General features: G+C 39.5%; 1 protein-coding gene across 3 annotated transcripts; it reads left to right on the top strand.

The window, feature by feature from the left end:
• Window positions 1-40,518: 40,518 nt before the first annotated feature.
• On the top strand, window positions 40,519-132,605 carry CHST9 (carbohydrate sulfotransferase 9). 3 transcript variants are annotated; one of them, XM_057397674.1, is made up of 6 exons: window positions 40,519-40,587; window positions 41,264-41,400; window positions 46,515-46,574; window positions 48,541-48,749; window positions 113,291-113,328; window positions 130,534-132,605. In XM_057397674.1, the coding sequence occupies exons 4-6, from the start codon at window positions 48,650-48,652 to the stop codon at window positions 131,629-131,631; spliced, it is 1,236 nt and encodes a 411-aa protein (XP_057253657.1). In that variant the 5' UTR covers window positions 40,519-40,587; window positions 41,264-41,400; window positions 46,515-46,574; window positions 48,541-48,649; the 3' UTR covers window positions 131,632-132,605. The 3 variants fall into 3 exon arrangements, with proteins under 3 accessions (XP_057253657.1, XP_057253656.1, XP_057253658.1); XM_057397673.1 differs by lacking the exon at window positions 40,519-40,587 and adding an exon at window positions 40,873-41,108; XM_057397675.1 differs by lacking the exons at window positions 40,519-40,587; window positions 41,264-41,400; window positions 46,515-46,574; window positions 113,291-113,328 and having other exon boundaries at window positions 48,624-48,749.
• Window positions 132,606-144,179: the final 11,574 nt, after the last annotated feature.

The following is a 144,179-nucleotide window of genomic DNA, read 5'->3' as shown; positions in this document are numbered from 1 at the left end:
TGGTACTCCCAGGTGAGTGAAAGAAATAGAATAAGTAGGAAGCCTCATAAGGACTGTGCCATGCTTGACAGTTGTAGTGGATTCTTATTCAGCAATTTCTTCTTTGGAATCAACTGCAGCAGGGGAGAAAAAGATGCTGAAAGGTCTATAGTCATTATGTTTCTGTAGGGTTCATTCATTTTGATTACTGCTGTTACTCGATTTTCTTGATATCTGAAACAAAACTGCAGTTCTCTACAGTTCAGCTCACTTTGAGACACCATCAGATTGGTATAATGCTCACAAGCTTTTGTTGAAGTGATGTTGACAGCTATTGAGTTCTAACTAGCACTGTTTTTATGCTTACTATAAATAATTGTTTTCATCAGCCATTTTCTCAACCATATATCCCTGGAGAAAGATGCAGCACGTAACAGGTCTCCACACGTATTAGCACTGATTTATTGTTTCACCTTCTTCATCTGACTATAAGAATAGTACAGGAAGAGTTATCCCTCCAGGCTCTAATTTACTCTTATTTTCTGTCTAGGTTTGGAGTTTGACTTTAGTGACTTTGGGTATGGCTTTTGCATTGTCTTCATATGAGCAACATTTTAGTAAGGGTATGTTGGGTAGATTCCCTTGTGCAGCATAGCTTTTTACACTGCTAAAGCAGCAACAAGAAGCTCTAATAGGGCCAGAAAGCGCTAGCAGAGAGTCCCCTAGGACAGGAAACTGCACAGCTTGACTCTACCACTGCATATCTGCCTGACTCCGTGCGAGTAGGGAAGAGAATATACTTGAATTCTTCTGAAGGAACTACAGAGGGGAACAGAGTAGAACAATTTTCCAGTAAAAGGAATAATACAGTTAAGTTAGATGGCTGAGAGAGCTTAAACTGCATCAGGCTTGGAGGCCTTCTTGTCCTTGCACTTGCATTGCAAGGAGCAACATCTTGAAGATGTTCCATGAAATATACTGTCCCCATTTGCCATGCAGGAGGAATGGTGTTTGTCTGACAGATTTCAGGAAGAAAAGGGATGCAGCTGGTGTTACTCCCTCACATCTCTCAGAGATCAAATGTGTACCTATGCCACTGTAAGGAACAAGTAAGGATACTGCTGAAGAGGGGATGGGAAAAGGGAGGAAGACAAAGCCAGAGCATCTCCAATGCTGCTATGAATCTACACCCTCAGAGAAGCTACTGACAAGTCTCCTGACTTGGGGTAGAGTGTAGAGCCAGTATGGCAACATGTGCCATAATGTGACAGCTTGCATATGGCACTACTCTGCCTTTTTGCTATATAAAAAAAGTTGGCGCCCAGAACTAAGTGGAGTCTCCTGCTTCCTATGTGAGGACTGGAAAACAATCAAAACAAAGTATAACAAAGTAATTCTATTAAATACACTTGTCACCCATGATCCATTGTATACAGGTCATATGAAGGCAAACTCCACACAGCTGTAGTATCTTTATGGAGTAGCTTCTGTCTTATTTTTTTCCAAAAAGATGAGTGGAAATGGGATTCTTAAGAATTAAAAATATTTTGGGGATTTTTATTCTTTTTTGTGAAATAGGTAAGAAATTAATTTATAGTATATGATTATCTTGACAGCGTCACTTTAATTTTCTCTTAATTGGTTGGCTGAATGGCTGTTTCCATGGCAGCACAGCAAATATACAGTAGGGGCACTGATAAACAGTGATGAATAACGGAGCAGCAGACTTCAAAGAGAATTCTTCATTAGTCTGTTGCTGCTTTTTACATTTGTCAGGTGGAAAGAACACATTTCACCACCATCCATGACACCAAGATAAAAGTTGTTCAACTTCCAAAGGCCCTGTGTGCTAAAAGACAAGTTATTACCTTTGAAGGTAGGTCAAATACTGGCTTTAAACTATGTTAAACACCTCTTCTAAGAGTTAACTTGCACTACAGTGATGTACAATATTGAACGTCTTATCTGTCCTTGACAAACAAGTCATAAGCCCTTACCAAGCAACAGGGCTCTCAAGATGGAAGTGGCTTCTCCTGACCATTGTCTCAGCTTTTTCCAGTCGTGCTCTCCAACAGAAGAAAACTCTTATAGAAAGCAAATTTACTCTCTACTTCGCTGTTCTGGTGTTCATTGTGCAATCTGTGGTGAAAGGTATTGAGATAACTCATTCTTCTGAAAGGCATCAAAGAGGACATCTCAGGAGGAGATGAAAGTGGAGGAGATAGCTATTGAGTGTGAGGCAACTGTATTGCCACAAATGGTGTTTAACCAAGATCCACTTCAGTTCTGCCTTAAATCATACACAGTTGTCAGAAGAAACCTGCCATTTTGCAGAGTTATAGCAGCTGAAACACTGCTGTTTCAACAGAAGCTTGGTAGTTCTAGATGTGTCTTACTGCAAAATTTAAAAATTTCTGTTTTATAAGGGTTTAGATAAACACTGCGGAAAAAGATCAAATCTTTTCTCTTGAAATCAATGACAGTTTTGTCAAGAACTTAAAGGGAATCGGATTTTTTTTCCTTGTTCTCTGGGTTTTTTATGGTAATTCCCTGTTTCAATGAAACCAGAAGAGGCAGTACTGAATAAAATATTAAAATAATTATGTGCTTGTTTAGACAATCTGCAATGCAGGTTGAAATAGGAAGCTCATCTGCATGCTCCCAAGTTTTGTGGAAAGTTTTTCTGAACTTCCCCATATTCCAGCCATAAACGATACCTTTAAAATTTGCTAAAAAAACAGTTCTTATTGCCAAGACAAATTAGTACCCTATGTGAGGCAGCTGAAGATTTGCTACAATTCTTCTTGCAAAAAAAACAACCAATCTTAAATGGTTATTATAGCTTACCTCGATTACTATCCATCAGATTTTAAGGGTTTAATACAACAAACATTTATTTTGGTGACAGTCCTGGCAGAAGCAGCCTTCACAGCTTTGCATCTGTGATCAATTCCCATTCCTCCTTCTCCTACCTTTCCCTAAAGCACAAGTCCTACTGGTTTGTAAGACTTCATGGTTAACCATTGCTTTTGGGGGGCTTTTTTTCTTTTTAAATACACATCAGTTCTCATCAATTGCAATTGCAAATCTCAGAAAAGGTCTAGTCACCATTTGAAAAACTTGCTTCCATCAAAGATAACTGAAGTTGGACTGAAGGTAGAAATGCACACAAATGCTATTTTTTTTTTAAGGTTATATTACTGTCAAATCCAGGAGCTTCAGAATTCATCATTACTTTTTCCGTCTCCCTAGATTTGTCAGGGTTTTTTTTCAGTAGTACTAGTAGGAATCTCTGCTTTGCTTCATATGATTGTAGGCCAATATATGACTTCCAGAAAAGATCAAAGATCACTTCCATCCTGTTCTAAACCACTCAGCAGTTGTTATAAATCAAGGCTTTTCCTCTGCAGTTGAAATGTGAATGATAACTTTCATATTCTGGCACTAGGATTTCTTTAGTGGCACACTGTGCTGGCACCCAGGATAATACTGGATAACAGAGACGTGTGGCATTTCTCAACCATTCCCATTATACAAGGCAGAGTGAAGCATCAGCATGGTGAGCCATCTGTGCTAATGCCGATGATGTTATTAAATCATTCATTACATTTCACAATTTCATATTAGATCATTTGAATTCTGATTTTGGCATAGTGCAGAGATTTCTTCCTTTAGAAATATGAACTCAGTATGCAAATGTGTTTGCCCTGTTTTCTAATAAATTCATGTTTGGGTTGAACATCCTTACAAGTGCTGTGGCTCATGTAATTATGCCCTCAGATCTCAATAACAGAAATTGAGCCCTAGTTCGTGCCTGATTAATTGATCAGTTTTTAGCACAAGTAAATTCGATGCATCCATTTCTGCCAACTTTTTCTGTCTACAAAACACAGTGCCACCCAGAGTTCTACCCTGTCCCCATTGCCACCTTTCATTGCCAGCAAGAAAAAGTATTTTTCTCTCTCTTTTGATATCACTTAATAGTAGGAATATTGCCCTAAAATCATATTATAGAAGTAAAATAACACTTCTGTTTCACTGGTCACCATCCTGGTACACACATAGTATGGTAGCTGACCTATTAATTTTAAGTAAGAGCTGAGGATATTGATAAGCAGACATTGCACTAGGCACTGTTCACACACTGAGTCTGACCTAGAGACCTCACAGCTTGGGTGAGAGTGCAGCCCAACAGACTAAGCGGGACAAAAGAATGGTTAAATAGGGAAAGAAAATTACAAACTCACAGCAAAATTATTTCACTGGAAATTTTCACTGACAACCTGCTTACATCTGAGAATTGCCATGGAGACATGGGTGACCTCTATATAACTAAGACAGTGTTATGGTTTTCATTTAAAACAGAACAAAGAATCCTTTTCCATGCAATTTAGTGGAATTGCAAATCACCACAAGATAATCAAAATATCCTTGCAGATGAGATAAAATAGCACATATGTGTCTGTGACTGTCTTATGGAAGTATAAAATATTCAACATGAGAGGCTGATGTTTAGCTAGCTAATGAAGAAAAATATCTCACCTTACTGTCACAGACAATTTGCTAGAAGAAATACAAACTATAAGTGTTTTACATGATTGCACCTTTCATAAAAGAATTGTATATGACCTGCAAGTGCATAAGCCCCTATTCTGTTTTGCTTTCATGCAGTCCCCTTCAGTCTTTTGAAATACCTGTAAATAACAAACATAACTGTGAAGCGGGAGGGAGTGGAGAATCTTCACTGTGTAGATTTTACACCTGGTTTCCAAAGCATATGTAAGCTAAAAGGCAAGGGACTGTAAGATGCCTTAAGTCTTTGGCATGTTTGACAAAAGTTTGACCACACTCAAGGCCCAGGGAAGTGTCGTGGTTTAAACCCAGTCAGGTAATTCGTTCGCTCACTTCCCCCCTTTCTTGCCCTCCCCCTGCTCTCGGAGGGACGGAGAGGAGAATCAAAAGAATGCAACTCCCACGGGTTGAGATAAGAACAGTTTAGTAACTAAGGTATAACACAAATCACTACTGCTACCACCAATGATAATAATGATAAAGGAAATAACAAGGGAATACAACACCTCACCACCAGCCGACCGATAACTTGCCCCCCAGCCCCGACCAAGCACCGACCGATACCTCCTCCAACCCTGCAGTCTCCCAGCCCCTCCGGCTAACTCCCAGTTACATCCTGGGCATGACGTGCTGTGGTATGGAATAGCTCTTTGGTCAGTTTGGGTCAGGTGTCCTGTCTCTGCTTCCTCCTGGCTTCCCCTCCTCCCTGGCAGAGCATGAGGCTCACAAAGTCCTTGGCCAAACCAAAACATCTCTATCAGCTCTGTTCCCGAGCTGAAAGTCAAAACACTGCACTGCACCAGCTACCAAGAAGGAGAAAAAATGACTGCTACTGCTGAACCCAGGACAGAAGTGATCGCCTTGCCCAGTAAAGTAGCTTTAAGTCATGTTTTGAGTATCTCTAGCAATATGAAGGTGTTTCTGCAGGGTCCAAGGTCTGTCTTTGTCTCAGTTTGTGAAGTATATATAGTACTACCAGTACAGTCCACATGGTCTGGATGTTTGTTCTGAAAAGGGCTTCAGCAGTTAATGAAATTTTAAGAGAATAATGTCTTCTTTCCCCAAGTTGGTCTAAATGTACAGTGCCTTCTCCCCCTGCAGAGGCTCCTCACCGTCGCAGGGACTTGTGTGAATGAAGCCTTTCAGAACTGGCTGAGAACATAGGGCAACACAAAAGGCACAACAGGTCATGGTTAAGAATTGCTGCAATTAGTCCAGAAACCCAATGTAATCACACACAAAACAAAAACAAAACAAAACAAAAAAGAAATCCAACCAAGCAATCAAACAAACAAACAAATAACAGAGGGAAAAACATTTCTTTAGGATGGGGTTCTGGTTCTGCTATCCACTGATCATACACCTGATGGATAGTGGATAGTAGGACACAGACTCTGTAGGAGCGAATATTCAGATGTTCTCTAGCCAGAGGAGATTTTTTACAATCAGTCCGTCTCTGCACTTCTTACTCTTATTTTATAGATTATCTCCCTACTTGTCAGAACTGTAGCCATCTTACTGAGTCCAACTCGAGGAAAAGAAAGGGGGCAGAGAGAAGGCATGTCAGTAATGCAGAAGGACATGGGGACCTCCGGTGAGATGTGACACAGTCAATTTGTGTGTGATTGTTCTCCAGGCCATGAGCTGAACAATACAAGCTCAGGAGGTTTGCCCTCACAACACTTCCTCAGTGAGAGGGCCGGGATAGCTCTGGATGTCTCTGTTTCCTAACATGAATTCAGCTCTCATATGGAAGCATTTTCTTGTCTTCCAGCTAGAAAATCCTCATGAAGCTTCTAGGGTCCATTTTGCTTTCAAGCACCTCCATTCTGAGAGGCTCCTGATGTGCATGGTCAGACACACAGAAAAGCCAGACATACTTTTTAATCAACTTGTGCAAACTAAAACTTTTGGGAGCACATAATACAGATGAGAAGTCAATACTGTTTCAATTGTTCTTTTGACCCATTTTCGTATCCATTTTACCAAGTGCTGAAAAGTCTTCATTTTCACTTTGTCCACTATCATTAACAATGCCTCATGATGTTAATTAATACTGCAAGAGGCTAAACCTCAGGCTGATGGTCTCACATGTGGGAATTAGTTGTGTGGGTTTGTGGAGCAACATCTGCCTGTGAGTAGATTTTAAAAAATAATAATTAAATTAAACAGAAGAGAAGCTCGAAGCTGAGTCTGTGGCTAAATGATTAATATCGCTTCATGTTTAAGATTTTTTTCCCAGCCTATTTTGTTTAATGATTTTCAGCTATGAATATTGCATGTCCTTCTGCAGTTAATTATTTATGCTGATGAAACATGGCACTCTCTGTACCCTTTTTGGATCCTAATGGAAAGGAACACATTTTCTAGACAGTTCCTTCTGAATACTGATGGCTCACAGAGGCTTCTCTCATTGGAGGAAAGATCATCCTCAAGCCAGTTTAAGGAGGCTTGGAATTCATGGACAGAAACTATTATGAGAGTAGGGTCTTCACCGCTGGCCACCAGCTGTGCATGTCAGGCTGCCAGCTCTGGGTGGGCTTCAAAGAGCCTGGCCTCAGAACTCCTTTTGTTCCTGGTGGTAAAACCTTTCACATTAAAGATCAATTAATCAGCAGGATTTATATTTCAGAATTTTTGGTGCTTCAGGAACAGTTTGCATCTGCCCAGGATTTTAGACTGAGCTTGGAGTCTGGCTAAGCAGAACTTTGACATTTTTAGCTTTCCTTTCAAATTGGCATGAAAGCAGTCATCAAATATTGAAAACCTCCGGAGCTGGAATTATCTTTTTCACCCAGCTCTGATAATTACTGTTTATGGATCTCATTGCAGCCAGATATGCCTCATTCTGCGAGCTGATCTAGACAAGAGCTTTGGCTGAAAAAGATCTGCAGATATTATCTCTGCTATTGTGTCAATTTTAGTCAAAGAAACGTAAGTCTCTCCTGCACCACAAGTCCCTCTGAATTACCAAATCTCTAACAACCACTTTTGGTTGAGGCAGGTCTTCAGAATTTGACCATCAATCAATAAAGTGATGGCACTCAAATAGCTTGAATGGTGAAGAATCCAATGAAATATAAGCCCCAGAGAAACAAAGCTTCTTGTAACCATCATGATTACAAGACATTGGGTAAACCAATCCCACTTAGAAGCTCAGTGTACTTTGGTATCCAGGGAAGCAGAGCAAGGTGTTACAAGCTTTACAAACTCCACCTATTAACTACACATGTACTGCTATTAAGTTAAGGAGGATTCTTCTCCAGGGACAACAAAACACTATTACAAGGAACAAGAGAAGCATTTTTTACTGAACTCAGCAGTGAGATATAGAAATAACATTTGGTGGGACTTCTCTAAATTAGTATGTCTGGTGCATTGACTGTGATTTATACCTGTTTAATTAATCCTTTATGTTGGTTAATATGGAGATACACTTAAGCAGCTGCAGAATGCAGGTGCTGGAAAATTTGTGCTGTTGTTATGCACAGACAGCTGGCAGCAGACCCAAATAGCACTGGGATCTCAAACACCCCTTGCTCTCAAATGCAGAGGCAATGGAAATGGTACAGCCATGGAAGGGCTTCATCCCAATAACGCCCTGAGGCTCCTACACTCCTGCCCTGGCAGGGGCCCCATTGCTGTGCTTGGCTCTCTGTCTCCTTGTTTTCCTCATCCCGCTAACCTCTTATGAAGAGAAAAATGAGACTGGGCTGACATTTGGTTTTGGGAAGTACTGTGTCTCAGCACTATGCCTATCGCTGCCACACACAGAAAAGTTTCAGCTGCCCTGGGGAGGATGAAGGTGTTCGCAGATGTATTTATACGACAACTGGATTTTCAGGTGGTTGTTCCCCAAAATACTCATTCAGCCTTATATGATATAAGCACAACATACTGGTGAGAGCATCTTGGATGTCTGTTTAGGATATGGGCTGGGCAGAGAGAAGCAAGAGAGAAAGAGAGAGAGAGATTTCTCAGGCCTAAGGCCTGGCATTCCACTGGTAGCCACTTACATGAAATCAAGCTTTGACTCCCTGGGTGTCAGCCAAAATTGTGCCTGTAAAACCTAAGCTATTCTACAAGCATCAGCTACTCATAAGGAAGTTTGCGTATGTTCTTGACAATGTTGTGTGATTTTCTTTATCCCTTACAAAAGTTGTCATTAAATAATTAAAATGAAAGTAACTGCAACAACTCATGCTGATGGGTCCTGTTCAGATGAAATTTTCAAAAGCACCTGAGAGTATTTTCAAATAGCACTTTATTACCCTTGACATTTTAACAGGACTACTCAGGCTGGGTGAAAGTCTGTGCTAATGCAAGCTGTACCACTGCAAGCACCCCAAGCTAGGTCATTGTCAGCTAAATCCAGCAGCAGCTAGTGTAATGTAAACATATTGTCACTTCCTTTTGTACATTTCCCCTAAGTCCCTTTTGCCTTGAAATTTTCCTCTTCTCAGGATTGTCTAAGTTAAAAAAAAAACAAAACAACAAACAAAAAACCACGTTTTCTGACTCCTAACAGTGACATCTTAAACAAAATAACTTCCTGTAATTCTGATAGCAGCCACCATCCTTATTTCCATAGCTTTCATCATTCACCTCTAATCCTTTTTTTTTTTGCTTGCCATTATTTGTCTTTGCCTTTATTCTTTCTGATCACTATTGTTATCCAATTTCCTTCCTTCTTTCATCTTTCCCTAACTCCCACTGCATTTGTATCCTGTCATTTTACAATTTTGTTTTCACTCCACATGTAGCTTTCTATCAAATATAGAACTTTGTAACTGTCTTTGCCTTCATCTTCCTACCTTTTTTCCCCTTTTCTTAGTCATGCTCTGGGGATCAGACAAAGGCCAGCAATGCAGGCAGTTGCAGACTCTTCTCACACAAAATCTACAGAGCACAAGTGCTCAGTCTGCTTCCCTGATGAATGGCAGAACGGCCTTTGGCTTCGTTTGTGACTCATACTAGGCTGGAGGCTCTAGAGGATAGCAAATATCTTTTACCATGTAGTATGCAGTGCCTGGAACATGGGAGATCTGATCCTAATTGAGGTAGATTTTATTGGAGAAATAATAATAGTAATATCAGGGATTGTGGATGAATAATAATATCATCACAGGCTTTGGATCACTTGAGTAATGCAGGAAGAGATCAGAGAAGCACCTCTTTTACATGGGCTAATTGAGAATTTATTTATCCATTTACTTAAACTGTTATTTAAAAAAAAAGGCAGAAAAAAACAAAGTGATAAACCAATGTTTCCACCACCACCCCAGTAAAAACAAAACCAAAATCTCTTAAGAGATTATTCCATCCTAATAACCAGTTAGTCTAACATAAGGTCCATAGTGTGGCTTCATGCTATGTAAGAAAGAAGGTGGCAGAGGTAAACGAGATATTTCACCAGTTGCTCCCACAAAATTTCCATACCTGGGCTGTATCTGTCTTGCTCAATTTGATTTACTATTGTAGACCACTTGGCTATATATGACATGCAGTCATTTTTGAGGGGAAGGATTGCTCCCATGCCAGCAATCATGCAAAACAGAATAAACCTGAATATTTAAGGGAATTCCTCTTTCTCCTTTTTCTCCTCCCAAGTGGAATGGTCTTCAAAGTTCATAGATACGCTATCAAACAGACAGAAAATGCATATTTGATATGCCTTTTTGGAATTTAAGAGAATGGAAAATGGGTCATCAGCTTTAACAGCATTTAAAAATTTCCACGATACTGAGTTACTTAACTGAAGTTCTCAAATACAGCTGTATTTCTTTTAGTTGTCAAACATGGCCATAGTGAATGATTTCGTATGCTGTTCCAAGAGAAAGTGATCGTGTCCTTCTCTTGAGAAAAACTTGTCCTGACAGAGGTGTCAGGGACAATCTACTTCACTCAATTCAGGACTCGGCTCTCTAACCCTGAAGCCATTTGCTCAGCAGAGACAGATAACTCCAAGATGCTTCTCAAGAAAACTGAGCTCAAAGACTATGAGATTGGCAACAGACCTGCCCTATAATCACATTTGGGATGAAACCCTGCTCACCTCTATGGGAATTGTTCTTAGGGCTTAAATAGGTAGTGTGAGTAAGGCTTAGACCTATAAGGTATCACCTGAACAAAGGGTTCATTCTGTGTCGCTCTTGCAGACTGAGTTCCCTATCCAAACACATGGGAGCAGAGGCTCTCACGGACTTGCAATCACCAGTCACACTTCTCTGTCATTTTCATGCTTGCTCTTGCTGCAACACTATCTCTTCCCTCCCTGTGACTGTCTCAAAGGAAAGGAGGAGTGTTTGATTTCAGGCAGGCTGGGTTTCAGAGTTTCAGGTTGCTCAATTGTTCTGGATACTACAGTCTGCAGAAATTCTCCCTTCCTGCCAGCAAACACTGTACCATGTAACCCTCACTGATGTATTTTCATGAGTTACAGAAGAGCAGAATGACTGCATAGATAACTATATGTGGATATGGTTGTATAAACTCACCATTCAAATGCAGGTACTCAAGTAATGCCAGAGCTGATCAGGTAAACCCTCAAAACTCATGATTTGATTCTGACCCAGTAGTTGTCTTAAAACATTATAAGTTTCAGGGTGCTAACTTCAAGAAGCTGAACTGAGTTAGACATGCAGCCTCCTTCTATAGTCAATGAAAATGAGAAGCCACCTCCCTGAGAAGCCATCTCAAACCCTAACAGCACTGTTTGTGATAGGTCTGCAGGTGAGAATTATTCTTACATTACCTTCTTTATATTAGAAAGGACTTATGGAGATCAGCTGTATGGGCTTGTGTTGGAGTAACACAGAGTGATGACCCACAACAGCAAGGAGGAGCAGTCAGTGCAACACAACCAAGGGCTAAGCACAAGCACCCTGTAGCCCCTCAGTGTCTCCAGGTTGCAGCTGGTGAGCTCTTGTCTTGGAAGAGGGCAGGTTGCAGGCTCAGCAAGGATGTGTAAGCTGTGAAGTGAAACAGATGCTTGCCTGTCATTTGACCTGCAGAACACGCTTCACTTTACAGTGCTCATTAGGGGGAACTACAGTTTCCTCTGCCAGCTTGGTAAATCTGTTTTCACTCAGACTGCATGCTTGATAAATTTATTTGTCCTGTAATGAATACCAATTTAAACTTCTCATGCAAACTTTTGTATTGTAAACCCATCCTACTGCATGGCTTTTTTTCTGTGCTGTGTGGAAAGCATCTCTTTGCATTTGTGTTTGTGCAGCACCAAAAGCTAAAGTATTCTTGGGCTGGAAGTAGGGTTCTTGGCCCTGCAACAATGAAAATGAAATTGACATTATTTGTTTTGTGGTGCTGCCCCTAGGCCTCAATCAAAAATGACACAAGACAACAGATGGATGCAAGTACGCAGGGAAAACACAAGACAAAACATTTATTCATTTAGTAAGCATCAGCCACAGTGCACCAGCTGCTTTGGTATTAAATATTTTGCAGGCAGCATTGTATAGATATAAAAATCATAATAACTGTTGTTATAACCTAGCATATATGAGAGAAAGAAACAGGTTTTTATACTGTTGTATCATGGCACTGGAAAATGTGGCCATTAAAAGCAAACACCTCTGTAAGTATAAGCATTCAGTCATTCTTCAGCTGTAAATATTACATTATCCTAGACTGAGTCAAAGCTGATAGCTGTGTTCTCATTTAAAGCTGATAAATATCATATTAGAATTTTCTGACAAGCTCGCAGTATACAACTGGTTATACTCTGCACTACTGGCTAATTTTACATCTGTTCAGATATTTAAGCTATTCTGAAAATAAAACTTACCTCTTCCAAAAATGCTCCAGAACATATTAAAGTGGCACTGGTATATGAGACACATAAAAAGGAAAAGTGGATGACAAGTTTCATTGTAGACAATTAAATTAGAACAATATTTTAAAGATAAACTTATGAAAAAACAGAGATCATGACTGTAGATGTTATTATTTCAATAAACATGTATTAACTATTTTTGAAGCCTGGCTCAAATGGGAAAATATTAGACCCCAAGCTTATCACTCATTTACCTTCTGAATGGCATGGTTGTTTTGCTGAATTCATGGAACCACTGCGAATTTTTTTTTGACCACTGTGAAAGTTTTTCCTGTTTTTTCAGTTGGAAAAATCAAAGCTATAGTTTTTCAGGGCAATGTCCCCAGAATGATTAAACTTTGCTCAGGATAATTTTCTCAGACTTTTAATGTTATTCATGCTACAGCTGAGGGGGAAGAATTAGGCTTACCTAATTTCCATGTGTCTTTTAGTGACAAAGTTACATGCTGCATGCTGTGGCTGGCCCTTCAAGTATGACTATTGCGTTTATCCCCATGTCCAGAAGTTAACATGAAAGATGCTTCTCAAGAGCACATAGGGAGAGACAAGGAGATTTAGCTCAGGACAGATTCATTTAGGTCTAAAGTAAATATGTTTTCCCAGCAGCCTTTACTGCCAAGTTACTTTGTTTGACTCTTAAAAGCTCCAATTACCTGCTATCAAATTTTATAGCTTTTTCATCTAAGATAGTTTTTGTTGTGTTTTTTGTTTGGTTCCACGAGACCCAAAAAATTTATGGAAATTCTTCCCCCCTTACTTTTCAGCAACAACCTAAAGCAATTTTACAGCAAGCACACAAAACAAGTAAAAACATATGGAGAAAGGAGTTTATGTATGTAGCACATTGTATACTTAGACAACATACATAATATTTCTTCTTAGTTCCAACTATTTCTTTCTTTCTTTTTCTTTTTTTTCTTAAAAAGAGGAAGAATGACAGCAATACTGACTGAGTCCATTGAATTGGTTCCATGTGTGTTAAATGGTCTGGAACTCATTCCCAACCAAAAGAACTAACCACCAACTCTAGAGAAGGCATGTCAGATAAGGAAGCAGACCTCTAATTTTTCCAAACACTAGAGAAACATGACATGAGATTTGTTACTGCTTATGTTGAGGTCTTTTCTCTCATCAATAAACAATAACTGTCTTCCAGGTATTCGTTACATGTTTTGACAGCTGACAAAATCTGTAAAATACAATTCCTTGGTATATGGATTTTATGAGGTTCAGATGTACGTCCTCTGTAAAATCAAATTGTACCCTTTGCTACACACTTTTTAATATTCCCATTAGCTTTTTTCTTCTGAAAGTGGCTATATTGCTAGGACAAATGGAAGTAGCGAGAACCTTGGCTGGTTCCCAATTGAAGGAATGTTTGTGTAGTGAGTATGCAATTTATAAAGCGTTTGTAAGTACTTGAGACGGAGCATATATTATGATAAATCTATTTTTCCAGTAAACCTTTTTTAAACTTCTTGTCTTACAGCTGGATTTAATATGTATTTTAGAACAGCTAAAAGATGGAATATCTGAAGCTATCCCTCTTATAGCTTGTCTTGTCTCCCCTTCTGGTAAAAATCTAAACTAAATTACCCACCACAATGGCAATACCCTTCTTTGAATAACTGTCGAGAGGGCTGGGGTGGTTCAGCCTTGAGAAAAGAAGGCTCCAGGGAGACCTTATAGCAACCTTCCAGTACCTCAAGAAATCTGGAGAGGGACTTTTTTCAAGGTCATGTAGTGATAGGATAAGGGGGAATGATTTTAGACTAAAAAAGGGTAGATTTAGATTAGACATTAGAAAGGACTTCTTCATTGTGAGGGTGGTGAGACACTGGCACAGGTTGCCCAAAGAAGCTGTGGCTGCCCCATCTCTGGCAGTGTTCAAGGCCAGGTTGGACAGGGCTTTGAGCAACCTGGTCTAGTGGAAGGTGTCCCTGCCCATGGCAGAGGGTTGGAACTAGGTGATCTTTAAGGTCCCTTCCAACCCAAACCATTCTATGGTTCTATGAATTGTCCTCCTTAGTGCTGAATTTTCAGTTTGGAAAGACATTTCTGTAGACAATTGTATTCCCCATTAGTATGAACTGAAAGTTACATGTATTAACCTTTACTTTCCTCCTGGGGCTTTTATGAACAGAGTTAATTAGTTGAATTACAGCCTCATGGTTTAGGATGTCACTACAGCATGTTGTACACAATTACAGCCTTGTTGTATGCCAAGGAGGGTGTACTATTGCTTATAGTCGGATATTTTCCCGTCATGGACTAAGAGCAGCTTTTGAATTTTGACCATCTTCTCTTCTGGGCTCTTGACAGCCTAAAATGTCATGCTCTTAGAAAGTCATTGAGACAGTCAGAGTCAGCCCTTAAGACCTTTGCTGCCCATGGTGGACACTTTCTTCAATCGGGAAGTCATTCTTTAGCAATGCTATTCAGTTTAGTTTACCACAAGGGGTCAGTAGAAATCAGTGAGAAATATTCCCTCCTCCTCCACCCCAGAAACTATGAAATGCTCACAGCCACAATGCCATTCCCTATTAGTTTCAGGAATTCGGTAAGGGAAAAACAGACATAATTGTTTTTCTTTACAACCAGACAGCTTTCAATACTAAAATATATGAGTGGTTTCCTAATATTACATAGAAGTTTTCTTTTGATCAAAGCCACTTGGAGTTCAAAAGCTTGTGTTCATTTATTTTTCCAGGAAAACTTTGTCTCTATACTTCTTTATTACATTTGCTAAAATGGGTACTTTGAATGTGGCATAGATTTATGATCAGGAAGCACATTTTTTTGTTTCTTCCAAACTATTCATGGAATTGTTTTTCTTTTAAAATTAATAGAATTAAGTTGAAAATTATTTTAAAATTAAATCAAAGCATGTGTCCTACTAAGCTCTGCGCAAGTAAGCAAGTAGTTGGGAGCAGTTGCATATCTTTTCTCTCCAAATGCTTATGTAACTAATTTTTATTTTATTCATGATTGCCCCATGAAAACTGTTCATCACACTTGCACTGTTCTCTCTGTATCACATTCCTTTCATCCTAAAGGATACTGGGGAAAAAAGATCACTGGCTTGAAGTTCGACTCTCTGTCACTTTTTTGACAAAGCAGTATGCCTAGGGACCCTTCCAGACATAAATTACTGCAAATTAAAGACCTGTATACACCACAGAGGGAACTGGCATCTCATAAACTTTACCAAATGCTATCTGACTATTTTCCTTTAGGCAGGTAGTGGGTCAAGCTGATGTCAGTTAATCTTAAACAGAAGCAGTGCGTTAGGTAGTGTTCATAAAGCCCTTGAAATTCCTTACTTTTTCTTGCCATAGCCTTTCATCCTGAACAGTTCAGATGTAAGGAAATGAAAATAATGCTGGGAAATAGATTGGGAAATATTTTGATTTTAATTTATTCAGACTGTTGCAGCAAAGTGGTCGAAATACTGGTAAAAAATAAGTCCAGTTGAAACTATCAGGGAATTATGGGATTGTAGATTGAGTCATTTGCTAGAAGTATTATTACACTTTGATTCATTTTTATGATATGGACAGCATAAGTGGTCGAAGACAGAACTAGATGGGGGGGGTTTGCCTCCAACAAATCAGAGTTTAGCCAATCCTATTGATGCTTGAGAAAAAAAAAAAAATCCATTAGTATCGCTGTACATTGACTTCACTGTGCTTTGTTCAGAGCTGGGGTATAATGAATGTGTGTTCAGTGTGGCATGCAGAAAGAGTATGCACAGTGAAAAAGGTTGATTTTTCATGTGTATTGCAAAGCCAAAGCCACATTACTCTTAACTCAGGCAGTGACATTCTTTAAGACTCTCACTGCTAATATGTACAGCAAAGCAGAGGCTCTGAAACACCATTTTTCTTTTGCAACATTCACAATTCATTGAGTATAAAATGCATACTCATCAAAAATTGTTAAAAGAATCTGATTTCAGTTGTAGAGCTAAAAACCAGTAGATTTGGAGTTGCATTCTGTTCTGTGCATTGAATGTCACAGGAAATCCTAAAAATGTAGTAAGAACCGTTCCCATTCTATGTTGGATACGGTAACCAGGACATAGAGTGTCTGCTGTTGCTGCACAGATTGCAAGATGCATATTAGCTGATGGCAGGTGAAAGTGGGATAATGGCATTGAGATGTTGGTGACACATGCTACATCCAGCTGAAATTTGCAAGACCTCACTTCATTTCCTGTTCCCTAGGGAACCTGGAGAGTCACTGCTACGGATGGAGGGAAAGGAAAAGCAAAAATGAAGATAAGATGCCCGGATTTATTTGTGATAAGGGAAACCAGTGCTGCTCTTGCTCCTTGTCACCCAGAGAGGGTTACAGGCAACAAAATCTCTGCCTTGGATTCAGAAGACAAACATCATCCGGCATTCAGTGCATAGCAGCAAAAGCTATGTCACCACTAGTGTAAACCTGGAACATTCATGTGTTTCTTTGTTATCCTGATATGCAGCCAAACTCCAAAGAATAAAAATAAAATGTTTCAAACTGTGATTTCTCTCCTTTTTTTTTTTTTTAAACATGATACCTTGGCAAACTCAAACCCAGAATTTTTGAGGTACTAGAACTCATTTCCTCCACTGTGCAGTGTCACTCTTACTTTGTTAGGAAGGTCTGACCAAAGTCATAAGGTTCAAAGAGCTTTTTTGAGTAATGGTTATGTCTGAATGCCTAAAGTGAGAATGGACCCTAGATGTGCCACATGCTGTAAATAGATATTGCTAGTGTACTGAATAAGCAAGGCAGAGAAAAACTGCTACTATCCCCATGCAGACTTGGAGAGCTGAGATACTGGTAATGACTAAATGACTTGCCTCAAGTCACATCAGAGCTAGAAACTGAACTTCAATGTCCTGAATACCCTTTCTGACCCTTAAACATCCTTTCTTTATCTACTTACTCCTGCAGCCATGATCCAAACTGACACATGGGGCCTGACAGATGCACCTTATTGAGGACGGGCACTGTGCCGTGTCCTCAGGAAGAAAGGTGGAAAAGGGCCCCTGGAATTGAGCTCCAACATGCCAGGTGCTCACAAAAGAGCTCAGGTTGAAAGCTTCATAGGAGCTGTGAGAAAAAAATTATACTCAGTAGTGAGGAGAAAGGAAACTCACTTGATAAACACAAACTCAAGACATACTTAGAATCTGGGTATGCCAGCTGAACTTTCCCTGGGGCTAATTGCTGTAATGGCATGTTAAATAAATCCTCACTAAACTTGGTTGTACAACAGGAATGCTGTTTAAGTAATGAAGTGCTCATGGACAAATTCTCAAAAGTATTAGACAGAAACAGGCTTTTATTTAACTGGAATTGTAATATACAGGTTTGGGTTTTTTTCCATCTAGTTACTCTGGCCATCACAAATCAGGTAATTTTTTTTCTGTTAATCTGGGGCTGTTGCTTCCTTTTGCTATCCTGGGCACCTATGAATATAATACATGCTCCTCCTCTTTGCTTTTTTGCATTGTTCCATGTCAGACACAGGAATGTTCTTAGTCCATTACTGAACAGTTGGTAACTTCTGGGCTTTTCCTTTTCCATTATGTATGTGCTCAAGACAAGATCAAGCTGCTGGGAAATGGAAGATATTTATGAAGTGACAGTCTCCATGGTCAAGCCTCTTGAAGAAGGGTACTTCAGCTGATGAGTTAGAATGGGCTGTGCCTCATTAAATCTGGCAGTCCACTCTAAGGAAATGGAGGAAAAAAAAGACAGAGGAGTAAAGGATATTGCTAAAATCTAAAACTTAAATCTGAAAAGTTGCTCTCAGTCTATGTATATAGAAATAGCTAGATACTGTCATAAATTTCCTGATATGCTGATGGACAAATTACTGTAAGAAGGAGTGGAAGGGCTCAAATGGCTAATTGAACTGGAAAAATATTTCAGAATATTATCTAGGGTTTTGACAGATTCTCCACCCAGCAGGGCTGGAAACATGCCAGTATCATCATTCTGTAGTATTTTGGGCATTTCTGCTTCTTGTTGCATTAACTGGGATGAGCATCCTCATAGACAACTAACATACTGCTAATAAAATTCTGAAACCTTTGTAACGGTTTCCCTTTCCAAGGAAATTAAAGTAATGGTTAACCTAATGAGACACCCCAAAGTGTCAGCTGCAAGACCACTCCAGTCAAAGAAGGTGCTTTGTACCTGATTCATCCTTATTCCTTATCTCTTCTGTGATCACTTGTGTGTTGTAAAGCAGCAGAATCACCATTTCAAATACATAGCATGAGTGGTCTTTGCAAGAGGTAAGCAGGAGAACCTTTTCTGAAATCCAGCCTCATGTCTGGACAAAATGCAATCATATTGAAGTAACCTTGCAGACTCCTGCCTTTTAGTGTTCAGAGATGCCTTTTATTCAAACAAATATAAGATAAAGATAGGAGTTTAGATGTCGACTATGGAAAAGGTGCATTACATATGTGGTGGCTTTTTCTTTTCAGGGAAAGTACACAACATTTTATTTTATTCTTTTGATAAAATATTTCCTTCAAGTGTTTTCAGAAGAGAGCAGAAATAAAAGTATATGATTCTTCTAAGCCTTAGAATACTATGTTTACATATTAGGGAATCTATTTCATAGAAATCAATATATTTTCATTTCATCTGGGGAAGAATAATATTAGACCTTGTTGGTTCTTGTCATTTTTCACGCTCTGTTTGCAAAGGGAAACAAAGAATTTTACAGCTGCTTCCAAGAGAGCATATTATTAGATCTTAATACTGCATTTCCTCACAAACATTGATTTGCTGTTGTTATTGTTGTGACTGCATGCAGGTGGTCGTATAGTTTGAAAGAAATATACAATTAAATTGGTATCACAAAATTACACTTGGTATATTTGTGTCTGCCTAGGTCTTGGACTCAAAAGCAAGTAATCTGATTTTTCTTCAGAAATGGAAAACTCAATTTCCTCTTATGAACTCTTCAAGTGCTAACAACCACCAAGAGTGATAGAGAGGGAGGTTGCTTCTAACCAAGAAGCTTGCCAGTGGTGTGGGAGGCTGTTGTTGTTTAAGCCCAGATCTTCCCATTCTTCAGCAGCTTTCAACAGTCTGGGAGACATCCCTTTTTAGATTCCCACACACATTCCAGAGAAGTCCCATGATCACCAGGTGGTGTTTGGGCTGGATTGGGGGAGAGAAGGGAGTGTGAGGCAGAGGAGCTGGAGGAAGGCACTGACCCACTCTGAATGGTACCCTCAAAGTACTTCCCATTGAGCTATAGCAAGGACCTGAACCTTTTTATTCCTCCACACCAGCAGGGTTAGAGACCAATGGATAACTGGTGGTACATGTACTCTGATCAGAGATTCTTTACACACTGAAATTGTACATAAAGTATTGATAAGCTTTCTTTCACAAACTGATTTTTCTGTCTGAAAAATGTTTTCCTCTTCCCAGCCAGCTCCATTATGTATTTGCTAAAGACATGAATACATAATCATTTTGCTTCATTATTACTGGGGTTTTCTTTCTGTTGACCTTTATTCTGTCTGTTTAACATCAGAATTATAAAGACCATGTGAAGTGAATATTAAAGTATCCTATCTAGAATACATTAGAAGAGCCTGATTTTCATAACATTTGGTCCATGGTTTCCCAGCATCAGCCATATTTAAAAGTCTTGCTGTCTGTTTGAGCTTTTAGGCAACTAGATACTTCATATATGTTTACATGTGTTGCAGCAAGGACATGAATTCTAATTGTCTCTAAATATCCCTGTGGATTTTAATTGCACAGTAGTAGGATCATGATATTTTTTCTTCTGAAAGGTTTGTTCTTACACATTAAAATTTATCACGGTCAGCAGAAGTCTTGTCCAAGAAACAATCATTTAACCCAGGCCTTAGCTCTGTGGTCTCTGAACAACAACGGTCTGCTCAGGTGTATGGTTATTGCATCTTGACTTTCATCTGTTAGTGCAAGGGATCTCCACTAGTGCTGAAAGGCATCAGGAGAAGACCAGTGTTGGCAGAATGAAAACAATGCTAACTCTTTATTTGATTGTTACTGTGGGATTATGCCCCTGCTTATTATCCATGATCCGTAGTGTCACAGAAAATACATAAGAGTCCATGATCAGGGATGGCTTACAGTGTTGGTACTGTGTTGGTACTACCCTCGGCTGTCCACCCTGACCATGGCTGCTGCTTGCCACCTGAGCCTCTCACTAAAACAAGCTTCATGAGCACAGGCAGGTCGCATGAGCTGAGGTATCGATGGCTGGGCAGGCAGATGGACAGGAAAGGTAATCATTCCTGCTCGTGAGCCTGGGCATGCAGTGAACACACTTGTAGCTAGCTGGAGTACATCATGATTCCTGGCAGGGCTTCAACTTGCAGAGTTAACTTTACTCAAAAGAAAACTATGCCAGATTCTGGCCTTTGAAGATTTCGGTAAGCTTCTTTTTGAGGGAAAAACGATTGCCAACTGGGATTTTTCATGAGTTGACTGCTTTTCAAAGATTTCTGTGAAAGGGGCTTGGTTAAGGGCATTGCTGGGGGAAACCAATTATAATTTTCAAATATCTTAGACTTAAATAAACATTTAATTAAAATAAGACCAGCTCTTTCAGCCATTGCCTGTCTTCTCCTGTTTGTAGAGTTGGGGAGTTCTGGGGAATTCCTGATACTACATATTTTTTGACAGCGTCAGCAAACTTTTCAAACTAACCTTCAGTATTTTCTTTCCCTTCCCTTCCTCCCAACTTCTTTTCTCAGATGCTTTAACCTACTTTTTAGTCTCATATTTTTCCTGGTTTTCCCTACTTCTTTCAATCTCCAATTTTCTTTTAATCATTCTCTCCTTGCCCATTTATTCCCTAGTCCCTTTTCCATACTTTTTTCCCTGCTCTTTCTTCCCCCAGCCCAACTGTACCTCACCACAACCCAGGTTATCTCCACAATAGCCTCGGCCTAATGACAGAGGGAATACCCTGAAACATCAACTTTCAGCACCTGGGAGTCAGGAGGGTATATGTGATATGGCTTTTCATCCCCTCCCTGGTTTGCGTCACTCTTCTTCAAATGTCCATCTACCTTTGGAGGCAGCAAGAGATGTACCTAGGCTAGCAAGAGGCAGAATGGAAAAAGAAGATGATTTTTTCATTTGTTGAGCAGCTCCAGCTGCTGCCAGGCAGCCCAAGAAGACCTATGGGGAGTAGAGGTGTGACAGAGGGCCACAGCAAGGGCTGTGGGAGGGAGGGGATCCACCTGAATGACATGCAGCACACAGAAATCTGTTTCCACTATGGTACAACGCTATATTCAGCATTATAACCACAACAGCACATGCAACACTGAATGCTGAGTGTGAATCTTTGAAGTTATTAAAGCCTATAAATATCTTCAATAAAAGCAAAGGGAAAGTGTTGGCCACACCATGTTTTTATTTCAAAAACATCCAACTGGTAGTAGTTTGCCCCAGGTTTAAAGTTCTCCCACCCTCCAATATAATTTGATTTTAAATTGTCCTGCTTTTTCTTTTCCCTTTTTGCCCTTTTCCTCAAGGACGTCCAATGCTTAAGTATGTTTTCTTGGTAAGAAATTATTAAAGAGCATGATATTGCATTGAGATACAGTAAATGTAAACAGTATTATCATCCCTATTTTACAGAGGGACAAAGAAGGTATTGTGCAGTAGCTGGTGACATTGGCTGCTATTAGACATGCATTAACGCAATAAATTGTGACTGTTTTCTACATGTCTTCAAAAATACAAAAAATGCAGCTTAGCAAATAAGGGCAGCAAATAGATGTGTACCAACTACAAACAAATAAACAAAACATAGCCTTAGCCATTCCTACAGCTTTGTTAGATCTATGGCATTATTTGCAAAATAAAAAAAAGATAATTAAAATAACCCAGTAAAAAGCTCCAATTCTATTTAAAAGAATGTGACTGAATTCTTAAATAAGACTTCCATGCATGTTTCTGCTCAGGCTTGTCTTTCTACTGCTCCATGCTAACCATAAAACATGATTTTTATTTGCTATTTTAAACTATGCAAAATGCACAACAAAATCCTGTAAACTTTGCCTGTCAACCTTAATTTCTAGGCTTTTCTAGTTTTTAGATGTTTGATCTTATAAATCTTGTTTATCAGTAATGTCAGCATTCTTTGTCCTTTTACTGTAATTAATGTTTGGGAGATATTCTCCTTTACATCTGTGAGTACTATGTGAAGAACTATCACTTTCTTCACTTGTTAACTCATTCTCAAAAGCAGAAGAGCTTTTTAAATTGTCGTAGTGTAGCGAAGTTAGTCCAGGAAGATTCAACAGACTGGGGAGTCTAAATTAATGTGGATCAGGTGAGGAGATATTTCCAGAGTCACAGCGTGATATCCAGCCTGCTTACAAGTTCTGCTTCTGCTGTGACCAGGCTTTTCAAGACTAGAGGCATTTCAAATAAGGAAAATATTTAGATGCTATTGAAGTTTAACAATTTCTAAGTATCCAGAAAAAAGTAAAAACATATTCACAATAACATGTTCCTCTGCCAGTTAAAGTTTTTAAACAGAACTGGAAAGATAAGACTAAGTGTAGATCGCAGTCAATATCTTTTGTGTCATGGGTTTGATAGTGGTGCTCTGAATTTTGGAAAACAAATAGTTACTCAGTTGGAGGTTTGACTGCAAGCACCTTTCTCTGAACTCTCATACAAAGAGTCAGTAAAAAAATATAATTTTATTATAATCTTCTAGTAGATACATGTTTAGCTATGGTAAAGAAAAACAAAATGCAATAGTTGTCATTACTCTTGTCCACACCATGAGACAACTACCAGTTTCTTCATAACTCCTGTCCCTCTGATAAAGATTAAATTCTGCCATCTGTTAAAATACAAAATGTAATGTAGTTTAAATTCTCATAAAGAACAAGACATGGAACGTAACTCCTGCTTTTCAGTTTCAAAGGTAAATTGATCTATAATCAATGTGGGGATTTTAGTCACATTCATGGCTTTTCAATTAAATGAAAACAATCATTTCAATTTTCTCTGCTTTCTAAACACCATTAAAATACAGATTTGGTGTTCTGTAAATAGAATAAAAATTTATATTATACCTATTAATATACATATGCATTATCTTGACTTGCACGTATCAGTTATTGCATAGTACATAGGAATCACTAAATACTTAATGTATTTTCACCTACGGAAAAAAATCCAGTGCATGACATTTACCAAACTACAGACATTTGACATACTAAGCATGTCTGAAAGCATCTCTCTTGTCTGACCAAATCACTAAATTAATAGTGCAATCATGTAAAACATCTCTTTCTACATAAAATTTTCATCATATCTTAATCGTCATTTGATATGTCAGGTCGATCATTTAGAGGAATAATTTCCACACAGGAATGAAGAAAAAAAAAATCAAAACAAAGCCAAACATTTCTCCTGTATTTAATAATATATATAAAATCATGTATATAATATTATATGTATATATATTAATCTCACAGGGTCTACTTCTTGCTACTAGGAATTCATGCATGTGAGTAAAGAATGGCAACCTTACCATAATTTTAAAACTCTAAATGTCTTTCTCATGTAAGGAATTAATAGCCAATGGGATTTGCTATATCTTAAAATATGAATAAAGACACAGAGCTCTATCTGAGGAATTAGATCTTGTAAACCATGTGTTTCTCTGATTTTTATGTCTTTCAGTTTTGTCGTGAAAGTTCATAGAATGTTATATACATCTCTGAGGACGTGTTTTGTTTAGTTCTGCAGTATCTGCATTCATATTTCCCCTACAGCACTTTTGAAAAATACTGCCTTCAGCAATCTGACAGCTGAAGCCACCTCGCCGCTACAGCACAGTGACAGCTCCAATGGCAGCAGCAGGAGTTTATTATGACTATCCCATGACTGCATTTCAGTCCTCATCAGTCAGGAGATATCCCCCTCTCCTGCACCGCAACATTTTTGATGTGTTTTGCAAAGCTGTAAATGACACTACTACTTGTGAGATAGGACTTTTAGATGGTGAACACTCTGTAAAGAATTACAAAAGTATCTTTACCTATTAACTGCTCCACTGTTTGCCAAGCTGCATTAAATTTAATTTAAAACTAAATTCTGCCTGCTGGCAGCAAAGCATCTCAGCCAGGGCTCGTGTGAGACTAGGATTTTGTTCTTAAAAGAAAAGCTGATGTTGGTTAAGTTTTGTCTTAGGCATGTACAGTAGTGGCAGATGTTCTTGGCAATTGTTAAATGAGCTCCAGATGGTAGCTTAGAAGTTTGACCTTAAACATTTTCTAACCTTCAGCTGTAATTATTAAATAAAGAGATGTATAGATGCATGGCTTGTTCAGTTTTTCTCCTGGATTTAGACTGAAGATAAAATGATGAGGTTCATCAAGAAGATGGATGATGATATTACCTTGTCTTGAATTCATTGAAAGTGAAGTTTGATAGAATCATCTGTTCGCCATTATCTATAAAAAAGATTTTAAGGGAAAGAAGTAGCCTGTTAATTTTATTCTTTTTAGTCCTCATAGAAACAAAAGAAAACCAGTTTTCTGTTTGAATCTTTTATTCATTGTTTGATAAAATTTCATCCATTTACACAGATTGTTTCCTGCTAGGCTGCTCAGAGTAAAGCCTGACTTGATGTGTTTATCCTAAGAAAGAACAAACGACTCAGCTCTCAGGTTTAAAGAATTCTTTTAATTTGCTTTGTTCTTCAAAATATAATGTGCGTATTTTTAGATCATTTACTACTCTTAGCAGAGTAATCACTACATAGTTTGCCAGAGACCATAAGAAAGACCATCTCTATGGGAAGCTTTATAATTTCGAAAATAACATCTAAAATCACTGGAATCTCTTGCCTACTAGAATTATTCTTTACATGCAGAGGTAAAGAAGGATAACTCATTATTCATTTTCTCATTAGAAAATTAAACAACCTGTCATTGCAGTAGAACTTCTGTATACCACTTCCAGACTGGGTACATGTACAAGTGGGTGATTCTGAATGCACAATAGGCATATACTTAACACCATTGTCTGATTTTAAATTAATTGGCTTTCTCCATTAATTTCTTTTTTCTTTAATACACCCACTATTTTACCATTTACACATTTATTCTGAAGATGTATTCCTTCCAGCAGAGAGCAGGTAAAAGTCCATCACAGAACGGCATCAGGCACAGGACAGGAGCCAGGCCCTTTAAGGGCACAGGGCAAAGGCAGACCAGTGGGGGCACACCGCAGCTGGGCTCTGCACACCCCACTTCCCTTCTAAGGAAATTTTGGCAATGGGAACGGACAGGGCTGTGCCCATGTTTCACCCCAACATGGGCTTGAAGTAACAGGTTAAATGTGATGCATTCATGGACACCAGAGTACTAATGTATCTGGTAATTTCGACATAGTCATAATAATAAAAACATCAGATATGGTCTGGTCCTGTAGACCTGCTTGACTAACTTGATGTCCTTCTATGACACGGGGACCCACTTAATGGATGAGGGAAAGGCTGTGGATGTTTTCTATCTAGACTTTAGATTTTGACACCGTTTCCCACAGCATTCGCTTGGAGAAACTGGCTGCTCATGCCTCATACTCTTCGCTGTGTAAAAAGCTGTTTGCATGGCTGGGCACAAAGAGAGGTGGTAAATGTAGTTCAATCCAGCTGGCAACCAGTCACAAGTGGTGTTCCCCAGGGCTCAGTACTGAGGCCAGTTCTGTTTAATATCTTTAGTGATGATCTGGAAAAGGGGATCAAGGACACCTTCAGCAAGTTTGCAGATTACACCAATCTGGGAGTGTTGATCTCCAGTACCACAGGCATGGGGAAAAGCATCTGGAAACATGCCTGGTGGAAAAGGACCTAGGGCCGTCGGTCAACAGCTGGCTGAACATGAGCCAGCTTGTGCCCAGGTGGCCAAGGCGGCCAAGAGCGTCCTGGCCTGTATCAGAACTAGTGTGGCCAGCAGGACCATGGAAGTGGTTGTCCCCCTGTACTCAGGACTGCTGAGGCTGCACCTCAAATCCTGTGTTCAGTTTTGGGATCCTCACTACAAGACAGACACTGAGGTGCTGAACCGGGTCCAGAGAAAGGCAACAAAGCTGCTGAAGGGTGTAAAGCACAGGTCCTCAGAGGAACAGCTGAGGTTGTTTAGCCTGGAGGAAAGGAGACTCAGGGGGGACCTTATCACTCTCTACAACTACCTGAAAGGAGGTTGCAATGAGGCAGGTGTTAGCCTCTTCTCCAAAGTAATAAGCAATAGTACATGAGAAAATGGCCTCAAGTTGCTCTAGTGGAGGTTTAGATTGGATATTAGGAAACATTTCTTCAACAAAAGAGTTTTCAAGCATTGTAACAGTCTGTCCAGGGAAGTGGCCGAGTCATCATCTGTGGATGTTTTAAAAAGATATGTAGGTATGGTACTGAAGGACATGGTTTAGTGGTAGACTTAGCAGTGTTAGGTTAATAGATGGACTCAATAATCTTAACCATCTTTTCCAACCTAAATGATTCTATGATTCTATATCCTACTGCTTCAACCACATTTGGCCCCTTCTAGTGGTAAAACACTTCTTTCCTTTTGAAGGAAAACAACTCTGGAAATATTGACTTGGAAATATTTAAAGGTTGCCATTGATCATATCTTTGACCCATAGATAATTCAAGAAAATAAGATCTAATAACATAGCTTATTAAAGCTGATGAATGTAATCAGCAGCTTTCAGCCTGACTGAATATTGAATGTTCTTTCATATAGCAATAATTCAAAAAAGTAAGAAGCCATTGCCCAAGGTAAATGGAAAAAAAAAAACATGAGGCCAAAAAGGGTTCCCTAAATTTAACTGCAAAGTAGTCAGGCTGTGATACTGATTTATGCAAATGTGCAGCAGGCAGGCAGGAGGACCCATCATTTAGGGACTGACCCTGGGAGCAGGCAGAGAGGTTTGGGGACAGCTCTGGGTTGCTGAAACAGGCACCTCGCTGCCCGTGCCCATGCCCCATGGCTTGAGGGTGTAAAGGCAGACCCACAACGCCCAAGCGGCGCCTGGATGTATAATCTGTGTCTCTACCCCACAGACTCACACACTGTGCTGCAGCCAGATATTTCCAAAGTGCACAGATCTAAAAGCTGTAATTAATCTTTCTGCTGTTAGTTTTTACTACACTTCACATATTGCCTGCTTCCTGGCAGAGCACTGTGCCCCATACACAAAGTAAAAGGTTCCTTACACAAGTATATAATCAGCACCAATATGATGTACCTGTCTTTCATAACCATTACTCATATTTTGGAGAGTGCAGATTGATTTTCTTGTCTTTGATGAAATATATGGAAAGCAGTTGAATTTTGATTTAAAAATACTAACTTGTACAACGAGTCTAATCACAGTTTGCTATAGACTTATTCATTATTGTGTTCAGACAAACAAAACCAACTGTTCTTTTCTGCATTTTCTCCTCAGAGACATCGTGGAGTGAAGCCTCGGTCCAGCTGACCATTCCAAGTGAGTGTGGTACAAGCTTATGCCAAGTTTGGGCTGTGAAGAAGGGAGGAAAAACAGTTTCTTTCTTTTTTAAGTTGCTGTAGAATGGAAGTTTTTATCTTGATAACCACGATGAATTCATTAAGTGTAATCTGAAACCAGCCTGGTACAAAATTGTCCTGAAGTCTGTTAAAATCAATGTAACTGTGGAGTGAGTAATTAGAATTCAGTCAACAGGGGAAGTTGCTGACTCTTAAGACAGAGAAATCAATATATATTTTGGCAGAAATCATAAATTGCAATGGCTACATTCAGAAGGCAACTTGTTTTATACTTTAAAGATTACCAATTAGTTACATCTTTCACCTGTACTTCCTTTGTAGGACTCTACCCAGTGCCCACAGAGATCTTTCTAGCCATACTGGCAGTTTTTCCCTCAATTGTGGAAATCTGACTCATGATTAGCAATTTTAATGTTCTGATCAACTTAGGAAAAATGTCAATTTAAAACAAGGAGCAGAGAGACAGAGACAACTTTGCTCATGGCATCGAAAAATTCACTCAGGCAGATTGCCTTAATACTCATGCTAACCATTAAGGTAAATACAAAGAGTTAGTCTGAAGATGTCACCTCACAAAAATTGTTTTGTTGGTATATCTGGGATTTGGAGCCTGGTCTAGGATAAAGCTGCACAAGGTTCTGGAATGGACCTAGAGGTGTGGAGAAGGTAGCTGAAGTGGTTACCACCTCACGGTACAAACTTAGGTGTTTGAAGAAAGAGGTTAGAATTCAAGTACAAAGTGTGCAACTTCCAAAGCTGTTAAGTTGGCTTCACAGTGAAGCTTTGACACAAACTTTGACACAAACTTCTGTGTTTTATTTTTAGTTTTGTTGTTTGTTTTTAATACCAAATCCCACTTACAATAAAAGCACAGAAAAACAATGTTAAATTACATGCAAATATATTTTATTACCTGGCTTGAGCCTCCTCATCAAAAATGGGCACTAACAATTATACTAAAAGCATAGAAAAAAAGTGAAACCACATGCAAATATATTGTGCTACCGGTCCTAAGCCATCTCATCAAAGATGAGTATTAATAAATTTAGCAGGCTTTTTGAGCAAGGCCCACCAATTTCAGTTGCTGAAGTTCACCTCTGAAGCACGAGAGAAAAGCAAGCAAACAACTTTCCAGAGTAAAATAAACAGGAAAGAGATGAGAGAAGAGAATGACATGCAGTATGTTGACCTAGAAAAAATGCTAAGTAATAGATTTTTTATCTGTGATCTGTAGGAGATCCTCAGTTCATCTGCACATGGTCTTGCTTATAAAACAAAAAATCCTTTTCTCAATCCTGCAAGCTAAGCTTAGCAACTACCCCATCTGTTGAGATATAGTAGCAGGCAGAGGCCATACTCTGTCACTGGGTGTTATTTGTATAAGGGGTACAGTGTAAGGTTGTTTTGCAGCAAGCAGTGACCTCCTTTTCAGCTGCCTGTTTGGGGATTTGTACTAGGCACCTCCAGACCAAGACAACATTTGTGTAGCGGCACGCTGACATCATTCCTTTGTTCCATGGGGACAGCAAAACAAAAGATCAGTGGGTTGCAAGTGGGTCCTGTATTTCTGTCATGGGCTGGTCGAGTCTTGCTTTCCTTTAGGCCAGAGTACAAAACTGCACCTCTTTGCAACTCCTGTCTCCTGTTCAGGTCAGCTGTGTGACTAGAGGCTGGTCTGTGCAATCACAGGAACTTATTGCTGATCCCAGGCTGCCCTGGTTTGGCATTAAGGGTAAACCATTTTAATAATCTAGTGTAAATCTCAGTTTTGTGCATGTCTTCAGCTCCATCCTGCAAAGAAGCTCTTAAACTCTTTAGGAGACTCTGCCATTTCATATTATGCTAGGTAGGCTCAGCTTGCAAAAAAGGAAAGTACATCGGCACCAGGCTTTCTTTTTTTATCACTGCTAAATATCAGGCTGACAAGACTGATAATCTTTCTTGATTACTTCCTTCACGTTTTATTAGAACATGTTCCTGCATTCATTCAGATATTTAATTTCACTATTGATGGCTGCTTCCTAAAACACAAACACTTCTGTCTTGGTTTGAAAGAACGTTTATATGATATCCAATAATTGCCTTAAGTGACAGCAACCACCATTACTAGCTCAATGCATTCTCCAAGGTTGCTGGACTCAAGAGCATTTTCAACTACTAATTGTTTTTCTTCATGCTTCTTTGTTTTTCCCTTAGTCTGGTAATTAATTTCTTCATTCCTTCCTCAGGTTTTCATGTTCACACACTAATTTTCTTCCTCAAGCTCCTGAAATGTTTTTGTGTACCTTAACCTCTGGATAGAGCTGCTGCCCTCCTGATCATGCACCTACTTCTTACATGGGGCTCTGCTAAATGAGGTGACTCTAGATCTGCCCTCAGAAGAGTCCCTGCAGATTTATGCAGGTACGGCTAAATGTGGGATTAGTTATTTACAGATAAAATACCTTTTTGTCTGCAGGTCCTCCAAGCATGAAACATTTGACTGCTACATGTAGTGGGAAGGTCTAGACTTTTTGCACTGGCTTCCTGGATGGGAACTGTCTTGTCAGAAAGATCCTGAGGAGCTGCTCTTTTGCTGCTTGATCAAGGGACAGACAACGCCTAAAGGGATTTTCTAAATAGTCATAGCACCACCAGGAGTTACACAGATAAAGACCTAGATGTGCTCAAAGGGAAAGCAGCAAGGAATTGCTATGGCTGTCAGACTGCAGAAATAATGACTCAGCCTCTGTGAATATGGAGGAGGGCACTGGCTTGGGTGATGACAGTGAGCTGCCATTATCTTCAGCACTCTCAACCCAAAGTTTTTGGCAGCATTAGTATGAAAATTACTCATGATCAAGCAGCAGAGCTCAGACATGCCAGAACAAAATGCGTTACATGTGCCCATTATAAACTGTTAGTTAGCAACAGGATCTCAATCACTCAGCCCTATGAACTGCTATTTTTGCTGTGACACGCATTCCTCATAGATTTTGCAATATCTGCGTGTAAATACTTTCAAATATTTACACTGATTTACAAGATCACTGTATGCAGTGGAAATGAGAAATGTGAAATTTGTTGACCTGCTCTGATCAAGTGATTAATATCATCTCAAATGAGAAAGTGTGCATTCTTGGAATACAGGATCTTTCATTATCTCATTTAAAGGAAAATTTTGTGTTATGAAGCATGTAGGCCTATTAAGTTATGGGAAAGACATTCTGTCTGACTGTTCAACCTACCCATACATGCAAAGCTCCTATACATTAAAAAGATGGAGAACTTATATGTACACTCCAAGACATTAAATTGCATGTAGTTGATATTGCAGCTTTTCCTGTCAAATTATTCCATCTTTTGGTTGTAATGGTGATAGAGATAATAGTGGCAGTTCTGGCTTTCTAACACTAAGATGGGTGAAAAAAGACATTGCTAAAGCAGAAAGTGTGGTCGTAACAATGCAGAAATGAAAAAGGACGCTCAGGGGCAAATGTAATACCTGGAAGGAGCTGCAACTCATTTATTGGAAATGACCAGGTTTCATACCACCCTCATCATCTTAAAGGATCACATCCAGTCCTCTCTGATGGCTTAAAAGTCTCTTTCCCTATATAATGCAATCTTTACAGACAGCTGCTAGAAAATCATAGAATCATAGAATCAATCGTTAGGGTTGGAAAGGACCTTAAGATCATCTAGTTCCAACCCCCCTGCCATGGGCAGGGACACCTAATGCTAAATCATATCACCCAAGGCCTCCAATGCAGCATAACGAAGGCAGGCGCTGAATATAAGATACATTTATGTTATAAGGTGAATTTCATACATTTTAGTTGAAGTTGATCCATCAGTTGCACACCATGATCTGATGTATCTAAATGAGAGGCCCCATTTTGCTGGTAGGGTCACAGAACGAAAATCGTATGTATAGCCTGCAGCCCCAGTATAGTATTACAGCACTATGCATGCACTTGCTGGGGACAAGGAGACCTGAGCAAACACTGCTAACTCTTTCACTCTGACCTCCTGTAGAGGATACCATAGCCTTATATTAAAAACACTAGTCTAAAAGCATGTTTGCAGATACTTGGAAAGAAAAGATTATCTCAAGGCAAACTGCCTCTATCTCATTTGCTAAATATAGGATAATTCCTTTACTAAAGCATCTCTCTTGTCCCATTCCCTCCATCCCACCATGTAAATTGGCAGTTGGTGATGGTAAGACTGGTGATTCAGCGGGAGCCTGATTTTTTTTCCATCTTGTTAGTCCCTACTGATAGTTTTGGGGCAATCCTCCATAAAATCTATTGTTTCACAGTTGGCAGCTAGCAGCTGACTATTTACTCTACCTGGAAGAAAGGATGTGGCAGTAATTTTCTGCAGGTCCTGGGGTGTGAGAAGAGCAATCACAGGTGAAAACTCTGGAGTAGTCCATGCTGCAGGCACAATGGGAGCCGAGTTTCATGTTGTGAGGGTCTGGACTTCCAGGTTAATAAATCCGAACTGCAGTGAGAGAATGTATTTGGTTCTGTGTGGTGTATGGACCTCCGACAGCAGGGTGTCAATGGGATTTGCTGATAATGGTTTTCCTGTGAGCTACCTAACATATAGGATTTTTTTACAGCAGACAATCCTGAAAATCCTATTTCAATTTATTTGCTTTTGAAAACACAGCTTGGCAGTTGGTTTTATTACACTGACACAAGCAGCAACTGTGTACCTAACACCAATTTGATGTCTGTGAAAGAGATAAAGGAAAATAAACAAAAAATTCCTGTTACTTTAATTCATTGCTGGAAGTTTCAATTGGTTTCATAAGCTTAGCTCTTTTTAGATGACCTGCAAATTTGAAACAAAGGAACATACAAATATATTGATAAATCAAAAGAGCATAAAACATCACATATGCATGTAAACTTAAACATGTCTTGACCTTACATATATAATCAAAAAATAGCTTAAGACAGCTGCAGATGGAAAATGTGGTCGATGACAACCCAAAAATGTCAGGTTAAGGATGTAACTGTGTACAGGGCCCACATTTCCTGCAGTTTCTTCTCCTAACATTCAAATAAAAAAACTTCAGTCACAACTGACAGAGCTTTGCAGTTTATAAACAACACAATAAATAATTTTATCTGTGCTTTAGTTTTACTGACAAAGATTTGCCATGATGACTGTAAAGCTTTCCTAAACAATGTATTTTGTACCTAAGCATTTAGCTTTAAAGGGGTAATCATGAAGCAGAGCACTTATTTGTACAGCAAACAAAAGAATAACAGGCTGCTTTGTTTATTCTTTAGCTGTTTTCCCATAGTAATTAGGATAACCCCCAAAATTACAAAACAGCAAAAACAGTTAAGTTTTTCCATTGCCAAAATTTCATTAAATTCCCAAATATACGTTAAAAAAACAAACCACAAAACAAACAAAAAAAAACAACCAAACAAAAAAACAACCAAAAGGAACCCCACCAAAATTAAAAACAAGTATAAACAATCATTCTACTTGTGAAGCCCAAATGAGGTGTGTATTAGTGTACTAGGAAAGGCTACATTTCATTAGTTGTTAGCAAGTGCTTAATTGCGCATAGAGGTGTTTTCCTACATAAAGGTGAGCCCTAAAATTATTTCAGATTCTCTCATGGAAGGGGTGATAGATCACATTCCTCTCTCCAGACATGGAATAAGTCTATAGCAATGAAAGCACTGCAGGAACGCATTTGCAGAAGTCCATAGTCTGAAGCCCAAGTTACTTATTGAGTAGTCTTAAATTTCATTCCAAAGATGGAGAGAGGGAAAATAACGACACCATCTGGAAATGGTGAATTCAATAGTCACAAATCTAAAGAAAGCCCTGGCCAGGAGAGTAGGTCATTTAAAGCATCCTTGAGAAAACTACCTTTATTCACCAGGTTTACAATGACATAGAGACAGAAAGAAGGTGGCTTACACTGAATTAATGAGTGAAATAGATAAATCCACTGCAGAATTCAAACACAGGGTAAAGGATGATGCTTCCTATTAAGGAAAGAATCTGCTCTGGGTCTCGGTTTCTTTAGGAGGAAGCAATGATCTACCACCTAAGAGCTTACCACAAAGAATAGCAGTAAGCTAATCTGTGTCCTTTGGGAAAAAAATAAAGGGCATGAAATCAATGAGGGAAAACTAGATTGGTTATGAGGAAAAGTTTCCGAAAAATAAAGAACATCCTGGGAAACGTAATTACTAGAGAGAAAGTAGCCAAATCCTGGAGAGCATGGTTTATACACAATTGAGCTGAGCTGAGGCAAGGGAAATTAGCAGGAAACCTGTGAGATGTGTTAGATTTTATGATTCCATGGCTCCATCATGGCATTCACTTGCACTTTCTTCTACAGCATTTTGCAGCAGTGGAGCCTGAAGGCAGGAAAACCAGCTGTGGGTATGTGACAGGAGGGAAATCCCCATAGCTAGAGAACTTTCTGCCATCATCCCTGTTTCCAGAACAGCTCTAAGCCTAGTTACCAGCCTGAGCTGAAATAATGCTTCCAGATCTCCTCTTTGAACACTCCAATATTAGAAGCATACTTAGTTTTCCCAGGCTACTGCTGATTTTCGTGTGCAAAGTTATGCACTTTAGTGTTTGGAAAGCTTTATTATGCTACTATGAAGATACAAAGTTTAATTACCCATGCATGCTACTAGCTCCCAAATCCGTCTCATCTCCCAGTCTTAACTAAAAGCTCTTAGGAAGTGAGGTTGCTCCAGAACCAGGAGCACACATAATTCCAAGTAATGATCCAGCTAGAAGGAAGGATAAGACAATGAGATGTGCAGCTTCATCCACCCTGCTAGATCTTATGAAAAGCAGCACCACGATAGTCACCTCCATCAAATACTGCCAACAGATCTAGCTACATTAGCATAGTAATTAAACTAAAAGGTTATAGATAAAAGAAGATGGCCTACCAGACCAGTTAGCATTGTCCCCGTGTAATATCTTCATCTAAAAACCCAGCTGTGTTGCCTGCAAACAACAGGCAACAATGGGTTAACCTCTTGGTTATGCCCCCTCAAAAGCTATCCATTGTTTTATATGTATCTCAACTTCCAGCTAAAGGAAAGTGTGTAAAGAGCAGTGAAATTTCTTCCAAATCTTAGGCTAGCCAGCATGCAACAGACTACACTCAGTACAGAGCATCTGACCTTGTTTTCCTGAGACTGCCCTTGTAATGGTACTTTATGGAGCTGCAAGGCATAGTACAATACTGAAACGTGGCCATATGTAAATCATTATATGATGACCAACCACTTGGGATTAATGCCCACACTAGATTAAAATAAATAAATAAATAAATAAGTGTATTTCTTTTTCTGTCCCTTTCCTACTATACAGTGATTGATTGTCAGTCTGCCTAGTCTTTATGCTACTTTCTACCCTCATGTGCCCTAGAATTTCTCAGTAACTTTTTTTTCCTGGCACATATGAATACCATAATGTCATAGTTTGCTCAATGTTTGAATTCAGGCTGTCAGAATGGGTTCAAAATATGTCCGCTGGTTCAAGTAAGCAATGGAGACATTCAACATGTAGCACAATGCTGGGACTGGCTAAGAGAATTCTACACTGTTTTATTTCAATCTTCCTTTATCTGTGCTTCAGGGTGGCTGCCAGCTTGCCATGTCACTGTATTTCTGTTTTTTATTCCAGGTATTTTAGGCTGGAAGAGAAACTAGAATAATGGAATTACATATTTAATGGTATGGTGTCCTGTTTCAACAGATTGTGAATCACTTTGGAGGCACACTCAGTTTCATGTCTCAGTTCATTTCTCTGTCGATTTATATAGACAGCTTGTCAACAGATGTTGAATCAGTGCTAACTTTCTACTACCAGGAGTGCTGTTGGGAGTAAGAGAATTTTGTTTGTCTCACATTCAGGGGATATGTAGAGAACAGAGCACAATATTCAGATTTTACTTCTCTGACATTTAGTAGTTATGTAAAAGACAGTAAAATTGGTCTAAGAGGGGTTGGGGGGGAGAAGAAGAGTTCAGGCTGTGTATTGCCTAAGAGCAGTCAGTCTTAGCTCAGAAATACAGACTCCACAGTAAGGAGGGAGATGATCTGCTAAGATCTCTTCAATCAAAATTGAAAGACAAGCATGAAGAACATATCCTTCAAGATCTTCATGAATGCCTTTAAAGTATTTAAATCAAACAATTAAGAAATTCACAGTTAATTTTGTGGTGAACACTGTGATACCAATAATTGAAACACCAAAGAAACTGTCTCCCAGCTAGGCATTCTAACACAATAGGCTTTTCTTTTCCAGGATGTATCTATCCTGGAAGAAAAAAAGAGAAATGTTTCCTGTTTTCTAGACCTAGGGAAACTAGAAATTACAATGTTACACAGATTTTACAAATACTGTTCAAAAGTTCTGGAAAAACAGACCTCTTTCAGAATCTTCTCATGGGAGTGATGAAGGTTTTCAGAGGAACTTCCTCCTTGCTTTACAAACCACATTTCAACAGAATCCTTCTGATGACAGTTCAGGACTTCGTTCATTCATCCGTGGCAGGGTAGCAGTCTTCAGATCTCACTTTTGGAGATGAGACATTTCTGGGGAGAGCATGACAATCTGATTTTTAGATGCCCTATCCAGGAAGACAGCATAGGACAACTCACAAAGGATGGGATCACGGGAAACCCTTAGTCCAATCTGCAGCACACGGCTGGGTCAGCCATGGGGTCAGGCCAAGTTGCTCAGGGCTTTGTCCAGCCTTGTCCGGAAAACATCCCTGCATGGAGCCTGCAAATCTAGTACTTTAATCTAAGATGTAATGTATAATATAATAGCATGAGAACATACATACACTCTGATTATCCAGTGTTAGAGAAGAGGGAGTAAGAGAAGGGGAGCTAATCTTAACCTCCCATTCATATCTGTGACTGGAAGACCTCACCAGACTTTTAAATACAGAATGAATTCACTTTTTCAGAAAATCAATTTTTAGGACATCCTGAGGCATTTTCCACCCCTGCAGCTCTTGACAGAGTAGCGGCTGCCATTTGAAGAACATTTTAGAATGGCAGTAAGATAATACACAAACCTTCAGAAAGAAAATACTGCAGCTACTGTTTTCTTTCTGCTGTTTTTTGAGAGAGGAGCCCGTTAGAATAAAATAGCTTCACAGTTAACTCACTGAAGTGCTTAAGTCAAGTTGGGTTTGCTTTTAGAGACTTAAACACAAAACTTTGTAATAGCTGAAGAACAACAGATACTCTGAATTGCCTAATATTTCTGAATGAGCGCACAACTTGCTTCAAAAGGCTTTGATAATTACCGCGGTATGCCAGTTACTGAGCAAATGAATTTTATACTGAGTTGCTTGCAGTTTTTTTAAAGAAACAAGCAAATGCCCCATAGCAATGCTTAGTAGAGGCAAATTTTAGCCTCCTAACTGAGAAAAGGAGCATGTTGTAGGTGGTGTATTTCTAGCTAATTAGCTGAAAATTAAAAAAAAGCTCAAGGAAATAAGACGAAACTACTCGCTGAATGGTTTATGCCCTGGAGCAAAAGATACCTTCATAAAGCTCTATATTGATATACAACACACAGCACTGAAACTGTGCCAGTATGGCCCGTCCCAAAATTCACTGCAGTAAATGATAATGGTACTTGGAATGAATTTCCATAATCTAAAAAACCCTCTGAAGGTCTAATCTTTCCCCTTTGGAACAGGATCAGGCCAAACAGGCACAGTTTTGTCCCAGCTGCTACCCGAGTCATGGTTTTCATATTAAATTATTCTTTAAACATAAGAATCACAATTTCTGACTCTTTGAATGTGTATATGTGTGTGGGCGGCTGAGCTAGCTTTGCTGTAAACTTTGCAAAATCTCAGATGGAAACCTGGGCTGTGTGGAAAGCTGAGCAGGAGCAAGAGGTTTCCTAATAGCTCACAGCAATGGCTCACGTGGTTTCCATCCCACCTCACACCAAGGAAAGGCCCAAGTGCCAACGGAGTATTTAGGGGACTTAGGCAGTGTGCACTAGCAGTCGTTAGAGAAGCACTTGTGAGCACTGGTAACTGTAACCTACCCTCCAAACCAAACTTTCTTCCATGGCTGTTGCTGCTGAGCTGAAAATCTACACAGAAAATGTGCTTAAAGAGCTTTAATTGGTCTTACTGTGGAGTAAAAGTGGTTTTATTTCTGCAAATTGACCTGCAATTTTTGTCAGGTTTCAGTTTCAATTCATGGCCTGTTACATTTCTTCTCCAACTGCACCTACTGCTCCTGTCATGGTAGACAAGCAGCTCAATGGTTAAAGTTAGCAGCGTCATCTTTTGCAAGCAGTGAGGCAGCTTTAACCATTTGCTGCTTGTCTACCATGAGAAGCCATGAGAAACATGCAGAAACCTGCCAAGAATAGGGTTTCTGATGCAGGCACTGGCTCTGTACCAACCCCGCTGACACAGACAGACTGCCGCCACCTTTTTGTAATTCGTTTCTTTTTCGCTCCACATCAGGCTTCAGAAGGTGCTGATTACATTTACGTAGCTGATGAGCTTCCTAACCCAGTGTCCAATTTCACCTGCATGTTGAATTTTTAATCTTGTAAAGAACTTAAATCCATAGCTGGAATATGCCCTCTGCACTGGAAGAACCTGTGGTGGAACAAGTTTTATATAAGCTAAATGCACAGAGGGGAGGAAATTGGAGGGGGAGGGTATTTATCAAGCTGTAAAACAAGATTTGGCTTTATCCCAAAGCAATTAATTTATTCCTTTAACTGAAAAAAAAAAATAATCAAGAAATCTGATCTTTTCACTGTTATATATAACTTCAATCAGTCAATGGGTACAGTCTGAGCAGATCAATCTGAAGAAATATGTTTGCAGCATGTACTTATTGAGTGAAATTAAATCTACAACACTCAGAAGGTTAATCTGTATACCCCTATTAGAAGCTTCAGTGACTTTCATTACAATCTTCTGAGTGTATTACCTCAGGAAACTAAAATTCAGTAGGCATGTTGTTTTTCTCTAAAATCTCACTGGCCATCAGGGACTAGTAGATCTGTAATCTGAATGCGAGGTTGCATTTTTTTTTTGTGAGGGCATATGGTTATCATAGTATCGCATGCCTGCCAGGTTGTCTAAAAAGGGAAGCATGCTCAAGTCTTGAAATAGCAAACAACTAGCATATTCTGCTGTTAAACCTACTTCCCTCCTTCCTCCCCTTTTATTTCGAATAAGGAGGCAGACAAGCTACAGATGTGAGGGAAGTAGTCTTTTCTCACCAGAACTTCAGAAGTAGATCGATGGGTGGCTTTAAAGGAAAATAAGGAAAAATCTGTGTTCTCTGGGTCTCTTCTCATCTGCTGACCCCTATAATGAACTGTGACCAGGGAGATACTCAAGTGAGATAAAAGAGAGAAAATTTATAGCACCACAGTGAAATTATACATACTCACACAACCAAACACAAACTGGAGCAGGATAGTTTAGTGCTTGGATTGGAAACCCACAGGAACTCCCCTGTGCACAGGTCTTGCCTGCCCATGGCTGCTGCAGATCCTGGGGCACTTTTCAATGAACATGTCTTATCCCCAATGTCTAAGCTCTGGTCAGGATAATTACACTCTGCTTAGTTAAACCCCCTGGAAATCAGAGCAGCACACAGCTTTCTACCCTGTTCTCTGAAACACTGCCTTGGAGCAGGTTGGTAGTGTTCAGCTTCACACCGAAAGTGACTGTTCTGCTGGCTGGAGAAGTGATCCCTGTGTGCTGGCTATAAGTGTGTGAGACGATTTGAGACCTGTTAGGGTAAAACATGTAAAAACATGAAGTGTTATGTCACTGTTATTCTAAGAAAGGCCTTTTGCCATAAGTGAGCAATGGGGCAGTGACTTGAAGCATGTCAGAAGTGTGTGCTGGGGTAATTCTAGGCATGTAGCACTGCAGTGAAATGCCTGAAGGGGAAGGGCTCGATAGAAGTGGTTTGAGCACAGCTCTGGAAAGTCCAGACTCCTCTGTGCTTACCCCATTTTAGCAAGAGCAAGAGCTATCTCTTCCAGGACTTCCTTGAAGAAACATAAGCGAAGCAGTACGCCCGTTAAAGAGAAATAACGTTATTTATCTACATGGCTAGTCTATTGTCAGAATAAGCTGATAACGTTTGCAAGGCACATACGAAGTGCTAATAAGCACTAATATTTTTTCTATGCATCCCGTTTCCCATAGACGACAGTAAAGTTTTTATGCTACCTGTTTCAGTAGCTAACTTACAGGTACGACTTGCCTTTACCTGGCAGTTTAGCTACATTTGTTTGCTCGCACAGGGAGCGGCTACCTCCGGATCTGTAACAGCAAACAAAACCTGTTAGCAAAGCGCTTAATCTCCGGGGCGCTCAGAGGTACGAGCGGCGAGCAGCAATCCGCGCCGTCACACGGGCTCTGCAGCCACCGCGCCGCCGGGCAAACCCTCCCCTCACCTGCCCGGCAGGAAGAGACGTGCCCCCCAGCCAGGCCTCGGTGGGGGCTCTCGCTCAGGCCGGGGCCCCAAAAGTTTCGCGGTGAAAGTTTGAGCTCCGGCGCCTCCCGGGAGCGGCGGGCAGGTGAGGGGCTGCCGCGGGGGCCCCCACCCGGGGCGGAGGGAGGATGGGGGGGAGCGTGTGCGGTGTGTTGGGGGATTGCTGCGGGATGTCCTCCCGGACCCGCAAGCGGTGGCTCCCCTGGTGCAGAGCTCCGCCGGCACCGCCCAGCCCCAGGGCGCCGGGAGTTCACCCAGCGGAGGCAGCGCCGCCGCCCCGGTACGTTTGTCGGGGACCGCCCGCAGGAGACGGATCGAGGGGGTGAGGGGGGTAAAGCGGGGCCAGTTCCGGCTGTCTGCGGCAAGGGGCTCTCAGCCCCCGGGGGCCGCCGCCGAGGGTCGTCCGTTCTCGCAGAGGGGGTCTGCCGGTCGTCCCCAAAAGTTTCGGGTAATGCGGAGCCCCCCTCCGCTCTGCAGAGCCACCAACTTTTCTGCTGACTCCTCGACCGCCCCACGCACCGTCATACTGCGGGAATCGGGAATTCGGGGCATGTCTTCACAGTTTAAAAACTCTCTAGTGGTGCCCGTGCGTTTTCAAGCAGTAGAGTGAGTGGCTGGGGCGGGCTGCAAGTCTGTTTGGCATGCTGTTAACAGTTCTGTTCGCTGCAGTCAATAAACAGCATCGTGTAAATTCACCAGTTTAAAAAAAATGCAAGATCCTGCGTTGACACAGTCCTTTTCTTACTCTCCCCTATCATAAGAGGACGAAGAAAGTCCACCTGCAACCCTGCCAGAAGACTGAGAGCTACCAAGTTGCCTTCCTGTTAGCTCCAACTTCCCAAAATACAGGTGACTTCCGTGGGGACTGCTTGCTGACTTCTAGCTGTGCTGCAGGCAGGTAAGAGCTATGCATGCCAGTCTTTGTCTGCTGCGGTGCATTGGGGTCCCCAGTCCTGACCGGGTGCTGTTGCAAAGAATAATAATGCTTTTTCCTTTTTTCAAAGCAAGATGTCCTGCAGCTGTAGAATGAAACCCTTGGTATGGAATAGTCTGGTAAACTGGTGAAGTTACAAACCCAGCACTTTAGTGCTGGAGTGTCTTCTCTGTTCTCTTTATATAAGCAAAACTTTTAATGACTCTGATGTGTTAACTTATGTACTCATGGATAGGACAACTCTGCATTTATCTGTTGTTAACACAAGCATACTTTTGTTTGTTTCTTTCTAAAGAATAATTAGTAGAACTTCAGCTTTGAATTAACCCACAAGTGGCTGAAAGTTGACATGTGGATTAAACTATATAGTCTGAAGTCCAATAGGATTTCTGGTTGAGGAGCAGGACCAGGTAAGTGGTTGTATTTGTGCATGTTCTCAGAAGCAGTGCAGGTGCTATTGACTACTTTCAGTCACCTAGTATGAGCCCTATAGAAAAATTTAATGGCATCAGAAATTGACATATGCTTCTTTACTAAAATAAACCTTGTTTGCGTCCATTGTTTCATTTAAAGGAGTTTTTTTCCTTTGGAAATATATTGAAAGGATAATGAGGAACTAGTGACTTTAATGGCCAAATCAAATGCAAACCATATTTTCTTTGCCACATTAATAATTCCGTATAACATGTTGTATGCTTTAAAGTGCATTAATAACAAAACATAATTGCTGTAACAACATTGTGGTCTGCAACGTAACAAGGGAGAGTGAAGCAGAAAAATGTTAAATATATGCAACTTGGCTGGGTGGGAAGTTACTTTGATGGTGTTGGTGTTTGGAATTTCCTGACTGCTCTTGAAATTTTAAATTTTTAAGCTCTATTTTTTTAAAGGGGTTTTACTGTCTCAGGATTTTCAGTGGGTGAATGAAGGATGCTCGTTTTGTTTAAACAGTTCTCTCCTTTGACAAGAAATCCCTGTCTATTAATACAAAATACTTAATTATTTTTATCTTATGGAATGCTAACAAAATTCTCTTAACTCGATTTGCGAGGTTGGAAGGTAATAATCTTCCATTACTGCTGGTGATAAAAGTTGTGCAGGCCAGATGGTGTCTTCAGTTACATCTTGTCACTTAAAAGCATCTCTTCAGGTGAAGGAATTGCTGAGGTATCAGCAGCACTGATGTACCAATGGGCCTGGATGCTCTGTATCTCCCTCTTTGGCACCAGGTACTGAAACACTGTCTGTCATGGGTTGAGAGAGAAACTTCCCACTACGTTGCGCTGTCTGTACTCAGTCCTGTTGTACTGAGGCCTGCCAGATTTTTTACCATATCCCTGATCTGCCTCAGTAGATTCCTATGGACAGGAAGGGAAGTTTGGTTTGGTTTTTATTTTTATTTCAGCAAATTTTCTCAGCAGCACTGAGTTTGGTTATCTTGATCTGGTTATGCACTTAATTCAAACTTCTGGAAGGACTTTGACTTCACTCAATCATAATACTCAGTGTAACTTGCTAGACAAATTAAATGGCAAATATTGTATGTTTATTCTCAGCAAACACTGGAATAAACTAGAATGAAGAGCAGCCCTACCTGACAAGAGGAACTGTACAAGCGTTGTCGAGAGCAGGAGGTGTGCCTTGTGTTAGTTGTTGTGAAGCCAGAAAGTTGAGATGTGAACAGTGGAAAGGTGATCCTGGAGGATCACCTATGCATGAATTAGGACAGAAGCTAACAGATGAGAAGTGAGGAAGGAGGGGGAGCATTGAAGTGAGAAGATATCATCTTATTCTGCTGACTGAGCTAAAGTAGCCTGGGCCAGTGTCCAGCAGGACATTCCTTGGTACGAAATTTTCTTGCTGTGATGCTTCAGTGGAGGCATCAGAAAATGTGTTGCTTCTTGAGGTAAGGAAGGAAAGAGGGAAAAGAAGTGTGGGATTGCAGTGTCCTTTTCCTCCTTTTGCTTTCATTAATTAAGTTGCGTCTAAGGAGATGCTGAGAGGGTGGGAATTTGTGGTAACCCACACTAATATGAATGCTTTGACCATTATAAAGAGCATCTGTTTTTTCCCATTAGTATTCTGCTGGCTAAGACATGCATCTTGATCATAATTTTTTTGCAGGTGAAGGAAAAAGGTGGAGGGGAATTGACAAAAACATTTCTAAATTGTTTGAGGCAATCTAATGTTTTGCTTTTATATGGTTTTGATTTTGTGACTAAGTGGTGGTGCGGGTAACAGTAGCAAGGAAATCTGAAGTTAGCCAAGCATGCTGCGAAGAGGTGCCGTTGGTTTTGTGTGGTCTGGAATATGAAAAAGCCAGTAATGGTACCTGAGTGCTGGAGGTGCCTCTCCTCAGCTACAGGTGTGTTTGCTTGCCAGGAAGAGAAGGGTGGATGATGTACTGAAATTAGGAATCATGCCAAAAGCAGGAGGTGCACTCTTCCCCATTTTTGGGTGTCTGTGCTGCTTCAATTGCTTGTGTTGGCCCTGTTCAGGAATGTGAGTCTTCCAGCTGGACCCAAAACAGAGTTGGAAAAATGCAAGGGTTTTACATTAGAGGAATGTGGATTCCTGAAACTGTTAAATTTGACAATGGCATTAAACAATTTGGCCTCAGAAGTGAATGAATATACACGTATCAAGCTTCTAAATTTTTGGTGCAAAGAGGTCTGTGTTTTCATCTGAGGCATGTAGTGGTTTTGTCTGCCAAATTAACCATTTCTCCATGATAAATAAGGACAATAGATAGTAAACTCCAATAGGACCTGAAGTTTTGGGGTGTTTGGGTCACTATGACATTTTCTGTGAAGGCTTGAGTTGAAACATTGGGGTCCATACTTCCAAAAGAGATGGGAGGGAAGTCAGGCTAAAGTAAGAATCGAGTTCAGCATGGGTGAGAGGGATACAGCAGTTTCTTAGGCTACATTAGTTTCCCCTTTGCAAGCATCCTATTCAGCAGGATGGTCAAGTTATCACACCGTGGAGCCATGTTGCCCAGAACTGGAGGCAAGGAAAGATTTACAGCTTAACTAGGAATGCTGAACCTATGTCTGGATACAGCTGATCTCTTCTGAAAATACTTAGGTTGAAAGTAATTGCTTGTTGTCTCTTCCTTCACAGCCACAAGAGAGCATTCATCTTGATTAAAGAATATTTGCAGGTATTTCCTCTTTGCCAGGATGCTAGAGAGTGTTATTCATGACCTTTCCTTTTTAATACTGAAGGAGCAAATTTGTCAGTGTTTTGCAGCCATTTTTCAAGTCCTACTAGAAGACTGCTAGACACAGACTTTTCTTAATGTTGCTATCATTTTTTCATATGTGGGTTACAAATCACTACCTTAAATAAACTACTTATTCAAGCTGAAAAGCCTGAAAAAATCTGATAAGGTAGCAGAATAGCTTCAGATTTTGGATGGGTTTGATGTATTTAAAGTAACCTGTGCTAAAATAGGTAGTCTTAATTAAAACTGATGCTACTCCTGTTTAAAATTAATCTTAAAACTTGGACAACACATAAACAAATGATACAGTTTCATATAAATTAAATTTAAATAAAGTAATTGCAAGCAGCATGAAAACTTAATACAAAGGTAATTTTAGTGACTGTGATGGTGGAGTAAATTTGCTGTAGGGTGTTTGATGGTTAAAAAGTGCATCTTGAACTGCTGTTGCCTTCTAGGAACTTCTGTCCACACAAAACTGAAACTACCTGTTCTGGATTCAGCAGTAGCAGTCATTTTTTTTCCTTCTTGGTAGCTGGTGCAGTGCTGTGTTTTGACTTTTGGCCTGGGAACAGAGCTGATAACAATGATGTTTTGGTTTGGCCAAGGACTTTGTGAGCCTCATGCTCTGCCAGGGAGGAGGGAAAGCCAGGAGGAAGCAGAGACAGGACACCTGACCCAAACTGACCAAAGAGGTATTCCATACCACAGCACGTCATGCCCAGGATGTAACTGGGAGTTACCCGCAAGGGTAGACTGCAGGGTTGGAGGAGGTATCGGTTGGTGCTTGGTCGGGCTGGGAGGGTGAGTTATCAGTTGACTGGTGGTGAGGTGATGTATTCTCTTCCCTTGTTATTTCCTTTATCATTGTTATTATTGGTGGTAGCAGTAGTGATTTGTGTTATACCTTACTTACTAAACTGTTCTTATCTCAACCCGTGGAAGTTGCATTCTTTTCAATTCTCCTCTCAGTCCCTCCGGGAGTAGGGGGAGGGCAAGAAGGAGGGGGAGTGAGTGAACGAGTTGTCTGACCGGGTTTAAACCACGACACTACCCTAGTAGAAGAAACATCTGTTTTCTTACCCACAGATTAAATTTCTTGGAAGTGCTCTTGATTTTACTATGCATCTGATGATGCAGGGCTGATACATGGTGCTGCGTGCAACCATGATGGTGTTTGCGCAAGGTCAGCTGTATATCATGTGCTATAGATACGTGTGATGGCTGGTATAGATAAAGGAAGAGCCATCAGCACTGTTCCTTAAGTAAATCTTTTGCGGGCTTTAGTTTGATTAAACCAGCATTTTCTGACTTCCTGAGGCAGTAAGGTACACATTCCTTCTTCCTGGAACAGTTTTTAGCTGAAGATGGCAGATGTGTGAGCCCTCCTGGTGGTGACAAGAGCTGGGCAATAAGGGATAAGGAGAGCAAGTGGCTGGAGAGGGTAGCAATGCCAGCCTCCACGTGTTGGAAAAGTTCATGGTTCATGGAGATGTGGTGTGAGATACTTTGTTTTCAGTATTATCCACGTGGCCTGAGGAAAGTTTTCTTGCCCACTCAAGGACACTAGGTCTCAGAAAGGGGGATTGATAATGCAACAGCTTTATGTAGTCAGAGATGGAAACAAATGATAAAATCACAAAAGTGGGCTTATTTGGAAGAATGCCACTATTCATGGTTTGTGTCTGGATCACTAGCTTTTTTTATGATGAGAAACTTAGGAATCCCAAACAACTTTTCCAAAGGAAACTGATTCCTGCTTTCTAGTACCTCCAGTTTGATTAGTTTCTGGCAAAGATACTCATTCAGAAGTCCATGTCTTATTTATTTGGCTTTTTTGTTTCTATTCCAGATGCTGTCAATGTCATTCTACATGAACAACACAGCTTTTGTCTGGGGAAAAACAGAAGAGGTTTGTATTTGTTGGTCCTTTGACTAATGGTTCTTGAAGCATTGCTTATGCTGGGAAGCTTCTGTCTTGTCAGCAAAGTGACTTCTAAAGACATGCAAACAGTGCATTTGCTGCATGACTGAAAATAGGTGCAAAGACCTAAGTAAACCTTTTGGCATAAAAAAGGAAGACTGCAAGTCCGAGAGTGCTGAGAGCACTGTAGGAGAAGGTGCAAGAGATAACAGCTAGTGAAGACTGGTTTTGCCCACTCTTCACTGCTTCTTTCCAGTCCTGTGCATCATCACAGTACCTGCAAACAGGTACATGTATATAACACATAGGTAACGCCATATCTGCAGAATCAAGGCAGTAGGAACTAGGTGCAATAAAGCACCTAGCTGTCTTCCTTCCATGTTCCAGATTCAATCCAGATACTTCATGGCCATACAAAAAACTTCAGACAGAACATTTACGTTCTGTTAATGTCTAGCTGTCTTCTACGGAACAATTATGCATAAAAGCATTAATATTTAAACTCTGGTTTACAGTTTTTGCAGGCTAGTGTGTTGCTTTAGAGCGATGTATAGTCTTAATGGCACAGAACTGGGGAAAAAAAACACTTTAAAGCTCTGAATGCAGTTTTGTTGTTCTTGAAATCTTTTGTCTTTTGAGCACAGTTACTTTGTTCATTCAACAGCTATTTTTTAGTGGGAGTTCCTGCTAAGCCTTGTGTGTGTGTGTGTGTGTGTGTGTGAAGCACAGCAATTATAGATGTAACAGTGCTGAGTTCCTTAAAAATACAAACTTACAGAGCATGCAGCACTTGTACACTTCAGAATAACTCTTAAATGCCTGCATTTTTCTGTTTATTTGGATGCACATGTACTTTAGCTCTGTTAACAGATTTCTCTTGCAAATATTTTTCAGTAAACTGCCTGCCTTTAAAAGCTTGAGTTTTTCTTTGCATTCTTTGAGGGAGTTTACCAGACCCATCTATCCAATCTGCACTTATAAGGGTTTCCATTTTGTTGAATTTTAGCGCTTTTCCTTTTGCTGACCAGGTCAGTTTCAACAGTTGCTTTTCAGCTTCTAGTAACATGTTTCCAGCATTCTGATTCAGGTTAACGAGTTGGCTTTTTTATGACCCACAGTGTTTTCTATGTTCTGTTGTTATAAACTTAATTTTATAGCCTTTTCTCTGGCAGGGGCAGGGCATCAGGCATAATGCTTCCTTTTTCTGAGCCCTCTGCTCTGCAAGAAAGTAATCTTTTTGGTAAAGTTTCACATTCAGTCTCATTTCTGTTGAACTTAGTGGTGAGAATTGGGTTTTTGCAAGTCCTCCAAGTTGCAAAATAGCTGAGTAAAAAGTTGATCCACTCATTTCCCTTCTGCAGCATTACTGATATTATCTTACAATGACATCTGCAAAACTCAACTTGGATTCATGTTTGAGGGTAAATATCAAAGTGTGACTCCCGGAAGCATAGGCTCAACTGATGCCAAGGCACTTGTGAGTGGAATTGCGTTATGGGGGTGACTACAGACATCCTTCCTTGGGCACACAGGGTCATGCAGTCCAGAAGCAGAGGCACTGGGTTGCCCATCACAAGGAACTGGCAGCACCAGAATGCAACCTGGCCACCCAGGATGCCTCCAGCTGCTGCTGTAGCTACTCAGCTGTGATAGTTGGTGGGCACTGGTTGACTGGTGTGACACCTGGGCATCTCACTGCGGGTGTCACCTCCCTCCATTAACAACAGCAGGCGATGTTTGGTGGTGTGGAGGTGGAATGTTTTCTGCAGCCACCTTGAGAAACACTTGGAACTCATCCAGGGGTAGAAGGAGCATTGAGATTGTGAGCAAAAATCTAAGCATTGAAAACAATAGCTTGTAAAAGTTCCAGTTTGTATATAGTATGCTGTTTGCACAGTCTCTGATGAAGAATAAAAATGTAACACAAGAACTAGCTCCATCTCTTGTTTTCCAGGTTGGTGTGTCAGGGGAAGATGCTGAAGAAGATGCAGGCATGCTGAAGATTTCAGGGAAGTGAGCCATGTGTCCCTCTGAAAGCTGAAAAGTAGCTCCCTGCTAGGGTCATGAACCTAAGACAAGTTTTTGTGTCTGTACTGATGTTTGGAGTGGCTGGTCTACTCCTCTTCATGTATCTGCAAGTTTGGATTGAAGAGCAACATACAGGTACAGTAGACTTTCTCGCTTTCTCTTTCTTTTTTTTTTTTTTTTTTTGATGTAGTTGTGTCCTTTATTTAAAAGATTACTGTAATGTCTGTTGAATACATGTGGGTAGTTGGGGGATTCCCCCCATTTGGCAGTAGAATGGCACTGAAAACAGACTTGTTTTAATTGCTGCGCTTCATAAGCATTAAGAGACTTCTTGAGTCACATAAGATGCCCCCAGCTACTGGATTGTATTGTATCAGCTTCTTTTGCAAAAGCAAGTGATGCAAAAGCATACTGTGTATGTGTGATGCCAAGCAAGTCCAGTTTAGAAATAGTTCTGTATGGTGATTTTCTGTGGGTCTTGTACATTTATTGTGGCAAAGCAATTCTTTGAGAATTACTGCTATGTCTCGTAGACAAAAGCGGTCTTTACAGCAACAATGCTCATGTGGAATCATCCTATCCCATTTTTTCTGTTATTTGAGACAGAGTTAGATACTTAACTTACAAGACTTTTTTTATATATAGCAGGAGAGTCATATTGCAACTTCCGGTAAATCCGTGCTAGCACTCGGAGTTAGGCTTCCAAGTTGAATTTCTGTTATTCCCCATTTACCGTATTTTGGTTTGCACCACAGCTTGATCTGATTCCTTTATGGATGAAACTAAACTATGCTATTTATATCAGCCTCTAGCAGATTGTTAGTTCACAGGGTCAGCCTAAAGTTAGTCTGAAGTAACCCCCCTGGAAATGTGAGTAGGATGGTTGTCAATAAGGTCCTTAACACCCATTGTTATGCTCTGCAGGTCTACTTAGTTTGTGCCATGTTTCTTGATGTCATATCTTATCCTTGATTTTAGTTACATACTATTTTTTGTTTTGGGGTTGTTAGGTTTGGCTTTTTGTTTGTTTGTTTCTTGTTTGTTCATTTTCTCACATTAACAATCCAGAATATTCCCAGTTTGTTAAGAAGTCCTGACATTTATGTCCTATCATCTCTTGCTCAGCTTCCATGTCCTCTGTAAAGCTCTGTAGTATGCTGATACCATTGTGAAGAAATACATCTCTAAAACTACATTAGTCTTCTGGCTTTATTGATCCGTGCTTTTTTTCTATATGAGCTGCTAGGCTCCAGGATGTTTTAGAGAGCAGTGGTGAGGGGGAGAACCTAGTGCATCACTCTTGCAATTGTTTGACAATGACCTTGAGGTTTTTTTTCAACTAAACTGCAATGATCACAACATTAATTTCAGATTGTTAATGTCTCTGGGCTGGTCCAAGATATTTGCAATCTTGTGTTTTGTTAACGTATGTTAATTTTGTTAATCTGTTAAAAGAGGTAGCACAGACTCCCCTGGGAAAGGTTCTCTTGTAATCAGCTGTTGACACCAGGGTGCTGGCAGAAACGGAGCCTGCTGCTGTGGGGGGGAGGCTTCCTTGAAAATCTCTGCTCTTGTCAGGAATGTAAAGGGCAGATATCCTTGCTTTCAAGGTAGTTCAGGAATGTAGATGAGAACTGTAGATTATTGATTTATTTACTTGCTGACATTCTTCACATTCCTTGCATCTTTTCTTGGGCTGCAATTAACCTTTTTTTCCTTGAAGTCCTCCTTGTTCCTATTTCTCACTGTTTTTTCCTTTCTTTTTGTCTGTATCTATCTACCATTAAAAAGAAACAGGAAAAAATATACAATAAAAGGGGAGTTAGAACACAGAGTATTCTTTTGGGCAACCAGATGCTTTCTTTGGGGTTTTCTTTGATGTATTGCCATAATCTTCAGGAGAGAGGCTTCTCCTTGTACACATAAGTCATTTCCATGTGAAAACATTTCTGTAATAAAACAGAAACCTTTGGAGAACAACAGAATGGTTAGAGAGCTTAAAGTGTGGCTGCAATTTTGAGTGCCCTTTTATCCTACTGGACTGCTGCTGGGACTGCACTTCAGCAAGATCCGAAAAGAAGAATTTTGGCATTGTCTACAGTTGCTAAGTCCTGCATGCCAGAAAGATCATGGTGAAAAATCAGTCTTTGGTGTCTGCTCTTGCCTCTTCTTCCAATTTACCATGAAGAGAGCCATTCTTTTTTATTTCAAACACCTGTATCTCCTCTAAACCTTCTGCAGCTCAGTTCTCTAATGTTGCCCCCTGTATGCTGCTTAAGAGCTGATATGAAATAAAACATATTTGCATATTCACAATATATGTTCAGTTATGGGCATTTTGCAATTTTTATGTTTTTTCCCCTCTTCTGCTGTGTTTTTCATATTGCTGTTTATTGTGCACTGTGGCTTTTTTGGGATGAGCTCTGTCTAGAAAATCCCAAATTGACAAGTATCATTACAAGGATTTTATGTGTTCCTTTAATCGTATCACTAGTCACACAGCTGTAAGACAGCGAGATTTAATCTGCAAGTGGCTGAGCATGTGATTTGGTGTTCTATTAAGAAATGGAAACTGTGCCTCATGCTTCTCAACTGCCATGCTATGAGCCTGTAGAGACAAGTGTGTGTTGTAGGCAGAACTATTTTTATCTTCCACAGTGCCCTGCTCAAGACTTACAGCGTTCATGTTTGTATTTAGTTGCAGAAGGATGGAAAGTTGGATGTGTTCGAGTTCAGGAAAGTATCTGTTCTGCATGAGTGAGGTGCTGCTGTTTGCCATGCATTCCTCTAAATATCTGACTTGGAGCCTTTATAAATCCAGAAGAGAGAGTACATTTTATTTGGCTGTTGTTTGTAATGTTCATATTTCTCAGGCTTTCCTAGCTGCGGTGTGAATGATTCCGAGTCAGATGTAGATACTGTAGGGAATCGGAAAATTGTGTGGTAATTTACTATTTCCTCATTAGAGTTTGTCCTACTATATTAAAGTCAGACTACTGCTTTCACATTCACCATTCTCATTGCTACCTTTTATCTTTCTAGATTTTCATAATTTTTCCCACTAGACCTAATGCCACTTTTTTTTTATAGTTGGATTCCTTTCTCTATGTCTCTCTTCTTTCTACTTGCTCTTCATACCTCTAAGATCCTAACTGTGATTTGATTCCCCCATTTGCCTTATTTTCTTCTAGACCTTATTTTATCTAAGCGTGTTTTTTTTCCTCATTTACTATTGCTAACTACTTCCCTCATCATTCAAATTATCCAGCCCAGGAACACCTTCCCTAATCTTTCATCCTGTCTGTGTACTTCAGATGCACCTGCAGGCTCAGCAGCTGTATTCACCTTTCAGCACAGCCACGTCTTTTGCTCCCTCTCACTGGGAGCTTGGGCTCTTCAGATTATTTCTAATCACGTTCATAATCCCTATAAATTAAAAAAGAGAAAAATCTTTCATTTTACAGGTGTCTAAGAAACAGATGGTATCTACACAGTGATCCTCTCTGATGGCTTTTCAGAGACATTAGCAGACTGAGAGAACAGGCGAGTTTCTTGGTTTGGCTCTGTGCACAGAGTTTATGAAGATAGGATGATTTATCCTTACCCAGATGTAGAAAACCCCTTCTGTGAGTGTCTTCAATTCACCTCAGTGGAGCAGTGTGGAACAGGCTTGTCAAGAAGAGTCCAGCATGAGTGTCAACACATACAGACTTCATCTGTCTGAAAAATTCAGACATAATTGCTGATAATGCAATATATATGAAGAACTTCAGGTTCTGCATATATAAATAAATTCACTTCTTACATATAAACTCATATACATAGATAAAGCCTGATGTGAATTCACCTAAATCTCAAAGCTTTACTTGACAGTCTTCCATATGATCTTGCGTTCTTCAGTGAAAGCATCAGATATTGCGGCACTGATTAGAAAGCAATTACTATTTATTGCATGCTTAGTAATTTCCAGCACTGTTAATCTTACACAGGGGAAGCGAACTGCTGGGTCTTCCAGAACTGATGTGAAGTTTTATACCATGAATCACCTAAATTAGGGGGGTGTGAGGTGCAAGGGACACTTGCATTTTAATCCTGCTGTGTTATAGATGTGAAATTGATTTTAAGTTAGGGATTCTGATTTTGTACTTTAAAACTCTTCTTTTTTATGGGTTGTCTGATGTGATTTAGTGTGACTGATTACTACAAAATAATCTGTAAAATCTTTGCTGTCTGTGTGGGTTGATTTTTATTTAAACCTTGCCTGAGTGGAGCTACATGAATGTGGCTTAAAGTTCATACATAATGCATTGCAAAGGCAACTGTTTACACAGAAGTCATAGTTTTCCTAGGCAGTCTTCAGTAAAGACATTAAACTAACATATTTGTAGAAACCAGGTTTGTAAGTAAAGGAAAAAAGGATACTGCTCAATAGTAATTAATAGTCATGAATAATTTAGTTCTTTTAGTAACCTTGAAATATTTCTGTTGTCAAAGTCTGTGTAGTTTATGGGAGGCTTCTCTGCTGGAGAATGCTAATATGCAGGCATATCTTCCTGGTTTGCAATGTCCAGCTACTAATGAGGCTGTTCTGATGAGGCTTTACCTTTCTGGTTCAGAATATGCTGTCTTCTGTGTCAAAAAGTGTTTTTTGTTTCTTTGCTTTTTTAGAAAGCTGCCTCCTTAATGGGATTGAACAACAAACAAACAAAAAAGGAGGATTCAGTAGGATCAGTAAATGCTGCTTGGTGACCAGTTATAGAGTTGTTGGAAGTCCCAGAAATACTAGGTGAATTTCACCATATAATGAGTTTCCTTCCCCCTCTCTCCACCTCCCACCTTTAAGCTGTAGCGAGAGAACAATTGTCTGCGTTAAAAAAACTCTATTAAGAAACAGGTAGATATTGATACTTTGTCAAACCATAATGATCTAAAAACGTAAATAAAACCCAAAAATAAGAAATCACGGTTTTCAGAGCTAGTGATTGTAGAGTCTCGCACCATCTTCAGCAGCTGCAAAACCCAGAAGCCTTAAGGAAAATAATTTAAATTTTCATACTGGTGCATATAACACGTAAGACTGTACTTTTCTGTTTGTGAGGATGTTCTTCCTAGATCTGTCTGTTTAGCAGCCCTCAATCTTGCATCTCCTTCACTTTTATCATTCCTGCAGCTAAATTGTATCTAATTTTAGAAATCCTTCTTTTTTAAAAGAAATTCTTGCCATGCTGGGTTTTTTGAGGGCATTGAGGAAGAGCATGTTTAAATTGGTGGTATGTTTTAATCATTCGGTATTTAGCTTCCGTGTTGTAGTGGTATTTAAAAAAAAAGAAAACTTAACGGGATGAGTTTTCTGTGGCTCCTCTCAGCTATAGATTCAGTAACATGTTTCTGCAGAAGAATGTGACATTTTACTTGTTATTGTGTATAAGCTTTTGACAACCTACTCAACCTTGTTCACATCTGGACCACAGAGATCTACTTCTAGAAAAGTGTAGCACATACCTTAATTATACTGGGGACACCTAAACATACTTTTTCTTCCCTATTTTCAAAATACGAATTTGAAAAAGAGGCTACTATAATTTTATTATATCTATAGGTAATATAACTGATCTCACTTTAGAATTTGTATTGTAACTGCTGCTGGAGGGTTTTGGGGCTCGGTATTGGAACACTTACATAGTGGGGTGCCCTCTTCCCTCAGAAGGTTGGGTGTCAGTCATGCTGTCTTCAAAATGCTGGTTTGAGTTGGATATGAAACATGTATTTTCCAGTTATTCAGATCCTTGGAGCAGAGCATCTATATGACATTTGTAAATGCAATTTTACATGGAGCTTTTAGCAATCATTCTATTTTGCGGCTATGCTTTGTTTTACATGGTATATGTTATTCAATTTCTGTTTAATTTTCTAGCAGATGTGCTGTCAATGAGCAGTCAATTTTCAGTTATTGTCCACCAGTGTTGTTGCTTTTAAAAACTTTCAGTTCATAGTACCTCTTCAGTTCCAGAAAGTCCTTCTCTTAGAAGCTGATCATTCAGGCAATGAAGCCCTGCAGTCTTGTCTCTTCAGTGTGCTGATTGTATGATGCAGTACCATTTAAGAAATATATATAGCTTTACACAGCAAGACTACCGTAGAGGAAATTTTCACCTGGCAGGTCACTTAGAAGTAATGGTAGAAAAACTCTGAGGTGAAAGTTTCTCTACTCCTGACTTGTTCCATTTTCCTTAAGTGTACAGCACGTTTTTAGAATAGCAAGTGGTTGCTGCTGGAGTACATTTAAGGCTGCTTACCTCTGTATCTGATGTTGAACTACTTTGATATGTCGCTTGATTACAAACAGTCCTGTTAGAGCATGTGATTTGGTCTCTGCCAAAAACCTTTGGCTTCTTAACTAGAATTAAATTAGAAATTCTGGTATTTGTTTTTAGTGTGAGTAAATGCATATATGTATGCATGCATGCTTACTTTTAGTATCCGCTTTATTTCCCTTCTTTGTGTGGGAGTAGGGACTGCTGGTGTTAGAAATATTTTGAAGAGAAATCTCATGGCTGTCAGGTATTTGGATACGTAAAGATCAGTTTATATGGAAGAAATGTTTTAGTGTTCAGCCTCAAGAGCCTTTGGTTCTGTCATTTTACTTCCATTTTACTCATTTGGTGTTACTATAAACAGGTTATTGCTATAAATTAGGGATAATTCTTGATCATCTTTCAACATCTGTGAAATAAACACTTCAAGAGGCTGACAGGTTACAAGTAATGGGAGCCATTTCAGTATACAAGGGATTAATGTCCTACAAATGACGTGTATGATTTAGCTGAAAAAAATGTGATGTACATCTCAGAGAAAAAGGTTCAGGGAGGAAAAAAGTATAGAAGATTTCCTTAGAAAAAAAATCAGTTGTTTATTTTTTCCTGGTTTTTTTGAGGTTTTTTGTTTGCTTGCTTTTATTTTTAATTGAAAGGTAAACATTATTGCGTGGCAGTATGGAGATTGGCTGGCTTTCAAGTTTGGGTTTCTGCTGCCTCAACTATCTCACTTGTGTTTTTTGGGGAGGGGGTGTATTTATGTTAATGGCATATTCAAAGAAAAAGAATGTTTCTGCATTTTTACAGTATTTCTGTGGAAGGCATTTCATGACTGCCAGTTTGAAACTGGGAAGATTCATGTCACATCAGCATATAGCGTTTGCCTTCCCAACTTTGAGCCTGGTGACTGTATCTGTAGGACTGAATGTAACTGTCTTCAGTCACAAAGGAGAATCTGTTGAGTATTATCAAATGCTGTGTTTAAACAACAACAACAAAAAGCACCTAAGAAACATTCCAAAGTTTGTTCACATCTATCCCAAGTCGGGATGAATGACTGAGTCAGCTTAAAGGCTCTTCTTTTGGTAAAACTGTAAATATTCATTACTCAAGAAAAACTGCAAGATATGCTGTATTTTAAGCATTGCCCTGTATAAAGATAAAACTGTTCCCAGGCATGTATGAGCTGCACTTGATATAAAATGATGGGGAATAAAATAGCACACATTCCATTTGCTTTGGATTTTGATTGGTTTGATCTTGATTTAGCTAAGATGTGCAGCAGCATCCTGTGCTGCCTGGAAAGCCTTAGTTGGCAGCAAGTGGTAACAGTATTTTGCAACCTATAAAATATTATTCCCTACAGTAGTTCTTCAGGAACTCCCATGCTTTCTAGTCCCACTCATATCCACGAAAAATGGTTGTTTCCTTACTACATTGAGAGCCTCCCCACAGTAACAGCATCCAGCACCATCATTGACCTCTATTAAACCTGTGTGATACCTGCTAGCAAATACAATTTGTTCCTCACAGCTTTGTTGTTTCAAATGACTTTGTTTATATTATAACCATGAAGCTTTCTGTCATGCAGTTCCTGGCAGAAATTCACAGGGCATAGCTCTAGCAAAATCTGTCTGAGTAGGCACAGTTTTTGTCTCTTAATCCTCTGGCTTCTTAGCAGCTTTGCTTACCACCATCTACAAGGGATGAAAACATGAGTTATCAAAATGTCTGAGCAATGATAAAAATCTCCTTTGTTTTTGTTTTTTTTTTTTTTGAGGTGACTAAGAATGCTAAGCAAAGAAAATTCAAGTCTTCACATCACCTATTTAATAATAATTTTCCTGTTTCCAGTTCCATTATAATCTAAAAATTAAAGTAAGACATGGTCAAAGCTAGCCTTTTCCAAACTAATACTTTCGGTTTGGTTTGGTTTGGTTTGGTTTGGTTTGGTTTGGTTTGGGGATTTTTGTTGGCTCAAGGATGCTGCAGTGCTGAAGCTCCTGTAATGGCAGGAGCAGGATATGGGGTAACTGGTGTGAGGCAGTGGTTGTAAGGAGTTCAGTTCACGTGCAAAAACCTGCTGTGAGCCAAACAGACAATGGGATGGAAACCCTTAAGAAAGTTGTTAGCATTGGAGAATTGAGTTTCTTGAGAAACAGATATCACAAGGCAATACTTGTCTCCTGGCAGAGAATTTCATTGCCCTCAAATGTAATGAATGATGGCCTAATAGCCACAGTATTTGACATGCACCTCGGGGTATGTCTTCTGCGTGTCATGGACACTGGGTAACATCCAGAAAAGTAACTGAAGATCAGCAGCCTAAGGTTAAGAATAATCAGAATCAATATTAAATTTCACTGTGAGCGAATGCCAGGTGAAAGAAGATATGTTAACTGATTTTTATATTTAATGTGATTGGAATGGAGCAGGTCATTTCAGTACCAATTATGATTTAACAATAGAAGAACTTGCCCAGCTGTATGTACGTGTGTAAGAGCATAGATGGAGGAAGAAGCTGTTAAAGGTTTATAATACTTTCTGCTGCAGATATATTATAATCTAGGCTTAACACAAGCATGCAGTTAGAAACAGCTCAAGTGAACTTGGGGTTTCTTAGAGTCATGCAGTACCCTAGGTGTGGGAATATTGCCTCTTGGTAAGAGAAAAGAGGGTTTGGGGAATTTTGGTTTTGATTATGATCAACTAGGGAGATGTACGTGAGTTCTGGTAGCTGCAGCTGGAAGCACTCAGTTGTATTAAATAGAAACAGGGAAAATAGCAGTGCCTGATGCTTCACCATTCATCCACAAAATAGCTCTGTTAAGGGAAGAAAATATGTCCAATAGGAAATAATAAGTGTAGTAAACACTGCTTACAAAGGCAATTTTCTCTCTGACTTTTGATCATACTTGATATTCTTGCTTAAACTTTTGAAAAGAGCAGACGCAGTTGTTCCTGCATTGCTGACAAAACCTCGTACTTTTTCTGTTGTTCAGAGGTGTATGCCATGCGAAGTTACTTTGACTTTCATAACCATACTGTGTTTTCAGATAATGGTATAGATAGGAGATAATGTTATGTTTAAAAAGAAAAGAATGTTCCTGCTCTCATGTAGGATGGTTCCCGAACACACATATGTGCAAGTCTTAATGTGAGCATGTCTTGCTTGCTTGCTTTGGGATGGGAGCCCTGGATATCCAGTTACACCTATTTGCTGTGATGTTCAAACAATGTTTTCCCTGCATAGCTGTGAGTTGCGGCATGATTCCCACCATTTTGGTTTGCTTTTAAAGCTGTCTGCTGTGGCCATTGTTGGCAGCATTCCAGTGGGAATGAAAATAGTGGCATGCACACTACGCAAACTTTGTGGGAGGTTCAGCTACTCCACTGTGCTCCACTGAAGGGGCCACAACATCAAGTTCATGCTCATGAGGGACACAGACTGTGCAAAAAAGCTGTCATCGATGGGGATTGTCAGGGGAAAGGCCACCATATATGTCCTTTGTAGAGGGCTTTTCAGGCAATAGTGGAGTAAGAAAAAATGTAGCTCTTTTGGTAAAGGCTGGCTACTAGTCATGGAAGCTTTTTGTTCCTTCCACCAAATATCCTTATGCCCTGCTACTTTTCAGATTTATTCTTCCTGACTTTGGTCTCGCAACAGTGGCAGCTAAGAGAGAGACTTTAGTTAGCAAAAGGTTAAAATTGGGTCAATAGAATTATACTTTTTGCTCCACTAATCTGTGCAAAATTATGTATTTATTCCTGGAAGAATGTTTAGTGGCCAAATAATGCAATGGAATCTATATTGCAATAATGTTATTGTATTAAAAAAAAACCATACTACAGCATATTAAAGTATTACAGTACACTTTTCAAGTGAAGTATGGCAAGAAAAATTAAGAAAACACAGATGCATTAATTTAATTTTTCTTTTCTATTTTTTTGGCTCTTTCTTGCTCTCATTAAAGATTCATTAATGCACAGTATGCCTTGTCCACTACTGAGAATTAATAGGATGCAATTTGTTGACACAGGTCATCACACTTGAATTCTGTGCAAAATGCAGCCTGTTACTTTAAACATGTTATATGTACATAATTAATTAAATGTCATTGCTTTAAGATGATTCTATAATTATGGTCAAGAACTATGGTACACTTCCGAGGAAGGTCTTCATCTCTGTTGTTGATGTAGGGCCAAAGAATCAAGACTTCTCATAAATTTCATCTTGATTTGTAAGCTATTTAGAAACACTCAAGCTGAGTAACTCCACTGAGCAGTTATTAATAAAGGCAGCAGAAATCTGTTTTCCTTAGAAACTGAAATTTCCACAGGAATATAAGATCCTCAAGATGTCTAGACTATTCTGTCTACTGGCAATCTTCTAAGAGGTCACTGAATACATAAATTACTGACACTGGTGAAGAAATAAATCTGTCATGTTCTGTGATGGGAGGAAAAGAAAAAGGGCAGGCACAATGATAGAGGGACTGGAATTTACTTGGATGTTGTTTTCTCTTTTTTACACTTTTGCTATGGCAGATGCTGAATTATTATGCAATAATAGAATTCATTTGATATGAATAGACTCCTAATCACTAAAGAAATTACTTGTAGGAGCAAAATCATTAGAGTGAGAGCTGGCTGACTGGCCCCTGATTAAATGATATCCAGTGAAGCGACAAAATTTTTAAAATACACATTTTTACAAGAATTATTTGATGATTTTTTTTCTTCCTCTCTTATGTTAATGATTTGCTATTGCAGTCTTGGGACTGCTGGCAGAGGAAAAGAGATGATTAAAATAAAAACCTCTCAAAAAACCCTGGGTTTTTGCCTGACTTTCAATTTAGTTTCACTGGGTTGGGGGAGGCAACTCAATGTAACTGTGCAATATAAGAAATAATACAGGCATGAATATTATACTTTCTGGCTTTTTTTTTTTATTTGCTTTATCCTCTTACAGATGGCGAAATTAATTTTACCCTACTTCTTTTCTGTTACAATTTTTCACTTCAGTGTGTCCGTGTTGAAGATGAACAGGCAGATGAGACTGGGCTTATGTAGGCTGAGATAGTTGCAGTGAGGTATAAATACTTCATGATTTATTTAACCTTTGAGCAGAAATTCCTTTCTGGTAAAATTAATCTGCAAATAGCTGTGGTGTGCTATCTCTTAAGTTATGATTGATCAGGCAATATAACAAAACTCTATTGGCATCAGGTTTAGGACTGATGTACATATAAATATAACCCAGATAAAACTGCAGATGCTGTGACTGACAGGTGGGTTCAAGGTATTCTAGGAAAGTACAGTCAGTCTTGCCTCTCCTGATATCAAAATACGTATAGTATTGTACAGCTGGCATTAATATGCTGTGAATAAAACATTCTTGAGCCACAGCTGGGAGTCAGTTTAAGCAAGGACTAGTCTGGCGTGACCACACACCAAATAAATAATGGACTTTTTTGAAAGTTAGAAGTTAAACTTGGTATTTCAAATGGGCTAATACATACGGACTAATATCAGCTTAAAGCGATCGTATTAACTATTTGGGAAGGTCAGCTGTTTATTTTGGAAATTTTTGCTGTCCTTTCAGCATTCATTTGTGCCTGAAGACCAGGTAGTTTCACTGGGTCAGAAGACTGCCAGAATATCTAATTACAGAGCTGGTAGCACAGCACCTTTTTGGTTTCATCCCCCCTACAGGGGCCAAAGATCCAAGAAAGTATCAAAAAAGGGCTAGTTCAGTCTGTTCAGTAATGTGTTTCTTAAGTTGACACATTCACTAACAAATGTGGTTTGCAAATGTTTACCACCTGAGGTAAGCCAGAGAAAAAAAGATTCAAAAAACGTTAGGGAAAAGTGAGTGCTTTCCTGATCCTCAATAGGAAAGGAGGGTAAGCCAGGTGTAACAGTTGTTTAGTTCTAACTTCTGTTACAAGAAATGTGCTAAATGCATATTTATTGTACATGTTCATGTTTTTCATGATTATGCCTTACTTTTGTCCAGCATTTTTTGGTAGCTCCTATCACCAAAATATTTCTGCCCTTTGACAATTCTGTTTCTCACATATCAATAATTAGTTAAATTCTCTGTCATTAAACCCTATTCCATTAAAAGGCAGCTGTCAACACACAGCCATTCTGAAAGGTAGGAATTGAAGAATTAATTTTGCAGGTGCCTTAACCTGGCCTGACTAACCTGGCCAAACCTTTTTTTTTTTTTTTCTTTGAGAAAACTCATGATATTTCAGGTTTTTCTAGAACTCCAGTTCTCACTGCTATTTCTTTTCCTGTCCTCCAAATATCAGGAAGAAGCTAATGCAGCTGCAGTTTGTAAAGGCTTAGAATGAGTGGGTGAATGTGTAGGAGCATCACCTTTTCTTTTTAGTGAGAAGTATATTCCTCATGGGAAGATCACTCTGTGCTTCCAAGAATGATGGTAGTTCTGCTGATCATTCAAATGATCAGTAGAATTAACAAAGAATTTTTTCATGTGAGGAACACGTTTGACCACTTGAAAGTACTTAAGTGTCTGTTCCTGTTTTCTTTATAAATACTCTTTTTCTTTGGTTCTTGTTTTTTTTTCCTCTGACGTGATAGTGCACTTGTGCAACAAATAGAGGTAATGTTTCAGGTAGTTAAATTGCTACAGTCACATTTTGTTCTGAAATAAATAGCAATAAAACTGAACAAATAAATATGTTTGCATTTCATGTAGCATCAAATACTCCATCATCAAGAATGTTCGATTGAAACTGCACTTCTCTAGGAGCATTTTCCAGCTACTAATAAAACAAAATATTTGTTGTGGGCGAAGAAGTCCTAGCCTGACATCTAAACATATAATGGGAAGTAACAGGAAGTATTTTTATACGGAGGCATTGCTTTGTAAAGTTGCTGTGAGCTGGGGAAGGGACTGAGGAATGATGGAAGGGAGGGACGGCAGAGCCTGAAAAGGAGGTAAAATAGGTTTGTTTGGTGGTGTGACATTCAGGAAAACACATGCCTGGGAGGGACAAACTAGGTGGGTTCAAAAAACAGAACAGAAAAAAAATCCCAAATCAGAGTCCTGTGAGTTTTCTGAACAGGAAAGTTTAATCAAGTGGATCCATAAGTAGTCTTTTAAATGAGGAATGGTTATAGGACATAATGACTTAGCCTTAGACTGCTATGAATACCAGTGAGGGGAAGCATTCAGACTGCTACAAAACTGAAAGCTGTAAATTTCAGAGAAATGCTGCTTGATCTAAGCAGAGGGTAGTAGTGTAGTGATGTGATCACCATCTGCCATGTAAGATGTGTCACATAACCTCTAGCTTCAAGTATCTCAAGCAGAGGCTTATGAAACCTCCCACATGTGTAAATAAACTGGCTTTCAAGGAGTGAAATTTTGATAAGAGCAGGTCAGAGATCTGATAGACATTTAAGGGGAGAGCAGGTTGTGTATAAAGCATTTTTTCCGTAAAAGGAAGATAAGTATTTTTAAAAAAAATCAGTAACAGGTAGAACTGCATTTCTCTGCCAACGAGGGACTGAAATAAGGATTAGGTTTTGATTAGGATATTTTTCCATGCTTTTTAACAAAACATGCATCTCCTAGTGCCTAAGATTGAGAGGGAGAAAGAAATAAGTGAGGATTTCTGTGGGTTTTATATGAAACATCATGTCCTGAATGCTATGTTTGCTTAATGTTGCTTGTACAGTGATTAGAAATGGAGCTGACAGTATGAGTTGGGCAAAATGCTTGCTGTGTATGGATAGCAAATAGAATAGTGGGACAGCTTTTTTTTTTTTTATCACCATGTAGAATGAAAGTTTAGTATATCAATCAGCTGCAACACCTTTGGGAACAGAATAATGATTAAACAGTGTTTGTGAAGCTATTGCCATCACCCTTGTGACTGCTTAGAGGAACTGATCTGCTGCCATTTCATCTCTGAAGAACTGTCTATCATTAGTGGAGATAGGTGCGCCAATTCACTTCTTCAGCTTAGAAAAACAGAGCATATGACCGCATCTGAGGGTGTGCTAGCTGTGAAACTGCTGCCTAAACTTTAGCAGACAAAAAATCAGTTTTCTTGCCTTAACTGACAATTAATGGGGAAGGTGACAGGAGAGTCAAATGGTTTCTGCTGAATGAAATTATTCAGATGTGAGGAATGCATGAATGGAAAAAAGTAACTTTAATAATTTGAAGCAACTTAACTAAACACCAATAACCATAATTTTTTTGAGGAAAAAGGTCCAAAAGCTTTGGTGGGTCAAAGACAGGCTCTAAGAAAAATAATGCTAAATACTAAATAGATGTAAGTAACTACAGTAAATTTCATAGAAATTTTCACTTGTTTTCCTGACAAGAGTTTACACTTGAAAACATAATAAATGGAAAATGAAATTGTAAAACCTTTTTCATATTTTTGTGAGGACATGTTTTTCTTTGCATCCCAGAAGAATAAGGATCAAGTCAATTATGATTAAGGCTATGTGGAAAACTTTTAGAATAAAATTTACTGAGAAGTATCAATTTATCAAAGAAGGAAATAAATACAATAAAAAATAGAGGCTTGTTTATTTTAAAGAAAAATGTAATAAAAATTATGTTATTTAATCTCTGGGTTTGCTTTTTAAGAAACTGTCTGATTCAAAGCATTATATAGCGTATAGCATAAATTCACTATCCTGTTAAAAATGGAAAAAAACTTAGAATGTCAGGCTTTCCTTAAGAAGAGTAATTGAGGTTTCTACTAGCTGTAACAAAGGCCCCTTAAATTTATGCTGTTATATTGGAGATGTATTATAGATTGCAATATTTGAATTTTAAGAGTGAGAAGGCAAATTATAGGGTATCAATTTATTTGACAAAAGTACTTTGTTTAATTAGGTACAGTACTGCATAGACTGTTAGCAAACATTTTTCAGACTGTCCTCTAAAAAATGATTTCCCATAAAAGACCTTGCAACAGCAAATGATTAAGTTTTGATTTGAGATGAAGGGATCTCAGAATTTTGTGAGCAAAGTCTGCCTGTGCAGTTTATTGAGGGATGAGTTGGAGAGTCTGATAGAGAAATCTTATTTTTTTCTGTCCTTCATTGAACTTATGGGGAGATTATTTTAATTCTACTAAGTTACATTCTCTGATAGAAACTGTACTGTGTTTTGTTGGAACTGTTAGAGAAAGGCTACATTCCTTTTCTAATCGAATTCCTGAAGTGAAAAAAAAGGCAGCATTCAGTCACAGATTAAATAATCTCCAAAGCTGATCTGATCTAACATTTGAAAGCTTTCAGAAACTAATAAAAGCTCCCTCACGCTATAATTCCTTTCTTTTATGCAGAGAAACCTTGTGTTTGTAAACAAAATATATCCTTCTTAAAGACTAAATTTTCTTGGGGAAGACGTCCTCAAGAAGTCTGTTTCTAGTAATTGTCCAGTTAGGAGAGACAAGAATATGTATCTTAGACTTCTGAGTCTCTGCTGAAAAAGTTCAAATGCTTTGTTCGGTTAAAAAGAAAATAAAATTATAGCCACTGCCTAAGCACATGGCAACTGTTTTGAGCACATGACTTCTAACCTGATAGTTTCTATCAGCCTGTCCTAATGCATGCTATACTGAAACAGTAAAGGCTCACTGTTGAATATAAAACAGCGTTTGAGAAGGATGAAGAGCATCATGCCTTCTATATGTATAATGCAAATGGATGGGAGAAAGTGACATCTGCACTTGCTTTTCACTGATATGGTGACAAGAGATGGATGTGACTGCAGGTTTATGCATGCTTTATATGTTGGGGTTTTTTTTGCCTGACAGTAGAAATGCCAGTATAGATTTGACTCCTCTCTTGCTTAAATTGCAAAGCGTCAGTCAGTAGTTGCAGTGGTTTATGGAAATGAGGGTAATGTCAGCTTACTTCAGTGTTACGTTTTTCATGCTTTAAGCAAATAAGAGCAATTTCATAGCTTACTTTTAGACTGAGAAATTTTATCTGTTTTGGATTTGAGCAGTAATTCGTTGTAAAATGTTTCCCACACAGTACTGAACATGACATGACTGTTGTCACCAAGACACCTGAATGCTTTCAGCTCTTAATTTTAGAATCCTGAAATGAGCATCTTTAGATGCCCTTGTGGGTAAACCTGGGACATTAGTATGTTATGGTTGTGGAGTCTTTTGACCCCCGATTTAGTTGAAGAAGACCGAGATTTTTCCATTTCTCTGTTAAACCATGGTGATGACACAGGAATAAAGGGATTAGGAAAGGCTTTGTGAATTATGCATAAAGATTCATCGAGGAAGATGTAAAGAGATTTCAAGGCATAAATTGTATCTTAAGCCTAGGTACATGAATCATGAAATACAACAGAAAGAAGGAGACATGATGTAAAGGAGGGAATTTGAAAATAAATGTTAGGGTGAGTTGGCTGATCTTGACCACTGCAGTTGGTGGAGAGGGGGATGTTTCCCTTCACCCTCCAAGATAACTTCAGATCTATTTTTCTCCTGTGGTGTAGTGCCAGTAAGGTTGGTGTCACACACTGGTTTGGACTAAGGTTGGCCAGAGAGTTGGTAATATTTGTTTGGAGCATGGGTAGACTGAGGGGAATAGGAACATTTGTCTGGGTGAAACTGAAAATGGATTGAGAGCAGACAGGTACAGTTGCAGTCAAGTTACTGGTTTGATGTTTCAAAGTAACAACGCTTTTTTCTTGGTTTTTTTTTTCTTCCTTTTTTTTTTCTTTTGGTTGTAATTACAAATCAAGTTTAATTATCCTTTTCTGAACACCTCCTGTGGAGCCGCTGTCTTTCCTGGGGCTTAAGAGAGAGTCTAGAAAGAGGCTGATTTCCTCTGCCTAAAATTAGCCTTGTGAATACCCCTTAGAGGTACTACAGTTTGTGTTCTCTATATATAAACATCTTAAAGAGGGTATGCAAAGGAAACACAGCCATGAATAGAAAGAGGTTTCATGTTGCTAGGTTATATAAAACTGCAAAGGTTTGCCAGATTCTTCCTTGGTTATTTAGCTTAGTTAACACTTTGTATGTTGTATAGTTCTGTCATGGTTTAATCCCGGCCAGCAGCTAAGGCACCTCATTGCTGCTTTTCACTACCCCCACCCCCAGGAGGATGGGGGAGAGAACTGGAAGAGTAAAAGTGAGAAAACTCATGGTTTGAGATAAATACTGTTTAATGGGGCAGGAAAGGAAGAAAATAATAATAACAATAAAAGAATAAAAAAAGGAGGAAATTCTTTCCTGTTAGGGTGGTGAGGCAGTGGAATGGGTTGCCCAGGGAGGTTGTGAATGTTCCATCCCTGGCAGTGTTCAAGACCAGGTTGGACGAGGCCTTGGGTGACATGGTTTAGCGTGAGGTGTCCCTGCCCATGGCAGGAGGGTTGGAACTAGATGATCTTAAGGTCCTTTCCAACCCTAACTATTCTATGATTCTAATTAGAATATGCAAAACAGGTGATGCACAATGCAGTTTGTCACCACTTGCCAACCGATGCCCAGCCAGTTTTCAAGCGTAGTATAAACACTACTTAGCAACAACTAAAAAATTCAGTGTGTTATCAAAATTAATCTCATACTAAATCCAAACCGCATCACTATACCAGCTACTAAGAAGAAAATTAATTCTATGTATCTAAACCAAAACCAGGGCAAGTTCAAGTTAACATATTAAAGATCCTTTTTAGAGATAAGTTCAGGTGATAATGAAGTGGAGATGCTCCTCTGTGCAATAGGGGGGTAATAATGCAAAATAGATCTGCAACATAAAATTATGCGGGGAGAAGGTTTATTTTGTGTGCTGCACCTTCTTTCAGCCATTATACATTCAGAAAGCTTCTTTCTGTTTTATTAAGGTAGATAGCTTTCATAGGAGAGGTGCTTCAGCCCCCTGATTATCTCCATGGCCTCCTCTGGAGTCGCCTTAACAGGTCCACGTCCCTCTTTACCTCTTGTGTTGACCTCAGAGCTGAACACTGTACTGCAGGTGGGGTCTCACGAGAGTGGATTAGAGAGGCAGAATCAGTTCCCTTGACATGCTGCTCGCACTTCTTTTACTTTCTTGTTTATCCTAGTTTAAGAACTGTCAGTAACTGGTATGTCAGTATGAATATTTAGTTTATTGCATTTAGAAGGCAGTTCTGTTACCTGTCTAAAATTTTCTGATTTTGCATGTCCTTTTGTTTGGCCCAATGAAGCAAAATAAAAATGAAAAAATAAAAATGGCAAAACACCCCCAAGAAATAGATATGCTTGGTTTAAAATAGCAAATATTTAATTAATAAAACAAATTTAAAAACTCAAGTCTGATGAATTCACAATGGAACTTTCAATAAATATGTCAATACCTATAAGGCAGCTGTGTATAACTTGAGTATTCACATATTAAACAGCCAAAAGAAGAGGAAAAATAAGATTTATAGTTCACTAACCTAATTTAAACTAGAAACACATATGAAGGTTAGTCTTGTATTTCAGCATCCACTTTGTCCAAAGGAGTGTTTCAGAGCTGTTTATATTAATGTTATTAAAGCTGATCACGGTGGTCTAACAAGGGTTGTTTCATAAGCCAGATATTTCATAAGCTACTTTAAACATCATAGATCTGTATTGCGTGCTTACTTTGGGGAGAGAAGGTTAATGTTAATATTTAAACATTTTGCATCAGGTAGAATAAGTCTTGATAGAGTCTGAATATTTCTGTATATAATAAGTTTTTACCATGTTCTATTTCCCTTTCTGTTGCCTCTCATTATCAAAAGCAAAGTAGACATATTTTTGATGGGTTTTTCTGAGCCTAATACAGAAAAATCTATGGATTCATACTTGAGCTGTAAACTGCTTGAATAAAGACTTGTTATAAAGTGGCAAATATTGGAGCAAAGACAGTGGAAAATGCATCTCGCAGTGGTAGAGATGGTAATTTGTGGTGTTTAACACCTCAACTGGACAGATAGTTCTTATTAAAAAGGATGCACTTTCTCAAGACAAAGTTGTTAAATCTTCTGTGCAGTGCCCAAACTATCACCCATATTTCCTTGATTATTCTTTTTATCTGAGCTTGACAGATTCACTGTTGCTTTTTGTTCTCCAATTTCTTTTGCAATTCCTCAGGCAGAATATTCTTATGGTTTTAATTTCAACAGCTATATATGATAAGCTATATTAAAGAAGGCAAAAAAAAAATTCAGAACCAATAAATAAAGAAGAGCAAGTTAGCTTAAGCACATTAACTTCCTTCCATTAACTGCTTTTCTGATCTGCACCAAAGAGCCTCAAACTACTTCCTCCTTTTGCATAAATGTTGTAATATTTTGTTGCTATGGTGTTCATTTCTTTAAAACAAAATGTTTATAATATAAGCTGAAGTGAAAAATTAGTCCAGTTGTACCAATAATCAGAGTAGGGTAAAATTGTTCTTACTTGTAGTAAAAAATAGAAAGCATGGCTATTTGTGGTTCATTTTCTCTTCTCTGGTGGATCCATAATTTAGTGCTGTTCAATGACTTCTTTTATTTGTACTGGTTTTATATACAAGTGGATATAGTTCATTATCTTGCCATGCTTACTGAAGGAAAGCATTTATTCCTTACCAAGGCTTAGATAGCTTCACCCATGCTTTTAACTTTCTTAACAGAATTTAGGAAGTGTTGCAAGTGATGTATGAATTAGAGGTTGCCAGACAACACCCTCCTACATGCTTGCTTTATATGTGGAGCAGGAAGAACTGAATCTAAGAAGACACTTGTAATATTAAAAGATTAAACTTCGGATAGTTCAGTGGTTGTTTGCTGACATAAAAAAATAGAGTACACTTTTCTCATAGGTGTATGAAAATAATGAAGTATAAAGTATTTTTGTGACTACTTATAAAAATAAAGAAAAGAGCAAAAAATGGAAATAGACTCATCCACAGATGCTTTGTTATATTATACTGCATTCTTCATGGATAACTGATCTTCCCTGCAACTTTATATGAGCGTGAGTGTGAGGGGACACAGAAACAAGGCAATTGAAGTGCTAGTCTTATTCTTTTTGTGATTCCAAATATAAATAGTTTATGCATTCAGTATTTTGGCATCTTAAAAGTATGTAAATTGGGTAAAACATCTTAGTAGTGATTCAAGTTTTCCATGGCATTTGATATCTAAATCATCTTAAAGACCATCCGAGGTTTAAAAGAAACCCTGAGAGGCAAAACCAACATAGTTCATGTTTTCCTATATATGGAACATAAAGTTGTTGGATTGCAAAATTCCTCACTGGATGTTGAAACCTCAGAATACAAATGGGATTTTAAGTCTCCTTCTTTTTCTCCTTTAGAAGATGGTGGCACACCCCTTTCCCTTTCTGGGGAGCAGCTAAGCCATAGTAGAAAAGATGGCTTCCTTGATGTTCAGTTACTCGTTTTTCTAATTTTGTTGTATGTCCCCCTTACTTATTGGTATGGTTTTGATAGTCTATAGGGGACTACCTATATTGGAAAATTTGCTTCTGATTTATATATATAATTTTTTTATACCTGTCTTTTTGCAGTACTTTATTTTTCAAAGTTGGGTTTTTCTGCTTCTAGGTCTTTGGGTTTTTTTCTGTAGTAGCAGTAAAAGCTCCTGTCTTGGCAGAATCTGCAGGATACCATAAGAGTTTGATGATAACATCTATCTACAACTGATATATTTGATTTTCAGCAGAGTTTCAAACATTACCTTAAGGGGGGTATTAACAACATAGACATTGATTCTTGAAATTTGCTTAAAAAGGCACTTTTAATCAGACTGAGTCCTATTTTGATGTTTTTCACTTAATAGCTGCACTGATGGTTGGATGTTATTATAGCATCATACTTCTCTTAAGAAAAAAAAAAAGGTGAAATCTTTTGCTCTTTCTCTGTTGTCATTTCTCTTAATGAGTTATAGAATTGCTACAGAGGAATACTGTGAATTTGAAAAGCTCTGGAGAGAGAAAATAGTGGGAGAAAAACAGTGCTGCAGACAATAACTAATTAAGTTAGTGATCAGTGCTACTTTAATAAACATTTTGGGGATGTATAGTCCATACTATGGCCTTCATGTTTTTCAATTAACAATAATTGAATCTAAAGCATGTTTCAAAGCATGCCCTAAAACTTGTAGAGTACTCTGGAGATAAAAATCTTTTTTGCTTTCATTTTCCTGTGCAGGAGAGATCTGTTATATTTCTCTGCCTCTTAATAATGAATGTTTGTGGCTTAAATTATAATCATCAGTTGAGACTGCAATTATTCTGTTATGAACAGAATAATTGATATCTGGTGGTCCATGGCCACCAGATATCAAATGCAGTATCTTGAGGCCAGATCTCTGGAGCCAGATCTGTTGTTTGGAAAGATAGTACAGAAGGATGCTGTCAGGTGGAATCAGAGTGGAATTCAAGTGGAATGACTTTTCCAGATCATGAGACATATTTTATGAGGGATGAAGGTAACAAAGGTTGGGAAAGACAAACTGTATTTAAGAGGAATTGTTTTCAATTAAGGTAGAAGAAAAGAACCACTTCTCAAACTTGGAAGCTCACTGCCCTGGACTTCAAAAGAGCAGACTTTGGCCACTTCAGGAACCTGCTTAGGAAGTTTCCATGGGATACAGCCCTAGAGGGCAGGGGTGCCCAAGGCTGTTGGTTGATATTCAAGGATCACCTGCTGCAAGCTCAGGAGTGTTGCATCCCAACTAGAAGGAAGTGCAGCAGGAGGGCCAGGAGACCTCCTTGGATGGATAAGGAGCTCCTGAGGAAAATTCAAATGAAAAAAGAGGCTTATAGTAAGTGGAAGCAAGGACAGGTGGCATGGGAAGAGTACAGGGATGTTGTCCGGGAAGCTAGGGACCAGGTTAGGAAAGCTAAGGCCCAGTTAGAATTAAACTGAGCTAGAGGTATTAAAGATAACAGGAAGGGATTCTACAGGTACATAGCAAATAAAAACCAGCCTAGGGAGAATGTAGGCCCTCTCAGGAAGCTCTCGGGAGAACTGGCTACACAGGATTTGGAGAAGGCTGAGGTTCTGAATGACTTCTTTGCCTCGGTCTTCACTGGCAAAGGCTCTGACCGCACCACCCAAGTCTTGGAAGGCAGATGCACGGACTGTGAGAATGAAGACCTTGCGCCCACTGTAGGAGAGGAACTGGTTCGAGACCATCTTAAAAATCTGAACGTGCACAAGTCCGTGGGTCCTGATGAGATCCATCTGTGGGTCCTGAAGGAGCTGGCAAATGAAGTTGCTAAGCCACTGGCCATCATATTTGAGATAACATGGCAGTCAGGTGAAGTTACCAAAGACTGGAAAAAGGGAAATATAACCCCCATTTTCAAGAAGGGGAAAATGGATGACCCAGGGAAGTACAGACCAGTCAGTCTCACCTCTGTGCCTGGCAAAATCTTGGAGCAGATTCTCCTGGAAGGCATGCTAAGGCACATGAAAATCAACAAGGTGCTTGGTGACAGCCAGCATGGCTTCACTAAGGGGAGATCCTGCCTGACCAATTTGGTGACGTTCTATGATGGGGCTACAGAACTGATGGACAGGGATGGAGCAGTTGATGTCATCTACCTGGACTTGTGCAAAACGTTCGACACTGTCCCACACGACATCCTTGTCTCTAAATTGGAGAGACATCAATTTAATGGATGGACCACTCGGTGGATAAAGAACTGGCTGGATGGCCGCACACAAAGAGTTGTGGTCAATGGCTCAATGTCCGGCTGGAGGCCAGTAATGAGTGGTGTCCCTCAGGGGTCAGCGTTGGGACCGGTCTTGTTTAATGTCTTCATTGCTGACATGGACAGTGGGATTGAGTGCGCCCTCAGCAAGTTTGCTGATGACACCAAGCTGTGTGGTTCAGTTGATACACTGCAGGGAAGGAGTGCCATCCCCAGGGTCCTCAACAGGCTTGTGAGGTGGGCTGATGCCAACCTCATGAAGTTTAACCATGCCAAGTGCAAGGTCCTACACCTGGGTCGGAGCAATCCCAAGCACAGCTACAGGTTGGGCAGAGAAGAGATTCAGAGCAACCCTGCGGAGAAGGACTTGGGGGTGTTGGTTGATGAGAAAATGAACATGAGCTGGCTTTAGTGTGCGCTTGCAGCCCAGAAAGCCAACCGTATCCTGGGCTGCATCAAAAGGAGCGTGACCAGCAGGTCGAAGGAGGTGATCCTGCCCCTCTCCTCTGCTCTTGTGGGACCTCACCTGGAGTATTGTGTGCAGTTCTGGTGTTCTCAACATAAAAAGGACATGGAACTGTTGGAACAAGTCCAGAGAAGGGCCACGAGGATGATCAGGGGACTGGAGCACCTCCCGCATGAAGACAGGCTGAGAAACTTGGGTCTGTTCAGCCTGGAGGAGAAGGCTGCGTGGAGACCTCAGAGCAGCCTTCCAGTATCTGAAGGGGGCCTATAGGGATTCTGGAGAGGGACTCTTCATTAGGGACTGTAGTGATAGGACAAGGGGTGACGGGTTAAAGCTTAAACAGGGGAAGTATAGATTGGATATAAGAAGGAAATTCTTTCCTGTTGGATGGCGAGGCACTGGAATGGGTTGCCCAGGGAGGTTGTGAATGCTCCATCCCTGGCAGTGTTCAAGACCAGGTTAGCGGAGGCCTTGGGTGATATGATTTAGCATAAGGTGTCCCTGCCCATGGCAGGGGGTTGGAACTAGATGATCTTAAGGTCCTTTCCAACCCTAACTATTCTATGATTCTATGACTCTGTGATTCTAAGTCTGAGCCACACCAAGACATCTGGATATTGCTGTAAGGTAGGCATAGACTGTAGCTCTTGAAAAAAATACACTTGTGGTATTAGCTGAAATTTTACTCTTGTTGCAGGAACCTGGAACTTCTTGAGATGTTGAGCTGCATGCGCAGAACTAGCAAGACAGGATATGTTTGGGCTCTTTTGTGTATCTGATTAAAGAGTGAAGGGAACAGACCTAAGTGTGCTATATGAGCAATGAGAATCTTTCAGAGAAAGCCTAGATATAAGGAAAAGACTTCACTGAATGCACTGTTACAGGAAGCAGATTTTGTTTGATTGGTTAAATGAGGAGTATAAAGAGCAATGAGGTCAGAAAGATGTCTTGGTGATGTCTGTGAAATAAAAACTGTTAGCACTTAAAAAAGGCAAGTCAGCATTTTAAGCTCAACAGCAAAAAGTCAAATAGAAGTTGTAAAATGAGAAGTGCGTCATGATAATAAGGCATCATTACTCTGAGAGGTGGAGAACCTCAGTGCAATAGGTATTACCACAAAGTTTACTTGCACTTAGGACATTAAATTGTAGAAGTGAGCACTAAACCTCCATGCTCAGCATAATAGTATGAGGAGGTTCATACTGCATAGATGAGTCTCTAGAAATTCAAGTCTGGTCATCTAAAATACCAGCAGTAGGGGGATTACTCATTAATCACATTTGTGAGTCATCTCATTAGGTCAAATAGTAGGTGTTTTGCTATAGGTTCTTGAAGAAATAGCTGCTCATTAGGAGAGAAAGTAATTTCAGTTAGCTTTAAATCACCCTCACAGACACTTGATTGACAGATATATTTTTGAGGAGCCGCTGGCTATAAATTGAGCAGTTCTGGAGAGCTGTACTCCAAAACCATACTGTAATGTTCATGGGCTACAGGAGGCTCCATGCAGATGCTGTCTACAGCAGTGCTTCACTGGTGTGGTCCCCATGTTGGGGACTGCAGGATGAGAGGAACTTATCTTCTAAATGGGGAAGAAACTATCCACTGCTTCTCACTATTGCATTTGGGGATGCTGAGGCTGCATCAAACATGTCTTTTACTGAATTTGCCCTGCATGCTTTAATTAAGGTTCCTTACAACAAGATGCTACCTATTTAAAATACAGCCACAGTTCCAAATACCATCATACAAATGATAGGAGGGACAGATGGCAATTGGTTTTTTGTTAGGATTTTTTTTTTTTCAAGCATTTAAAGAAGAACAGCTATGAAATAAAACAGAATTCAGGTCTCTCTGCTTTGATCCCTTGCCCCTTTGACAGTGCTGCCTCTTGACAGACTGATGCTTCTTGGGAAAACAGCTTGGGTATCACTGCACATACTCTTTGCACATACTCTTTGAAGTGCTCATATCATCTCTATCTCTGCTGTCCTAATAACTTATTGCTGAGATAGCTAGCAACAGTTATAGGAAAGCATGGTAGCAGCAAACCTAAATTTAGTGAATGAGATAAAAATCTGCATGCAAAATCTGAGGTTTCCTTTCTGCAAACCAGTAAATCCTTTCCAATGAAAGCCATGTTTAGCTCTTTCCACCCATTAAACACAGTGCGACTGAAGTGTGGAAGAGCAGTCACTAACTCACAAAGTTTTAGTCTGGATCCAGGCAAGTGTCCCACTGTAGTGGTAAGAAGACTGAATTGTTCTTTGGATTTTAAAGCTCAGCTAATCTATGTAGTGGGAAAAATGGATGAGGCAATTCAGGAAAGAAAGGACAGGGCGAAAAGGAGGGGTAAGCTATCAAGTAGTTTTCTTTAAAGACAAAGTGGGAGTGGAAACTCTTGAATGATTGATCTTCTAAATGAAACTGAACTGCATCTTCCTTGAGTGAATTTTAAACAAATGCTGTAGTGTCAGAACAATTTATTTGTAAGATTTTAAACCAAATAGCTCTTCATTGATGACATAGCTACATGGTATGCCATAAAAGAGAATGTCAGAGGTACAAGCCTTCATCAGTATGACTTTTAGTACGTCAGTAATGACGTATGTAAGTGTTTAATCAATAAAGTACTTTGAGGTTGCCATATTCCACTTTTAAAACCAAATCTAATATTTTTTTTCAGTCTAACTAGTGATAACTTTATATAATTGTATGTAAAATAGTTTTTCTATGGCAGAAGTCACTTACGTGATTTGTATGCATTTATGTTACTTCAGGCTGCAAAACTTATTTAAATATATATGAAGGGTGCAAAGCAACAGCCATGTTGTTTGCAACTAGATATTTGGCAATTACTGCATTCTCTAAATTGTGTCTAAAAATAGCAACGTCACTGTGTTGGAGATGCCTTGGGCTACCTTCAAGCCAGGTAATTGTGTGTAAGTAGCAGTCTTGCTGCAGCATGAAATAATTCGGGGCTCATGACTTACCCTACTTCCCTAAGTTGTAGGCATGATTCAACTTCAGCGTAATTTTTCAGTCTTAAGAAATTGCTGCTCTGTCTGTATATTCCAAGTAGGATTTTTGACCTGCCAGAACATTTTCCCTTGTTCAAGACAACCAACTTGTAAGTTGTTGAGCCTGTATTACATCCTTTTCATCTTTTCCTAAAAAAACCTGACATTGTTAAGTCTTCTTCACTAAACTGGCATGGCTTCTGTCCTGCTGGCCACTTCTTCATTGTGGAAGAGAAGCAGTACCTCACCATACATGTCAGGCAGCCAGTCTTAGCTTTGTGCAAATGTGGCATGTTTTTACTCAAGATTTTTGAATGTCAGTATCCAAAGTAAAAAATATTTCCTTTTCGTGTGTTTTTTCATGCTATTTGCATCTGAGAATTTGACCATGGGATGATGTGAATACCTCTCTAACATTAGTCATAAACATAGCCTAGGACAACAGATGAGTTCTTGCTGTGAATAAGACACCAAGCTGATGCTTTTGATGGTCAATTTGCATATTTGTAAACTGGCCCAGGTTTCTAAAGTTCTCCTTCCCTTAGGCTAGAGAGTTTATAGTGCCATGAGCAGGACATTCTCTTCCTAGGTTTGTTTGCTATGGTTCTCCTTATTCTGCAAGAGCAGCTGCATTTGTGTTTAGGACCTCTCCAAAAAGTGGGAGAAGGTTTCTTCTCCCTTATGACAAGTTCTCATCTGACTTGTCCTCAGATTTGCTATAAAGGCATGAAGTAATTTTCCCGGGATCGAACAGTCAGAAATCTTATCACCAGCACTAGCTTAGTCCCTGGCATTGACGCTTTGGCTTCATCTGAGCCTTCACAAGGGAAAACATGACTACAATTAGGAATCTTACACCAGAATTGGTGCCCAAAACATGCCTGCAGGCTTTTGGATTTGTTGTGGACAGCAACATTTTTGTGTCTTTTTCCATGAAGAATAAATAGAATTGAGTATCAATTGAAACAAACTCATTTGAAACTAACCAGTAGACATTTTAAAACCCAAATGACTTGCCCAACTTAAAAAAAAAAATAATATCTACTTAGACACTTAAGATTCCAGTGCTTAGTACTTCTGAAAATGCTGAATGCAAACTTCTCTAAGCCTGTAATTTTAAAGCAGAAATGAAAGTTAATTGGAAATTATTTCTTTTAAAAAGGAAACTGTCAAATCATTCTTCCATAAAACAGACCTTTTTGTATTGTTTTCTGGCAAGACATGAATGCACTGCAGTAATGTATTCCAAAAGTATTTTGCATCCGTTTTTCTCAGGAAGAGAACTGTTTGCAGTTGTTATTTGGAAGGCACCAAAACATTAGGTAGCAGGAGTTTAAAAAAAAAAAAAAAAGAAGTCCAGTGTCATTGCTGGTCTCTGGAGGTCATTTTTTGGTTTCTTAATTCTAGAGATGGTGAAAACTACTTCCATTATGGGGTTGATGGTACTGATTGCACCCATGTGTTTCCTGTGATAACCACTATCCAAGGCAGGAATCTGTATTGAAATTTCTGTAGCACTGTTTACCATCACTTTGTCAAAGCTCTGTGTTTGCTTTGAGCAAAACTTCAGAAAAAGGCTTACATTCCCCAGACACAGAGAAGATTTGGCGCAGTGTGCTGACATTCAGAATTTTTGCACTTCAACAGAACGGATGAATTAGGTGTTGAGTGCCCACTGTGTTGACTGGGTGCTTCTGCTTCTATGTTTTTAAGTGCTACCACCCAAATTTCTAGATAAGCAAATATACCAGAAGCTGATGCTCTCAAAGCTGATGCTTTCTGTCTTCAGTGATGGAAGGGGATCCTACAGAGATGGAATTGATTCTCATCCATTTGAATACCAGTGGGTATCAGTACTCCAAAATTCTTGGAAAGTCATTCAAGAAGATCGTTTTTTTTAGCCCATCCTCTAAGTAAGAGTGATGTATTTCAGCTGTGTACAACAGCTTTATGTTGTAAGTTAGTTTACCTTCAACTGTGTGTAGACAAACTGGGGCAGAGTGGAAGGGAAACACGGTGGACTGTCTTTCTTCAATTCATTAAGGTGATTTAAGTTGTAACACAGACAAGATCTTTTGCAGAGTTTTAAATGTGGGAGCAGGTTGTATTAAAGGACTTGAGAGAGTCAGAGAACTTAGTCCTGCTATTATGCAGTACAATTATACAGGGCCTTGTCTGTGTTAGAGTTTTGCTTCATGTTTTCCAATTCACCTGAATGACTGCTTCTCACTACGCGAAAAGAGCCATTTAAGTCACATCCCATTCTTGTGCTCCTTAACACTTTTTGTTAGACAGAACTTTGTAACATGTAACTTAAACCCTAGTCAGGTCATTGGTAACTCATCCTAAACGTAGCAGCTATGCAAGTAGGATGTCTGCAGGAGTGAGTGGCTACATGGTACCCCTCAGTGGGTGCATGTGGACTGGTAGGTATGGCCAGTGGGATTTCATCAAGTTGTTTTACTTCACAAAGTGTTTGTCAAATGTGTATCTTGTGTTACTATGTCAGAAGGGCATAGAATGAATACAAATTTATATGTACATAAGCTCACACCAATAAACTTATAAACAGTATGTTAATTTACTTCATATATATGGTATTTTTCTTCAAATTATATGTAGCATGTTTCTGTTCATTTCACTGAATATTAGATAATACTCTCATCGCTAAATTATTTTTTTATAAAGACATGTCTTTAAGGCTCTTCCAGCAGTTATGAGACTGAACTTTGGTTTTAATCATTGTTGTGTATCTTAGTTATCCAAAAGGTCCGTGTTCCAAATGAAATTGTACTATGCAAACTGTAGACTATGTTGGGGTTTTTAACATTATTTTTTCTTGTTGATGCATATTCTGAAAGTCTTGATTTTATTTTTTGTTTTTAAATCGGTTTCTACAAGGTGGTTTTCTTGTCTCAGATTTGTGTGTTCCTCATGGCACTTTTTAACAAAGAGAAACATTAAGCTTAAATGAACATCTCCAGGTAGCCTAGCAACAGGATATGATTAATAATACCTTTCACCTAACTGTATGCAGATAAATGTCTGAAAGTGAACGAAAATTCAGAATTGGTTGGCCAGAACCTGGCAGTGAAGCGAGAGAGAAAAAGTAATATGATAATATCTTGTGATCTTTGTTAAAAAAAGGAGAGAAAATTAAAGATATATTTAATGGGTTGGATCTGCCTTACGGAGTAAAATACAGGGCATAATGGATTTTTTAATAACAATTAAATGGTGTACTAAGAGAAAGTATAAATGCCCTTGCTTCTCATTATTGGTTATCATCACTAATTTACCAGGCATGCTTTTTCATATGTGAGAGATAAGAAACAAATCCGTAGTAATTATGGGGCCATCACAGCTAAAATGAAATCTAGTATAAATGAAATGTAGTATAATTTAATAAACAGTCAATGGCTTTATAGTACCTTACCAGTGTTTTTAGGCCTGAAATGGACTTCCGTACTAAGTGCTGTACTTTAAAAATATACTAAATATTGGATATGGCATTAAATTTATAATTAAAGATTTCTAGCAGAGAAAAGAAAAGGAAACTGCTCTGGACTTTCTGTCTGAAATTATACTACATTGTTTAGGTTTTCCTTAAAATTTTGTGTATGTATATTTAAAAAAAAAGGAATCTGAATTTTATTACTATATTTGAATTTTATGTATTTATGAAAGATTGGAGATACTTACTTTTCAAGCACTCAGAAAGTGTTAGAATGTGAGTTGGCCACACAAGCTTAATTCATTCCCATTTTGTATTCATTCTGTACAAAGAGGAGGTGCTGTGGGAGTAGGGTGAATATGGGATTCATTGTGTGCTTATTTTCTAATAGTGGAAAATTGCTGTTTGTATAGTAATAAAATGGAGTAATGCATTTCTGTGCCGAATGTAGAAGATCTAAGTTATCTTGAGACAATCCCATGGACTGGCATAAAATCATAAATATTTGCCTTTAGAGAAATAACCTATTACAATGCAGAAGCACAGATTTCTGTCCTGCTCCTCAAAACCTGCAGAACCCGTTTTTTTCTATTTTCATATTACTTAATTATACTGATTGTGCTCTGTCTTCTGTGTGAAATCAGTAGAGATGTTTTTTTCGAGTTCATCAGATGGTATACTTTTGTATTTACTGCTCAGTGACAAAGCAAACCTGTGTATGACAGAAGTTGCAGGGGAAATGCTGTGAAAGGTTAGGTGTTGATTGTGCTCTTTGAAACTGTCCTGACACATTTTCATGGGCTAACATCCACCAGCGATCATTTCAGTCTTCACTTATTTTTTCTTTACGCAGTGTAATTCTTTAGTGCCTGGTGGAATTCCAGGTTTTGTTGCTAAAACAGAGAGGGAAGACTTTCTGCGTTTAAGAGGAAATTTACTTTTTTGTTCAAATTCAGTGTCCTACTGTCAAAATATCATTGTTCTTCTGAATTAGTAAGTAGGTCTATTTAAGCCTTGACATTTCAAGGGAAAGTTGCTGCTATTTTCTGTAACAGCTGCAAACCCCAGTTATTCAAAGTTGTTGTCATAGGTGTATTACGGTGTTTTAGGGGTGTAGCAGGGGAATCATTGCCTCATACCTAAGAGGACTGCCCCTCGTTAGCTGAAATGCCCTCCTGGAACAAGTCAGGCCCCAGTATTTGGGTTCTGTTAATTCTCTGCTGGAAAACTCCTGTAAGATTTCCAAAAAAAACCCTGGCCGTGGCCTTATCTTAGACTCCTTCCTTAGTTAACTGATGTTCCCTCTTTCATCTTTAGTTGTCACCTGAATCCATTTGGCACTTACCTGAGACCAACAGCAGTATCCTTTCCTGTACTGCCTGCTACATCTCCTCCTGTGAACATGTCAGTGGCTCTGCAGCTCCTCAGCCATCATGGCTGGTGTGGGCACAGGAGCATGACAGACCCTTGTGGAAGAGTAGGTCTGTTTGCCTTTGGTTTGACACCGTCAGGCTTGCAGCTACTAACTGTCAAATTATATCACCGGACTACATGATGGGGCAAAACACTATTAAATGCTGCCTAGTATTACTCCTTGTGTCCGTTTGAGTATGGAACTGGAAACCATTGATCCTTTTATTGGTCACCTACAGCTACCTGTTGCATGGCAAACACTAATTTTGTTGCATATTGTATGCAAGGATGTGGGCTGACTGCATGGTGATGACATGTGCACATCTTTAGTTTTTCTTTCTTTGCTTAAATAACACCAAACCCATCAGTGTTGAGGGACTTCTCTAACGTGTCTCTCTAGTATTAGTAGAGAGAAGAATTCCTGGTTAGGAAACAAATACCATCCTTAATCTTGAAATCTGAGACTCCTCTTTTTGAAATTACTGTTAAGTTGTGCCATGAACTTACCTGAGATAAGATAGTGCCCTTATTTTGTAGTTCTTTTGAATGAAATCTTTTTAGATCTTTGCTTGTAACCTATCCTAACTAACTGGTTATGTAAACAACTCTTGGTGCTTTTACTTCTTTAAAGCAACATTCAGCAAAGACTGTTCACAGAACTAGTTCAACTTGTATATCAGGTAATTATATATTTTCTGAGAATTACAGCTTCTAGTCAGTGCAAGATACTTGTGCAGCTGTTCTTCAGCTTTACTGACCTTCTATTTCGAATCAGCTGTGTTTGCTTGGGTTTTCTACTCTGAAATATATTTGTAAGTTTTTGGTTGAAAACCAACGAACAAGAAAAGAATGAAACTGAAATCCTCCTTTCTTCCTGGACTGCAGTTTCAGGATAGCATTTATTTTGCTGGTAAATCGTATTTTCAGCTGAAAGAAGAGAGACTTTTGTAGGCAGTTCTGTAAACTTAAATGATATCAGAGGTGATTGTTTTCAGACAAACTTCATTTTCCAACCAGTCAATTTTAAGATGGAGTATAAGTAACGAAACAGCTGCGCACTACAATTTTGCAAATGAATAGGATTTTGTTGTATAATGCAGCTCTGAAAAATAGGACATCTAAACAAGCAAAACAGTTCTGAAATTAAAAATTACTAATGTTTAAAAAAAAAAGATACATAGCTTCACACTGACTAAAGCCAGATACAGAAATGTTTCTCTGTAGTCCTTCTACTGTATTTGAATAGGTGGATGCAATAACCATCAGTGAAATAGGCTGTAATTAAATTGTATGCCCCCTGCGTAATTACTAATGAAAGAGTAATTACTTGTTTATTACACATTACCAAGTCTGAATTTTCAGAAGTTATGTGCAACCTGGAATGTCTCTGTATTGTGTAACTCAACCAATATACCTCATAGGAACCTCCTTTTGCAAGTACTGAATTTTCAGGTAAAGTGGTAAGTGTGTGAAGCTGCATCCATTCTGTCTTTTCATGTGAATCATAGTTGTGAGTCTCTTTTCCTTAGAGAACTGAAGAGGGTGAGGAGACTTGTTTGGCTTAGAAATGCAGAGGGAATTCTAAATGGAATTTTTTGCATTCTCAGGGTGTGTGAATGTGCGTGTTTTGCCCCTCCTGCCCTCTACCTCAGCTGCCAAAACACATTAGCATGTATCTCTGCCTAGCACTAAAGTGCTCTGTACTTCCATCAGGGAAACAGGTGTCCCTGTGTTTCAATTGGCAACTGCTGTGTTGCAAAATGCCCCCAAGATCCCTCTGCTGTTGACAGGGTCTTGCACCAGCCAGGATATCCGCTGCCTAAATTGCTTGTTACCAGTTAGCATCACCCCACACTCCATGTGTCTTAAGTAGTGGGAGACAGAATTAGACCTGCTCTTCTCTTTAATATCTCTCAAGGGTCCACTGGATCTATTTGATGGTGTAATATTTATGATGCAATCGTTAATATTTTCATTCTTGTGGAGGTCAGTGACATTCACAGAAGTCTGAGCAAATCCATTTGTTCACTGAATCCTTTTCAGCCATATCCACAGTGTTTCTAGATGGCCTTGCAGAGTTTTCAGTTTCACAGATGTCTGAAATGTTGACTATTTTATTTTTTTCCTTGGAGTAAGCAGAATTGGTTTATTTAATGAACAAATGGAAAAGAGAGGAAGCAAATACATTGGTTCAAATTGCTTCTGCATCCAGTTCAGGCTGAACGTGGCTGTTTCTCTTTTGTTACTGCTGCTTCATCAGCATTTACTTTAGTATTCCTTGATTTCAACTGTTTCTGCACTTTATTCTCGTATATTTGGGTCTATTTTCTTCCTGATCAATCCCTATCATGATTATTTTTAATATAGTTATTTTTTTAATGTCTTACTATTAAGAGTCACGTCTCTTTTGACTTCATCTCTTCACTCTTCCTTCTCCTTTTCCTTTCCCAGCTGTGTTCACACATTTCTTGTGGTGAACACTTCCAGTGATTTTCTCTTATTGCTGAAAATACAGCCCTTGGTCAGAGATCCTCTAACTGTCCTGCAACAACATCGTCCTTCCACTGCCAAAAGGAGAAGCTGTTTTTCATGTGAAACTGAATTAGCAGATGTTGTTACCTTTTAAGCCTATAACAAGTGATTTATTTTATTTATTTTTCTTTGCCATTTGAGAAGCTGCATCATGGTACTTCAGTGTGGTGGTGGTGGGTTGGTCTTGTCTTGGACTATTGGGCTGGGGTGGGGGTTTTAGTGGTTTTGAGGGTTTTGTTTAGAGGTAGCTTGTTTTTTGCTGGGCAGATATATTTTGGATCAAGGAAAATATACTTAAGAAAAAATAGGTGTACTATAGGTGTACACAGGAAGTCTCAATGTCCAATGGGACCAGCAAAGTAACATATGGAAAATGTAGTTCTTAACTATCAGCTCCATTTGACTGAATAAAGTTTTGTGGACACAGTGGACATGCCTATTTAAAACAGAGCCCCCCAATTCCTTTGTCTTTTTTTGATCTTTTTTTGGTGACTGCAGAACCTCTGGTCTGCCATGTATGGGATAACATCTCAAACCGTTTCTACCATTTGCAGGTGCAGAGGGGGATTGTGTGCATGTCAACTTAGTAGCAAGGGGAGAGTATAACAGGGAGGTTATAAAACAGGTCTTACCAGAGAATGGCAAAAATAAAGCTTGAGAACCCAAACGTAAATAATAAAGAGAATGAGGAATCTGAGTGAATGCTGGTCTACACTAGTAACAGAAAAAGGCATGAGAAGAACTGGCTTGTGCAGAAGGAGGACCTCAGAGCTCCTCAGCAGCGCCAACATCCATGCTTTATATTCCCACTTCCTCCTTCTGCAGGAGGTAAGCCCTCAGAGCTAATAAATGAGGCTTGTGATTTACTGTAGTTGATTTTTTTCCTTCTGTAAAGCTTGTGCTTAGCTTGTAACACTTGAGTAGACCCTGAAGTCAAGAGAGACTTTTCATGTGGTTAAAGCTAAGGGAGTGCTGAAGTGCTCTGCCTGGTTGATTTGTGCTTCTTGCTGCAGAACTGAGTTTTAGCACGCACAGTTTATTAAGGTCAGAGGAGGCAGATTTAGGAACAAAAGTTGCAGTACCTTAGGTTCTATTTCTGTGCTTCTTTCCACAAACTTTATCCCCACCATGCAGTGCTTCTTTTACCATGGCAGGGTCCATTTTTGCGAGTGTTTTGTGACTATAACTGGAAGAGCTAGTGAAATTAGAACCATAAAAAACAGGCAAACAGTAAATGCATTGAGAGGTGGAGTAAAGAAGATTATTTTTCCTCAGCTTTAATAGTGGAACCATAAGCAGCAAGACAAATAGGCTTAGAAAGGATAAATCTAGCCAGATTGCTTTTTTTTACCTTTCTGATAAGATTACAAAATAAGCAGATAAAAGGCAAGTGATATAATGCATGCATTTTAGTAAACCTTTTGATACCATCTTGCCAAAGCATACACAAATAATACATATTGGCTTGGAGAGAAACATGGTCATACAGACTGTAGATGAGTTGAAGGACTGTAAACAATGAGCAGTGATGAATAGTGATTAATTGAAACAGAGTGAATTGTACTAATGAGGCTCTGCAGGAGTCAGGATTTAAGCTTAAGTTTTTATTCTGTAACATCTTTATTATAGCATCTTTTCCACATGCTGTTGATTTTGCCCTTGTCAAAATTACCAGTGAGACTGCTAAGTAAAATATTGGTACCTACAGGGATTAGCCCTGGACAGAAGGCAAAATCAAGTAGTAAGGAAGATAAGCAAAACTTTTCTTTTTTTAAGTTTCATAAGGAGGGACTGAACTTGCTACTACTATTGGTAGCCATAGAAAGGTGTAATGAATAGTGGATTAAACAAGTGGGCATTCAGCTGGGTTCCAGAAATCCTTAAAGGGAATTTAGTTTTCTGTCAGGGATGTATTGCAAGTTATTGATCAGCTTCTTAAAGAAAGTTACTTAAAGCTTTGCTGCTTGATTTGTCACATTCTGCAGTGGAAGAACGCCATTAAATGTGTCGAAGGAAGATGGTGTGAATAACTTCTCTCTCTATAGTCTTTGTCTGTTCGTGTAAACCCCAGATAGCTGGCCAGCAGCGTCCTATATAGAAAGTGCTACCCCCACTCCAGCTCCCACCCCGAAAGTCCCATCCTCCATATAGGAAAAAATTCTTTACAATGAGGGTGGTAAAATACTGTAACATGTTCTTGCCCAGAGAGGTGGTGGCTGCACCATCCCTGAAGAGATTCAAGGCCAGGCTGGATGTGGTTCTGGGCAACCTGATCTAGTTGAAGGTGTCCCTGTTCACTGCAGGGGGGTTGGAATAGGTGACCTTTGAAGGTCCCTTCCAACCCAAACTGTTTTATGATTCTATGACTCAATGCCACAATCTGACATCCTATAGCAGAGAGGTATTTGATGGTCTTCCCCTGGTGTTTACACCTTCTTTCTTGAAAACATGGAATGAAACTGAAAATGTCAACATGTAGTTAGCAGTTCATACACGCTCTCTGCAGCATAGCAGAAGTGTTCAGCTGTGTTATGAAGAATGACCAGGAAATAGCTTAGGCTAAATAACCAGTTTTAGAGTGCTGTTGCTCAAAGATGTTAACAACAGTAATGTAGCAGAACATCTAGAAAATGATGCCATACTAAATACCATCAAAACAGGCAGGAATGGACTAGATCCGCTCTGAATTCTTTTGTAAGGTTATATTCATAGAATCACAGAATAGTTAGGGTTGGAAAGGACCTTAAGATCATCTAGTTCCAGCCCCCCTGCATTGGGCAGGGACACCTCACACTAAACCATGCCACCCAAGGCTTTGTCCAACCTGGCATTGAACACTGTCAGGGATGGAGCATTCACAACCTCCCTGGGCAACAACATGTTACAGTATTTTACCACCATCATTGTAAAGGATTTTCAGTGGAAAGTGTTCTTTTTAAAATCAGCACTAATGGAAAAATATTTGCTTGGAGTTTTATTTTAGCAGATTGCCACCAAGTGTTGAAATAATGATTTGAATTTTTCTGGAACTTGTTTGTATTTTCAAAATATTATTAGGCAATAGGTAATAATTCCCTTACAAATGACATGACATATAAGGCGAACACATAAATGGTGTGTTACAAGTGGTCTAGGTAAAAGCCTGTGTGAATCTGTCAATGATACAGTAATCAACACAGTACTGGCTTTTTTTCACCTAAATCTGCCTCTCTGAGATTGTAATGACAAGTTATCACTTGCACCTAAATGTGCAACTGCAATTGCGATGTCAGGAAATAATGGAAATTTGAAATTGGCAGTAGAAATTTTCTTTAAATTGTCATATGGGATGCTGTGGATATATGTTTTGTTTTGTTTTTTTGTTTGTTTGTTGTTTGTTTTTTGTTTTTTTTTAATTTATCCTCATTTACCATGCCCAGAAGCCACCTTGTTTAAAGTTTTCTCTGGGGATGAAATTGTGTCTTTCAACTAGTTCTGAAATTACTGTTTTACTTTAGTTGGCATACAGAGTATCTTGCCTATGTATTGGGAATTAAACAAGGATATCAAAGGATATAACAACAGCAATGTTTTATATCAGCAATGAATTTGAAAAAAAAAAAAAGGGAGAAACAATTACAGTTGCTGCAGAAATCTGAACTTGTAAATGCAGACTTTTAATTCCCTAACCATCTTGAGGGAATTCTACCTTTGTTATTACAAAATGCATCAAACTAATTTTGCTATCCATTTCATGTGGCAGTTGTGATAAGTATATGAGCCTGAATGGCAAATATGAATCCTGTATGCAGGCAGTAAACAATTAATAGCATTTCTAAAAGTTTGGGAAACATGGTTGATAAATTTTCCCTACCCATGAAATGTTGCAGGTTCATTCTGCCACTTCTGGTAATTAAACCTGTATGAGACGTAATTAAGCGCTGTTACATTTCTCATGTTGCTGCTGCTGCTTGTCTTCTTAAATCTAAGCTAAAAGAACAACAAAACTGTTTTCCTCCGCATCTTTTAGGTTGAGTTGATGCAGACTTAACACAAATGATTATGAAATTAATCAGATGTGAAAATATAGTTTTAGTTGTGTGCATAGCATGAATTTAGAAAAAGGAAGAAAATACAATTAGAGTAGTAAAAGATGTGAGTTGGATATAGATTTATATGTAAGGCCACAAGGAAACTAAATAATTAGTTTGAAAGACTGGCAAACAGTGACAACTGTTTTGTATTTGAAGTATATCTGATAGTACTGTACACTTCTACCATTTCAGTTGTAAAACAAATTATTTTGTTTTGTGATAATTTACATCAGCACCATTAGAAATAGTTTTTCAATGACTTGTAATGCAAACAACTTTGTGACTAATCTAATAAATCAGCAGGAACATTTTGCTTTATTTTTAATGGATATTAAGCAAATTATCATCCATTGTCATACCAACAGCAGAGTGTAACTGATGTGGTCAAGTTGGATGTCTAACCCTTGCATCTTTCTGAATTCGGGAGAAAATTGCTTCTGTCTCATCCAAAGCTGGTACTGCAGTGTGTTGCCTTTGATCCTATTCAAGCAAATGAAGCCTTGTCTTTATGGTTTCTGAACAATCTGAAATATACATTGATGCATAGGCTAGTTCTTTATTTCTTTAAGGCTAGAGAGGATTGTGAATGAGATGCCATGGCTCTGGTGTACACCCTTCACCTGATCTGCTTTTGATCATCTGGAAGGTACCCTGGACATCCTTGAAGTATATGCTTCCTTGCAGAACATGCTGCAGGGCCCTGGCCAGGAACAGCATCTTCCATTCAGACCCACAAACTGTGCTGTCCCAGCTAAATCTAGATGTCTCATGACCTGGATTGAGTGGTGGCAATCTACCCATTTGCCCGTCCTTCCCTATCTTCACATATATTAAACCAGGTTTGGAAATTACAGGTTTACATGGTGACCAGTAGGCTTTCCTAAAGCAAAAAAGAGTTTACTCAGAAAAGAGGAAACATGTTATAAATAAGCTACGCGTATGCTTAGTCAAGAGCAGGTCATCTGTCTTCTACAGTGGGAGAATTAATAAATACATATTAATACACATTAATTAATACATATAGAATACTATTCTGGGTATGGTGTAGAACGTTCCTTTTCTGGTATTGGTATCCACAGCCTCCACTGATCACTTGTTCCTGCAGTAACTTGTCTCCTAGCCACTTACACAATAATGCAATCACTAACAAACTCCTATGTGTAACACTTTTCATAAAATTAATCCAGTAATCTTCAAATGTCTGGTGATTCCACAGCATCTTGCCCATAGTTCCCCTAGCCACACTGTATTTTAAGTGCTTGAAAATAATGTTGGAGAATGTGTTTTATCAGGAAGCTACAAGATGTACAGATTTACCATAATTCATTCCAAGCTATGAAGTGAAGATGCAGGGCAAAGAATGCAGTAAAATGGGAATAACTAGGTAATATTAGAGCCTTGATGCATAGAGGCATGAAGCTAAAAAATTAACTGTGATACCAAAAGATTATTTCAGGGTAATACTAAATGCTGGTTTATATGTTCATATATAGTGAGTATCTGTTTTAGCAGTGGGAAATGAGTTCTGTTTATGCAGATGAATTAATACTTTGGATTATAACTAATCTTTCACTAGTCAGTTTAGTTGTCTATTTTGTGTATTTTCTTTTTAAATACTCATTAATTCAGGAAATGAGAGAACAGAAAGAAGCAGGTAAGATGCTGTATTTTAATTCCACTCCCCTAAGTATTTTATACCTTCTTGTGTCAGTGATTTTCCTCTTGAAGCCTGTATCAGCATCCATCCTCAGCTCAAGAACGGTACCTCTGTCTGCAGCTTTGCCAGTCTTATCTTGCATGGCTCTAGCCTGTGTACTTTCTCACATCTTTGCCTCACAACTTTCAGTGCTTTTCTCAGAAATCTGAGCCAAGGTAGCACAGTTTTGCAACACTGGCCTTGGGCCTAGGATCACAGGCAGCTGGATCCCGAGGAGGAGTGTTGTAGTACTTATGTAGAAAAACATCTTTTCAGGCCTTGATTCTCCTGGTGCTAAAATACAAGTAAGCACAGAACCCTAGAGCAAGTCAGGGATCTTTCTGACAGAATATTCTCCTTCAGAAAGAAATGCTGATCCAGTGCAATTGTGAAACAGTGTGTGGGGAAGAAAGTTTCAAATTAATTTTTTATTTAAATCCATTTCTTTGGAGAATTGTGTTGACATTATTGTTTTGACATCTTCTGGATAAAAGAATCCTTTCTTAGTTATTCTGAATTTGTCAGAGTCTCCAGCCTGAGAAAAAGGACAGAATGTTTTGAAATTATTTGGAAGATTCAGCTAGTCAAAAGAGGGGTTTTTGTTATAAAATAAAATGTAATCTTAAACTCTTCTTCCTGATTTAAAACAGAAAAGCTTTTGAAAAACACCAAATATTTTTCCAGGATAAGAAAAATTACTTTAGCTGTCAGGGTAACTTATAATTACAAACATTCTTGATAATAATACTTTTTTTTTTTTTAATAAATGAAAACATTGAATTTGAATTTTTTTTTTTTTTTTTTGTCTAGCAGATGAGGAGGAGATCAGTGATTAGAGATTCCTCTTATCTTAAAGAGGAAGAAGATGTAGCATGTATATGCAAATTCCAGAGCTAGGAGGCTCAGAAAGAGAGGGGTCTTTCTTCTTATGGTGATTGAAAGACAAAAGGCCAGGCATAGCTGTGCTCATTTTCATATTATATCTTCATCCCAGATCATTTCTGTCCAGTATCCTGTCTTTATTAATGGGTTTGGGTATGTATTCTCTTTTTGAAAATTAAGTTATGCTTTCAGGCTCACTTACGTAAGGAAAAAGAATAACATGGGGAAAAGTGGGTTACCATGAGCCTGTTTGTGACACAGAGACTGAAAATTGAGGAGATAAAAATAGGCAGGAAAAAAAAAGAATTAGCAGATTTCAATCTAGTCGTGCCTGTCATTTCCCATGTGAGTGTGTGGGATTGTCTGGGCTTGTTTGTGCTGGGCTGACTCAGCAAGGCTCATAGCCAGAGACATGACTCCAAAGAGGTATTTGCAAAAGGAAGTGCATTATCTATGATGGGGCTCTTGATGCACAGGCAAAATCCCTTAGCACAATGTCTAAAACCACCATCTTTTCAGAGAAAAAATCAAACCCTTTGTGGTTACACGAATATTATGAGATCTATCCTAGATTATGAATGAAGTCTATGTAGACTGCAGGTGAGACCTGAGGCAGGGATGTGGTGTATATCATGCCTGTATAGAGAAATTTGCATTTACACATGCTTTTTTCTTGAAAGAATATCCTGTTATTACCTTTTCCAAATAAATCAAAATGGGTCATTTTTTCCAGAGGTTTTCAAAATCAATGAATTACATATTTAGCCTGCAAAATTTAGTCTGACCAATTTGGTGGCGTTCTATGATGGGGCTACAGAACTGATGGACAGGGGTAGAGCAGTTGATGTCATCTACCTGGACTTGTGTAAAGCTTTCAACACTGTCCCACACGACATCCTTGTCTCTAAATTGGAGAGACATCAATTTGATGGATGGACCACTCGGTGGACAAAGAACTGGCTGGATGGCCACACACAAAGAGTTGTGGTCAATGGCTCAATGCCCGGCTGGACACCAGTAACGAGTGGTGTCCCTCAGGGATCTGTGTTGGGACCGGTCTTGTTTAACATGACAGAACTGACATGGACAGTGGGATTGAGTGCGCCCTCAGCAAGTTTGCCGATGACACCAAGCTGTGTGGTTCAGTTGATACGCTGCAGGGAAGGAATGCCATCCAGAGGGACCTTGACATGCTTGTGCGGTGAGCTGATGCCAACCTCATGAAGTTAAACCATGCCAAGTGCAAGGTCCTACACCTGGGTCAGAGCAATCCCAGGCACAGCTGCAGGTTGGGCAGAGAAGAGATTCAGAGCAGCCCTGCGGAGAAGGACTTGGGGGTGTTGGTTGATGAGAAAATGAACATGGGCTGGCCGTGTGCGCTTGCAGCCCAGAAAGCCAAATGTATCCTAGGCTGCATCAAAAGGAGCGTGACCAGCAGGTCGAAGGAGGTGATCCTGCCCCTCTCCTCTGCTCTTGTGAGACCTCACCTGGAGTACTGTGTGCAATTCTGGTGTCCTCAACATAAAAAGGACATGGAACTGTTGGAACAAGTCCAGAGGAGGCCACAAGGATGATCAGGGGACTGGAGCACCTCCCGTATGAAGACAGGCTGAGAAAGTTGGGGCTGTTCAGCCTGGAGAAGAGAAGGCTGCGTGGAGACCTCATAGCAGCCTTCCAGTATCTGAAGGGGGCCTACAGGGATGCTGGAGAGGGACTCTTCATTAGAGACTGTAGTGATAGGACAAGGGGTAACGGGTTAAGGCGTAAACAGGGGACTTATAGATTGGATATAAGAAGGAAATTCTTTCCTGTTAGGGTGGTGAGGCACTGGAATGGGTTGCCCAAGGAGGTTGTGAATGCTCCATCCCTGGCAGTGTTCAAGACCAGGTTGGACAAGGCCTTGGGTGATATGATTTATCGTAAGGTGTCCCTGCCCACGGCAGGGGGTTAGGAACTAGATGATCTTAAGGTCCTTTCCAACCCTAACGATTCTATGATTCTATGATTCTATGAAAAGCTGAAAGTGTATGCACCTTCAGTGGAAAAATACACCCCATTTACTACCTTTAGAAGAGTTACCAACCCAGCTGCAATCTTGACAAGTTTGAAAATGGGTCTTTAATGCTATCCTCATAGTTTTACAATCCACGTGCATTGAAAGCTACCTATCAAGGATTTTGCCTCTTAAGATGGAGATGCATTTATGCTAATGCAATTTACTTCTATCTAAAATAAATCTACAGGAATTTTGATTGTGATTTAATAAGAATATTTTCTTGGAAAGGTATGCATTAAAGGTCAAGTGCTAGAGTGTTTGGAAGAAACCAGAACCATTTGCATTAGCTTCAAAACAATTTCTTACAATATCTTGTGTGCTCTCTGCACCCTTTCTGAGCTTTCTAATTGGAAAAGGCACTTACTCCTGATATTGGGACATCAAATTTCTCATATTCTTTCTACCTTTGTCACCAAAATTATGCCCCAATAAGTGATATCCTCGAGATAGTGTCAGAGAACGTTGGTTATGCTGCTTGGGCATAGTTGGGCAAGCTACTCTGTCAATGCAAGTCCTGAAGTCCTGAGATTGAACACCAGCTCGGTTCTGTCTGCTGGCTTTCTGCGACGTCAAGGGATTAGATGTAATTGTTTTGGGTTGGCGCTAGAGAAGGGAAAGGCGCAAAAGGAGGACAAAGTTTGCATTTGGGTACTGCAAGAGGAAAGACTTTGTGACTCTTCTGTGGGACTGGTTCCTTGTTAGCAGAGTTTAGGAGGACACAGACTGCCATGACAGGGCTGGGCAGACCTTCAGACTCCTTTCCCCACACATCCTTGCCTCTGGTCTTGCAGCTCATACACAGTCTTGCTTGGCTGAACAGCCACTTACCCAGAATAAAGCCTGCCTCTGAGAAGCTGAAAACCCATCCTGGGAGGCTTCAGGCAGGTGATGTTGCCTCTCCTGACTCAGTTGTTCTGTGTCAAGGGTGGATGCCACCCTGTGTCCCACATCTTTTCTGTTACAGAAAAACAAGAAACTGTCCAAGCCACTCCTGGACTTGACCCTTTCAACATCCACTTATGAGCTCAAAAGTAGGAAATTTGCTGAAACCATCGTTCAGAAACATCAGGAAATCATTGCTGAGACTGTCTGGGTTGTTTGTTGTTTTTTTGTTTGTTTTTGTTTTTTTTTTATCTAGTATTTCCAGTCCTTTTTATCAGATGGAAGGAAAATTTTATATTGCTTTATTGTAACAGCTGCGCTCTGGGATTATAACATCCAGGTCTCTGTCTGCCTCTAATGGCCGAAACAGCACTTTGTAAGTGTACTTTGAGGTAACAGATGTGGATTTTTTTTTTGTTAAAAACGTGGATCTGGAACGTTTGATATCTTGCCTCCCTGGCGTTGCATTGAACAAGCAACATCCTAAAATTCTTACATTGGGTGAAGAATTTTTCTATCAGACTAGTAAAATTGACAGCCTTTTTTCCCCCCTCATCAAAGTGACCTCTTTCTTCAGTATCCAGATATGACTTCCCTTGCTTTTCTGAGTTAAACTATGCACAATTGCAGCAGAACATTATTCTGAGTTTTGTCATGCATAGTAATTTCACTGTAAGCACTTAGGATGCTTTCACACTTGGGTATTTACAAGTTGATTAAATGCTTTGGTTACCTATTTGCATAGCAGTTGTTACAGAGTTGCAGCATTTTGGAGGGAGGGGAGTTCTTTTTTCTTTCTAAAAACCTCTCAGTGCAGTAGCAAAGGTATGAATGTGGGAAGCTTGGCTGCAGTGATGAACCAGGTGCAAGCAGCAGCTTTTCCTCTCAGCTTTGCTTCTCTAGTCCAGCATTTCCTTGCTTGGGACCTGAGTTTCTCTGCTCCACAGTGTCTGGGCTGTAGGTTGTGTTGGGCAATGCTCAGAGGTATCTATAGCATATGGTAGTATAGGATTGAAAGGGAAAAGTGGGCACAGTGCAGTGAAGAGGCTCTGTCAGTGCTTTCTCTCCTTCTCCTGCTACGGGGAGAGCTCTGGGACATCCAGTGCATCCTTCCATACCACTCCATGGGCAGGTCTGTGTCTGTGCCACAGCATTTCAAAGGTCAGTGTGCCACCAGTTATAAATGTACTCTTCTGTGAAAGTGCCAGATCAGTTATCTGTCCCAAGTGAAGAAACCCAGGAGTGAAAGCCTGCTTTAAGAAATTTCGCCTTCTGCTTTCCCTGTCAGGGATTGCAATTCAGACTTGAGAATGCCCTCCTACCTACCAGCCCCAGCAGTGCCACGTTTATTTTCTTAGGAAGAGTCTCTCCTTCCCATAGAAATATGTAGTAATTGCTGTTTAAATGGAGAAAATATATTAGAAATAGTTCTCAGGTTTGAGAAGGTTTCATCTTGCTGCCCTGGGGTTTATATTGAGCTGATCTGAGAATCTGTATTTGTACTTCCATTTTCTTTTCAAAATCAAATAACGCTGGGTTTTTGTTTGTGGATTATTTTATTTATTTATTTATTTTTAATTTCTCAGGCTTTCAGTAGAATAAATGTCCCTTCCACTGTCTATACATCCCGGCATCATTGTTCTATACATTATTACCTTGATGTCTAGTTTACGATCGCTGAAGACAGAAGTTCTCAAAGTGTTACTACTCCCCTTGCTGGTGCGTTGTAGTCATGGCAGTTAGATACCCGGCTTGCCAGTGGTAAAACTGCTTGCTATTTGGATTCATGAGAATGATTTTATGGGGAAACAGAGCAAAATTTAAGAGAATAGGGTTTTGTCACCTTTTTATATCTTGCGACTATTAAATTAATAGAATTTCTTTCACCTGTCTTTTTGATTTATGCAGGCGTGGACCCTTGGACATGTGTAGACTTGTCAGCACATTTTTATTTGTAGTGGGAGCTATCTGGACAATGGCATGATAACTGTTTTATCTGGTTTGGTTTTCAGAATGATTTACTCTCCCGAATAAAAAATCAGAAAGGCTTGTAGACATTTGCATAAAGATTTACTGATACTGCTGTGTTAAGGGATAATAATAACAATAATAATTTTTCCAAAACCTAAAAGATGGAATTGTTTAACATAGTAGCTATGAGGGTTTTTTCTGGTCCCATGTGACTGATGAGATGAAGTGTTACTACAACCCCAGTTTCACGTAAAATCAATTCTTCACCCTGCAAATGGAAAAGTGTATGCAGCTCTTTTGCCTCACTGTACAAATCATTAAAATACTCATTTATAGAGAAGAGATGATGAAGAATCTAGACCAGGTTTTCAGGGACATTGGGATATTCACAAGGAGCTTGATGAGGTTTTCCTTCCTTTTTTATACCTTGACAAATGGTAACAGAAACAATGCAGAACAATGTTTCAGGAATTTGTCAGCTGCAGTGGAATAATGATCTCCTCCTGCATCTGGTGGTATGCTGGAATAGCTTTCAAATGATTTTATATAAGCAGGACATAATTTGGTTGCTTGTTTGCCCAACAATAACAGACCACATAGGGCCAGCAGAAAATCTGCTGACTACAGTTATCTGGTCTCCAGAAGGTAACCAGAAGCAGATTGCAAACGAAGAATGCAGGAATAAAGGAAAAACTTATGATCCATTCCCCCAGGGCTCTCCCAATTCTACTTAGGTAATACTCTAATGAGAGTTCAGAATAACTTTTAAAAAACCCCAAAATTATTTTTCTTCTTCGGAGGGCCCACTGTGTAGAAAAGTTGTTGTTTCTGGGAACAGCACTGAGAAGTGTAGCAGGGCTTTAGGAAAGGTGCAGGCAGCTCTGCCTACGACATGTTGGTGCCCCAGGGCAGTGGATTAAGCATACACACTGAGATGAGACAGGCATTGTAGCATATAGTCTTGCAAAGTGTGCCTGCATTTTGCATGGGGTCTATATCTTGATGTGATTTTTTCCATTTCAGAGAGTGGGTCTGTGTCTGAGGCCAGCAGTGTGGAGCCCCAGTGAGCCACTAAAACAGCTCAAGAATAGGGAAATGTGCTTTTTCAGTGGTCATTTCTGTGAACAAAGTCAAATCAAGTGTTGCATCAGGGTGGACCCAGGTCTCAGCTTGTGATGTGTGTACCTCTGGCTTGTGAATATTGAGTCTGAGATGTAAAATCTAAATCTTAGCCATTCATTTTCATTGTAAGAAACCAATCCATTTCACTCAGGGTGCTTTGTCTCTTTTCATATAGGCTGTCCAGTTGTGTTCTGACCATTTAGGACCTATAGAGGTGCTTGGCTTTTGTGGTTAAAGTAGGTGAAGGAGTGGGGGGGACTGTCACCCTCATCCTATCATCTGTCACTTCAGTACTATATCCTGCAGGACACACAGTTTTTACCCTGCTTTTCACTACAAGCAGTAGATTTTCCTCTGTGAGGACTTGACATGAAGTCTGTTCCTTATGCTTCTTTAAAAGCATTCATATTTAAAGAACAACATTTTCAAGGCATATAGTTAAAATACAAGTTGAGACTTTTTTTTCCCTTTTTTTCATTGTTTTTCTGCTGGCTTTGTCTGGCATACTGGAAAAACTATTTAAGAGATCTGTGTCTGCAAAGGTTTCTCTTTGAGTGGGCTACATTGCCTCTTTTATAAAAAGCCTTTTTTTTAATTAAACCCCCCAAGGCTAAATGTGGCTAGTTGAAGGCACTATGGGATTGTAATCCAGAAACACAGAACTAATTTCCTTGTTTTACTTTTAAATTGGGTTGTGTTTTTTTTCCTGTTAACTAAAATTGAAATGTTTCAATTATGAATAATGCCAGGAAGAACTAGCACACTTGAGCAGGTTTAATGAATTGCGTGTGTTCTTACTACTTTGTGAATGTGTGCATGGCGGTGGAGTTTCTGAGGCCTGTCATTTAATATGTACTGAAATGCATGTTTTATTTATGGTGTATTAATTTTAACTATCTTAGCTTTTTTGTTTTATGAGCAGGGTTTCTGTAGAGCCCTAGGATCATTTTAATATGTTCGGAAGAAATTTCCACAGACACTGAACTGCAGAGCTTTATGTCTCATGAAGGTGTAAGAGGAGCATGTTTCTTGTCTACTTTTATTAGCTTTAAGGCAGCACTGGATTTTTCTGTCGTGATGGAGAAAATGCTAAAAGGTGGTTTATTCCTTTCCCTGGGTAGATAGTTAGTCTGCATTTACAGTCCTTGATATTATATTGCAATTCTAACCAATATTAGCCCACATGGACAAAGAGACAGCAATGTATGTACTCTTCTAAAACTTGAGAACAGGTACTAACAATAAAACTGTACCCCTTCTTGACAGTAATTTGAAAGGTCAAAATGTAATTTAGAGTATCTTAGTATTGCTGTTTGTTGTTTTTGAGGAAGCAGAATTTCCTTAGAAGATTTGAATTTCCTTCAGTGCATTTTTATGCCGTCTGCATTTGAACAATTTGTCTCTTTGCCATGTCTTTTTTTTTATGAGCTGTTCTTTATTTTCTGTAAGAAATTGCTCACTGAAAAGCTGTATTTTAACCCTTTGATTTAATGTTCCAGAGGAATATATGAGTACTTTTGACTAAAACCCCAGTTTACAGTAATATGGGAGCACGCAGGCTAACTACTTATCTAGCTAACATCAGCGATTATAATAGTGCAAAGACAGTGAGTGCAGAAACACAAATTAATATGGTAAGGTTATTGCTTCATTAGAGAAACTGGAAAACATAATTCATGCTCATTAAGTGTGGAGACAAATAAATATGTTTTCACTGAAGTGACATTCACTTAAAAAAAATAAAAATGCATAGCAGACAACAGTGTTACTTAAATCAGTCATTGTGGGTCTTTTAAAAAATTACCCAGAGCTGGTTTACAAACTGAGGTGTAATTGTCGGTGTGAGATTCTCCACATTAAAAAGCGAAAGACAAAGCATTTGAAAAACATGGAAGAACTACTATTTGCAGAAGAACAATGAATAGTTTTAAAGTGATGTCAACAGATCTGATCACAGATCTGCAGCAGGGAAGCACACACACAGAGTTTTCTTCTGTATTAACAGTTCGAAAGTAGAGTCTGTATCTTTTCTGGGACTTCTCTAATTTCACAAATTGAAAATGTTTGAAAGACCAAAAAAAAATAGGATCTTTGCTTTTGGAGGTACTTTTGTTTTGTAAGAGCTCATTTGTAAGCCAAGCTTCCCTAAGTACATGTTTTTCACTTAGATCTTCAGGGGCCATAACTCGGCAGATGAAGCTATATGCATGCTCTTTAGACATGTTTGCTCCAAACAAGTCCCTCTAGACATATTTGCTCTGAGGGAGGAATGACTGATTTGAGGTGTGTTTCAGTGTGTGGAGAGAGGGATTTGGAGCAAGAGGCAAGAGTTACAGGGCTAGCCCAGAGTTTACTCTCTACTACTTTTGCAGTATCACCACTCAGTGGCAGACATCTCTAAGTAGTGTATGAGTTTCTTGGATGTTGTGGAATTTAAACTATCCACCACAAAGATGACTATGCATCTCTTTTGAGTTATAGATAGCATCAAAGCTAATGTGAATATTCCTGCACCTACTTTCCTACTACCTGCAGGAAAAGACTGAAGCATTTGGAGTCATGTTTCAATGTATAAGGCTGTATTTAGGCTAACACGGTGATTTGCTTGTTTGTTTGTTTGGGTTTTTTGGTTTGTTGTTTTCTTTAGATAGGGGTTGGTTGATTGTTTTGCTTCATTTCCTTAAAAACAAACAAGCAAAGGAAACAAAGCAAAACAAATCGGAGATAACTGAGGTACAAAATTGTGTAAGGAGTGGAAGTGGCTGTGAAAGTTATTTGAAGTCCGGCTTTGTCACTAGGGGGCACTTAGCCACACAAAATTAGCCATGTTTGGGTTCAGGAGTTTTTTGTAAACGCTTCTTTTTTTAAAATATCTTCTAAAATATCTGTTGATTTCTTTCTCTCTCTTTTTTTTTTTCTTTTCGTTATTGATTTAATATGAGACATGTATAGGCAACCCCCATGGCAGGGGGATTGGACCCGGGAGATCTTAAGGTCCTTTCAAACCCTAACTATTGTATGATTCTATAAATATCTGCAAACACAGAAGAGTTTCAAGGCAGTGATCTGAAGTGAAACATTTACTCTGGGACAGGGGATGAAGGGGGAAGGCTAAGGAGAGGCTACAGCGTACAGGATTTAGCACAGAACCCACTCAAGTTTAAAATATACTAAAAGGCTGCTCAATTAGTATTAACTTAATTAATAAAACCTGAAGTGGAACAAATTAACATATTTAGCAGGGTGGTATTATCACAAACACAGATACATTTCTTGAGCATCAAAATCTCTCTGCTGTAATTTTACAAGTGCAAAACCTCCTGTTGTTAAAAACAAACAAATCAGAGCCCTCATTTACACATACCAATCATGAAGTGCTTAAGATACTAAATGTAGTTTTATAAAAGGGTTTAAAGTCCTTGACACTTCATTGCATACCACCTAGATTCATTATGCTCCAGTGGTTTGTTTTGCCAGACCCCACTTTACCTCAGTGATCTCCTGATGGGATTCTTGAGGTTCACTGGCAGCCTGGCCGCACAAAGGCATATTGGCAGCTCCTAGTACACCTGTAAAGCTGTCTTTGTGTCAGGAAATAACACATTTTATCTACCAGCTGCATGGCCAGGAGAATTTGACATGGGACCTTTTTCCTCCACACCCCTCTGATGGATAAACAATCACAGTGGGCTGGAGAGTGAACCGAGGTGGAGGTATCCCAGGCAGATGGAGTTTGCTGTATTTTCAGGCTGTTACTGCCAATCACAGAGGGTAAACAAGGTACCCAGGGACTGCGCCTGCCAGGCCAGTTTAATGCTGAGGCATGCAGAATGCAAGTATTAGTTTACAGATAGTTTCAGCAAGCACGGCATGCAGTCGTAGTGTATCTGTTTCTCAGTGCTGTCCTCAGCTTCTGACCAAAGCTTACCGTAGAAGGCCTTGTTCCAATGTTACGTGTGTTTTTTTATCTGTCTGAGCAGTCTGACAGGCTAGTTATCAAATTAATTAGCTGTAGCAAGTGGCTGGAGCCAGCGATGAATATTCCAGGGCAGTATCACTTCTTACTCTTGTAATCAAAAAGAAACAGACTAGAAATCAGTTATAATCAGAGTGGGTTTGACCAGCTTAATTATAAGACTGAGAATTCTAAAAACTGGAAAGTGGTTTCCTCTGGTTTTGCTATTTAGGCATTTTAAATGAAGCAGGTAGAGGGCAGTAGGTGCTAACGTTCACGATATCTTCTTCATTGTACCAGTGCTGGGCAAATCACTTGGCTGCTCTTCAACTGTGATTGTAGATAACCTGATTTTACACCGAAATAGACTGGGAGCAATCACACAATCCGTTAACACAACTCAGCAGTTGGACTTGAAGCATCATAGATGGCTAAAAGTGGGCCTTCTAGCAGGGCTTAAGAATCAACAATGAAAGTAGTGCAGCAGCTGACATGGGGGCTCTCCATGCAAGTGAACTTCAAAGCTGACAGCTGATTTTGCCTATAAAATAGTGCCTATGAAATATTCAGTGTGCTGTGCAGATTTTGGTTTTAACTTTTAAAATAAATGAAGTTATAAGCATTATTTTCTATGAAAACAAATCTCTAGAAGAGATTCATTTCCTCCTCTAGAAGGAGAAAAACCATAGGAGGACTACTATATGAACAAAGCTTAATTAAAATATAATTGTATTTAATCAATGCAGTATAATTAGAAATAGTGTTCAAGAGCTATGGCTGTTAGGCTGTTTATGTTCTTTAAATGAATATCTGCTTTATGAACAAAAATCCAACACAGCTTAGTTCTTAAAAAGGCTTGTTTGTTTTTCCCTAGTAGTTTTTGTACAGTTCCAAGGAGGAGCAAAACCTGATAATCAGCAAATTGACAGGTGGTAGGAAATTCTTGTAATACCTCCTGAACACTTGGTGTTTTCAGCCTGTGGCATGGAAGAATGGTCTGGTATTAGCATGTGGCTTAGAATACTGCAGGTCAATCCCTTGCTTTCAGCACACTTTCTAGGTAACTTTGGAAGTCACTGATGTATCCGTGTCCAGACTCTGAAGTATTTAAACTTGGACCCTTTTTTTTTAGCATCTTGTGTTGTTGCACATAACAGCAGCAATACTGGATGAGGCCAGAGCTCTGTCGTGCTCAGTATCCTAGCAGCAAAGTGAAACCTCCTCACGTGACTTTCCCAGACTCCAGCAGTTTGTGTTTCAGGAAGTTCCCGTGCCAGAGGTGGTTTGTGTTTGGTTATAAACCCCCAAAGGATTTCCTGTCTCTCAGCTTGTTTGGTTGTCCCCTGAATCCATGTAAAGTTTTAGCAGCCGTAACATCCCATGGCGAAAAGTTCCTGAGTTTCCTTTTCTAGTTGTGTGGAGAGCTGCTTCCTCATGTTTGCTTTGAACATGCCATCTGTCTGCTTCATCAGATGCCTCCAGCCTTGTGATAGAAGAGGCAGCAGTCAATTCTGATTCACCCCTTCCATGTCACTTATGATTTTACAGATCTTTATCCTATCTCCTCTGGATCATTGCTTTGCCAGGCTTCATAGCTGTTGCTCTTTGTAAGGCAGTCTGTACTTTCAGTCCATCACCTTACCCTCTTTTTTTCTTCTCCAGTTCTGTACATGAGTAGAAGGATCACAGTTGCATATGATACTTAAGATGCAAATGTGTGTATATACAGAAACACACTGATTTCTTTTGGTTTTGTTTGTTCTTTTTTTCTCTGTTCTTCAATTTGCTTTCACTTGTGAGCACAGAGATGATGTTTATGCAAAAAATTTTACCCCCCCAAGACCGCATTCCTGAGTGGCAGTGTGCTCAGACCTCAGTTCAGAGTCCACAACTTTAGAATTTAAATGAAAAGTTTTCTCCTAAAAGTTTCCTAGCATCACTTTGCATAAGTTGCATTTCATATGTCATTTCATTATCAGCTTACTCTTGGAAAAAGTTCTTTCACCTCTATCATTTCTACCCCAAATAAGTTAATATCACCAACAAATGTTCCTGTTTGGTCCCTTTCTCAGGTTATTTTAAGAATATGTTGAGAACATGGGTGTCCTCAACATGAGCTAGCAGGATTTCGCTGATGACTTTCTTCCACAGTAGACTCTTTTCTCTCATATTCCTGTGCTGTTTCATGTCTTTTAGACATTTGTTTTTTGAAATCTGCCCTAACATGATCCCTCTAATTCTGTATCTGCTAAGTTTTCTTAAGAAATCTTGTGAGACAAATGTTATCAAATACCTTTTGGAAAGCCAAATAGACAATGTATCTGACTATTAAAAACATGGAGTCCCATACAGTTGGAGCCCTGAAAGAAAATAGCAGGTAGTCAGGAGACTGGTCTATTCAGTCGCTTGTGATATTTCAGTAACAGTGGGGTAGATGAGGGCTCAGATAATGTGGATTTATGGCGTGTTTATGCTGATCCACATGTGAGCTTCCCCAGAAGGGGACTTCTTGCACCCACTGTTGTTCCCAGCTGTGCATCTCCATTTGCACAGCTAATGTGGTTGATCTGCGTTTATATGGTTGGAAATCAGCCTATTAAGCAAAATGAGAATTTTTAGCTGAATCAGCATTGTGGTATGTCTTGACCTCACAATGCAGCTGTGCTAGTGCTGGTAGGAGGGAGGAAGAAGAGTGTGTCATTACAACTGCAGCAAGGGCTGGGCTGTCCATTTTTACCAGCCGTTGAGCAGCTTAAGCCAGCCATGAAACCAAACCTGTGTTGGGTGAAACCAAACATGAAGACAAAAGCTGTGGTTCTGTAGCTTGTCTGAAGTAGTATTTTTAGCTAGGATTATTTAGGTGTTGAGTATTAGTAGATGATTGCATGATCCTATTCGTTTTCCCGAAAAGGAGTCCATGATGCATTACTAGAATTGGTCTATTCTAGTCTCAGAAATGAGAATGAAAAACTGAGAATGAAATGAGAATGAAAAACTGAATGAAAAGCTTCTTTATGATTTGTTTCCTCTGTGCATGTGTGTCTTCCTCCTGTGATCCGTAAGCCTAGCTTCCATTATTCCAGTGGGTTTGTTACTATGTTTAACTTAACACACAGTAGCAATCAGCGATGTTTCCAATTTTTTTGCTGTGATCGTGGGAGCTAGTTATCTGTAATCCAAGGGACAAAAAGTATTGTTGAAAGTAAGGGCGTTACTGATATGTTTGTATGGAGAGAAGAAATCTGAAACTCCGAGCTGTTTGCACCTCTGCTGTTCCAGAGTCTCTGGCTGTACATATAATTAACCATCCATTTCAAAATGCTGGCCAGTCCTTTCACTCCCTGCCAGAAACATCAAGATGTAAAATTCATTTTTCTGAAGGTTTACTTGTCATATACTTGTGATAATTGGACTTTATATTGTACACAATTGCCTTAATTACAGCAGTAGGTCGATATGTTAGTGATGCCCAAAAGTTGTCATAGGGGTGGATGCTCAATTATCACATTTTCTTTTTTAGATCCCTCGGAAGGCAGGAAATTCAGTTCTGTCAAACTGGATTTTTTTACTCTTCACTAATTATTTAATTAATAGGAATTGGTGTGGCTTTAGTCCAAAAATGCCTTCTAATCTGAAGAGAATTTTTCCACATTTCCTTTGTGTTTCTTTTCACATAATTTAATTAAATTTCATGTAAAGAATTGTGTTCATTTGCCCTTTCCCCTTAATCTCTGGAAATGTTTGAAGACCTTGCTCCTAAAGTTAGCAAGAAGCCAATAACAGGATTTGCTGACAATCAGATACAGCATTGACTGTGTTCGCCTGTCAGAAGAAAAAGTCTCATCCTGAGAGTTCAGTTCCACCCTGAGTGCTCAACTCATTAGAAATCAGTAATTTACATGTGAGTAAATGTGCCATATTATGACTATGTCACTTAGTAGTTGCTGAAGCTAACTTGGTTAGTAATTCACATGCTGATTCGTGTCAGGCATGCAAGATTATTTTTTAATGCCTAAAAATTTACAATTCACAGGGGAAGAAGAAACAAAGTGAGTTTTTTGGTTACAAGAAATTATTTTTACTTGTTAATAAGGACTTTCTCAGAATTCTTTTTTCACCTCTGAAGAAGATGCATTAAACTTACCCTCAGTTTGGGGTGTTGCCATCGCTACCAGTATTAGTACACACCCATGGTTTGCAAACTGAGACTGGGAAGACTTGTCTCTTAAATCAGTCTGCCAGTCATGAACGTGACTGATTTCAGATGTAAATTGTACTTCTCCTTGCTGTGCTTGGCATGGCATGTTCTGTGGGATGATTACTTAGCTTGTTGACTGAAGGCTGCTATGTAAATAGTGGTTGTGTGCTATATGGTCATGTTCTTCTCATAGGTCTCCATAAAACTGCACCCGCACATTTTGTGGATGCAAATTGTACCCTGGTACCAGCTTTTGGTGTGTACATATGGTCCTTTGCAAGCAGCAGTAGTATATGTTGTGGGCAGAAAATGCTTGTGTGTACAAAGCCTGCAGGTGTGGCTTAAAAGCCCATTTGACAATTTACCCTCTGTGAAAAGGTGTGCTCTACCTAAGAATGTCTACATAGCCTCTGCCCTAGTGATTGAATTGATGCAGTGCATCATTTACGCTTTTGGTGTTGGGGTACTTTGTAGTTTCTGTGTACTGGATAACACCTTACTGCTATTACTTTCAGTCTCTGTTTAATTATAGAATCATAGAATAGTTAGGGTTGGAAAGGACCTTAAGATCATCTAGTTCCAACCCCCCTGCCATGGGCAGGGACACCTCACACTAAACCATGTCACCCGAGGCTCTGTCCAACCTTTCCTTGAACACTACCAGAGATGGAGCATTCACAACTTCCTTGGGCAACCCATTTCAGTGCCTCACCACACTTACAGTAAAGAACTTCTTCCTTATATCCAATCTAATTAAAAGGAAACATTTAACAATGTTTACAGTGACATTTGTGAGTTCAATTCTCATAATGATTTCTGCAGTTGAACTTGCTGCATCACCCCTTCCACTTTCCAGTTTTGAGCACTGCCAATATCCAAGCTGTTATTGCAAAGATAACAAGCAAAGGGAGGCACAGTGGGCATTTCTAAAGCAAGCAAAATGCTCCTGCCAAAACAGAGTATGGTGCTGTTTGTGAGGCTTGGAGCATCAGGGTATTTCACCTGCAGGAAAGGTGGCGTTTGCAATTAGCCACAGTATGCATACTCAGTTGCTGCTCAGCCAGCCAAAGTTAGTGGTAGGGCAGATTGAGCTGCAGGTTTGGCTTTAAAGACATTAAGCATACAAGAGTTTGGGGTTGTTTTTTTTTTTTTGAAAAAGCTTAAACATGGTCTCGTACAGTGGTCATGAATCCTTTACAGATTGTCTTTCAGAATTGATTTGGAGTCTTTGGGGAAGTGTTTTCAAAAGATCTTGATTAAATAACAACTGTCAGATCCCTCCTATATGGATTTTCTTTTTTTCCAAGGCAACTACCTTGTCAGTATGGAGGGTACAGTTTGAATTTTCTGATGTTCAAAGAACACTTTCAGAGAACATGACTAAAATGCTCTTATATGTCTATTGAACTTTTCTTGTTGAGGATTGCTTGTGCATCCTTATAGGCTCTTCTTGTATGGAATGCCTTAAAATATCACCCATTTAGTACCATTTTGAAAAAGAAAACAAAAGCAAAAACAAACAAACCCCCCAAAGAAAGAAACAAAACCCCACAAACAAACAGTACTAATGTTGTTAATGCAGGAAGTCAGGTATAGACATTCTATGATTTAATATGGTTATAAGCTATCTTTATCTGAGAATGTTATTTCTTTATACCAATAAAAACTGAGCATCCTTAATATTTTCGTAGAAGAAACAGCAGGAATAAGAGGTTTTACCATGCTCTAGAGATAAAAAATCTACTCAAATTGCTAAGTAGCCTTATTTGGTCAAATAACCTCCTTTAGTAACATTTCAGTAATGTAGTCATCAGTGACAAATGTAAAAGCCATGTGTTCCCTCATAATTCCCATTCACATATTGGAAATTGATTACTAAGATTAAATACTCTTGTCCAATATCCAAATCCATTTGAGAATTAAATGGTTGAGCTTCCACCCCCCATCTCTCTCCCTCTCTCCACAGTTTCTTTTGAGCGGCACAAACCTGATCCTTGTGCATCTTGAATTCATATTATATTCTCAGTCATGGATGACCTTTTATAAATGACTTCCAATAGCTACAGATGAATTCAAGCACAAGAGTTGATCGCAAAAGGTCATACTCCAGTTATACAAAATGTAGATAAATTTATACTCCCTGCAGCAATGGATTGCTGTAGGGTTTGGGGTTTCTTCTTTGTATCTGATGAATCTTAATTCAGAGCCATGCATTAGGAAAGGGTATATTTTACCTTTGTTTCTCTTTCCCTTTCTTCTTCTAGTTTTCTTTCACCATAAAATTATCCTGGGTTTTGAGCTTTCCAGGTATTAAGGATCTGTTTTAAAGGGTGCCTATTTCCATTTTTTCTTTTCCCCTCTGTTCTTTACTGGGGTATTAATTCCAGAATCTCCTTCTAATGTGTGGATAGTGTCTTTCTTTAAGTGTCACATTCTTAATGGGGATATTTTACTTCCAAATAGATTAATTTCAGAGAAGTTACTTGAGGCCAGTCTGCTAAGAGCATGCATGCCTTAGAGGGGCACATTTAGACCTTAAACAAAGAAATATGGCAGATTCAAACAGTTACAGTTTATTTATGTGGGCATAGTCAGAATGGGTAATAAATTGAAAGAGTATTTGCTCTCATCACCACTAGTCGCTTCCTGGCTTTATGCTGTATAGACAATTCATCTCCTTTTTATTTCTGAAATACAGAAACTGTAGACTAAGGTTTCTGATGGAGACTTTGCTGTGGGACTCTAATTAGTGTCAAGAAGCTGTATTTTTCCACCCTTGTTTGGGCTTGCTGCATTCTCATCTTTCACACACCTCTCCTACTGATTCACACCAGAGAAGCTTTGTAGCTCAGCTGTTTGTGGTGCAGTTGTCCTAGCAGGTGAGTCAAAATAAGCTTCTGTGGGTCTAACACTGTAGGAGCTTGTGTGGTGCTTCCCATTGGTACTGAGGCCTTCATCTTCATATGCTATTTCCAGGGTATTCTAATTAAGGTTATATGGGGACTGTGTGCTTTAGAGCTGGATATCAACTCATCTTCACTATAAGTGAGAAAAAAAGCAGCTGACCTTCTTTACAATATACTAGATTGGATGGTCATGACTCCATGCAACTTTGCTTTAACATGGTTAAATCTGACAGCAGATTTCAACTGCTGTCACATTCCTCATCTGGGTGGGGGTAACCATAGGAGGTAACCATATGTTCTTAATATGGCTAGAAACCAAGCAAGAACCAAAACCAAAGGCAAACTACTGCAATGTTTCAGCCCTGCTGTGAGTGCAATATAAATCTTCAGCTGCCTAAGATCATAATAACGTATATTAAAGATACAGATGTATGTGTACGGCTTTATTTCTGCATGGTGTCTGTGTAGTTTGAAGCTCTAGTTGTTCTCTGTGGTCTTTTCCATCATGACAGCTTTTACCATGCTGTTCTTACAGTAAGTGCCAGATAGTTTTCATTCAGAAGAAAAAGACTGGGGTCAGCCATCCTTCATTTATCGCATACTAAGAACCTTGATATAGGAAAATGAACCCGCTGACGGGCAGAAACAGCTTCTTCTGTCTCAAAGCCCAGAAACCTATTTTGTGGAAGATAACTGCATAAGCAATTGAGCTTGATACTGGAGCATAGTCAAAAAAGGCATTTTAACAGGTGATGTGACCTATCCTTTAGATGATCATAATATAAAGCACCATAAAACACCATATATAACTTGTAACATGAAAATGGAGCCTGGTGGTCCATGTGATTTCAAATAAAAAAGCAATAGTCCTTGCAGCGTGAGAATTGAGGCAATTTCTACCTTGGGATGTGGATCCCATTGTGATAAGGTTTGAGGATGTGCGTCTGCTAAGCCGTAATTCACTGATCTTTACCTGCCTAATTGCAGATGAGTAGAAATCCATGATTCCTCCATTCAATTTCTTGAGAGCAGGAATCTTGAAAAAGTCACAAATTAGTTGGATAAAAGGAAAAAGCATTTCCAAGCATAGTGAGCATTGAATAGTGAGCTGTAAAAGAAAATTCAAACAAAATATTCTTGTTGTTAGATACAGGATGAATGCCAAATAGACATTGAAAATATACATGATGTTCAGCTGGAAACCATCCAAACCATGATATGTATCAATATTGTGTTAATGTTAAACACGCTGCCTGACATGTTTCCATTATCTCGAATCTGCTATCCTTAAAGAAAAAAGGTGTCAAATTTTGTTTTCCCTTTCCCCAGATATATAAAGCACAACCTTCTAGGAAAAAACTGGCAAACAAGCATGCCAACTAACTCTGTTAATGGAATCCTGGCAGTTCTGTCTCATTTGAAAATATCAATGCTGATGAGGCAGAGGGGAGGTAAACCTTCAGATTTTTAAGCAACTTATATTCTAACATCTCCTTGACATAAGTTTGGTTATATAATGTTAGTCAGTGCAGGATTTGGTCCAGGAATGGATTTGGGTTACACCCCCACCTCCTTTTTACACACAACAGAATGAATGAATGAGTCCTATTAAGACTAATATTTCTTTGTCAGTCCTTTTTTTTTTCTTTGGGATTTCTTCTTGTTCTTTAGGTGAAAATTGAATGGTGTGTGTTAATCAACGCAAGACATTTGGCCACTTGAGCTTTCATAAATGTTTGGTTTCCCAGGGTCCTTTGAACGTCCAGGGAACAGTTCTCCATCCTTATTAGAGACTGACAATTAAAGGTCTGTTTTCATATCAGAAGTAATAACAAAAAATTAGCTAAGGAGACCTTGGAATGCTATGAGAGTTTCAGTGTTTTGAGATGGCCAACTTTCCTTCATTTGCTTCAATCAGTATCAACTTGTGTTTCTTATGTTTCCTACTGCCAGGGTGCCTTACTAGCTGGCATTGTGACAGCTGAGAAGGATTATGCAATACCGTGAAGATGTGATTAATGCATTTTAGGCCACTGTAATCATATTCAGTTGCATAATTATCACAGAGGTGCAAAAGTAAGCCAAACTAGATTTTGAAGGCAGTGCTATAAATGAGCAATTTCAGTTTTCTGAATTCCTTGTTAGAAGAAGGAGGAAATGCTACGCACTTCTGCAGGAGCTGTATTGCTTACAGATCTTGGAGATCCTGAGGATAATTTATAGGAAATGTATGATTTTGGCCTAAATATTTTAATCTTTGTGTGCCATGTTACAGGCTTTCATGGAAGATAATCTGTTACTGTCACACCTTCTCTGTTTTAAGTCTGAAAAGCAAATCTGAGTGTTTCTTCCTCAGGCTCTGGTACCATGGAAAATTGCTGCAAAAGTTTGTCATGAATGAGTGCTCTGGTTTCCTTCCACCTCTCAGAATCTGCTCTGGTAGATTAGGAAACCAGTAATGAAAGTGGGGTGGATCATAACTAAATAGGCTTCATACGTGTTTATTTAGGTCTGTAAAAAGAAAGTAACATCCAGAGCTGTTAGTGTTTCTGTCATAAACTGGGAAAACAAAATTAAACTGATACTAGAGTATCGAATTCCCTCTTCAAAACTGATTTCTTAGTAGTGCCATTCCCCCTTTCAGTTAAGTGACGTATGGCTGCTTCAGACTATACATATGGCTGTTTCAAAGCAATGCTGAGGGTCCCCTTTGCCCCTGGGATTCTCCCCACATTTTTTTGTCTGCTTGGAAACCCTTAGACTCTTGGGAACAAGGAGACAGAACCAGAATTTCTTTCCGTTCACCTCCTGCCTTGCTGCCATAACACAGATATTAGTAGGGCTATCTGAAGACTTTAGGAAACAAACTTTTATTCCAAAGCCTTCGTTTTATGGTTGCTTAAAGTATAAACTGGGATTTGATTTTAGGGAGAAAAAAGAAGAAAAAGAAATCCTTTGTTGCTAGGACTTACAGCAGTCATGTCACATAAATTGGCAGATCTGTGTATTTAGGGGATTTTACACTCTAATTAAATGCAGTAGTAGTGTTCAGCCTTTTGAAATTAAGCCTCTTTTTTTTTTTTTCTTCTGCTACATACTTAGGGAACAAACATGCTGTCAAAATCCTTAATGTATCCAACCATTTGAACATAAGAAACAGCATCAAGCTGTTATTTTTGCTGTTGGAGTGTACTCATATTTCCAATCTGAATGCTTTGTACCTGGTGATCTTAATTATATTTGAGCTGGAAGTAGTTTAACATTAAAAGGAATTACAGCAGATTAATCTGTAAACCTGCACAAATATCACATTCCTTTGTATGGAGGTAAGCAGGGCATAGTGTGCATAATTACATGTTGTTCTCCTGTAGGTTGTGTGCGTAAGGCTGAGAAGTCAGTGTTGCAGATCCTTATGGCAGCATTGGTTATGTCACACTCTTGTGTCTTGCAGTGGTCAGTTACATTAGAAAATATACATTATGACTCTCAATAACTTAATCTTCTTTATAATAAGAACAAGCAAGAAAAAAAATGAAAAAAAACAACTTGCCCTGGAAATAGGAGTTAGCATAATGCTTAGTGTATGGCAGTACAGAGAAATTTTTTAAAGAGTATTTGCTGTAAGTTTTTTCTTTCTAAAGTGATATATCTTGAGGTCACCCCAAGAAGGCCATTTATCTCAACCATCTTAACCATCCTTTAGACTTTTTGCAACTGGAGAGACAAGAGAAAATCACTAAAACTTAATTGAGAGAGGTCTGTTTCTCCAGTCCTGATGCAAAAAAAATCATCAGTATCCAGTTGCATCAGTTTAGCCTCAGTTAAGAGTGGAAGGAGAACAGAGCCTCAGCAAATCAGAATCGTAGTTTGTACTGGTAAATACATCTTTTGACTCAAATTATCAGTAAAGTATACTTGTCTATAATTAAGGTCTTTTGATTTGCTTGCACTTTCAAGGCTGATCATATGGCACTGTTGAGCTCATTTAGGAACAGTTTTCCAGATGACAGAAAAAAAACAAGTTACTGGAGAAATACAAGATAAGAGCAAGCCATTCACATGCGGTCTGAGTTGCAGAAGATGTGTCTCTTGGACTATGCTACCTGCTGGGCAGCTTCCATATACATGTCTAGATGGCAGTAAATTTCCCAGGTAGTTTGATGCTTATGCATCCATTCGTCTTGCATAAGCTGCTACCTCATTGCAGTGGCTCTGGAAAAAACGTTTGTAAATTTTAAATTTAGCATGTGTAGGTCTACTGGTAATGAAACTTCTGTCTTAAGAATTACCTGCATTTCATGAGACTAGTACAGGTGTTGTCTGTGGGAGTGACAGACATGTTCTGACAGTTCTGGCTTTATCAGCATCCCATTGCCTCATGTCTTCTGAACTTGGAGCGCTCTCTCTTGAATCCCCATAGTGAATGCTGATGCATTCACTATGATTCACAGGCGAGCACAAGGTACCTAAAGAGAAATGACCTTCTCAAAACTGAGGGTGACATAAAAAAAACCCAAAAACAAAACAGAATAGTGACTAATCATTGCAAGAGAATTCTGGGAAATAAAATAATAAGAATTAAAAAAAAAAGACAGGGCAAACAAAATTCTAGCTACTTTCAATGACAAAACTTTCTACTGCCCCACTGTTAGCCATCAGCTGGAAACTGAACCTGCTTTCAGCGCTGTAGGTAGTAGTCATGTTTTTTCACTGCTTTTGTAGCTTTTGTCCTAAAACAAAAGTACAGTACACACCAGGACTTTCCAGGCTTCCCCATAAAATGGTGCCAATGTATTTCCACCTTAATTTGCAGCATCTCTTTTATTACAAACCTTGGTCTCTTCTGAGCACAGCTGCTGACTACGCCAAATTCACATAGTTGTTCTGTGATGAGGACAGGGATCATCTAGTGGATAAATGGAGAACACAGTATTCAATTTGCTGGTGACCTTAAATTTGATCTCTCTTCTGTCCTTAACAGCCTATTCAATCTCTGTCCTGTTTAACCGATGTCATCATTACTGGTATATCATACAGACACTTCTGCAACTGCCTTTTCCTTAATACTGTAGTATTTAAATCAGCAAAAGAAAGAACTAAGAGTGAACAAGGAAAGAACTACCATAAATTCTTCTTCACCTTTTCCTCAGCAGTGTCAGGAATGGCCACAAAGGTCTTTCCCAGTCTTCTGTTCATTTTCTATATTTATCTGAGGTAGAAACCACAAGTTTGATTGATAATGCAATTTGCATCTCAAGGCATCACTGGAAATACAATGGCATGAAAGGCTACTCTGGCAGAGCACACTTTTTCCCCAGGGCTGACTTTAGAAACTCATTGATGTCACTTCCTTCCTCAGTCAGCAAGTGAATTTTCACTAATTCTCAAGACCAGCTGTCCATGCTGTCAACAGAAAGTTATTAAAATTCCTTTAAAGTGAATCAAAATAGCCTAAAAACAAATGTACTGGGAAACAGGAAAGCATCAGTATTCAAAGTCCACAAACCTTTGAGCAAAATAGGTTTGATCTAACCAAAGATTTCAAACACTGTGCTTTCCTGCTAACTTGTATATCATTAGACAATGCTAAAAACACATATTCCTTTAATCTTCTATTACCAACAATTTATCTGGTTAAAATAATAGTTAAAAGAATCAATTCTATTTCTCCCAAAGATGAAGTCAATGAAAAAGGAAATACATTTTAACAAGTATCCCCTAAATGATAATTTGGTGGGTTTGGGGTTTCTTTTAGCCAAAAACTCATGGGGTTTGTTGTGGGGTTTTTTTTCTATATTTAGCAAATAAAAGCACAACACAAACAGGCAGGGAATAATTATCACAAGAAACAATTTTATAATGTTGTTATCTTTATTTGAATTATTTATAAAGCTTTCATTGAGAGGAGAAGTGTTCTCTGGGACAAGTAAGGAATATAATTTTCTTTAAACAGAGTCTTCATACTGTATTTTAACGCTTAAAATATTTTCAACTCATCTTAAAAATTCTGTCTTGTGCCACAAGTATTTGAATGAAAAAATCCTGTTGAAATGGAGTATCGTTTCCAGTGCTGCCACCCATGCTGCCATGAATACATGGCAGCCACCCATGCTGGGCAGGGTCCCCTGACAGTTAATAGTGATGCTGACAGGTTGTAAAATGTGTCCTATCATTATTACTCAAAAAAAAACTCTGGGTACATTAGTCTAGCTGGATAGGTTAAGTGTGAAATTCCTGACTTTCCCCAATACATGTGGATGATCTCCAATAGCAAAGGGAGGGTAACTGATATCAGCTGCCCCTTTTGACTACTAGTGCATGGAAACAGTAAATGAGGCAAAATTACTATCTCTTTTGATCTAAAAAGAAAGAATAGGTTTGAGGTGTTGTTGCTGCTGGGGTCCTGATGGTTGTAGAAAAGCAATGTTCTGTCCAGGCTTTGAGCATGTCTTCAGGAGCACACTGAAGGACACTTCAAAGGGCAGTCAAAATAAGGAAGCAAGACCATAATTCAGCTTGCCACTTTGTGAATATTATCAGGATAGAATTTCTCCTTTGAGCCAGCTGGTGCCTAACCTCAGTCTTGACATAGGCATGTAATTTTATTTTAGGGTCATGGCAGAAGCTGCTTTTCTCCTCCAATGGTCAAAACCTGAGCTGGATGTTAAGTCTCTTAGGCACATATGCATGCAGCAGTACATCTCACAACACTGAGATAATTCATAGCACATATTTGAAATCTGTTGTCTTCATTTTGAATGTTGTAATTTCATATGAGACTCCAGGTTAGCAAGGTTGTCTACCTATCTTATTGTTCTTCTGAGCACATATCGATTAAGAGGGTCTTCTGTTTATGTGGATTTCCAGTTTGAAGTTTCAAGTCATTTGTACATGTTAAATTCTGTTTCTCAATTATAAGGGTTGATTTTATTTTATTTTTTTCCTGAACTCACTGTTTTTTGTTCTGTATGTACACAGTCATATTCAGTAAAATAAGTACAAAGTAATTATTTTCTTTTTCTTTCAGAGTCTGGAGAAAAACTGCAACAACAGATAATTAATCAGGTACTTTCATGCTTTTTGTTACTTAACTTTTCTTGCAGAAGAATTGTAGCAGTTAGAGGACTTCACAGAACATAATATTAATTATGTAGGTGTGCTAATGACCATGTATCAGACAAATGCTTGGCTCTGCAGATATGTTGAATTCATAAAAGCAGCCATCATTTTGATTTAAACCTCAGATTTGCCATTTAAGCAATTTAGTTCATCTACCTCTCCATGTGTTGATAGTGAGGACAAAGCCTAGAGTTAATTTGTTCATTGGTATCAAATTTTGTAGCACACAATTACGTTTTTTTCTTTTTTTTTTTAAGTATTACTTCTCCTGTTTGCTAGTATTCCTTTTAAAAAACCAAAAAGCTATCGGTACAAAATACTTGCACAATATATGTTAGCAGGGTCTTTCAGTGTTGCTTCGGTTTCAATTTCTGCCATGAATTTTCACTGAGGCTTCACTAAACTGTGACATTGGTTATGCAGGCATTTTCTGTCTTGTCTTTATTACTGTACTAGTTAGGAGTAATTATTTAGGAAAAAAAAAACTTTCTATATTGCAATTTAACATTTCAGAATCAGGAAAAGGATACAGGAACTGTACTGAAAAAAAAAAAAAGATAAAAATTCCCTATCAGAAAGAGAGGAAAAAACCCAGAGTTTGCTTTCTAAAATTACATGCTTTTCTGGATTGAAAAGATCTGACTTGTACAGAAGCTTTGTGCTGCTTCTCATTCTTGGCTACTTGTCCTCTTACTGAATGCTGTTACCCAGATGGCCTATAAATGGGTATGTTGCTTCCAAGCTATAAATTGAGGCCTTGAGGTCTTTCCATTACTGTTATCTGTGAATTGATTATCTAGATGGAAGACTGACCCACCAGGTGACTGACCACCTAAAGCAGCCTGGTTTGGCTCTGACAGTGTTTCACTGCAATGGCAGGGCACATCACAGGTGTCACTGTATCAGTTTCAGTGGCCTGAGCTGGCACCCCTGCTGACCAAGTGAGCCCTTGTGTGTCCAGAGGCTTATGAGAAGCCTGGTCCTGTAACACCAAATAATACCTAGAGTTGTTACAACCCTTCTTGAGAAATTGATGGGTGAGCATATTTAGCCCAGAATATGGCATTACAGAAGCAAAGGAAAATCTTTTTCTAAATAAGTGTAGAAATAATTTGAAACTTAATGGAAGTTCTGTGCTTCAACTGAGAGTTTCTATCCCAAAGCAAGTCTAATTAACTTGTATAAATTAAACTGCATTTTAAAATTCACCTGAAATTCACCTTACAAAGCCACTTTTGGAAGTCTTTATTGGCCAGAAGGGGGGGCAGTTGTATTTTTAAAACACAACTTGAGGCTACATTGACAGGAAAGCGTATGGCTGATTGGAGACATAATTCTGCACATTTTCTGTGTGTCAAAATCAGCTCTGTGGACGACATTGCCCTTTTCTGAGGATGAGTGCACTGCGATAAAAAAAGACATTTGTCACAGTTACTAAAGGTGGATTAGGTGCCGTACCTTGTGTATCCAGTCTTGGTCTTTTCCTGCCACTTTTTCCATGCCACTGCCTTGCCCTTCTTGAATTGCTCGCCTGTTCTGTCTCTCTGTAGTTGAGTGAAGAGCATCTCATTTTGAAGGAAAATGGCATTGTCTTGGTATATGGAGTGTGTATCTAAAGAAAGCTGTAAAAACTTGATTTGGTGACAAATGGTAGACATTCACTTCTAAATGGATACTAGAGAAGCTGGTGATGCTCCATTCCATACAAGTTCCTTTGGACTTCCGAGAAATGGAAGAATATTTCAAATTAGAAATCAATTTCATTTTCAAGTCTATAATTTAGGGCACAGTTGCAGAGGCACTGCATGTTTGATTTGTAGTAATACTACTTCAATAAAAAGATTTAAACTGGGGTTGATCCTAATGGAATATCTCACATAGAAGGATTCAGTTTATTTTCAATACTTGAAATATTATATGCAGGATAAGATAAATATCTGGCTTAGGATCCTGTACTCCCCCTTAAGTCAGTGCAACAACACTGAGTTAAACTGGCTGCCAGAAACTTAAGTGAAGGGAGAAGTGGCTCTGCAGAAGATGAATGATGTTACAGCTTGACAGGAGAAGGAGTGCAAGGGGGCAAATAGCCGGAAATGTCTTGTTGAGAGATGAGTGAAACAGAGAGGGGAAGGGGATATGGTAAAGCTGCTTTCCTAGTGATTTCCAGCTAGGTAAACCCTCACTATCTGTGGGTATCTGGAACTTACCACATCCTCAAGACCACTGTTGTTTCTGCGTAAGGCTTAGCTCTTTCTAAAGCCTAAGCAAAGTTTGGTGAAATATGACATAGATAAAATACTAAGGTAGCATCTACTTCCAGAAACCTTTGACTACAGTTACCATCTTGACTAGCTCTTTTTTTTTTTTTTTTTTGATCATAAGGCATTTGCTGATTTTTCTTAAGCACCTTATCATTTATATATATAGGTATGCATGTTTGTTTAACAGCACCAGTCATTTACCACTCTACCTGAGTAAAGACATCCAGAAATGGTATGCACTGTGCTTTTTAATACCTGTTTTTAACGACCTTTGCAACTTCAGGGTAAATACTGGAATCGATGTACAGTGTGAGTAGCTGTGGCATGTTACGTACTGCTAAGGAAAATGCAAGGAAACAAGAACTTTGTGCTTCTGTTTCGTACTCTTGACTATAAAACATGTTACAGACCACCAATCAAAATGCATCTGAAGGCAATCCTTTCTGTTTCATCTTTACCACTCAGGTTTGTCTGTGTTGTGGTCTTAATGTATACTCCTATGTGTGGTTTTGCCCAGTGCCTCTCTGAACTTATGAAGGACTAACAAGAATACTTGCATTTAAAAGTTAAAAGATGATTGCACAGTCAGACTTTTGGGTTAAAGTCCCATCTGTGTTTCAGCTCAGGCTTGAGCCTGTCCCTTGCACAGTGAATCTGCCAGTTGGGTCAGGATGCTGGTGAGAGCATTCCACAGCATCTGCCTTACTGTTCTGTCCCTGAGGAGCTCTTTCCTCAAGGCAGACTCTCTTGCTGTGGCATATGCATCTCTTTTTTAGTCTTTTAACATCTGTCAGGGAGCATTTCCCTTTCTACACATGAGGTTGAGGGAACAGTAACACAGAAAGAGCTGTAACGAAGGAATGTACTTGCTAGAGCTATTGGACCAGAGATAGAAACATAGAATCATAGAATAGTTAGGGTTAGAAAGGACCTTAAGATCATCTAGTTCCAACCCCCCTGCCATGGGCAGGGACACCTTATGCTAAATCATATCACCCAAGGCCTCGTTCAACCTGGTCTTGAACACTGCCAGGGATGGAGCATTCACAGCCTCCCTGGGCAACCCATTCCAGTGCCTCACCACCCTAACAGGAAAGAATTTCCTTCTTATATACAACCTAAACTTCCCCTGTTTAAGTTTTAACCCATTACCCCTTGTCCTATCACTACAGTCCCTAATGAAGAGTCCTTCTCCAGCATCCCTATAGGCCCCCTTCAGATACTGGAAGGCTGCTATGAGGTCTCCACACAGCCTTCTCTTCTCCAGGCTGAACAGCCCCAACTTCCTCAGCCTGTCTTCATACGGGAGGTGCTCCAGTCCCCTGATCATCCTCGTGGCCCTTCTCTGGACTTGTTCCAACAGTTCCATGTCCTTTTTATGTTGAGGACACCAGAACTGCACACAATACTCCAGGTGAGGTCTCACAAGAGCAGAGTAGAGGGGCAGGATCACCTCCTTCGACCTGCTGGTCACGCTCCTTTTGATGCAGCCCAGGATACGGTTGGCTTTCTGGGCTGCAAGCGCACACGGCCAGCCCATGTTCATTTTCTCATCAACCAACACCCCCAAGTCCTTCTCTGCAGGGCTGCTCTGAATCTCTTCTCTGCCCAACCTGTAGCTGTGCCTGGGATTGCTCTGACCCAGGTGTAGGACCTTGCACTTGGCATGGTTAAACTTCATGAGGTTGGCATCAGCCCACCTCACAAGTGTGTCAAGGTCCCTCTGGATGGCATTCCTTCCCTCCAGCGTATCAACTGAACCACACAGCTTGGTGTCATCAGCAAACTTGCTGAGGGCGCACTCAATCCCACTGTCCATGTCAGCAATGAAGATGTTAAACAAGACCGGTCCCAACACCGATCCCTGAGGGACACCACTTGTTACTGGTCTCCAGCCGGACATTGAGCCATTGACCACAACTCTTTTTGTGCGGCCATCCAGCCAGTTCTTTATCCACCGAGTGGTCCATCCATCAAATTGATGTCTCCCCAATTTAGAGACAAGGATGTCGTGTAGGACAGTGTCGAACGCTTTACACAAGTCCAGGTAGATGACATCAACTGCTCTACCCCTGTCCATCAGTTCTGTAGCCCCATCATAGAAGGCCACCAAATTGGTCAGGCAGGATTTCCCCTTAGTGAAGCCATGCTGGCTGTCACCAAGCACCTTGTTGGTTTTCATGTGCCTTAGCATGCCTTCCAGGAGAATCTGCTCCAAGATTTTGCCAGGCACAGAGGTGAGACTGACTGGTCTGTAATTCCCCAGGTCATCCATTTTCCCCTTCTTGAAATTGGGGGTTATATTTCCCTTTTTCCAGTCATGGGGAACTTCACCTGACTGCCATGATTTCTCAAATATGATGGCCAGCAGCTTCACAGCTTCATTTCAGATAACTCTGATGTACTGTCAGTATGTACACACCTTCTGCCAAAGTAAAGAAATGAAAGAAAACTCAAAAATCTATTAATTGACAATGTAGGTTTGTTAAACAGACCATGTTCGGGAATGACTTATGACCTGAAGGATGCTTGAAGTATGCATGTGGTGTAATAAACCTATACTAATATAAGCAAAAATTAGCCAGTTCAGCCCAAACTCTTTGGTTTTCCTTGTGCATTGCTGTAGTTTACTTCAGTAGTCTCCTCTATCCCCTTCACCCTCTCACATCACCTAGCCAGGGAAAGTTCAATCAATGTATGCCAGCTTCTAAGTGCTGCTAGCTTGAGTAGCACTGAATACTTACTTAGCCTTTACCCTCTTGGCCACTGCTTGTCTCCCCTCATGTTCAACAGTGTTTAAATTGATATTGTTCAGTTTTTAACAGCAGCCATATGTATGCACTGCAGAGCCTGTTTCCAGCTCTCCACCCATAGTGATGGTTAACCATGTGCTATATACTTTATTGCATACACTCCCTTCACCACTCCATGTACTTCTCTCCCTCTTTTTGCTTCTCCTTCTGTACAAGCCTCACTAAGCTACAAGGCCAGATTACCAGCAGAGCAGCCTCCTTTCTGCACTTTATGGAGGTGGGTGTTCAGCATATTGTACACCAGGATCTCATCCTCTCTGATGCTCCATTTCTCTCTGCCAAGCAGGGTAGGAACTGCTGCTTCCAAGAGATTCTGGAAAACTTAGTCTATAATTGCTTGTAAACCACTAAAGTAGTAAGTGATACAGAAATCCAAAGTAGTAATTGTAATAGAGGCTTGAGATGAATTCAAATAAGAATAGCACTTTCGTTTGGGAACCTTTGGAAGGAAACCGTTTCTCAGGCTGTATAGACAGGAATATACATGCGGTATGTGAAGATAAAAATATCTTCAGCTTTATGAATAATGATTCTTCTTATGAAAAAAAAAAAAAAATCCCAAACCCAAACATTGTAGCATTCAACAGACTGGATGCTCAAGTATTAAAAAAAATAGTGTGATGTTCAAGCAATGAAAGGCAGTATGGGCGGAGAAGCTGGGTTGCAATCCTGATTTTCAGATTTCCGAGTGTCCCTTTGTCCTGGGTTCAGCAGTAGCAGTCATTTTTCTCCTTCTTAGTAGCTGGTGCAGTGCTGCGTTTTTGACTTTCAGCCTGGGAACAACACTGATAACACCTATTTTTTTAGTTGGTGCCCAGTAATGTTTACTCTGACCAAGGACTTTGTGAGTCTCATGCTCTGCCAGGGAGGAGGAGAAGACGGGAAGAAGCAGAGACAGGACACCTGACCCAAACTAACCAAAGAGGTATTCCATACCACAGCACGTCATGCCCACTATATAAACTGGGGGCAGTTACCCGGAAGGGTTAGATCACTGCTCGGTCGGGCTGGGTATCGGTCAGCGGCTGGTGAGCGGTTGTATTCTCTCCCCTTGTTATTTTCATTATCACTATTATCATTGGTGGCAGCAGCAGTGGTTTGTGTTATACCTTAGTTACTGGACTGTTTCTATCTTGGCCCATGGGAGTTACATTCTTTTGATTCTCCTCCCCATCGCTCCGGGAGCTGGTGGGGAGTGAGTGAGTGGGCTGTGTGTTTTTTTCTGGGTTACCAACTGAGCTTAAACCACGACACCCTTCTTACTCTGCAAAATGGCAAGGGTTTTCTACCAGTGTTAATCAGAACTTAGGAGTCACAATATTCACATGGGGTAGGCAATTATCATCTTTCTTTGTTTTCCAGACATGGGAAAACTGAAGTGTGAAGGTCAAAGGAGTTGCTCGGAGTTACAAAACCAAACACTGGTTCTGGCTGGTGCACCTACCCTTAACCATGGCACCGTTCTTTCTCATTATTCCTCTGCTTCAAGGGGGCTGGTGCTTTAACTAGTTAGTGTTTGGATGGCACACTGATCATGTGTAGCACTGCTTTCAGATTAATATATACCCACTGTACAAAAGCACTGCTACAGAATAAACTAGGGTATTTTCTTTTATCTATGATAAATATGAGATAGCTACTATCAGTGAAAACAGGGTATGCTGCCTTTAAATCAGTGTGAGGAGGGAGTGTGCAGTGGATAATCCCCTTTCTAAATTCACTGCCTGTTTCATCTTACAGTAATTTATGAACACAATCAATTCTCAAGTATTAATTAAAAAATATATAACACATTTATTAGTTTAAAATGTATGAATACAGGCAAACAGATTTGAGATATTTGCCAATCTAGAGTGCATTATACATTTCTGTTTGGTTTTTATTTACCAATAAAGTCATCTAATTTGAATTAAATGCTAATTGTGATTGGGGGGAAAATGCTTTGAGACCTCTAGAGATCTTACTGTCTCTTCCAAAGCAATTTTTGGGAAATTGAATTCTTCACGCCTGAATGTACATTAATATTCTTCAGGTGAACCTAGTTTCATTTGAAACTTTTCTTAATATTTCTAAAAGAGCAAGATGTCTTGTTTATGTGAGAAGATAAGTGTGTTTACCTGCAGACAAGATAGAAATGGATTCTGTTTATCAGCAAAAACTCCCTGTGGATCTTACCACAGCCACTAATGCGAGAAATACTGCCATGTATGCAGAAGCACAGCATTACATTACAGGCCTGTCTTCTCAAAAGGGATGGTGGGTTTTGTGGAGAAGTACAGTTGTTTATTATCTTCATCTTTACATTTCACTAGCTGTAAATGCCCCAGTGCCCTAGGGAGACCTGTCTAGTCATGCTGCTGGGCCATCTCCCTCTCAATCCTCCTACAGTAACATTTGAAGCCAGAGTAAATTTTAGCCAACTTTGCTGCAGTTATGAGAGAAGAGCTCAGCCCACAGCTGCCAGTTGGGTATGGTCAGGAACTGGAAGTGCTAGCTAGGGAGAGATGGATGTGGAAATGTGATTGAAACTCCATCAAAACTAGACTACCACTTGTAAGAACACTGTTGAACAGCTCGTTTGTGGCTTGATGTTTGCAGCTGATGTAGCTCTTTTAAAGTAATTGAGGAAAGGATTTAGTACCGGACTCAAAACCTTCTGGACTTAGAATCACATTGTTTCCCTGTATAACACATGATTTGTGCTATGTTTTATTCCGAATATCTTAATAGGCATTCAAGCCTCACATTTGGCTACTCAGTAAATCAGCAAAGCAACTATTTAAGTAATTATACCTTCATTGTAGTTCATGGGAGGCAGGTTTGGAAAGAAAGTGAAGTACCTAAGTTCAACTCAAGTCCTCTGCTCCTTCAACACCTCCCAAAGGAGTCAGCTGAGCCTCATAGGCTTGTTCCTTTGTGGGTACAGGTATGCCCCAGTGTTGGCAGGACCGATCCAACCCAAGTATTTCTTACCTCAGTGTGGTGAAAAACCACAAATGGCCATCTCACTGGGGAAGTTCACACCTGCCAGATTGGACCATGTGAGTACAAGTGTGCTGGGTGGTTTTCTTAACACGGTATTGGGTGCCTCTGAAAACTACATCAGTGATTCCCTGAAGTAGGAACATCCAGATTTGTTTTCTTTCTGTACCCAAGCAGATTTAAACCTACAGTTTCTACTACCTGTAATATTCATCCTATATCCCTCCTGTATGTAAAAGTGAACTAGAGAGAGAGGCTCATGTGATATTTGGTGATTACAGCACTCCCTGGAGGATGGGAGCCAGGGTTTCAGTACCAGCATGCAGCCTTAGTTAACCTTCAGGGTCTATTACCAGCAAGTAGATCACCCTCCCAGGAAAGATGTGTCTATTCACACAGATAGGGCAATGGGGACCATATTTTCCTTGTACAGGGTTGGTGTTGATCAGCAACTGCCAAGTCATGGTCCCTAATACCTCTGAATAAAAAAAATGTTGTCATCTAGCCTCAGGCTTCATCCCTTGTCTTTGGAGCAGAAAATAGATATTGTTTAAAATATGAAATGTAATAAAAAATTAATGCCTGGTTTGAGTTGTGAACATGCAAAAGGCATTATCTATTTTCTTCTTCATAAAATGACTGTGTATATGAATTACCATATACTTGGAAGTAAGAATTTTAAGAATTTTATTTGTCCATAGAGGGAACTTTTTAGGTTATTTGACTTGCTTCTGTACTTTAAGTTATGAAAAAGTACGCATGTTAACATTGTTTAATATAGTCAAATAAGAGACTGATATGTAATATACAAATTACCTGAAAGTGTCAGCTTCTGATTAAAATACCTTGTATACATATAGTAAACCTACTAGTCAGTGGAACCCAAGAGTCTTTTTCAAATATTATTCTTCATAAAATGAGTATTGCATGCTTAGTTTGAGTCCATTTTGAATTTCAGGTTGTTTAAGCTGCTTTGCTCTGACATTGTTCCATATAGAAATGAGTGAATACTGATGAAGATTTATGGCCACTGACTGCAGTGCCTGATTTAGGTTTATTAGCAGAGTATACACAGAGGAGGAAGACTGAGCTCAGAATTAAATGTTGTTTAAATATACTGGTTTACCTGTGCCAAAAATGAGCGTGACTGCATGGGAAGGAGGTTGGGCTAAATATTGCCAACTGTTAAGTGGTCTGTGATCTGAAAGTTGCCTTCTATTAACAGTGCATCTTAGCTACTGTCGTAGTTTAAACCCAGTCAGGTAACTCGTTCACTCACTCCCCCCTTTCTTTCCCTCCCCCTACTCCCAGAGGGATGGAGAGGAGAATCGAAAAGAATGCAACTCCCACGGGTTGAGATAAGAACAGTTTAGTAACTAAGGTATAACACAAATCACTACTGCTACCACCAATAATAACAATGATAAAGGAAATAACAAGGGAAGAGAATACAACACCTCAGCACCAACCGACCGATAACTTGCTCCCCCAGCCTGACCAAGCTCCGACCGATACCTTCTCCAACCCTGCAGTCTCCCAGCCCTTCCGGCTAACTCCCAGTTACATCCTGGGCATGACGTGCTGTGGTATGGAATACCTCTTTGGTCAGTTTGGGTCAGGTGTCCTGTCTCTGCTTCCTCCTGGCTTCCCCTCCTCCCTGGCAGAGCATGAGGCTCACAAAGTCCTTGGCCAAACCAAAACATCACTATCAGTTCTGTTCCCAGGCCAAAAGTCAAAACACAGCACTGCACCAGCTACCAAGAAGGAGAAAAATGACTGATACTGCTGAACCCAGGACAGCTACACATCTAGAGACATGCACTCTATGCAAACTGGCAGTAGGCTCTGCCCAGACACAGGCTGCCCAGGCTGCAATGTCTCTGTGCTCAAGCTTGTATTGCAACAAACCAGCGCCTTGAAACTGTTGTCCAAAAGCTAGAGAAACAGCATGAGCATTGTACTACCTAGCAGCCAATTTATCATTGCCATTGATTGACCTTGACAATGACTTCTTTATTAGTAATAAGGAGGTGGGGTGCTTGTTTTTATTTTCAATACTTAGTTGCAGTTGTCTTGGTGAATCTTTAATCTGTCACACAATCTTACGTGTTACTTAGTTTCCGATAATAATAGCATCTTTATTGATACTTTTTCTATTAAGCATGCCTTGATCTTTCTTATCCTTCCCATTCTGAGCATGTTTTGGAGAAACCAAATGTTTTGACTGTGCAGGCAGAAACAGGAGGGAGTTAATTACAGATTTGAACAAGAATTGGCAAGTAAAATTAGAGATTAATTTCCTTCCTCCAAGTTGATGACCATATGAATCAGCTTATGGCAGTGGCTTATGCAGGCTGTCTTGCCTCATTAGCATGGGTGGCTTTGTGCTTTCTGTAGATGAAGGCAGGGGGCAGGGAGAGGAGAATAGCCCTGCACAAAGCTAATGTTTTTTTTTCCCTAACTTGTTTAGCAATTTTAGAGATGCTTGGTACAAGTGCATGTGTTTTGGGGATACATATTTTATAGGAAAATGTGGTGTCTGTTGCAGTAAGGCTTTGCTTGTCAGGACTGATGGCTCCACACAAAATATTTCTAGATCTTAATCCAGAGGAAAGGTAAGCTTGCTGCTTTTTTATGGTTTGAGAACTTTAGAGGCAAAAAGAATGGCGAAAGTTCAAAGCACAGTTGTTTCATTCTTCCTCTTCCATAATGAAATTCTGTATCCACCACAAGGTATCTCTGACAGAAGTACCTCCACCGAACTTGCAGCATTCATAAGGAATACATATGTCAGCTCTGGTTTATGAGGAATGTAGCAGTGGTGATTTGCCATGAATAAATTAGATAAGCCAAATATTCATTACTCCACTGGGAGGTGAGAGGTTAGTGGTGCCTGTCTCTGGAGTAGCTCTTTTAAGCGCAAGTGATGAATCAAGAGGTTTATCTCTACTACACAGAAGGTGAAGCACATCATCAGCAAATATTTCCTGTTACTTATGGCCAGCCTGGATATTCTGTCCATTGAGAGCTCCTGTAGGGATTTGTTTAGCTCACCAGTGTTACACTATACAACTGCTATGGTATGAGAAAGCTGTGAGCTCCAGGCTTCACTGGCTTGCTGAAGATAGGAGTCATGCAAACTTTTCATTGTATTTCAACTACATATCAATTCTGAGCCATCTGCCATAATCATGGACCTCTGCTGAAGAAATCCTTCTAACTGTGCCCAAATATGTGTATAACTTAATATTTTAAGCAAATAAAGTTTAGACTGGAGCTATATGTCACCTTTTCAAAGTCTCACATGTACCTACAATCCAAGTAAGACTTGTGTTAGTTTTATAGCCCTCAAGTATTCAAGATACCTTCATCTGAATACCAAAATTAAGAGACTGATCAATACCAAATCAGAGAGTGAATTGGAAAATGAACCTTGTCTCTGAAAAACCTTTGTCTGTTTTCTACAGATAAATCCTAGATAAACTAATAAATTTGAAATTATATGGTCATTATAATACAATCCTCACATAAGAAGCATCTTAAAGAATTACATTTATACTGTGAAATAAAGTATCTAATGCCTTCAGTTCCTGCTGAACTTTAGCACTGCTGAACCCATCTAGTACCAAAGGACTGGGATGTAAGTAAAGATAAAATATACTTCAAGCATGTATTTCAAACTCCTGTCATTTCATCACTGGGGTCCTGTGCTTCTCATGGATAAGTTTCTTAGAGTATGTACTGCAGAACACCTACCTGAATTGGTCAGAAAATGCAAATGCTTTGTCCTTCTAAATAATTGTTTTTCGTAAGTTTCATCTGGAAAAAAAAATAGAAGATCAACCTGTTGTTGTCTTAACAAATGAAGCTTATATCATCTTTGGATATCCATGTGTTTGCAGAGCACCCATATTAGTTATTTAGTATAATACTGCTGTAGAGGGTCCTGAGGGTACTTAATCCTGCGAGAGATAAGTGCAAGCCACAGCAAAAAGTAGAGTACAGTAGGCTGCCAGATGATTCATGCAGTTGCTTCTAAGAAGCATTTTAGAGGACTCTTTCAGGAAGCATGTTTGAGGACAGAAGAAATACTAGCTAGATATCGAAAACCAAACTATACATTACTAATCCTTACAATGTAGATATTTGGCGGCACAGACGGGCAGAATAAAGCAGAATATTGCTTTCTGCCACTATTCTTTGTCCTACATTTTCTGTTGGGCTCACTTAATTTTATTATCCTTGTTAGTAAAAATGAAGATCCAGCACTAAAGCATTTAGGAAGCACACAACTGTCTGCACTGCAGGCCATTAAATCTTTGTAAATCAGCCCTGGAATATCATCCTTTTCAATACATCATTATCTTTTTGCATGGCAGGTTGCTCTAATTGCAGACTGTCTAGATGAGATCCCACCCGTGCATTGTAAAACCATCACAAAGCATAATTGGATGAGTCTTAACCATTCTTGGCAGTAGTCAATCTCTTCTACCCCAGTGGCTTGTGAAGGTATTGAAGGAAAGGACGGCTTCACTGTGTGTAAAAGAAGGTATTGGCTACTTGTTCTTACAGTGAGGAGAAATCCTTTTGTGAATGGGGAGGAGCAGGGAATCCCCAGCAATAAAAATGTCAAAAAAAGAAAAAGAATAATAAAATCCATAAACCTATTAATGACTCAAAAATGCCTTTTGTTTCAGCAGCTTCACTGAGTTGCCTGCCAGTAGCCAAATACCATGCTAACACTCTGTTAAATTCTTTTTCCCTTGTACTTGAGCTAATTTTTAAATGTCTTCAGTTCCTGCCTAGATACAAGGAAAAAGAGACGATGTACATACTCATCTAAATTTGACTCACAGCCATTTCTTAATTTTTTTAAATGTGTTAATGCAAACAGAGAACAAGGCACTCTGCATAAATACTGGCAAAGGTGCAACACCTCACTGGGTTTTAATTCTCAGATAAAATGTACACAACCTGCTGCAGAGGTTGACAGCATGCCTCAAGGACAGCCCTGCATCTGCCCAAGGTGACCATGGAGTTCATCTCCCATGCCAGGCAGCAGGTTCCCAAACTTAGCAGCTCAAAGTGTTTGGTAAGGACTGTTTGCATGGGAAGATCTGGGTTCAGACTTACTGACTGATAAGGTTTTACCTGCATCTGCCTGTTGTTGGTGTATGTTCATGTGTTTTCCAAAATAATGGTGCCCAGCAGCTTGTGGGATGGACTGTTATGAACACTGCTACAATGGACAAGGGTTTTTAGAAAATGTTTATTGCTTTTGCAAGTTTCTTCTTTTCCTGTTCTTACTGTGAAAAAAAAAAAAACCATAACATGGAGATTTTCAGATCTTTAAAGTGTCATAAAATGGGCATTGAAAGGTCAGTGGCATCAAGAGGAAGCCAAAGAAGGCACCTCACTTTGTGTAAGCCTACTATCACAAAAACATTTAAATCCTTTTAGTGTGTGGCTTTCAGCTGTCTCATGCACATTAAGAGTGCTAGCAGCTAAATATACCAGACTGTCAAGCGGTTTTGCTTAAGAAATATGGCACTATCTATTCAACAATTTGTTAGTTTCCAAAAAAACCCTTTCTAGTTAAATATTTCTCATAAAAATAAAGCTTGATTCATCCCATCTTTCATTGCATCTTGACTAGCTATTAGCCTAGTTACTTAGGCAAGCATATAGGAAGGTTTGTTCTCTTTTTTTTTAATCTTGAATTGGAAAACTTCCATGGCAATGTAACAGCCATTTATGCCTTTGAAAATAACCACTATCCATTCCCATTCTTAAAGTTACAGCCAGCATTTACTGCAAGGACACCATCCATTGTGGAACTTACAATAGCATTTAGTAACCGATACTGTTGTGCTCACCGTGGGATACATGTCTCATTGAGAAGGGGAAATGGAGAGGGGAAGCAACTAATGGTATTTTACATATTGAGATAAATTTTTTTGTCTTCAGAACTTCTCGTGTCATTGTTTTTCCCCTAGTTCTTCTTCCCCTCACCCCCTTCAGATTGGGGCTTCTTTTTACCCTGATAGATTCTTTCTTCTTTTGCCTCATCTCATTTGGAGGAAACCGCTTTCAAGTGATTCCCATTGTGCATATGTTGTTCCTTTAGGGTATTACCTGAGATTTCTCTGAATAGTTCTACTCATCTTTCTCTGAAGTCTTTAATCCCACGAAAAATCCTTCAGTAGTACTTCCTACAGCTGATTTCACAGTTCCTGAGACTGAAATGCAATCTTCTGGCATCTCCTTTGGCTATTCTTCCCTGAGGTTGGTCCTGCATCCCAGGCAGACTGAAATGAAACAAAATCAAGACCACACACCTTTCAGTCTGTCCTTTTCCCTCCTGACTTGGTGAAATCAATGCATCTTCCACTAGTTCAAGATGGCAGGCTAAATTCAGAATGCTGAAATTTCCTCTGAAATGTAAGGCTCATTTAACAGAATCACAGAATCACAGAATGGTTGAGGTCATCTAGTCCAACCTCCCTACTCAAGCAGGGTCACCTAGAGCACATTACTCAGGATTGTGTCCAGATGGCTCTTGAATATCTCCAGTGAAAGGGACTCCACATCCTCTCTGGGCAGCCTCTTCCAGTGCTCATCACCCTCACAGTAAAGAAGGTCTTTCTTATATTCAGGTGAAACTTGCTGTCTTTTAGTTTATACCTGTTGCCTTTTGTCCTATCGCCTTCCACCACTGAGAAGAGTCTGTCCCAATCCTCCTGACACCCTCCCTTCAGGTACGTACATATACTGAACAGATGCCCCCCCTTAACCTTCTCTTCTCTAGGGTGAACGGGCCCAGCTCCCTCAGCCTTCCCTCATATGAGAGATGCTCCAGACCCTTAATCATTCTAGCCATCTTAGTGGCTTTGGCTTGAAATTCAGATGGTTCAAGCATCTTGACACTGAAGTCTCTTGAAATAGACAGCTAAATTCAGATTGTGTATCATAGGAAGTCATGAGGTACTACTGCCCACCCCCCCACCCCCCTTTAATTTTCTCTTCACTGGGGAGCACGTATCACTGGAGACTGTCTTCTAAATTCTAAAATTCCCCAGAGCCACACCAATGAGTTTACAATACTTGATTACTTTAGCATTGTAATGTAACTTTATTCCTACTCCTGTTAAGCCTGGTATTGTGTGGTTGGTTTCTGTGTATCTCATAGTTTTCATTTTCACTTTTTAAGTGTAGGTTTTCCTTTTAAGGTCAAAGCATTTCATTTATTTGTAAGTCTGTGGTTCTGCAGTAGCACTTGTAAGTCACCATTCACTGTGATGCTGAAATGCCCATTAGGCTCATAGTTATCCCATTTTGCTACTATTGCTACATGCTGTTACTTCACACTAACTGTGTTTCTGAATTCTTTCCATCCTAGGGCAGAAGGGATAAATATCTGTGTTTCGAAACACACAAATCTGTGTTTCATTTGTTTTAAAGAATAAAATGTTAGACAACAGAATTAAAAAAAAAAAACAAATTATATTAGAAAAACTGACCACATCCACACACCTTCTCTCACAGATGTACAAGTCCTACATGGCTTTGTTCTTTTATTTGCTTTCACTAATACAAAACACATTTTACTCAGTTCAGTGATAACAAAGACCTGATCATCTGTGGTTTGCAGCAATACAGAATAGCCTGATTGCTGTTTTCTTTATGTCGTTGGAAATTATTGCACTGCAAGACAGGCTAAGTTTTCTTGGAACTGCTTGTTTTTCCTTAGGCTTCATTACAAGCTGGAATTTAAATTGTGTTCCATGCATTACCATTTCTTTCATTATTCCTCTGAATTTTTAACATATTTGAGTCGGCCTATGAACTTTCCCATCCCCCCCAAATCCAACACTTACGGTCTGCCAGTCCACAAATAAACTTTCCAGTAAATGTTTAATCAGCCTATGGCAGAAGAGTCTTTTTATGTAGTTTTCAAAAAAAGCATGACTTACAAAAAAGTCAGGTAGCCTGCACATGCGTGTCCAATGTGTGTCATTCTGGCTATCTAGTATTTGCAATGGGATGTTTAAAAGCCTGTTGACGAGCATCCCCCCTCTCCAGAATTGTGATGAAAATAGACAGCTATATAGATGTCCCAATGCAGCACGCTTTCCTACTGACAGGAGAAAAATTCTACAAGCCTTAGCAGACACATGAGACTATACTCAGGAATAAGCTGCAACGCTTAAACTGCAAGAAACTCTTCAATCAACTTGCATGATACAAGACCCTAAAGATTTTGACGGCAAAACACAGATTCATGCTTTGCCATTTTTGCAGCTTGTAGGTTGCACGCTGGCTGGGAACATTAAAAGAGATGTCTGGGAGGATAGTCTCATCTTTTCACATTCTTTGCAGAGTCACTAGTTGATGTTTAGTTAGTTGATGTAATTAATGTTGATGTTTAAAAAAGTCAGATGGAATAAGCTCTAAAGGCACCAGTTTTGCCTTAGTTGTGAAAGCATGTAGCTCAGGTGCAGGCATCTGTGTTGCAAAGAGAGGGCAGGAATAGGAGCTTTTTGGAGTGGGGATTTCATCTGTCACCACACCCAGCTCAAAACCACTGCTGTCAGCTATTTAGGAGCCCTAGGTTTGTCCCCTACCACTGGGGGACAGGGCCTGCTCCAAGTCACAGTGGTGGAAGCAGATTCAGCAGCTGTTACTGTGGCTGTGCCAGCATGCTGCAGAGAGCTGATAGCAGCCGTGCAACTCTATCAATGCTGTTGAGGGGGAAAACGTGTTCAGTTGAGAAAAGCACCTGGCTACCCCTACCAGGACTATCAGCCTCCCTGTGTGAACCTCTTCTGATTTCCTAAAAGGTGTGGTATAAGCTATTTATTTTTGCAGGAAGACCTACTGTGCACTAAGAGGTAAGCTTCAGAAGCATTTATTTCAGTAATTAGCCCAGCTTGTTGCTAAATCAGATATATCGATCAATTGGTTCAGGAAGGGCTTTGCAGTAGTACTAAATGTGGCTTCATCAGGAATATGCACTGCCATCCTTGCTGCTGTTGCAATGTGAATGGTCTGGGCTGTTGCTGTGTTTTAAGCTCTGATCCTTTCCCTGTTTGCAGGATTTCACACTCCCCACTCTGGGGATGCCAAGGGGAGCAGCGTGGAGCAGGAGCACTCCTCCTGACCTCAGTAAGCATGAGATGGCCATCTTGGGCAGCAGGCACTGGCAAGGCAAGGCTGACCCGTTTGGTGTGGTGGCTGCCTCCTTGGTGAGCCAGCTCTCTGACCAGCAGAAGATGAGTGAGTCACCTCTCAGCTGGCTCAGAGGGGTGTATTTACCTCCTGCACTACACCCTTTAAACAAGACATTAGTCAAGGATGGCAAATGGAAGGATGTGGATAGCACCCAGGAAAAGCGCAAGTCCTTCCTGCATGACTTCTGTAAGAAGTACAACAGCAGAAAGAAGTTTCAAACTCACCTTGTGCACCTGGTGTCAAGAATTTACGTGGAGGACAGGCACAAGGTCCTGTACTGTGAAGTGCCTAAAGCAGGCTGCTCCAATTGGAAAAGAGTCCTCATGGTGCTCAATGGACTTGCCGCTTCAGTACACAACATCTCCCATGACGATGTGCACTATGGAAAGCATCTAAGGAAACTAGACAGTTATGACCTAAAAGGGATATACACACGCTTGAATACATACACCAAGGCTATATTTGTACGTGATCCTATGGAAAGATTGGTATCTGCCTTCAGGGATAAGTTTGAACACCCAAACAGCTATTACCACCCAGTATTTGGGAAGGCAATAATTAAGAAGTATAGACATAATGCAAATGAAGAGGCATTGAAAACAGGATCGGGAGTTAAGTTCAAGGAATTTATCCAATATTTGTTAGATTCCCATCGCCCAGTAGGAATGGACATTCATTGGGAGCAAGTCAGTAAGCTTTGCTATCCCTGCCTCATCAACTATGATTTTATAGGAAAGTTTGAAACCCTGGAAGAAGATGCCAATTACTTTTTGCAGCTGGTTGGTGCTCCAGCAGAGCTGAAGTTTCCTAAATTCAAAGACAGACATTCCTCTGATGAGAGAACAAGTGCAGAAGTAGTGAGGCAATACTTGAAAGAATTGTCTAAGGAGGAAAGACAGCTGATCTATGACTTCTATTACTTGGATTACTTAATGTTCAATTATACATCACCAACTGTATAGCACCAGAATAGCTTCAGGCTTCTATTAGATATTTATCATTTTAGTATTCAAATCAACTACTTTGATATTAGCCCTGAAAGGAAACAAAGTTGCTGCTAAGTGGAGTTTTCTTGACTTAGTGGGGCTTTTAAAAGTTAGAGTGATATCAATTGACATTAAATTATAGGAGAATGCACAAAAAAAGACCTGTAAACAGCATAGATTGCACTAAAATGCCTGAAAAAGCTGCTTTTACCATAATGGATTATACTGTGGAAGCGGTAGTGCAGCCAGCTGTTGCATTAGCTTACCTAATGTTCTTTTAATGGTTTAAGAAAAAAAGTATTCAGAGAAGCATGATTCTTTTTCTTTTTGGTGTGCCTGCTTTAGAAATTGTTTTCAAAACTATTTTTGAATGTATTTTTTACTTTCTGTCACTTACTAGTAAAGACGCATTGTCTAATTTTCTAAAATGTTTGCAGTGTTCTCAGTTGCAAGGTTTGTTTTTCTGATTACCATTAGACTGTAGCTGGTTTTAGACCTGATTGTTTTTCGTTGAAGGATGCTCTTGAATACAAATGCATAAAACTAAAAATAACATGGCAGCTCAACTGCTGAGCAGAGTAAATCTTTGTAAGCCTTGATCTTAAGTCCCTGTCCACAGCCACATTTTGATTGATGCACTAGAGATGACAAATATGACCTTCCTTTCAGAGAACTGCCACATACATTAAAATTAACATTTTAATTTGCAGGAGAGTCTACTATATGTTGCATGCGTTCCATTGTCCCAGTATTCAACATAGTCTTAATTTTTGGTGATAGGACAAAGTGTTGGGGTGGTCACTATGGGACATTATAATGTCTATATTAAGAAGCAACTTCATTGTAGCTGGTGTGACCACTCTTGGTCTGCCAGTGTCCTACCATCAGCCCAGCTCCCACAGTCTGTTACACAGGAGGTGTGTGACCATTGCCTTGCAAACCCATCAGCTGGTTTTTGCTCCCAAAGCTGACTGAAGTAAGCTTTGGGACACTGTTTTGGTGTCCTTCCTACCTTGTCAGCAGCCAGCAAACCCCAGGGTGGACTGGATACTGCAGTATGTGGTGGGATAGGCAGTGGTGATTCAGCCAAGAGGCAGTTATGTCCAGAGCCCCACGGTCTTGGCTATAACAGGGAAAGGTACCTTCTCTCTTCCCTTTCCTCCCCTCAACTGCTATCTGACCAATGCATGTGGTCATTCCTACAACCTGCAGTTGCACATGATATTGGAGGAGTGGCGAGGGTGTCCCAAGAGGAGGATAAATCTCTGCAAAATGGATAGGGAGAAATCCCTATGCTGTTCCAAAATAAAGATGACTCCCTTTGTTTTCTGGAGTGTTTTGGGGCATCACACATAATGATATAACAAGTTGTAGAATAAGGAAACAGCCTGGCAGGAAACTGATGCGAGTAAAATGACCTCTTTCTCTAGATCCTCTGCTCTTGTGAGTATTGAATCCCACCTCAAGCCCTGAATGAACTCTCTTGCTTTGTAGGGAGGTCATTGAAGATATTACATAAAAAATAAATGTAACCAGCCTTTGGATGTCTATATGTTTGCTTTGGGTGGCTTGTCTGTTTTAGATGTGTTAATTAATTGCTAATGTACAGACAAAAATGTGGCTCATGTACCAATAGTTTCCAAAACACTTATGAGGAAAAAAAGTTTAACATACTAAAAAAGACTAGAGGCCAATTTATATATGAGTTTTGTATGAATTCTTAAATCCAGACAAATAAATAGTAGTAAATAGCAAATTCTCTGAAGAACTTAGCCTTCACCTTGAACTTGCGTTAGTGACAAACTTTCAGCCTATGTGATCAGGGAATAATAGAGATTCAGGAATGGAGGGGACATAATTGTATTGAAAAAGCTATACAGTCTCGTAAGATTTCATCTACCAATTGATCTTAGATAAAGCTACTGTTATAGTCAGGGAAGGAGGGCAAAAGAAGTTATTAGCAAAATTTTGGCTTCTGTAAATGAGAGGGAAAATGACATTGATTTGCATGCATCTGTGGACATAGACATCAGGTGCCTGGACTCTCATCTTGAAAAATCTGGTATGGTTTGCATTTGTGATTTAAAAGGAGAGGACACTGCATAAGCATGTATGCGCACAGAAGCATAATTGGTTTAGCCGCGCTGTTGTTCTACGGCTCTAGTGAAAGTAATTTAACTTCTTTGTATGCTCAACTTCAAATTTCATAGGCCCTAACTGCACTTAAAAATTCATTTTTTTTACGTCTAACCCAGACTTCTGTAAAGAAGAGCCTCTCCATAGTCGTCTTCAGCTACCTAGGGATTCAGATGATCTCAGTAGCAGAATCTAGATTGTACTTTGCCTCATTAACCACATTTTGAAAATCACCAGCCTGCTTTGCCAGGAATTAAGTTACATGATTTAAAATTAACATAAGAGTTTAGCATAATTGAAGTGGGACTGTGATATCTGACTTATGGGATTATAAGAGATAAAGGCATAATTTGCAGTACAAAAGATAACCTCTATTTTTAAAAGTAAATTTTAAAAGGTCGAAGTGTGAGATTGGGTTGTAACTTCACTTATGTTTTGTAAGACTGCTAGGCAAATCCAAAACATGAAGGTCATCCACTGTAAGTAGTATAAAATCCCACCTCCACAACTGTGCACAGATGTTTGTTTTACTCAGAAAATTATATTGAACATATGCGGAAGAAGAATGAAAACATACTCTGCAACATTCGGTGCAATTACACTTATAGTAGAGATCAGCTGTGGCATGCAGAGGGGCTTCATTACAGTAAATGCTTTTTAGTTATGAACTTTTCTTCATTTGAAGATCTCTAAGCACTTCTCTAATGTAGGTTGGTTGTCAGGGCACGTCAAATGTGCTATAAAGGCATTACAGTGAGTCCATGGGAGGGCTGGAGCAGGAGCAGAGTGCTCTCTTGTCTATTCCAAACACCAGGCAGTCGTACTCCCCTCCTGAAACAAAAGCTTGATTTTTGGAAACTGATGTTCCATATTTGCCTTTCTTTTAAAATTATTCAGTATTAATAAATAAAATAAATTTTAATTATTTTAACAAAAAAGTAAAAATAATTTTCATAAAGATAAAAAGAAATTTAAAAAAAATGCATTAAACTGCATCAGTCTGTATTCTCAAGTTATGATATATTAGTCAGCATAAGTCAGGTTCATTTTTCCAGGTAAGGTTTGGCTTGCAAAGCTCTGACACAGCCATTACACACATCTCTTCTGAAAACACCAGTAAACTTGCTGAAAAGTCAGAGGTATGCAGCCAAAGTGCAGTCAAACATGGCCCCTCGTCTTGAAATGTCCTCTGGTGCAACTCTCCCAAATGGCCAAATTTATTGGAGCTACTCCTGCCTCAGGCTGTTCTATCTTGGTGATGTGTCATTGGAGATCCCCACTGTAATTTTGAATGTAATTTAAATTTAAGTGAAAATTATACTATGACACTTTGCAAAAGTCTGAGAGGAAAATATTTTACTAGAGCTTTGTATTATATATATATAGATTATATAGAAAACTCTTTGTTGTATGTCCCTGCAGGCTAACGATACATCAGGTAAGTCTTTTTAACTGTAATGTTAATACCAGTTTATTTTGGCTTCAGACCATAAATTACTACACTTTATTAAAAAAACAGATGCACCTGTACTGTATCAACCAATTCATTTACAGTTCTAGAGGGCAAGGTAGAACACAAACTACTGAGGAGTGCAACTAACTGACTCAGCAAAGGGAAATCTGTCCATAACCCCAGATACTTGGGATTGATTTGCTTTCTGCAACGTGTGATGTGGATGGGTGGAGGAGACAGTCATATTATTTATTTTAATAAGAATGTTTTAGATTAAATTTGGTATTCCTAAAAATGTCTATTTTGAGGGAGAACTGTGGAGGTCTTGGCACTGTAACTTACTGAAGTGAGTCCCACAAGTTTCTTGTATGTTAGATTGTGTCTGGAGTAACAGGCTTGGACTGCAGAGACCTGGATCTTCCTCCAAATTCTGCAACTTTATGGATATGTTGGACAAACATGAACTGCTCCCTGACTCAGTTTCCCCACTAGTAAAGTGGTCATGTGAATGAAATACAATGATACCATGTGCCTTCTAGTAAAATCATTGAACTATGTGGATGAATAGCTGTGGTTAGAAATTAGGTATTAATATGTAATTTAATTCATGGGATGTTCATGGCCTTTCTTTATATTTTCCTTCCAATGGTTTGGAGGAAGCTGGGGACTTCCCAGCTTCATTCCAAATGAGAAGGGTGGAATATTCACCTCTGTTCTGGGCAGCTGGCAGCCTTAAGAATGCAAGCTCTGTTTCAAAACGCTGTGAATCTGCCAAGCTTGCCCAAGCACTGCCTCAACATAAAATGAGTGCCAGGTTTTCTGAACAGGGGAAAATGCCCCTCCAGTTCCTTTTGTACAGAGAAAGGCAGACAGAGACAGGATGAGAATCTTGCTGTCTCATTTTATTACAAGCCCAAATAAAGATAAGCTATTTTATTTCTGTGCAGTAGCCCTAAATAAAATGATGCTCAAGAGTTCCGCAGAAGAAGTGGATCCCCTACATGTATGCAAACTCCTGCCTTCTCCCAAACACCAGGGCTGCGTAAGCCAGCACCGAGAGCTGTGTTCCCCCAGCCATTCCCGAGGCCCTACCAACCCTTGCGGCAGTCTCCCCCTGCTAGGGATTCTCAGGATTTATCTCCTACTAGCATAGCCACTTTTTCTATGGCTCTATGGAGGCTGCTAACAACAAGGTGATTGTATTGATACAGACTGCATTACTGCCTTCTATTTGTCTTCAGAAAGTGATGAGTGGAAAGAGTCCTTACAAAAGGAAAAGGGAAAAGCTCAAAGTCATGGCGGTAAGCTTTTTTCTCTTTTGATATATGTAATTATTACTTCCTTTCCTCTGTTTTCTCACATACAATTTCCCTCCCTCTTTAAGTATGATGGCACAAATAGGTGAGAACAATTGCCGGTTCTCTCTGAGATGTCAAGTATAAGTCAGCTCAAGTCCATCATGCCTATGTTAATATGGCACTGAGGCTACACTAATAAGCCTTCCAGAGAATATGGTATTGTCAGTCACCATCTGTGCACACATACCTGTCTTGTTCTTCTCATGCAGAAATTTCTCCTATCTCACAGGTTTTTTCCTCAAATTACTTCCAGAAACCACTTTCCACAGAACCTCCCAATTTTCCAAGATTTGCAAATTTGAGATGTCCAATATAAATTGCATTCAAGAAACAGCATTATGAGACATAAAGTGTAGGAGCAGAGCAGGTTTATCTGGGCCTTTCAGCACACAAAGATGTAAATCAACACTCAGTGGATTGTAAATACATGTCAGTAGGATATTAAATGCTAAAAGTTTCATTTTCCCAAGGTAGTTACTTGGGTGTATAAACTGGATGTAAGCAGACTAGCACTTGCCTATTAAATTTTCTCATTCGTGATAAAAGCAAACACAGAGTCAGATTTTTAAGTTTTAGGAATTATGAATCACAGTTCATCTGAGAAACAGTGCGTGTTCAGAGAGCCAAGTTCAACTACATGGCAGGTCCCTCCCTACAAACTTACATAAATGCATGTGTAAATACATGCACATGTTTTATGAATGCACGTGTTCACATACAATATATGTACATTCATTCATAACATTCAGCCAGATGTCTTTCAACAGTGGTAGTGGCAGCTACTTAGTCCTGCATTTGACTTTAAAGATCTTAAATGAGTATTAAGATATATGTTCTCTAAAGAAACAGAGCTCCCACCACTTGAGATGTACAGACAGAACTTAGATTAACTCTGTTTTCATCTCTGGCTATTGCAGAGAATGAATATGGTAGCATATCAGAAATAGCGTGGGCAGCAGGGCCAGGGCAGTGCTCATCCCCCTGTACGCAGCACTGGTGAGGCTGCACCTCTAGTCCTGTGTTCAGTTCTGGGCCTTCACGGCAAGAGAGACATTGAGGTGCTGGAGAGGGCCCAGAGAAGGGCAACAAAGCTGGTGAAAGGCCTAGAGCATAAGTCTTATGAGGAACGGCTGCAGGTACTGGCAATGTTCAGTCTGGAGAGGAAGAGGCTCAGGGGGGACCTTATCGCTCTCTACAGCTACCTGAAAGGAGGTTGTAGTTATGTGGGGGTCAGTCTCTTCTCCCAAGCAACAAGTAATAGGAAAAGACGTAACAGCCTCAAGTTGTGCCAAGGGAGGTTTAGACTGGATATTAGGGAAAATTTCTTCACAGAGAGGGTGATCAGGCAATGGAACAGGCTGCCCAGGGCAGTGGTGAAATCACCATCCCTGGAAGTGTTCAAAAACCATGTGACATGCCCTCAGTGACATGGTTTAGTGGTGGTCTTGGCAGTCGGGGGGTAATGGTTGGACCTGATGATCTTAAAGGTCTTTTCCAGACTAGTTGATTCTTGTAGGGGGAGAACTGGGCAAGGGTTGCAGCATCTCTATGCTTTCAAGGGAGTTACAGTATTACCACCTATAATGCACTCCAAGCCATAGATGCCAGCAGTCGCCTTTGCTGTGACTTCCATTATTCTCTTTAAAACAAGACAAAACACACGCACACACACAAAAAAAAAAAAAAAACAGAAAAGAGACAGAAGGAAAACCTCTAATGAGAAGGGGGAATGTTAATTAGAGCTGGAGGTGACAGTCTACAATAAGAAATTGCTGGTTGCTATTGTATCTCTGATGAAGTGACCCTAAGACTACATCACAGCAAAAGCTCAGCTCCAAGGGAGGATGGTGTTTCTCGAAATCCTTGTGATCCCTGCAAGTTCTTGTGAATAGCAGGGAAAACACCAACACAGAACCAAAGTTGCATGCAATTGTTCTGGGCCTCAGCCATGCTGCCAACAAATTCCACTCTCCATTTCTCCCTGAATCTTTCTGGCTCTCTCCAGCCAAGTGGCTGCAGTGGGTCCAGGACACTGTGCTGCCTCTGCACACAGAAACCCCCCTAATGGAAGTGCTGAATCTGGTTCACAATTTGTCTTCTGCCTTGCTTTATTTAACAGTGATGCTAAGACCGAAATTTCCGTCTTAAGCTGATATACATTAGGATACTCAGTTCACAAGTTGGTAGTTGGAGATAGCAGGCAAAGCTTTGCAGGCAGGCCAGCTACTGCTGCTGCCAGGCACATCACCAGGGGCTGCAAGGGCCGCCTCTGAAAAGCAGGTTGTCCCTAAAGGAGACACCTAATTGTGGCTGAAGAGACCAGTTCTTAGGAAAGTGTGCCTAACATCTTTTCAGTGTAAAAAGAGATCCCTAAACATACTTTAAGTGGAAGCAGCAGAGGCTGCTTTGCCAAACCCATACCTTTCTGAGCAACCTACAGAGAAAGGGAATATCTTTGAGAGACTCTTTATAGCACTTTCAGTTTTGTTTTTTGCTCTGCACACACACACACCCCCTGCTCCTGCGAACATGGAGGCATTCCTTTAATTTCTTGCAGTTACCAGTGGAAAATAAGCTCTCCCACTGACATCTCTACAGCTGAAATCTGCTTTCTGTGCTGTCATGGTTGCAGAAGCAAGCACAGGCTGAATGATTGAAGCTGGCAACTCATTATGTAAAATCTACAGCAAGTGAGCTTTCCTAGTGCTATTATGCCTTGACCCCTTATTTTGGTGCAGTAACAAAACCACTGAGACTGGACAGTTATAGGGTTTCCCAGGCTCTTTTTTTTTTTCTCTCTCTTTTTCTTTTTGGCCTCATCACAAAACCCAAGTGAACCAATGGTGTGCCCAGACTTCTGAAATCATCTAGGACTTTCAGCATCTCCTACATGCAAAGAAACAATGAGGAAAGATGTATATTTTATTTATTAATTATTTAATCAGGACAGAGTCCTGCCTAAAAATCCTTTGCTCTGGATCATGATAGAAACCTCTGACACATTTTTCTAATTGTTTGATATTTGGGCTACACTGCAATCCCTATTGCTTTAGATTCACTTTGTTTTTTGTTTGTGTCTTAAATTCTCAATTTTTCCAGTAAATTGCACTTTTTTGTAACTCAAGTGATTATTTTTCCCCTCCAACACTTGACCTTTGTTCTATTTCACCATCCTCATTAAGTAAAAAATAATGATGAATTACAAGTTTCTGACATTGGACAGCAAAAATTCCATTGTAAGACTGTGTGGAAGTGCCTTTCTGTGCCTTTTGTACCAAACAGGTTCTGTTTAGAAGTAAAAAATAATTTTCAAAGAGCCTATTCTTCAAACTCCACCCTGCAACACTGAGGACCAGGCTGGGTGGTATTCTGCCCCCCTTCTCGCACCCCAGGGATCGGCCACGCTGTGGCAGGAGCCCCACAGATAACAGTGCCAGTAAGGCATGTAGCTGGAAAGAATCCCTTTCACTGGCATGTTGGTTCTGCCGCACCGCTGGAAAGAAAAATGTGCTCATGTCAGTCAAGTATTCAGGGTGAAACTGAAAATCATTATGTGTTGTAGATGTTTAGCTTGTACAAAAAGTGTCACATGAAACTGTAAACCCCTCAGAAATTTTCCTTTCTGTGCATGCACGCTTAGAAAGGTAGATCTGTTTTTAACAGGGATCCGACTATTTTGGCTTGTATCCTTGAAGAGGTACCATTAACCATATCTGCTTCCTTTATAAACACTAAATTAATATAATAACTATCTTCACAAAAATAATTGTCTCCACAAAACTCATGAAATCCACTAAAAACAGCTTGGCTATCTGCAATCTACCTGAACTGTGGATGCACGAAAAGGACAAGAGTAAGGAGTCTAAAGAGGGAACCCATGAAGAATGGTCTCAGACTAGCTCATGGAATCATAGAATCATTTAAGTTGGAAAAGACCTTTAATAACATCAAGTCCAACCATTCACCTAGCAGTACCAAGTCCACCACTAAACCATGTCCCTAAGTGGCATCTACAAGTCTTTTAAATACTTTCAGGGATGGTTACTCTACCACTTCCCTGAGAAGCCTGTTCCAGTGCTTTATAACCCTTTTAGTGAAGAAATTTTTCCTAATATCAAGTCTAAACCTCCCCTAGAGCAACTTGAGGTCCTATTACTTTCAGGTAGTTGCAGAGAGCAATAAGGTCCCCTCTGATCCTCCTTTTCTCCAGGCAAAACAACCTCAGCTCCCTCAACTGCTTCTCATATGACTTTTTCTCAAGACTTTTCATCAGCTTTATTGCTCTTCTTTAGCTACCAAATGGATTTAACTCCATTCACCACAATTTGTTGGGCTTGGCCATCTAGCCAGTTTTGTACCCAGCAAACATCCAAACCATGATTTTGGTTGCTCTGTATTAAGAAGTCTGCAAGCAAAGTTTTCTGGAATCAATGTCTTTTGGTGTTGTTTTTAATTATTCACACAGCTCGTGGGGTTTGTTATTTTTCCCTCGCTTGGCTTTGCAAAAGAGCAGCTTGCTAATCTGTAAGTGACCATAGAAGGCAGTCATGGAGGTTAGACTGCAAAATGTTGTTTATAAAGAAACACAAGATGTGAAAGTAGCGGAAAGCAGATTTTTCTGGCCCTATGCTTCATTCTTCTTCGCAGATTGCATCCTCCACTAAGCTTCCATCCCTGTAAGGTGCCAACATGTGTGAATGCTGGACTAGAGGGCCTCAAAAGACTGGTTTAGGTGGCTTTATGTGCACCCAAAACATGCTCACTGGACTTCAGTAGCTGAAGACAAAGCATTGTGAACTGTTGAGTTCTCATGTTCACAAACCAACAGTCCATCCATCCATGCAGTAGATATAAAATGGCATCGGTAAAGATGGCAGCCAAAAGTGTTTGTTTCTTTGTATTAATCTCTATTGTCTTTGTTGACAATTGATCCAACACAAAAATTTCTAAATCAGTACAGCTTCTGCCATAAAAAAGAGATTGAATAACTGCTGTTGGCATTTCTGAGTTTAAAACCTTTCTCCTAGTCCAGTAAAAATGTGGCACCTGTATCAAAAGTTATTAGACTTTTTTTTTTATTTTAAGCTGCAAACATGAAAAACTGTCAGAAATGAAACTAATGTTCTACAAAGGATTTCAAGAATAATGTGCTGTCAGATTTTCTTTAGAAGTTTATGGACAAAAAAGCTTGAACTTGTAAATATTCATAGTCAGACCCTGCTTTTCAGTTAGTTCAATGAAAGATGATCCTTTGCTTTAAAAAAAAGATCAACATCTTCATTTCTATGGCCCGAGGTTTTAGCTTTTAGAAGGTATTAATGTTGAGAGGGAAGAAAACTCCTCTAAAATACATAGCGTTAAGAAGACAGTTACTATTGTAATCTACAAAGCCTGAATGGTCGGAAGCAAAATTGTCTTTCGCAAAACATGCTGCATAAGCCCATTCATGGCATGCATTTCCACTAGGCATATAAATTCTATGAATATGAAGCTATATATGTATTCTATGTATCATTATATTGCATACAGCAGATTGCTTGGACGAAACAAATTCCTAGCACTGGGACACGTATCAACAATACTAGGCTACTGAGGCCTAGTACAAAACAAGCAAACCACCACCAACACAGGTCAGATCTAATTTTTAAAATTACTCTTGGTTTGACAGAGGTAGCTGTACAGAGCAATGGGTTTGAGAGTTTCTAGGGGCTTTACCACAACACTGAGTGACATTTGCTAAAGCATTACCGCTGTACATTAGCCATGGAGCAGTAAGTGGATTCAGACCTGTTTGACAGATCTCTGAAAGTACTTAATGGACTAGTCATGGCAGCAGTTGGGAGGGATCTGAAGGGATCATTGCAAGGCCTCATGTGCTGCAGGGTTTTCTTCAGTGAGTAAATCTGGAAGTGAATGTAGAATCACTGCCAGTATAGTTTGGACATGACTTAGTAGGTTGAAAAAAGGATGGCCAAACACAGCATAATGGATTTTTCTCTAATCCCTGTCAGACAGAATGTCTCCTAAATTTCATGTCTCAGAATGAAATAAGACTTACCTACAGAATGAGGGCTATATCACAAGAAGGTCTGAGGAGTCACTGTGGAGATGCAAGAAAAAATGGTTCCTCAATGTGATACTGCAGTAAGAATGGATAATTCAATTCCTAGGTGTGCTATAAGAAATGTTTTTACTTCAGAAAATGACTGCTGGGGGTCAGTTATTAAAAATGCATTTTAAAAATCATGCTGAAAAAGTGGTGAAGGCACAATCAAGAACTGAAAAGAAAGAAACTAAAGAGAAATTTCTTTAAAGTGAAAGACTTCTAGAGCTCAGTCTGTTTAGCTTATCAAAAGATGAAGAGATGACTTGATCACATTATATAAGTATCCTCATGGGGAGACAGCAGAAGTACAAGAGGCTTTTTAATCTGGGAAAGAGCAGCATAATAAGAATCACTACATGGCAGATGAATTCATACAAATTCAGTTTAAAGGCAAAGATCATTTCTGATGATGAAAATTATTAGTCTTGGGAATAAGCTACCAAGGGAATGGATGGATTGTCTATCCCATGAGTTTTCAAATCAAGCAAGAATGCTTTTTGCAAAATATATTTAACCAAGTATAAATTATTGAACTCATGAAATGTGTCATGAGGTAAAGTGTAGCGGTCTATAATATATGAAGTTAACTAGAAAATGCTATGTTGCCATCTAGTCTTAAACTCCCTGATTCTTTGAGCTTTGTTTCTGTAGGGAACTGAAACAGCAGTGAGGGAAGAGGCTGAGCATTTGGAACTGAGGATCTTAGAAACAGCAGAGGGACTGTAACTCAGATTGGTCAAGAAAGCATGGTCAGATGCTAAAGAGCGTACATCAGTGGTATATTTATTTGGACTACTACATGGTATGTGGCTGATAAAATCCATGAGCACTTAACCAGATTTCAGTGTCTCACCTAGCAAAGACAAATTTATTTGGCCCCACTGGCTAAGACTGCACAGAGACACAGACCACCACCATGTTGTGCTGCTTGCCCCTCCCTGCACATGCAAAGCCTGCTGCACTCTGCCCTGTGCTGCTGCATTTCATTGTCCCCTTCCACAAGAGAGCTACTTCTCTCCCTCATTTCCAATTGATTTGAGATTCTTCCACCAACTCTCCTGTAGCCCTCAAGAGTGCTCAGGGCTGCTTTGCTGATCCACCCCTCCAGTACATCAAATTCTGGCTGTCTCTGCCACTGATGCTGCTTTTTGCAAGAAGAGTTGGAGCAGTTTGTGGAAGGAGGGGAGAAAAAAAAAAGACTTTTTTTTTTCCTCCCATATTCCCAGCAAAGGGCCTGTCCATGCCATGGTAAAATTAAACTGTTTCTAACGATGAAAAGCCCCCAGGTGGTTCCTACACTACCGAGGTCTTAATGTGGCTTTTCCAACAATAATTGCTGCCTATTGAGATGGGGGGAGAAAGCAAAAAGAAAGCAGTCAATCCAAATTGTCTCATAAGGGAGGTAATAGAGGGCTAAGGAAGCTCAGCAGTCATCACAGCTTCTTGTAAAACCTTTCTGAAAAGCCTCAAT

Source organism: Pezoporus wallicus, unplaced genomic scaffold (assembly GCF_028554395.1).
Source record: "Pezoporus wallicus isolate ANWC-B61680 ecotype Strahan unplaced genomic scaffold, APGP_CSIRO_Pwel_v1 contig_227, whole genome shotgun sequence".
NCBI lineage: Eukaryota > Metazoa > Chordata > Aves > Psittaciformes > Psittacidae > Pezoporus > Pezoporus wallicus.
This window is presented reverse-complemented; position numbering and strand designations above follow the sequence as displayed.

What these genes read in the sequence shown, in the direction of transcription:
- CHST9 (XM_057397674.1), top strand. Translation starts at nt 48,650, where the DNA reads ATGAACCTAAGACAAGTTTTTGTGTCTGTACTGATGTTTGGAGTGGCT. An exon ending in GATTGAAGAGCAACATACAG is followed by an intron (nt 48,750 to 113,290) that starts GTACAGTAGACT and finishes TTTTTCTTTCAG; the next exon opens with AGTCTGGAGAAAAACTGCAA. An exon ending in AACAACAGATAATTAATCAG is followed by an intron (nt 113,329 to 130,533) that starts GTACTTTCATGC and finishes CCCTGTTTGCAG; the next exon opens with GATTTCACACTCCCCACTCT.